At 40.0% G+C, this 107,338-nt stretch overlaps 1 protein-coding gene and 1 non-coding gene across 9 annotated transcripts; one reads left to right on the forward strand and one right to left on the reverse strand.

Annotated features, from left to right (window-relative positions):
• Positions 1 to 419: 419 nt before the first annotated feature.
• ppp6r3 (protein phosphatase 6 regulatory subunit 3) lies at positions 420 to 93,142 on the reverse strand. Of its 8 annotated transcripts, none has more exons than XM_062967565.1 (26): positions 92,986 to 93,142; positions 74,837 to 74,987; positions 61,946 to 62,072; positions 59,673 to 59,905; positions 58,848 to 59,034; positions 57,456 to 57,593; positions 46,537 to 46,602; positions 46,198 to 46,310; positions 43,480 to 43,593; positions 40,364 to 40,493; positions 39,286 to 39,438; positions 36,212 to 36,361; positions 34,605 to 34,669; positions 32,417 to 32,532; positions 22,187 to 22,272; positions 21,357 to 21,443; positions 19,163 to 19,209; positions 16,897 to 16,951; positions 15,624 to 15,754; positions 14,434 to 14,552; positions 13,348 to 13,498; positions 11,216 to 11,322; positions 10,607 to 10,757; positions 3,169 to 3,186; positions 2,740 to 2,859; positions 420 to 1,895 (listed from the first exon to the last, which is right to left on the reverse strand). In XM_062967565.1, exons 3-26 carry the CDS (start codon positions 61,955 to 61,957, stop codon positions 1,844 to 1,846), a joined length of 2,601 nt encoding a protein of 866 aa, XP_062823635.1. In that variant the 5' UTR covers positions 61,958 to 62,072; positions 74,837 to 74,987; positions 92,986 to 93,142; the 3' UTR covers positions 420 to 1,843. The 8 variants fall into 8 exon arrangements, with proteins under 8 accessions (XP_062823635.1, XP_062823632.1, XP_062823630.1 ...); XM_062967562.1 differs by having other exon boundaries at positions 19,163 to 19,242; XM_062967560.1 differs by having other exon boundaries at positions 19,163 to 19,260.
• Positions 93,143 to 93,666: 524 nt separating this feature from the next.
• Positions 93,667 to 93,739, forward strand: trnaa-agc (transfer RNA alanine (anticodon AGC)). The gene has a single exon. It is a non-coding gene; the product is annotated as a tRNA-Ala (tRNA).
• Positions 93,740 to 107,338: the final 13,599 nt, after the last annotated feature.

Genomic DNA, 107,338 nt, shown 5'->3' on the forward strand with positions numbered 1-107,338 from the left:
GGCTCCTGATTCAGGGGAGTACTGCAAAAAGCCTGATGTACTTTTCCCTAATGCACTACTATCCAGATATTTTAGACTGCAACTACCATCACCCCAGCTAGCAATTTCTTTGTAACATTATGAAGTGTCTACTGAAAAACAGAGCTGTTATGAAAGTGAAATCACAGATCTGCTGCTCTATTTCTAATGTAACAAGAAATATGACTACTTTATTTCCCCAGAAGTTGGAATCATGATGTATATTTAGCTGCCGGAACTTGACATTTACTTCCTATTTTGTAGTGGATGAAGGGAAAGCAGCAGCACAATCTCTTTCTGCCATATATCTATAAACTATTAATAGCCTTTAATACTGCTAAACATCTATTTGGGATGCAAATAAGTTAACTCCCATGAAGTTGGAAATAAAAGAATAAGCATACCAGTATACATTTGTTTTTATTTCTGTATGCAATGTAGTATTAGGCACATAGCTTGGGACACTTTCTAAAGTAAGTCATTGGCCATTGTTTAGAGTATCCTTTTGGCTTTTAAATACTGGTCAGGAAAACAAATGATGTAAAAATAAATGAATAACTTTCTATTAAAGAAATAAAAATGGATTTGCATCTAAAAGTGCAAAAGGTGAAGTACTTTAACCCTTCCACCAGACAATGTGGCAATATACAATATATTGCTCCTTTTTGAGAAGGCGGTTGGAATTTCATGACATAGAAAATTATAAATTACAATTAGTTTCCATAATCACTATATATATATACACAAGCCAGTTATGAAAAAAAAACTGGTTGAAAACTTACAAATGAAAAACTTCACACAGATCAAAACAGTGAAAGTATAACAACATGCTCAAGTGCCCAATTTTGATATTTAAAGATATTATACCTTTAAAACGCATGAACTGTAATTACATGAGCAGCACTGGCATTTCATTATATTTAGTTGATTTGTCAAAAGGATTACAGTATGTTTTAAATATGAAGATTGTTCCAAAATGTTTGATTTCATACTGCTTTGAATTAAAAGTACATGTTGGTGAATGGGTTAAAAAGTAGGTGAATCACTTAAATACACAACAAGCCATGTGCACTTCAAAATAGTCTAGTGCTTCACCTGTAAGGTATTGTTTTCAAGCAAACAAGACTTAACAGAACATATGGCTTTACAGTAACGTCAATTTGTCAACTAAGTTGTAACAATAAATACTTAAAATCTCTACCAATAGACTTACATTTTATCTGGTTTAAACCATACAGAAAACAATTATCAATTGAAAGCCTGCTGTAAAATGTTGAACACCATTTTTTTAAATCATTGTTTTAAATCTAAAACAACCAAAATATTTAAAGGGGCTTTTGCAGTTGAACAATTTTTTGCCAAAATGGAAAAAATATGGACTTCAAAATTTGAAAAAGGGGCTACTGAAAATTATGAGAACTGCTAAATACTTTGGTCACTAATTGTCAAATAGTTATGCCTCAAATACATTAGATTTGTGTATTCACTTTTTTATAAAACTATTCTTACAGCCATTTTAACTATAGTATCACTACTATTGTTACTTGGGTGGCAAGATCTTATTTCACAGACCACCCATCATTTAGAACAATACAATATAAACATACGCAAAAATTTCTTGGTATTTCTCAATGTGCAATTTTTACACTTATGAATTTCTGTACAATGTCTTAAAATCTAGAATATAAATGTTGCTGGTCCTGATCCCTTGTGAAATTAGTGCAGCAGTGACTGGCTCCAATGGGCTCTAGATGAAATCCTCAAGAGAAACAAATCCTTGGGTATCAGTTCATATTCTTCAGCCAACAGCAGTCAATATCACATATCATACAGGGCCATTAACAGATGCCTCTGCTAGAAGAGCTGGTTGATCAGTCCTATAGAGGAAAAGAAAGATCTCAGTTTTAGTAGAATATACCTTAACACTTTTTAGTGTTCTATCCTTTTATGTTCCCTCCTCACCCAGTACCTCAAGGCTCCCACATAGGTCCAGAACCACAGTTAGAAAAAGTAGTAATCCAGAATTTTACTTTGCAGTATCACTTGGGCTTCTGTAAATGGTCGTAAAAAAGGGACAAAAAACGCCAGTGTGAGTTGTATTTGGGGGGTGGGGGGGGTATGCTGAGACTTGCAGAGAAACCAGGGTAAATGGGTGCAGAAAATGGGCCGGGGGGGGGGGTCATCTGTGGTGACATGGGGCTTGAATGTGTGAGTAACATGTTAGGAGAACTTCTGTAAAATGGTATGACATCAGACCAAAGGATTCAAAGAAATGTGAGTGTTGGGGCTCAGACCATAGTTCTACCTCATACTCAGATTCTGCTAGAAGCAATTTCCCTTAAACATCACCAGTTGTTTGATTGTTTATGGGATGTATACCCTGCCTTTCCCCACTCAAGGGCCCAGGGTGGCTTATGGCCAGTAAAAACATACAATATAAAAATTCAAAACAAGTTAAAACCATAAATATTAATAAAATCTGTAAATCACTAGTTAAAATCCACCTAAATTAGATTTAAAAACCACCCTAATAATTGTGTTTGTTGCCACAACACACACAATTGCTGCTGGGAGATGTGTTAAACTAAGAACTAATCCTGGTTTTCTGGTTTTATTTTCCTCTCCCCTTTTAGTGTCACACTACTTTAGATTAGCATATGGCAGATACTAGTGTTAAATACATAAATAAATCCACTAGCAGAAAAGTTGATGAAGCGCTACCTCTGTTCTAGATTGCTGCAAGCAGGTTGTGGAGTTACAGGAGTTTCTTCTCCAGCTTCCGTGTTCTCCACTACGTATTTACAAGAAGCATCTTGCGAGGTAGACAGTTTTCCTTCCTCACTAATGAAGAAATGGGTTACAGTTTCATTTGTGTATTAAACATTAGTGTTATCATGCATTTGTGAGAGGTTTGGGGAGAAAGGGTTCAGAGGTAACATGCAAACAAATTTTAGAAATGACTGAAACATGGAATACAAGCACAAGGTTGTGGGTTCTGTTACATTCATCACTGGCATCAGTTTATGTTTACTTTAAAGGAACTGGACTGGAAAAAATGCAGGATGTAAGATTACAGAGTAGTAAAAAGAGGAAAAAGAATGTACATGGTGCCCAAAGTGAAACACATTCAGTATCCTTTTCTGTACATACCGATAGGATTTCAACACTCTGAAGCCAAAAGTGAGGGGGGAGGGGAAAAACAGAAAAGGAATATAAAAAAATACCATCAAGACTTTTGGCAAAAATAGCCCATGGAACTAGCCTATTTATAATGCAACCAAGCAGCAGTTGCTTATTACACACCATTATTCAAAATATCTAAATAAACTACTCCCTTTGGATGAGGGCAAACAGTATCAAAATTTCAGCAAATCTCAGACCCATTTCTCACAGCAGATGAAGTAGTAAAACGAGTTAATCACTTCAGACTGAGACAAGGACTTGTACATGTATCAGCTTCCTTATAGGTTAGATTTTTATGAGGAAAATTAAAATTGTTCCTTTTGTAAGGGAAAACATTCCATCATATGAGGCTGCCACCTAGTGGCCGCAATGAAAACATTCAGACACAACCAAGTATCTTAGATATCTTCAAGACTACTAGCAGGTTTCTGCACAAGTATGGAAGTCTATGCTAAATAAAAAGGACTAGTCTGTTTCCGTAGAAACAACAAAGTCTTCTGACATTGCAGACTAACAGGAGGTCCAGTCCTCTAGAAAAGCCCAGACAATTTTACTGCCCTACCTGCTTTGGTGAGAATTGGGCCTCAGTGTAGAATGCAGACTTCTGGTGGGGAATTTCATAATTTCATGGAAAAACTGCTCTGACGTTCCCAACTTTGAAAATTTTGGTAAGATATGTCTCATCTTTCCTCAGTCACAACTGCCATGTATTTAAAAAGCAGTCCAATTCACACATGCACCTTTAGAACTGATATATACATAATATACATTTGTATTAAAATATCCATATAAATGCTTATCAGATGTGGCCCTTTGATAAATAATGTAAGAAAAATACCAAGCAGTAAAAATACAGGACTGTTGAAATAATATATACTAAAGGTTTGGTGCAGCAAGTTCACAACTCGTATTTCCACAGCTTAACGTTTGTGCATTCAGGTAAACTTGCAGCAAGACAAAAGGACATCTAGGGTTAATTTAAACATACAGATCAAGATGTTGGCCTGGCCATCCAAACTGTTACCACTGATCAATGAAAAATATCTAGAGTTGAAGTACCTTCTAGTTGCCCTTTGAGGGGTGAACCATGCAAATTAATTTTTGACCATTTTATGTGGCAGAAGTCCCTCTGATTCTGGGAAACAGTGAGGACTTTTCCAGCCTGACATCATGATGTTTGGAACTCAGGCTTAGATGCTTTGAAGGCAGGCTATCGGATTTATGGAAGTCTGTTCGCCTCAAAGTGCTGATTGTACGCATCCAATTTATGTCATTATTTCTCCCTGGGATAAAAAGGATTTAAACTATCCTGGCTTCTATGGGAGAGGGAGTTCAGCTTTTTTTTTTTTAATAGTTTTTATTGCGATTATTTTGATAATTACAGCCAAAGTGGGGGGAAATATTGGTTGTGGAGGCATAGGAAAGTAGGGGGGGGAAAGGTGAAAGAAAGAAAGAAAGAAAGAAAGAAAAGAAAGAGGGGGGAAAAAAGGAACCCACATACATCCCGTGAGTTAAAACTATGACTTCCCATTGTCCTCTTTGGGGTAATTGTCTTTTTTTGCATTTTCAACTGTTGTTTGTTCCAGTTTTTATTCCATTATTACCATTTATACATCATAGAATCAGAGAATAGTAGACTTGGAAGAGCCCTCATGGGCCATCTAGTCCAACCCCCCGCCAAGAAGCAGGAAATCTCATTCAAAGCACCCCCGACAGATGGCCATCCAGCCTTTGCTTAAAAGCCTCCAAGGAAGGAGCCTCCACCACAGCCTGGAGGAGAGAGTTCCACTGTCGAACAGCCCTCACAGTGAGGAATTTCTTCCTGATGTTCAGGTGGAATCTCCTTTCCTGTAGTTTGAAGCCATTGTTCAACAGCAGAAAACAAACTTTCTCCTTCCTCCCTATGACTTCCCCTCACATATTTGTACATGGCTATCATGTCTCCTCTCAGCCTTCTCTTCTGCAGGCTAAACATGCCCAGCTCTTTAAACCGCTCCTCATAGGGCTTGTTCTCCAGATCTTTGATCATTTTAGTTGCCCTCCTCTGGACATATTCCAGCTTGTCAACATCTCCCTTCAACTGCAGTGCCTAGAATTGGACACAGTATTCCAGGTGTGGCCTGACCAATCAGATAGATTTATAATGAGTGATGTTCCTCTACTCTGAATAAATTCTTTAAAGCCCGACCAGTCTGGTTTTTGTTTTTGTTTTTTGTTTTTTTGCATTTCTTAGTTTCTGTGTCAAACAGTCCATCTGTATTATGCCAAACATTTTCAAGGTCCAATCATCTGGGGATGGTATTTTCTCCTGTTTCCACACTTTAGCTAAGACGAGTCTTGCCGCCGTGCACATAAGGAAAAACATTTTGTTTTAATTTACATTTAGTTTTACATTTGTTAAGCCGAGCAGGTACATGTCTGTTGTTAAGGCAAAATTGATTTTTAATATTTTTGTGACATCTTGTGTACGTCTTTCCAGAACTTTTTAACTTTTTTACATGTCCACCATTGATGGAAGAAAGTACCAATTTCCTTTTTTCATTTCCAACATTTATTGGACATTATTTGTTAAATTTTGCAATCTTGACAGGTGTATGGTACCACAGAAATTGCATTTTGTACCAGTTTTCACGTATGTCAATTGCTGTGGAGAATTTTAGTTTTTTGTTCCAGATTTCTTCGCACTGATTTATTCTAATATTGTGTCCAAAATCCTGTGCCCATTTTATTTGACAGTCTTTGATCTGTTCATCCTCTGTGGTCCATTGGAGTAGCTGTTGGTATATTGTTCTTATAATTTTTTTCTCCTTCTTCATTACTAGTTCCCATAGACCTTGTTCTTGTTTAAAGCCTGTTTTTGCATCTTCTTTATAACATTGTTTTATTTGGAAGTATTGGAACTATGTTAATTTTTTAAATTCCTGCATCATTTCTTCTTGTGAGTTGATTAAAAAAAAAAACAATAATCAAGAATTAGTAAAGTAATTGTTGGTAAGTTAGCCAATTTTCCGTGGCCAATTCTCTTTTGTGTCTCGCCTCTATAGGAGAAATCCATAACCGGGTTTTGTCATATAGCCTTTGTTTGTATTTTTCCCATATTCTAATTAGGGAGGCTCTAATAAAATGACTTCTGAATTTTTTTTTCAGTTTTCCTTTTGTTATACTATAGATAGTCATGCCACCCAGATCTTAAATCATGGCCTTCTAGTATTAATAATTTAGTTTGATTAAAAGTAGTCCAATCCTTCAACCATACCAGACTACAGGCTTCATAGTACAGCTTGAGATCAGGTAAACCGAGTCCTCCTTTCTTTTTGTCATCCATTAGTATCTTTAGTTTTATCCTTGGCTTTTTGTTTTTCCATATAAATTTCGTTATGTCCGAATTCCATTTTTGAAGAGATGCTCATTTCTAATTGTTGGCAACGTTTGGAATAGTAACTGAAGTAAGATGGCCATTTTAATTATCGCAATGCGTCCTAGAAGGGAGACATTTTGATATTTCCATTTTTCTAAATCTCTTTGTATCTTTGTTCACAATTGTTCATAGTTATTTTTCAGCAACTTAGCATTACTAGAGATCAATATTACTCCCAGATATTTTATTTTATTCTCTGTTTTAATCTCTGTTTTGATCTCTAGTTGCTCCTCAGGGAGTTCAGCCTTGAAACAAAGGACAGGTTGGTATGGAGACGGACATTATCAGGTTGAAAATGCAGAGTTCACCTACTCTCCTGATTGAGCTCACTGTCAACAAGATTTTCCAACTTGGAATCTTGACTAGAATTGAATTGAAGGGCAGACAACAATTTTCCTTCCTCAGATAGGCTGAAAGGGGAGGCATAAGGGCACCTGCAGAATTCCCCGGGGGGGGGGGGGGGGGGGGGGAAGGTTCCCTCAAAGATGACACACCAAAGACTGCCTAGAACTGTGGCTTTTCATTTAAGGGCCACTTAAACTTCCTATTTCTCTTCTGCATCTAAATGTCTTCGGCTTTCACTGCTTGGCAGTTCAATATGAACAAGTTCTCCCCCAGTCTGAGACTAAGAAAACAAGGTGAACTTCCTAGAAGCTTTCAACTAAATCTGTCATAGATGGAAGTGTGGTCAAGGAACTGATTCCTTCCAAACAGATACACTAGTGTAACCAGTGACACTTGTGTCTCTTTCAGAGTGAGCCTCTGACCTCAGAATGAGCCATCTTAACACCTGGTGTTTTTTGCCCTTATGTCTTCTCCAACTGGTAAATGAGGGAGAAGATATATGGTGAGGAAGGATGTATCTGTCTCCACTGTTTTCCACTGTCCTTAAAGAGTGAGGTGTGTACTGAATAAGCCAAGAAACTGATCCTGAACAGATGCTTTGGGGTGCCAGTCACACCAGATTTCAGTGTGAACAGCCACAAAATCCCATCTGGCAGGATGGCTGGCCGAATGGGAGTGATCCCCAGGGACCACAGATTCCTGGATAGTCCAGACATAACATTTTGAAACTCACAACAGTGCACCTATTGTTCCCTTGCTACTAGAAAGATAAAAGGGAAACACATTTTGACCCCCCCCCCCTTAAAAAAGCACAATTAATTACTAGAGAGGACATTTCTTCAAATATTTTGTATCTATTTTCAGTAAACGTCAACAACAATTAGACTCTACTAGTTGGCAGCACTGCCTTGCAATTTTGTTATTTAGGATGCAGCAATAGCCACATCCCAGTAGATGGCAGTGTCACTTTTCACTATGTATGTAGATGCAATAACTGCTGACGCTATTAGAAGGGGCAGCACTGCAGAAATGGACAGAGAATGACTGGGAAGCTGTTAGAAAGTAAAGTTATTGTAAAGCAACTATAGTGAAAGGAAGCAGGATGCTGGGAATTTGAAACCAGCCCTTCACTTAGGAATAATCTCAACATGCTCTGTGCAGACCTGCTAAAACTACCAGGGCCTGTCAGTGAGAGGGAGACTGCTGCAGGAGCTGCCAGGTACTGGAGGCAGCTGATTCCTAACACCATGGCAGAAGCAAAAGCATGCAGAGGGCCTGAGCATGAAGAGTTGGTGTCTTCTCCACCCCCTCCTTTAGTAAAGCAAGCCACTAATTAAGAAATGAAGAGAAATTGAGTGGTGAGTGGAGGAATAGGAAGCAGAAGAAGGGGAAAGAAGGCACTGTTTCAGAAGGCGGGATGCTGCAGAACAATATACCTCCAGGCCAGAGGGGCCATGGAGACAAAATTCTGTATTGCATTATGTGCACAACTCAGAAAGGATATTGAAAAGTTGGAATGTGTCCAGAGAAGACTGACCAAAATGATCAAAGATTTGGAAATCAAGCCCTATTAAAACTGGCTTAAAGAGCTGGTTTGGTTTAGCTTGGAGAAAAAATGGCAAAGAGGGGACATGATAGCCATGTTTAAATATTTGAAAGCGGGGCAAGTTTATTTTCTACTGCTCTTGAGAGTAGGCCACAATGGAGCAATGGGTTCAAATTGCAGGAAAAGAGATTCCACCTAAACATTGGGAAGAACTTCCTGATGCTAAGACCTGTTAGACAGTGGAATATGTTGCCTCAAAGGGTGGCAGAATGTCCTCTAGAGGTATTTAAGCAGCAGCTGGATGATTTCTGCAGGGTAGAATGAGGGTGGACTGGATGGCCCTTGCGGTCTCTTCTGACTCTATGATTCTCTGATATGATTCTATGAAAAGCAATCTGTAGGCACTGGGTACAGAAGAACTTCAGAAGTAAATCCCCTTTACTACACTGTCACATCAGTAACATTTACAAGATCTCAGTGGGGTATGATAGAGATAGCTTTCCCATTTGATACCGCATCAACTGAACCAAGTGAATGCCACTCCTCAACATACTATCAGATTATGCCATGACAGGGAAATTAAAATTAAAATTACCAGAGGGACTAGGTTATATCTATGATATGCTGGAGGCCAAATTACTCGTATATCAGCCTTAAGTGGCAATATTGTTTGTTTTTAATGAAGAATATGGCAAAATCTTCTCCAAACCTCATTATCTATTGGGAAATGAGAAATGAAAAAGAAATATGAATGTATTACTGCTTAAATGAGAAACAGCATATACATACACCATTCTGAAAAGCTTCAGCTTAATCCAACAATGTTTTTTGTTTTCCCATAGTATCTGATAAATCTAAATACCACTTTAGAAAGGACACTAGCATAAGTAACAATTATTGGAAATCACATAAAATATATGGAAATTTTGCCAATCTAGGTATTTAATGGATTCTGGGTTATCTATGCCAACTAAAATCTGAATACAGGGTATCAACAAACCTCAATAAGATTCTCATTTAATATATTAATCATTAAGGAATAGAGGCCAGAACTTAAAAAAGCATAAAGTACTTTGTTACTTTTGGAGCCTCGTTTCTTTTGCACATTAATTGGAGGGGAATGTGTTCCTAAGCTGCAGTGTTAAATGGAGTTGTAAATCCCAACTGCATCATCCACACATTTACTCAATGGAACCTGCATAAGCATTGACTTAACAAACAAATTTAGCAAGTTGCTTTAAAAAAAATAAAAAATATGCACACAGGATAAATAAATAAATACAAAACAAACTTCAATTTCTCCCAAATAATACCTGAATGCTTCAAAAGCAATATGATTTATTATGCACAGACACAAAGATAACACTACTACAGGACAGTGCTTTTTTTAAAGCAACATTTTAATATTAGTATCTGTACCATAAAATATTAGTGTAACAGACACTCTCACTTGGTGTGTATCCTCAAGTTGTTTACTAACAAATTGTAACGATAAGACTCTATCAAACCATTTTCTTGGCTTGATTTGTTCAGAGGGTGGTTGCCATTGACTTATTCTGAGGCTGAGAGAGTGTGACTTGCCCCATGTCATCTGCTGGGTTCCGTGGTGGCAGGGATTTGAATCCTAGCGTCCCAAAATTGTATTCCAACACTCAGATCACTACAGATTACTGTCTCATTAACTATACTGTATTACTTTCTAAGTTGTAGTAAAGTAACTTATCTCTCTTTTTATTAAAACATTTAAAGGGGATTACAATAGCACTAGAATTTTAAAAAAATTAAATTAGAGAAATAAAAGCTATACTAAAAGAGGCAATAAATTTCTGATTCACAAGTTGGTATGTCAGGGTGGTTTTTAAAAACACTATCAAAGAGGCATAACATTTAGAAATGGGTTTAGTGAAGTTCACAGAAAAGGAACATGAACCCAGACTTTTAACTCTTTCACTCTTTTAAATAAAGTTCTTGTTTTATCAGGATGTTATATTTTTAAATGCTACTAAGATGAAGAATGGAAGACCAGACCAACAGTTTAAAGATTACATTAATCAAAGCCTCCTTAAGGTGAATCACAAGAGGACTGGTTTTCTCACCTTTTGAAGACAGCTGTTTCAGTCTTAGCATCTACAGTAAGGCTAAGGGTTTCCTTCATGCTGCCGTTCATGACCGTCTCAGTCACCTTGTCTGCATTTTCCACATCATCTTCACCGTCAGAACCAGCTTCCATTGCAACACTTCCTGCAGCTGCAGAAAACAATTTTAACCATGAACATGTTTACATATGAAACTGTTTAAAGCATTTACTCAGCTGAAAAAGCTTCCAGAACAATACACACAAAATCAATAAACGGAATAATCAGATATCCTTTGGAATAAGATGGAAATTGGTGGATGTCCAGTTGTTCAAAAAAGCCCAAAGATTCTGATGTTTGTGTAGTTCCTAAACAATATTCTATATTCTTTGCCATATTTATAACTGTTCATAGCTGCCGAAGTATATGATTGTTCACAATAGCTATGTTTCCTATTCATTTCACAATCGCAAAGATTCAATACCTATGAGTCACATTTGAATGTCCACCACCCATACAGTCTGGAAGCTGAATGACATTAAGACAATTGTAAACACCTCTTATTTTAAGTGCATAGCAAGTTCCCTCTTTTTTGTATAATGTGTTTTTGCGTTATTCCAGTACTCGTACCTTCCGTCTGATTTGCAAGTGCAGTGACATTTGCACTAAGAGGATCCACTGGCTCTGTGCTGGTTTCCATCTCCACAGGTGAATTACTTCTTAATGAATCTTTTGAACTTTAAAAACAAAACAGAAGCATTTTGTTATCTTTTTAACAAGTTCCACACTGGTATTGCAGTTGGCCCTCCACATTTGTAGTTTTCACTTTTGCAGATTTGATTAAAAAGTTCTCTCTAGGAATCGTTAGGTCCTCCAATACAATTCTATGGACAGCTTTGAATGGAAGTTGATCATAAAAGTGTGCTGAGATACCTAGAAATTCCTAGAGATGTTGTAAAAATAATTAAAAAAAACATTTTATGCACAGATGGGAAACATAATTTTAAAATACAATTATTTTTATTTGTAGTTTTCCGTTTTCACAGGGGTTCTGTGCCCCTAACCTCAGTGAATGTGGAGGGCTGACTGTATATGCTAACACATGTGTGAAATGAAGACTGTCAAGAGAGCAGAGGCCTCAAGATGTACACTAACAACTTGGGAGTATGTTTTAATATATACCCCTTATCTGAAATGCTGGGCGCAAGGGGATTTTTTTGGGGGGGGGGGGTGATTTTTGGAATATCTGTAATTGCCAATATACAAGTGAATGAGGGATTCACTGTGCAAATTCAACAGTGGAAAGAGACGGTGGAGACAGGTGGCATTAGTTCCTGTAGCTCCACTCTCATAGAATCCTTGGAAAAAGTAGATTTCTTCTGCTGTCAGCACACTTTCTGCCTTTTTACAAGTAAAGTAAGGTAGCTCTTAGAGCAGGGAGGAGAGGGAGGGACAAATCTGAGCAGATCTGGATGCACCATCAACTGGTGCTTTGTTCAGCTAGCTGGATAGAAATAGTAGCCAATAGAATTGCTTTGCACTCCTTCCAGGGTGCCTATCTTGCCACTGGCCAGAGCATTGCTACATTCAAACTGGAAACACTGGCCGCAGAAAGAGAAGGGAGGCAGGAGGGCCAAAGGGAAGCTCCAGAAGGAGCAGCATCCGTCTAGCCAATGCCAACAAGACCCCCGAGCGAGAAGGTCTGCTGAGCCGGCAGATTGTCTATTTGTACAATCCCCTCCTTCCCTTCCCCCCTTCTAAAGCTCTAAGGATTCTTTTGCTAAAAGAGTATTTGTGCTCACAGCCAGGAGAATGTCTGGGGCTTTTTACAGGGGTCTTGTGTGAGTGAAGCCGCAGGAAACATCATCCTCCCCCACCCTTTCTCTTTTCTCCATCAAATTCCTGGCAGCAAAGAAGCAAAGGATCCTTGAGGAATAGCTCAAGAGTAGCTGACCATGTAACTAGCACCCTTTCCCTCAAGGCAGAAGTGTGGCAAAATTGGTGGCAAAATGTTCTGGGATATGGATGTTTTCAGATTTTTAATGTCTGGATAAGGGAGGATTATCCTAAAAAGAAATGTATAGAAGGCAAATGAATAAGAATCGGCTACAGTTAGCATCTATTAGAAAGTTAAAAATTGTTATTACAGCTCTTCCCTTTGGGAAAAGGGCTATAAGGAAAAACTTTTGTTTTAGAATACAGAAATCCAATATGAGAAAGCCTTTTCATCACTTTCAATACTAGAGGAACTGAAAAAATTTGGACATTATAAAGCTGTACTCAAACACAAACATTGGCCAGAACTGAAAAAGCACCATATATCTACTGGGGGGGGGGGGCTGTGAGTGGAGGGTTATGATAATCAAATCTATCATTTTCCTGTCCAGATGAAGGGTAATTTGAAAAGTTTCATTCAGACAGGGAAATAAAAGATTGCAAGACTATTGGTGCCGGTCTTCTGTTTTGCCACCTCAAACTGCTGTGGAAGCTTGATCCCAAGAAGTTCCAAAAAAATGAATGGGGAAGGAATAGCATTAGTTTGGTCTTTGTTCACTAGGACACGTTTTCATCTTTTAAAAATCATTTATAATATTGTTTCATTTTATGCTATAAATATTCTACTACAAATGGACTCTTACCTAGTGCCAAATAAAACTCCAATGTTACTAGGCTAAAGTCAAACTTAGATAAACAACATTTGCATAGTTAACATCACAATTTCTTTCATTCATAAGTTTTGGAGGAATGCAGTTCTTTTTTACCTTAGAGATGTGAAATCTGAAAAGGAAGCCCAGCCAGTTTCTTTTGCTGGCATTGGTTCTTCTGTGCTCCATACATCAGACCCAACAGAATCCAGATTGGTGCCATGTGTAGTTTCCATAGGAACATCAAAGTTAGCTGACCAATTAGGTGCTAGAAAGATAAAACATATCTATCTATATTCATTATAACAAAATAAAATTACAGCATGACTATTTTTTTCAACAAATCCTAATAGAGGACTTGGGATAATTAAAATGCTTGAAGAATGTCCTGCTGTCATAATACTATTTTGCCACAATTGCTAGCTGAGGAGTTATTTCTCAAAACCAGAAATGTATAGTATATGTATAATTGTAAATCCATCTATAAAAAATAGACACAACATATTTGATTTCCAAAAAAATAAAACCAGAGATTAAAATAAAGAACCATGCACACAGTATGCCAATTTATATTCATGTTCATATTATGTTAATATAAAATCACTACAGACATTGAGGAACACATATTTTCAATACAGTTCGGGACATAGTACTCACCATCAGCTACGTTAATCTAAGACAGTGGTTCTCAACCTGGGGTCCCCAGAAATTTTTGGCTTCAATTTCTAGAAATCATAACAGCTTGTAAACTGGCTGGGATTTCTGGGACTTGTAGGCCAAAAACATCTGTGGACCCCAGGCTGAGAACCACTGATCTAAGACTTCCATGGGAACTAATTCTGAATCCCTCCTTCGCAAATGCTCCCTCTCCCGCACTCCATTTGTCCAAAAGCTGAATGATCTATAAAGACTTGACTATATGATCAAATATCTGATAATGACCAAGTTTTTACTTATAAGCAAGTTTATATTTCAAGATGATCTGGACTAGATTCCGTAAAATCCTAGTATAATGACCAAGGATCGGGGATAACTTATGTCTTAGTACCTAATCTCTCAAACGCAGCAAGTTGTCTATACCTGGTCTGTACTGTCAAATCAGTCTGCTTTTACTTTTAAGTAATGAATGCCTTTTTCCAAACTAATCAGGTGAACAAGTCTTTATTGTTGTATCACTTTCATTGTGACATGAGCATTGCTTACTTTCATTCAAATCTACTTCCATCTTGTCTTCTGCATTGCTGCTTGACTCAAACAAATCTTGTTTCGCTCCATCTTCTTCTTCAGAATCTGTACTCTCTTCACTGTCTGTACTGCCTGAGCTTTTTATTTTTTAATGAAAGAGAGACAATTATGTTCTTTACATGAGATTTTCTCTGACACAGTGTTTTCTAATGATCAACACATAGCAAAGGTGTCCAGGAAGGACGAGTACAGAAAGAGTTTGACTCCTCTCTCCTGTTTTAACACAATCAGATGAAAAGATGGATTCAGACCTCTCACAACACCTTACCTACTAAGACGTGAGAAACTTTTATGGCTTCCGGACTGCTCAGAGTTTGATTTTTTAAAAACATTTCCACTTTAATTGTTTTTGCAGACAACAGAGTACTGTTTTTTTTAAGATGAGACAGATTTCTATACTTGTGACTCAGAAAACTTCACAAAGGAAGGACAAGTGTAACATTCTTTTAAAAGTCATTCCATTCCTGGTCCTGGCTGGATCTAGGTGAGTCACCTTTAGGCATATTTAATCAAGACTGAAATGATGATAGCAAGCCATGCGACTTGGAAAAGATAAGAACAACTAGCTCATCACCCCTTACCCGCCCCCTCTCTCCTGGATGTTCGGGCTACAGTGAAAGCCAAAAGCTTTAACATTAGAAGTCTGAACTATTTTAATTACACATGAATTAGCTAATTAACATGTGAGCTGTTATACCTACTACGGCTGTGCATTGATAAAAAAAATTAAAAACCCATTACAAAATTAGGGGGCACCAGCGTTTCATTTCTAAAGTGTTTCTAAAGTATTGTTAGTGAAAACTTGCTACAATGGTAAAACAATTGAGCACTGTTAGCCCATCAGTGCTAACGTTTCACTTATCCAGGGATTTTTGTGGAATTTTCAAAGCTTTTATAAACAACATTTTTTAAAAAATATTTTGAATTCTTTAGTTTTTGGCACGGTCCACACCCACGTGTCGGATATTGTGATATAAATACAAATTTAAGGAATTTGATCCGACTTTATAAGGACTAACAATAATTTTGCACAGCCCTAATACCTACCAACTTTTAGGACTAAACAGACTTAGTAACTTTTCAGGCCATAGCATTTTTTCCTAACTTTAAATTACAAGAAAACATATGCTCTAGTATCTCAAATTTACCTGGATCTTCTTTGAGATTCTGGTGTAAAAGCAATATGTTTCTCTTCCCAGATATCTTCTTCATCTGAACCACCATCGTCAAACTGCTGTATCCTCTCCTTGCAGCATGCCTCAAACAAGGCAATATTGCCCTAAACATGTTTAAAAGGAAATGTATGAAGAGGAATAATATCATCATTGACATTCAAAATTTGAATTTTCTCAGAACATATAATTCAGCAGGCCCATTGCAGCTAATACCTGACAAAAAAGTTACAGCAGCAACTGCTGAAAATAATTTTTTCCCCTGTTCTCTTTCTATTTTACAAAGTGCATTAATAAACAGCAATAGGACTGTTTCTCAACATGCTGATTCCCCTTTAGAAAATGTTCAACAATGAAAAATTTGATTGGACAAAAAGAAATTCAACAAGGCCAAGAACCAAATATAGAGAGTGAGCTGTATGCAATCTTTAGATTGCTGGTTAATAACCCAGTCATACTCTTTAATAGCCTTTATTACTCTGGATATTAACAACAGCTGTCAATATGAGCATTTATTAGTTGGGAATAATGGAACAAATGAGAAGCAGGGGAATTAAAAAACACATATTCCCAATATGTAGTCAGAGGATCAATGCAAGGATCTGTGAATTAAGCTTGCCCTAGAGAACATAACAAACACATATATGCAGTGTCATCACGAAGAGCAGTGAGAAAATGGGCTTCCAGGTTCAAATCATGTATTATCATGGTTAATAGCAAGTATGCTTTGGATATTATCTCTCTAATGTTTCCCACAAGACATCTTCCTCTAATACTAGTTTCCCTACTATCATAGAGAGAGGGACAGGGTATATCTTTTCCGGGGCTCCTTAAGGATCTCCAAAATGTAGCACAAGAGTAGGGCTGATCCCACCTGCTATTCAGCTACATACAATACTGGGAAAATGTTGAGAGCTATCATGTTCCCCAGGGGAGAGCAGATTGTGAACTCTCAAGAATTAAAACTGAAATTCCCCTCCCCATTACAGCCTGCTGGTCCTCCTACAAAATATTGTCTAGAAACTTGGGAAACTCTTTAGATTAGATAGAAGAAAGTCTTGCTGCGGGAAGAAAAGAGAGGTTCCATTTGTGTGAATAGAAGTCAGAGTTACAGAGAAAGAAGGTCCCTAAAACTTATTTGGTAAAAATGTTCTTTAATAAGTAATGGACCAAGAAGAACAGATGTTCTTCCTCTCATTGGCTCCCACACTCTCCCACACCCATGAATATGACCACAGAATATACTTACACTTTCATTTGTATTGAGGGTAAAATTGATGTCTGATACACGATCAAAAGAAACACTGTGAACAAAGTACAAATTTATACACTAAAAACAAAGGAGAACTGGCATTCTAGGTCACAGGTATCTTAAATATTTCACTTTGTACCATTTTATATCAGAAAAACAATAAAGTAACATTTCCTTTTTCTAATATGAATACTGGGAAGCATTCTAGTTATGCTCTTACAGCTTGGCCCACAGTTTATAATACTGTTACATATTGTTTTTCTTTCTGCAAAGAATAATGTCTTGTGGCCACTTCAAAAATTACAAAAACAGGGAGGGGGCACACCTGAGAACTTCATACATTAAAAGTGCAAGAGCAACCATGTTTAAAGCATGGTTGCGTGCAAGGGGGCGCGTTTGGTCCCAAATCACATTTGAATGTCCATGCTCTCAATACTGACAAGTACATTTCAAAATAGTGTGCTTCATAGCTCTTGCAGTGTGTGAAGAAGTCTATGTTAAAAGCTTCAAAACCCAATAAGCAATTTCTGCTGGAGAAGTAGCAAATTACATCTCTTCAGCACATACTCAGGTAAGGAAAGGAAGAAATCCTCTGGTGTCAATGAGAGGCCTCAATGTTGAAGTATACTCTCAAAAACAACAAAAGATGGCCAGTCCTTGATGTTTGTCTCTCTATAAAATGTCTTCATGCTCTGATTGCAAGAAAGGAGGAGAAATAACGTAGAGTGCAAAAGACCTATTTTAAAATGAAAGAGGAAAATTGTATCTGAAGACTGCTAAACAGTGGACATGTTTACACAGAACTGCAGGCAGAACAGGATTTTCATTTTACTGGGAAAACTACTGATATATCTTCAGATCCTTGCAGGAATGTCTATTAACATTAGACCCATGCTGTATTTATATATGGGGTAAAATTTTCTGATATAACCTGGTAAATTCATATGACCATGTACAATAAAATTCAGATATTTTCCCTCTACCAAATTAAAATTAAGACCATAAAATACTGCACAGCACAAGAAATGCAATTTAAATGCACAGACAGAGATGAAAGCTATCTATCCTATGCTTACCAAACAAGAATCAACCTTCTGACAACTTGCATATCTGGATTACACAATATATTAAATTCTGATTTTAGTTTGCCCCTCTAAACATGTCTAAACCTTACTTCATGTACAATTAATTTGAATCTCTCTATTTCTCTTTGTGATAATTATAACCTTTGCTTAGATCTCATTTGAGCAACTGTATGCATATTTGTTGCTGCTATCTTAAGGCGGATATCTGATATATCATTTAAGAAAAAAAAGAAAGCTGTCAAATTCAAGTAAGCTGCAAAATTAAAAGTAACATCTCTTACAGTGAGTGAGTTAAAACAAATTAAAGAATCATATGTGATGAAGTTTAGAAAACCACAGAACAGAAAATCACCGCAAAGAAAGCTACATGGATTGGAATAGAGCATGAGCCCTTGCTACAGAATTGGAGTACTTTGATCTATCTTTACTCTTTGAATGAAACTATATCAAAACAAAGCAAGAGGTGCATATGATTGCAACACTGAACACTCACCCACAGGGAAGAGATCCCAAAAGACTACTCTTGTTATAATCCATTGATTAAACTACTTATCACCTAAATCCTTAACCACCTAAAGGATTTGAACTTATTAAACATAAGGAAATTGTTGTGCCAATTAAATCCATTACTGTTTTTAGACCAAAGTGATTCATTCCTCACCTAATACACCAACCTTGTTGACTACAGATATTGTACTGTCCCATTAAAATAAATTTCAATAAAAAAAAATCCTGTGTATTCCAATTCTTGGTCATTCGCATCAGAATCACAAGGCTTTAGAGCAGTGGTTCTCAATCTATGGGTTCCCAGATTTTTTGGCCTTCAACCCCTAGAAATCCTAACAGATGGTAAACTGGCTGGGTTTTTGGGGAGTTGTAGGCCAAAACACCTGGGCACACATAGGTTGAGAACTACTGCTTTAGAGAAAGGAATCTTAAATAGTGGCATTTATACTGTATTATTTCCGTGAGGGTCACTGGAAAAGTTTGCTTCACAAACACTAAGGATGGAGGTGTTAGACAAAAAGCTGATTTATTTCCAGTGTGCGCAATGCATAAGTGGGAAATGAACAAGATTGACCACACACAGATTATTATCACTAAGGAGACAGCCACTGAACACTGCCAACACAAACAAATGGAAAACAAAAGGCAGACATTAAGGAAGGTGTACTCACTTGCCGATATCATCTTGATCAGCAAACTTCTCATCGTTGAAGCCAAACTGGTCAATAAAATTGGACGTCATTTGTTGCATCTGATAATCAGAAAAGGCCTGGCAATCCCAGGACCAATGACAGTGATATAATGATTCTAATAATAGTCTAAGTACTATTTGCCCATTTTGGTCCAGAAATACGTTTGCTAAATTACATGTATATACTGAATGGGTACTATCAGTACTGGCTGCAATGTATTAGATGTTTGCCACAGAAAGGTGGAGGAACAACCGTCTGAACAAATATTAAGTTTAGCTTCTATACAGTATTTTTTAAATGACATGCAATAGGGCATTTGAATGGCTATTGTGACAAGTAATGTGAAGAGGAAGAACCTTGGCACCCTCAACACTTACAGGAATATAGGGGAGCTTTTATGACACAGAATAAACCATACAGTAATTGTGATACTGGTTTTGGAAGAAATATTTTCAAAGCAATGTATTAAAAAGGCTAAAACTATTAGTATATGTTTGGAAAAACCATGACAGGACTCATGATCTTCATAAACTTATGATGTTTGCTAAAACATTTAAGGCACCATCTCGTTATTTGCTTAGTCCACCAAAGAAGCAGGAGCAATGGCCCCCTTCAGAGTCTCCAGGTCAAGAGTAGAAAACAGCTGGAGAAATGGAGACAGTCACATGAGCTACCCTCATGAGATCTTAGAGGCCCCCAGACACACCTTCAGTTCCAACTGGAGACAAAAAAATACCCCACCAAAAACCTTTCCCCAAGTACCCTGTAAGGACAAACAAGTTATTATCAACATGTTTTGCGGGCTTTCTGGGTCATTTTGAAAACAGAAGTCCCTATTCACTTTTGATTCAATGACAAGATCTTTTGTGCCTGACTGGGTCCAGAGTGAGGTCAAAACATGGTGAAAATAGCCACGTCATTCCAGCAAAAAAAGGTTTTTTAAAATGTTGTTTGGCTGCTAGAGGGGATGTCTCAAAATGTGGTGGGGATTCCTTCCATGCCCCCTAAAGCACTTGGACAATATTTTGCAGGTTAAACATTATTTTACAAACAATATTTTTTTCGACCTAATATCTTTGGGCCACAAAATGGCCTTGGGGGCCACATGTGGCCCAGAGGCCACACTATACCCACTGCTGCTCTAAAAAAAGTGGTTTAGTTTAACTTTCTGACTGTCTTCATCATTAATCTTCTGGAGCAAAAACTAGAGTCATATATGGCAAACCAAGATTGCATAGTTGATGGAACTGAACACAACTATTTTGTTTCTTGAGGCACCTTAAAGATCAATCGATGTTTTCTAAGTTTCCAAGGACAGTTTCCCACTTTATCAAATGCATCACACCAGAATGTGATAATCAGAGCCTGCATTCACAGGACAAATCATGAGGAATTAATGGTGATGAAACATACCCAAATCAAGGGTAGGTGGAGGCTGTACAGAATCTCACACACAGCTACCCTGTTTCCCCTAAAATAAGACATCCCCAGAAAATAAGACCTAGTAGAGGTTTTGCTGAATTGCTAAATATAAGGCCTCCCCTGAAAGTAAGACCTAGCAAAGTTTTTGTTTGGAAGCATGCCCGCCAAAGAGAACACCAGAGCAGGCAGGATCGGTAAATGTGCGTACCATAGAGTGTTGTACATGGAAATATTGGTAGTAACAAGAAATTCTTGATAGGATTCACAGTTTGACTGGCTATGCTGGTTTGTGATGACAGCTACCGTACTGTACAGTATATAATAAGTGTTCATTTTTTTGTTCAACAATAAATGTGAATTTTTCTTCATGGAAAAATAAGACATCCCCTGAAAATAAGACCTAGCGCATCTTTGGGAGCAAAAATTAATATAAGACACTGTCTTATTTTAGGGGAAACACGGTATCACCAACATCCTAATAGCTCAAAATCACGTCAATTCACAAAGTTTTATTTTATCTGCTACATTATATCATTTTTAATATGCTAACATGCTTTTGGTTTTCTTATTGAGCCACCCTTATATCCAGAAGGATTATGACGATCAGTTGTGATAAAACCCATTACTCAGGTTGATAAACATGCTAACCCTTTGAAAAGTTGCAAAATCCTGCAGCAACTATCTCACCATGATCATTTTTCAAGATAAATATCAATGCATAAGATTGTGAACAGCCTAGAATTTAACTCACTTGCTGCAAAGATGAATCTTGGGAGAAACCAGTTTCTTTAAAATCAATTTCATCATCACTGGAAGAATGAATATGACATGTAGTAACCTAGAGAGAAAACAGGCAAGTTATCAATGTAAGAAACCCTGTTATTTCTATAAAATAAAGCTATAGCATGAAGTCCAGTAACTTTTAAATTGCCTTCAGGACAGCACCTAATACAATTATAGTGCACGTGAAAGCAGGTTTTAATAAGACATGCATAAAATCCAGAATAATTGTGATAAAAATTAAAGGATGTTATTTTGTTATGTAGGTTGAATATCCTTTATCTGAACTGCTTGGGGCCAAAAGCGGGATTGTTTTATTTTGGAAAATCTGTATTTTCATATTCAAGACATACATACTTGAGATATGTTTGAGATGGGACTGAAGTCTAAACATGAAATTGTTGTTTCATATACATTTCCTAAAGGTAATTTTAGAAATATTTTTAGTAATTTCACACACGAAACAAAGTCTGTGTACACTGAACCATCTCAAAACAAAGGTGTCACTATGTCAGCCAGCCATGTGAGCAATTTCAGATTTCGGGGTACTGGGCTTTCAGAAATCCAGATAAGGGATGCTCAACCTGCTCAATGCTGAAGACGGCATTAATTCTTTGGGGCCTAAAAGGCCAGTATGGAGGTGATTTATGCAATGTTGTAAAATACTAATGTAAAATTAGTAAAACAAACAAACTGTACGTTATTCTTTTTGTCATTTCAGGTGCCTTAACTTTGATTGTTAACTAAGGATTTTACATTAAAAAAACAGTATCTTCCCAATTTTCATCTTATAAAACCTACTAGATCCACTGTGTTCCTTTTGTTTGTTTCGCCTAAGGAGTTTGTGCAGAAAGTCTCCCATCGCTCTCTGACTTCATTTGGAAGCTCTAGAAGGTCAAAGAGAAAGAGATTTAAGTATTATAACTATTGAATACTGTCATTTAATGCACAGTATTCTGGATGTTTTGCACTTTATGCTACCAAACATGTTTACAATCTCTAAGGTAAATCAAATGGAAGCTATGCATCTCAAAAATGCTATCTTGTTCCTCCTTCTGCTCAGAAGGAAGACAAGTGTGACTTCAGATAGATTTGGGCAGCAGCACATAGCTGGGATTCTTCCTGTGAATAAATTCCCAGAATATTGGCAAAGACTGGTATTGAGATGGTACAAGGAAGTCCTCTACGAAGATTAGGGATTAATGCTCTTCAACGAGGGATTAACTCAGATATTCAGACTGACATGGCAATCCCTGGCCAGTCAGAGGCTGTCAAATATTAGAAGAATATGGCTGTGCAGATGGCAGCTGACCTTTCCCCCCATCTAATGTCATCTGTAACCATCAGCAGGAATGAGGGCAGCTTACCTCCTCACAGGGCAGCTGTCAAGGACAAATACAATAAAATAGCAAGGTTTTGTACACTGCCAAATAGAGTAGTCATTCTCAACTTGTGGGTCCCCAGATATTTTGGCCTACAAATCCCAGAAATCCAAGCCAGTGTACCAGCTGTTAGGATTTCTGGGAGTTGAAGGCCAAAACATCTAGAGACCTACAGGTTAAGAACCACTGAGATAGAGCATAAAACTAGGGCCACAACAAGCCAAGTGCAAGTTCTCACTCAGCCATAAAGTTCATTAAAGTGACAAAGGATCAGTATTTATTTTCATATTACTTGAAATAACTCTCTAAATTAGTTTATGTGTTATAATCATAAAGATATAATGTTAATGATTCATAAGGACTTCACTAACTGTTTTTGACAGGTCCAACATCCAATCCTGTTTTTGACTACTAGCGTGGACAGCTCCAGCCCTTACGAACACACACTGTCCCTGCCACTCAAAACACGACAGAGACAGAAGCACTCCTTCCCAGCTTAAGTAATAAGAAAATTAATGGGCTTCAAACCACCATTCCAAACTTCAGTATTATCCCTGATCTGCTGGGAATCAGGAGAAATAACTAAGTGTTCGCTGTATGGAGAATGGGGGGTGGGGGGAATGAGAGCTTAAGACAGCTGTGCTTTTGTGTTATGCCCATGCATTCTAAAATGGCATCTTATCACAGGGGCTACGTTCCAGGACCACCCGCAATAAGTGAAAATCCAAGAAGTAGGGACAGTATATTTATTCTGTGTGTGGAGGAGAGCAAACCACAAACTACTTACTACAATGCAGTCTGTACTTTATTTTAGCAGTTACAATATACAGTACACCGGCAGAGAAGAAGACTGGAAGGTAAATAACCCTTTTTTATTTCCAACCTTACCCTACCCTCCTCTCCCTTTATTTCTCCCTTTCCCCCCTTCCAAAACAAAACAAAAACCTGCAAAATAGCAAAAATACCCCAATAAATGTGTACATCAATATTAATTGAAAACCCACGAGACAGCGAGGGAGCGAAAAGTGAACCGCAAAATAGCTAGGGAACGCTGTATATCAAGAATAACAACTGAATAACAATGCCAGAATTCTCTGTAACAACCTTTTTATTTTATCCTGGTGGCTGATGAAAAGGCGCATCATTTTTGAAAAGTTTGGCCTAAACCAACTGCCAATTGCAACTAGAATAGACCCACTGTAACATTATTGAACAATTAACTGGCATTCGCATAAATCCCACCGATTCAACTGTTCTAACTCTATTTAGGACTAGCAAACAGATTTAGGTCACTGCTGCCTGTAGGCTCAGCTTCATCTAGAAATGTCTGCAGGTCAAAGAGATTTCTAGACACACACTGACGGATGTGAGTTCTAAAAGTATCCTTGGCACTTCCATTATTGAGCACAATGGGCTCAAGTCACCAGGGCTGCATAAACAAAGTATTAGATTATGATTGTCTGTACAAAGGGTCTCGCTACAGACCAATATATTGTCTAGACCAGGGGTCCCCAAACTTTTTGAGCAGAGGGCCGGTCAGATGGTCGAGGGGCCAAATGATCATTTGAAAAAAAAAAAAAATCCCAGGCACACTGCACATGTCTTATTTGTCATGCAAAAACAACAAAAGAACAATACAATATTTAAAAATAAAAACAATTTTAACCAACATAAATTTATCAGGATTTCAATGGGAAGTGTGGGCCTGCTTCTGGCCAATGAGATAGTCAAGTTAATTAGAATTGTTGTTATGTGCCTTCAAGTCATTTCAGACTTTGGGCGAGCCTAAGTCTAAAATTATTTATTTATTCATTTACTACAATTATTTATTACATTTCTATCCCGCCCTTCTCACCCCGAAGAGCTGTGTATGTACATACAATATATTATATTATTAGCATAGCACAATATTAGCATTATATATTACTATATTGAACGATACCACTATACTGTAATATTATATGTCATATATAACATATAATTAATATTATTATATGGTATTATTATTATATTGTATAACATTATAATATTATTATCAATATTATATGTACATACATTATATTATTAGCATAGCACAATATTAGCATTATATATTACTATATTGAACTATACCACTTTACTGTAATATTATATGTCATATATAACATATAATTAATATTATTATATGGTATTATTATTATATTGTATAACATTATAATATTATTATCAATATTATATGTACATACAATATATTATATTATTAGCATAGCACAATATTAGCATTATATATTACTATATTGAACTATACCACTATACTGTATGTTATGATTGAGCCTCGTGGCTCTGTTTCTGACAGGCGTGGACGTAAGACTCCTCGAGAGTCGGATACTCTCGAGGAGCGAGAGAGAAAAAGACTGCGAGACATATTTGCAGCACCATCTGACGAAGAGTCTTTCGAAGGGTTTACGGAGAGAATGGAGGAAGGGCTGGTTAGCTCAGAGGAGGATGAGATGGATTGGACTCGGGTAAGGGAGGAATTGGGGGCCACTGGCCATGATGGGGCAGAAGATGAATGGGGACCTTCAGGATTAGACCCATGGCTTAGCTGGAGGGATGGGACGGGATCCACAGCTGGAGATGCTGTTGGGCGTAGTCAGAGGTGTTCCAGCTCTGACGAGGAAAGTGATGAGGAAACGCCCGGGTTAAGGAGGACAGCTGACAGTGATGAAGATTTGTAACTGGCATAAAATGGGGCTTGGGAGCAATTGCAAATTGCGTCGGGCAAGGTAATCTGGGCAAACGCTTGGGATTCGTGTGTGTGTGTGGGACGCTTCCCTGAAGACTTGTGTACTTTCCTGTGCTGAGACGTAAGTTGATTGGAATCCAGGGTCAGACGGCGGGAGGGATTGTGTGGGCATTTGTTTGTGCAAACCTGTGCTTACTCTTATTAGCTTGACCTTCCGTCGTCTTCTTGACGGACGCCATCTCCTGCTTTGAGAACTCGGACTGAACTGACCACGGCTTGTCTTCCCCCCTTCTTGGACTTGGAAAAACTACAAACGTCTGCTTCTGGCTTTGATCTACGGAACGGAACTGGTCTACTCTACTGCTAAAATCCCTGGCTGAATTGTTCGTGTTGGAATCCTGTCTGCTGTGTGTGTGTGTGGGAGCGACGCAAGTTACTCTAAACACAGTGTTGGCAGCAGAGAGGAATCTGCTGCCAATTAGTGGCATTCTTTATCTTTTGTTCCTTGGCTTTCGTTTTGTTTATACCCAGGCTGAAGAAAGCAGTTTGTTTTTACCCGGATTAAACTCCGGTTTAATCCGGTTTATCTTTTGAACATTTACTTTTGCCCCTTTTTGCTCCTAAAGGCAAAAATTGCCTGGCCCTTGTGTTTTACGGGCATTTTTGAGTTCTGTAAACTAATAAACTCTGTTACTTTGAATCTTGTGGCGTTCTGTCCTTGACAGATTGCCCGACGCCCATAAAAGGTTTATTGCAGCAATAAACCCGTCAGGAAGACGATGGATGAGTTAAGAGCCAAATTAGACCAATTGCAAACGGCTTTTACCGTTAGCCAAACCGCTCATGCCGTGAAAGGACATGTTTTGACTCCTGAACGCTTTGACGGAACCAGGTGCAAGTTGCCAACCTTTTTGGCACAAGTGGAGCTTTATTTTTCTCAGCTCAGTGCTCATGCTTTTCCCACAGACACTAGCAAGGTGGCCTTTATTTTGAGTTTGTTGACCGGTCCCGCAGGACAATGGGCCACTAATTTAATTTTGGGAAATGACCCAGTCAAGGACAATTTGAATAATTTCAAAAAGTTGTTAACTGATACTTTTGGGGATCCTCTCCGCACGGAGAACGCTGGGTGGGCTCTGTATCGGTTGAAACAGGGAAAGGGGACTGTTTTGGATTACTTGAATAAGTTTAACCTGTATCGCCACCAGCTGGATTGGGGGGAAAATGCATTCATGCTTTTATTTACTGCCGGGTTAAATGATATGCTCCAGGATGAATTAGCACGCTTGGAGCCGGCTGAAAGCTGGGACGCCTTAGTAGCTAAGGTGCTGCGTTTAGACGCAAGGTTCGAGGCTCGTAAATATTCAAAAGCAATGTGTGCGCCACCCATGCATGTAACCAGGGCACCTGTGGTGATGGGGGAAGAGCCCATGGAGCTTGGGGTCTTTAAAAAGCTGTCTACAGAGGAAAAGAGCCGTAGGAGGCAGCTGGGCTTGTGTTTGTACTGTGGGAATGCTGGGCATTTTGCCAAAAGTTGTAATGTGAAACCTTCCCAGCTTTCGGGAAAAGGCCAGCCCTAGTGCGACGTGAGTCCAACGCACTAGGGCTCCTCAAGCAGTCAACTGAGGGGAGGAAGCATGTTTTCGTACCCATTACATTATCTGTTGGGGGAAGGGAACTTGTTTCTACTCTGGCACTGCTGGACTCAGGGGCCACGGTCTCCTATGTAGATATTGAGTTTGCTAAGAAGCATGGCATTCCTAAGGTGCGCAAAGCATGCGACGTGTGGGTGGAAGGAGCAGATGGGAGACTGCTGGAGACTGGGGTGGTTAACCAGGAAACCTCAGCAGTAACGTGGGAGGTGCAGGGAGTAACGGGAACGTTTGTGTGGGATATTACGAGCTTGCCTAGATATGATGTGATCCTGGGGATGGATTGGCTAGCTGTAGTAAACCCACAAGTAGATTGGGCAACACGTAAAGTGATTTTAAAGAGGCAGGATTGTTGCACTCTAAATGTTACTCATTCTGATATGGAGGGAGTGCCTGCTGAGTATGGGGAGTTCTCTGATGTATTTTGTAAAAAAGAAGCGGACAAATTACCACCGCACAGGCCATATGATTGCGCCATCAAGTTGGCAGAAGGTGCGAAACTGCCAGCAGGGAGGCTGTATGCCTTGACTGTACCGGAAAGGCAAGCTTTGCGGGAGTTTCTAGATGAAAATTTAGCCAAGGGGTTTATTCGCCCATCTAGTTCTCCAACTGCGGCACCAGTATTCTTTGTAGCCAAAAAGACTGGGGAACTTAGGCTGGTCTGCGACTATCGGATTCTAAACAAATACACCATTCGGGATAGGTACCCGCTCCCTTTAATCTCGGAACTGTTATCAAGGGTGCAAGGGGCTAAGGTCTTTACCAAGCTTGACCTGCGGGGGGCCTATAACTTAATCCGTATACGGGAAGGGGATGAATGGAAGACGGCATTTAACACGTGTTTCGGATGCCACGAGTTCCGAGTCATGCCTTTTGGGCTTTGTAATGCTCCTGCGGTCTTCCAGAGGTTCATGAACGATGTGTTCAGGGACCTAATTGACCAATTTTTAGTGATTTATTTGGATGATATCTTGATTTTTTCTAAGGACGAGAAAGAACATCGTCAACATGTCAAGCAGGTTCTGCACCGACTGCGGGCTAATGGGCTTTTCGCCAAGGCTTCCAAGTGCGTCTTTCATGTGCCTGAAGTGGAGTTCCTAGGTCATGTAGTGTCAGGTAGGGAACTTAAAATGGACCCACATAAGGTTGACGCCGTTAACTCATGGCAGGAGCTGAAGACTAAGAAGGATGTACAAAGGTTCTTAGGTTTCGCTAATTACTACCGGGAGTTTATTCCGAATTTTGCAAAGCTCACGATACCTTTGACGCAGCTTCTGCGCAAGAAACAGCCATTTGTGTGGGGGCGGGAAGCTCACGAGGCGTTTTTACAACTTAAGTCTAGTTTTCAATCGGACAACATACTAACCCATCCTGATGTTGACAAACCGTTCGTGGTAGAAGCGGACGCTTCTAGCTACGCGTTGGGGGCTGTATTGTCTCAGAAGGATTCCTCAGGGACCTTGCGTCCCTGTGGATTTTACTCGCGGCAACTAACACCCTTCGAGCAGAACTATACCATATGGGAGAAGGAGTTGTTGGCGATTAAGGTGGCGTTTGAGGTGTGGCGGCACTGGCTTGAAGGGGCACGGCATCAGATCGTGGTCAGGTCTGATCATAAGAACTTAGAGCACTTGCAAACAGCAAAGAAGTTAAACCAGCGTCAAATCCGCTGGGCTTTGTTTTTCTCCAGGTTTAACTTCAAGGTGCAGTTCGTGGAGGGGAAGGCAAACTTGCGGGCCGATGCTTTATCCCGCAAGCCAGAATTTAAGACCAATGAGCAGGTAGTATGTCAGACCATCTTGCCTACTGCCTCGCTGTGTGTTGTAGATAATGAGCTCGGGTTACATGATCAGATCCTTGAGGCTCAGAAAGATGACGTGTGGACACAGGAGCAACTGATGCTGCTCTCAGCAGGTAACCGTACCATACTGCCGCATCTCCAAGATCAAGACGGGGTATTGGTGCGTAGGGGGCAGGTTTACGTACCAGTGGGGGCCCTCAGGTTGGAGGTGATTAGAGCCCACCATGACGAACCCATGGCTGGGCACTTTGGCAGGTTCAAGACCGTACAGCTTATCACCAGGAGCTACTGGTGGCCAAAGATGCGGCAAGACATTCTGCGCTTTTGTGACAGCTGCGCCGTTTGCCAGCAGAGTAAGACGCCTGTTGGGCGCCCTAGAGGGTTGTTGTCGTCTTTACCTGTTCCGGAGAGGCCATGGCAAATCATTTCCATGGATTTCATTTCAGATTTGCCTAAATCTGGGGGTTATACTTGTATTTGGGTGGTGGTGGATTTATTTAGTAAACTGGCTCATTTTATTCCTTGTTCAACCATTCCGGCGGCCCCTACGTTGGCCTTACTATTTACAAAGCACATCTATCGCTTGCACGGAGCACCCGAGGTGATTATTTCCGATAGGGCTCCGCAATTTGTGTCACGCTTTTGGAAACACTTCCATGAGTGCTTGGGGACTAAGTTAAACGTGTCGTCCGCCTTCCATCCGCAAACGGATGGACAGTCGGAACGGGTTAATGGGCTCTTAGAGCAGTATCTGCGTTGTTTTTGTTTAGATCAACCCACGGCTTGGGTGAAGTGGTTACCGGTGGCGGAATTTGCTTACAACAATGCGGTGCACACGTCTAGTCAGCATACGCCGTTTGAGCTTACTTATGGCTTTCACCCACGGGGAGGTGTGGCGCCGTCGACCAATGTGGTCTCTTCGGACCCTGTGTACCGCTCTACGGAAATGGCTGCATTGCATGATGTTGCCCGTCGCTTACTGTTGGAAGCTAAGGCAACGCAGAAGACTCAGGCTGACCGCCACAGGCAGGCAGGGGAGGAGTTGGAAGAAGGGGATTTAGTGTGGTTATCTTCCAAACATATTAAACAGGCTGGGGGAAAGTTTGCGCCTCGGTATTTGGGTCCCTTTCCTATTGTTAAAAAGATTTCTTCTGTTGCGTTTCGTTTGCGTTTACCGTCTAGTTTAAAGGTCCATCCAGTCTTTCATCGTTCGCTGTTGAAACTTGATACCTCTAGTCGTCGTGGTGCTATAGCGGAGGGTATCACTGCCACTTCTCCGCCATCGGGGGAGGAGGCCTTTGTGAGAGGGGATAGTGTTATGATTGAGCCTCGTGGCTCTGTTTCTGACAGGCGTGGACGTAAGACTCCTCGAGAGTCGGATACTCTCGAGGAGCGAGAGAGAAAAAGACTGCGAGACATATTTGCAGCACCATCTGACGAAGAGTCTTTCGAAGGGTTTACGGAGAGAATGGAGGAAGGGCTGGTTAGCTCAGAGGAGGATGAGATGGATTGGACTCGGGTAAGGGAGGAATTGGGGGCCACTGGCCATGATGGGGCAGAAGATGAATGGGGACCTTCAGGATTAGACCCATGGCTTAGCTGGAGGGATGGGACGGGATCCACAGCTGGAGATGCTGTTGGGCGTAGTCAGAGGTGTTCCAGCTCTGACGAGGAAAGTGATGAGGAAACGCCCGGGTTAAGGAGGACAGCTGACAGTGATGAAGATTTGTAACTGGCATAAAATGGGGCTTGGGAGCAATTGCAAATTGCGTCGGGCAAGGTAATCTGGGCAAACGCTTGGGATTCGTGTGTGTGTGTGGGACGCTTCCCTGAAGACTTGTGTACTTTCCTGTGCTGAGACGTAAGTTGATTGGAATCCAGGGTCAGACGGCGGGAGGGATTGTGTGGGCATTTGTTTGTGCAAACCTGTGCTTACTCTTATTAGCTTGACCTTCCGTCGTCTTCTTGACGGACGCCATCTCCTGCTTTGAGAACTCGGACTGAACTGACCACGGCTTGTCTTCCCCCCTTCTTGGACTTGGAAAAACTACAAACGTCTGCTTCTGGCTTTGATCTACGGAACGGAACTGGTCTACTCTACTGCTAAAATCCCTGGCTGAATTGTTCGTGTTGGAATCCTGTCTGCTGTGTGTGTGTGTGGGAGCGACGCAAGTTACTCTAAACACAGTGTTGGCAGCAGAGAGGAATCTGCTGCCAATTAGTGGCATTCTTTATCTTTTGTTCCTTGGCTTTCGTTTTGTTTATACCCAGGCTGAAGAAAGCAGTTTGTTTTTACCCGGATTAAACTCCGGTTTAATCCGGTTTATCTTTTGAACATTTACTTTTGCCCCTTTTTGCTCCTAAAGGCAAAAATTGCCTGGCCCTTGTGTTTTACGGGCATTTTTGAGTTCTGTAAACTAATAAACTCTGTTACTTTGAATCTTGTGGCGTTCTGTCCTTGACACTGTAATATTATATGTAATATATAACATGTAATTAATATTATTATATGGTATTATTATTACATTGTATAACATTATAATATTATCAATATTATATGTGCATACAATATATTATATTATTAGCATAGCACAATATTAGCACTATATATTACTATATTGAACTATACCACTATACTGTAATATTATATGTAATATATAACATATAATTAATATTATTATATAGTATTATTATTATATTGTATAACATTATAATATTATTATCAATATTATATGTACATACAATATATTATATTATTAAAAATGATATAAAATATATTATAAAACTGAAGGCGGGGGCCAGGTAAATGACCTCGGAGGGCCGCATCCGGCCCCCGAGCCTTAGTTTGGGGACCCCTGGTCTAGACAGTACTCAAACTTAAGGATACACATACTGAGTATGTGTACATGTATACCTTAGTAACAGTATGTATATCTTAGCAATTTAGATCATTACTCATTGTCTCGAGAGAAAACAAAGCCTGCAAGAACAAAATTAAAAAATGACATTCATAGTGCTGAGGCCAAAGCAGAATACTAGTTGAAGAGGCCTGATCTTGCTTAGATATCAGGGCTCGATGCTTCAAGAAATATACAAGAATGAAAACCAATTTCATAGGAAGACTGGAACCAAGGACCAGCCCAGAAAGCTCAGGGGAAAATTCAAACCAAAGGCTTGGTATGGGAATGCAGCAGATATGATATTTAAACATTTGATGTATTTTCAAATACGAACATGACTAATTGCAACAGACAGAAATGCAGTTATAAACAAAATGCACGCAAAATGTACACATTCTAATAGAGACTCTATTAAAAAGAAAAGGCAAAGCGATGCTAAAACAGGTCAAAATGAGCTCAAAAGGTCAGACACTCAGCTAAGCTGAAACTGAGCCATTTGTCCACTCCTATTCCTTACAGTTTCTGAGAATCATGAAATAGATCAAATATTTGCTTCTTTTTAAAACAGTACCTTTAATTAGTTGCTGTACGAGTGTACAGTTTGGCCCTTTATCAGTACTGTGCACAATACAGTTAGCTATTCTTGTTAAGTGGCCCATGTAGCCGTATCTCCTTCCTCCTTCAGCCCTGAAAGAGTCCAATATAATTGATTATTTATCAGGAAGCTGACACCCCTCCCCAGTTATGAACTGTATTTTTTGTTGAGTTGATACAGCATGGAATGAAAAGAGCAAGTGTGATTTAGTTAACCATCCATTAAAAAACAAACAACGCTAAATTCACTCTTAGGGAGGAGTTCAGTATTTTATATTTCATTCCATAAATGTTATTTAAATATTATTTTTTTTAAACCTGAAGGGACAAATACTTTTTTTAAAAAACCTGAGAGGGAAAGACATTTGATTCAAACCTTTCTCAGCATATAATCATACAGAACATAGTACAAGCTTATGACTTACTAGCTATCATTTAAAATTAAAATCTGTCTGGTCTTCACAGAATAGCACTTTCCATCAAATATATCGTCTTCCAAAATTAGCTCCAATATAATTCTACATTTTCATTAAAATCTACTGAGGTTATGAAAACAACTCAAAATGTTGCTTATGAAAACCTGCATGATCACAAAAGACAGCAGTGAACATTTGTTGTCAAGACAGCTCTGACTTATGACAACTCTATAGATGAGAAACCTTCAAGAAACTCAATCTCCAACAATCCTGTCTAGCTCTTGCAAATCCAGAGCTGAGACTTATTTATTTATTTATTATTTATTTATTTGCAGGATTTATATTCCGCCCTTCTTACCCCAAAGGGGACTCAGGGCGGATCATATTACACATATAGGCAAACATTCAATGCCTTAACATAGAACAAAGACAGAGACAAACGCAGGCTCCGAGCTGGCCTCGAACTCATGACCTCTTGGTCAGAGTGATTTGTTGCAGCTGGCTGCTCACCAGCCTGTGCCACAGCCTTGACTGAATCAATCCATCAATAATATGGTCTTCCTAATTTTCCAATTGCCTTCACTTTACTGAGAATTATATTTTTCTAATATATTATATCATTATACCCAAAGAACTATGGCTTCAATTTAGTCATTTCAGCTTTTAATATGAGATTAGGCTTATCATGCTTTCAGGCTTACTTAATCGTTATATTGACTTTGCACAGTATCCATAGAACTCTCCCCCAATAACACTTTCCAGGGAACTGAATTTTCTTCCTACCAACTTTCTTCACTATTCAGCTTTCACCTAAGGATCTAGTTCCTTCATAGGTTCCCTTCTGAGCCTTAGTCAGTTAACATTGCAGGAGCAGAAATAAGTAAAGCTAACTTAAAGAATCATAGAATTGCAGAGTTAAAAGAGACTATATGGACCACCCAGTCCTGTCTCCACAATCAAAGCACCCCTTTTTTTTTTCATGTCAGGAGCAACCGGAGTTGCTTCTGGAGTGAGAGAATTGGCCGTCTGCAAGGACGTTGCCCAGGGGACGCCCGGATGTTTTGATGTTTTTACCATCCTTGTGGGAGGCTTCTCTCATGTCCCCGCATGGAGCTGGAGCTGAGAGAGGGAGCTCATCCACACTCTCCCCAGGTGAAAGCACCCCTGACAGATAGCCATTTAGCCTCCGCTTTAGGAGCCTCCAGTGGCGCAATGGGTTAAATCCTTGTGCCGACAGGACTGCTGAACGAAAGGTTGGCAGTTCAAATCCGGGGAGCGGGGAGAGCTCCCGTCTGTCAGCTCCAGCTCCTCATGTGGGGACATGAGAGAAGCCTCCCACAGGATGGTCAAATATCAAACATTCAGGCGTCCCCTGGGCAACGTTCTGGCAGACAGCCAATTCTCTCACACTAGAAATGACTTGCAGTTTCTCAAGTTGCTCCGGACACGAAGAGGTTTTCTTGAGACCTCTGCTTAAAGGTCTCAAGAAAATAAGACTTCACCATCCTCCAAGGCAGCATGTCCCACTGTCAAACAGCTCTAACTTGCCTCAGCAATTCCCATTAAAAACTCAGATCTTCTCTGCACTCAAGTGTGCAAACTTGGGCCTTATCAAAATCTGTCCTTTGTAATTAGCATTTTAGTTTAGATTCCACATAAATTAAATTAAATTGCATGTCACTCATCAAATTCTTAAATGTTACATAGCATCCTGATAGTTCACTGGGGGAAAAAGTATTGACTACTCACTGTTTCTTCTCATTCATCTCCCATGCTTCAAGTATTCGTTCAATTAAATGGCACTTAAGGAAAAGCTACCAAAACAAACAAAAGAAACCTTTAATTTTTTTATAATAAACCTACCACATTAAATAGCTTTTTACACATAATAATCAGTTCAAGCACTGTGCAGAATAAAATATTAGACTGGTGACTGGCCAACTAAACACCAATAGAGTAGATTCCAATACTTGTCAGTACTAGTTTACATGTACAGTGGTGTTGTCCATTATCTAGGACTGCTTTACAGTCATAAATCTTTATGTTCTGTCCAGAGAAAATAATCTTACAAACAGTGTGTTGTATGGTTTCTGGGCTTTATGGCTGTGTTCTAGCAGTATTTTCTCCTGATGTTTTGCCTGCATCTGTGGCTGGCGTTTTCAGAGGATCCTTTGAAGACGCCAGCCACAGATGCAGGCTAAATGTTAAGTGTTAAGTGCAGGAATCATATGGCCTCCAGATGTTGCTGGACTGCAAGTCCTTGAATTTTTATCATTGAGCTTGCTGGCTAGACCTACTGGGACCTACAGTCGAGTTTTCTCCACAGGACTGTATGACTCACTCCCCCGTTTACTACTCAGAGTCTAGTAAGAAATGTCAGCAAAGGTAAAAACCTTAGGTTGCAGAGTATCAAAAGAAAAATATAATAAGGCTGCAGCAGAAACAAAGCCCCGAAGTAATGTGGTCAAATAAGAAGCTACATTGTAGCATAAAGTCATCTTACTTTATTGCTGTAACAGAAGCATACTACAGGAACAAAAAACTCAGAGAGAGAATACAGGCAGAATGCAGAGAATATATAAATGAAAAACATAGCTCCACCTGTATCTGACTGATAAAGCTCAAAGTACAAGCATACTACCAGTTAAAGGTACAGACCTACTGGCTAAACATGAACTATATAATTTTGCAAACATTATAATACTTTCAACAAGAAACATCCCAGGTGTCGTCATTTAGCTGCCAGGGAAGATGGACAGCCAGACCTCCAGTGGAAGAGTTTAGCACTCCAAATAGGATCTCAGCCTTAAAAGGTAATCTAACCCAGTGTTACACGCAGTGTATTCTAAAACATACCATGTTTATTTTTCCCATATTTTCAGTTTCCAGATTTTAATAAGAATAGAATACTGAAATTATCTATATAATTTGTTTCAAAGTATTCTGCTCCACAGTTACTTAATCTCTTCACTGCCAATAGCCTTTTTCAAAAATGTTAAGTATTTTTTATATAAGCAGTACCTATTTAACCTCGTAAGTAAATGGCACAGAAGCATTAATTTTATATTTAAAATATATACCAAGGTCTTCCTTGTACTGAACTTGCTTTTGCTTTGGGCTACAAAGCACCTGTTTTTTAATATATTATTTTTTGCTTAATCAGGTCTGGGAATGAAGCAAGGTACTAAGTATTAAAATACCTTTTGAACAATACAGATATTTCATCTGTTTAAACTCTCAGTAGCCTTGACTTTATTCTACTAACCCACCTGACTATGTATCATTTCAGTCATACAGAGCCTACAATAGCTATACTCCAAGTACTGCAAATCATAAAAAGAAAGATGTGAACTTACATGTTTCAGCATAAGGTTGTCTCCACTGGAATCCTGATCTGAGATTGTACCATTTTCTGCGGTTTCAAAAGGACTTGCAAGGATCAATGCAATACAAATTTCTACTTGAGTATGCAAAAAGTTATTCCATGTGTACTTAAAAAACATGTCCTGCAGAAAAAAAGAAACTAAAATGAGAAACAGCCCTGCCAGCTAGTAAACATGTAGGCCTGGATCCAACATTTTTGAAAATGGAAGTCTGCTCTTACAATTCTGCACACATAAAATATAAAGGGGAGATCAATCATCTTACATACATTCAAGTGATGGAGGCAAATGGGGAACTGGCCAAAAACCATTCCCCTGGCACACCACCATTGAGAAACTTTAAAAAAAAATAATGTCAGAAGCGACTTGAGAACATACTGCAAGTCGCTTCTGGTGTGAGAGAATTAATAATAATAATAATAGTAATTTTATTTTTGTACCCCACCACCATCTCCCCAGAGGGACTCGGGGCGGCTTACAGATATAAAACCAGCATACAGTATACGGTTTTACAAAAACACACAAGTAAATTTAAAAGGCATTAAAAATCACAATCATTATAAAACACATGAAAAACACAGCAATAAAAACATAAAATGAGCTGGGCAAAGTGCACTGAATGGAACTTGTAAACAAGAAGGAAGATTAAGGTGCTACAACGTCATGGGAAGAGCCTTAAACTGGGGTGAACACTGAGGCTATGTCAAGGAGTTAACCAACAACTGGTCAGAAGAACCTGCTAGTACCAGGGTTTAGCGAACAGTGGGCGGTGTACAGAGACATTTCCCAGGGGACGCCCAGATGTGTTAGCTGGAAGGCTTTCTCTCATGCCCCTGCAAACTAGAGCTGACAGATGTGAGATCACTCCATCTCGCAGATTTGAACCGGCAACATTCAGGTCAGCAGTTCAATCGGCACAAGGGTTTAACCCTTGTGCCGGCTAAACCCTTTAACCGAGAAGCTTAATGGGAACAAAAAGAGCCCTTCTGTCTTGGATTGAAGCCACAATATCCAAATAAAAAGAAGTAAAAACCCAAGAACCAACAATCTCAAGCTGTGTTTTTTATTTATTTTTGTAAAGAACTGTAGAAATTTTAAAACAGTCCTAGATATATTTCAAATTTGGTTGCCAATTGTGTAAGCCGCCCTGAGTCCCTCTGGGTGAGAAGGGTGGGATATAAATGCTGGAAATAAATAAATAAATATATGCCACTGTCAGTAACTGTCTATAATAAAATATTTAAATCTGGTTCCTGAGATCTGTAGAAGTAACCTTCAGCATTAACCCTGGTATATAGTTATCAACGGCTTATTTGTGCAAATAATGCTTCAGAAAAGTTTAGGCATAAGAAGCTTCTCTGATTTCTGCATTTCCAATTGAACAGAGGTGACTATGGGCATACAGAGTACATATGCCACTATCATAAAGATGTGCTCCTCTAAGCCACTGGAAGCACAGCTTTTATGCACTAGTTTAACTGCCAGTCCTATTCATCCCCTGCAACATGAAATAAGGAAAAGTGCATGCATTCCAGGTTCATTTATAAGACTGTTGTGGCTAATGAAGCAACCCGCCCACAGCACACCTTCCCCAGAAGTCTGCCTTTGCAGAGTGATTCTTTTGAGGACCTTTGTTTTGGGCTCATGCCATTCTGCTGACTTCACATATTCACTGCTAACGACAACTGATCCAAACTGAAGATTAAAACACAGGCAGTCCCCAAGTTCCTAACATTCGATTTACAAACGATAGTTTAGAACGGGGGTGGGGGGTGGGGGGTGAGACAACAGTTCCTAACATTCGACTTACAAACGATAGTTTAGAGCGGGGGGGGGGGGGGGTGAGACAACAGGAAGTGAGAGAAATCTACCCCTTGGAAGGGAAATTCACTCCTGGAAGATTTATCATGGGAAAAAGGTGTCTCCACTGAAGCTTTCTGACCAATCCTTGTTTCCACAACAAGCCAAATTTTTTCAAAATCCAATTCTCACATGGACAGAAAATGGGGTGAAATAATACATCATCAGTTAAAAAGGCATACATCAATTTAAAAGTATACATGTGAAAACAATTATAATTAAAGAACCATAGCCTACCAGAAGAGATTGGTCTTTAATACTGTTTTAAAGCACAGTGGATCCTGCTGTCAGATCTCTTCTGACAGATCATTCTACAATTTGGTGGCAGCTAATGAAAAAGTCCTCTGGTTAACCATTTCCAGACTGATCCTGGCTGACTGAAGCAAACATCTCTTAGAAGACCTGAGTGTACGGGCAAGTTATACAGCAAAAACCAACTTGGACCCAAACCACATAAGGCTTTAAAGGTAATCATCATAACAGTGTACCTTGTCTTGAAACCGGTTGGTAGCCAGTGAAATGGAATAAAGCAATCTGAGCCAAATACACCTACATTAAGTGAAGACTTAGTGAATTAAGATCCGAATTTCAAACATTAGCACCAAAGAAATTGGGCCATACAAGTTTAAATTTGCTCCAACTGTTGCAGTTTTGATGTTGTTAAATTAAGATGTAAATTACTAAATGACATGCGTAAAAGTACGACGTGTGGTATGAATTTTTACTTATGTTTTATTTAGAATTCAGCACCCCAAAATGCATTCAAACACAGCTAAAATATTCCGGGGGGGGGGGGGGAGGGTTTCATCACAGGCCCAAGACTGAAACTGTTAGGTGTTTGCCAGCTCAAGAGAAAGAAGCACCAATATAATGTTAACACCTCTCCTTACTGCCAAGAGCAACTTTTGTTTTCGTATTGCTACATTTCAAGATCCCACACCCCAATTTTTTTTTTACAGGATGTACTTATGGCTGCCCCACATAACAAAGTTTGATTTTCAAACTATGAAATCAGGTAAGAGGAAAACAACAGCTTGTTCCAACATATCTCTAAAAGCAGCAAGACATTTTTCACCTATGTCAGGCCCTAATTAGCATGACAGGAAAACTGTCATGAACAGAATTTAACCAGGTCATCTTATTATTGAAAGAAGAAAAATCAAGTTTGCCAATATTTATGTTCTTACCAGTATAACTCCTATGCTATTGATCTCTATAAGTTCCAGGTTCACACTATTTGTATTTGTTTGTAGAAGGCTGGATATTAATCTAATCACATTTAATCTGGTATTCCCTACAGGTGGATCTAACACGCCCCACGTTGTCTTCATAACACTTTTCTAGATAAAAAGAAGATACAAATATTAAAACAGAACCGACTCCTGCCCCCAAATATTAGTTATCCATGAATGAAAACCAAAAATAATTATCATGATCATTTCTACAATCTGTATAAGAAAAAGATAATTTTAGTTGTAAAGATTAATTTAAATGTTTGTGCCATCAACCCAAAAACAGGAATATGAAGGCAGACTGAATAGTTTGTTTGCCAAAGCACTTCCCACAATTTGGAAAGATGGAATACATAGCCATCCACTCTAATAATAATAATAATAATAATAATAATAATAATAATAATAATAATAATAATAATAATAATAATTTTATTTTTGTACTCCGCCACCATCTCCCCAGAGGGACTCGGGGCGGCTTACAGATATAAAACCAACATACAATAATATCAAATACAAAAACACACAAATAAATTTAAAAGGCATTAAAAATCACAGTCATTATAAAACACTTGAGAAACACAGCAATAAAAACATAAAATGAGCTGGGCAAAGTGCACTGAGTGGAACTTGTAAACAAGAAGGAAGTTAAGGTGCTACAAGGTCATGGGAAGAGCCTTAGACTGGGGTGAACACTGAGGTTATGTCAAGGAGTTAACCAAGAGGTACAACTGGTCAGAAGAATCCGCTAGTACCAGGGTTTAGTATACAGTGGGCGGTACTTCTTCAAAGGCCTGTCTGCAGATTTCCCATCCCACAGAGGATTTTCCTTTAATCTCACTGAACAATTATTATACCATAAACTTCTGTTACTATGGAGTGACAAAATCAAGATTAAACAAAATAACACAATATTTCTAAAAAGAGGTGCCACTTTATTAAAGGTTTCCAGTATCACAATGATACATTTTCTGTATGCTGGAATTAGAAAATACACTGATCCTCTTTTCACTTAAATAATACTTTCACTTACTTTGGGGGGTTCCAAAAGCAGTTCATGGAAAGATGCAAGGCGTGCTCTTATGGCTTCTAATACACACTTGTTAACTGAATATGTTGAGTGGTTCATACCAGGGGGGCAAATCTCTATATGACCTTCAAATCTAAAACACAAAAAAATGTTGTTCATAACACAGCAAAAAAGACTACTTAAAATAAAACTAAGTTTGTTTCTGTTTGCCTCCCATTTTTTAAAATTTGAAGACTCAGAGCTGGCCATCTAATCCCACTCAATACAGGATCTCCAGCTAAAGCATCCCCAGCAGGTCCCTCTCCAGCATTGGTTTTGAAGACTCCTAGCGAAGGAGATCTCATCAATTCACCTTTCACTAAAGGTAAACATGCTTGTTCACCAGCCTATAAGAAACCATTACTTTCTTACCCCACTCTTCAGATCAAAACAAATACACTGTATTCCAATCAAACAAATTGGAATTTTTTATTCAGTTACATAAGAAGTTCACTGAAGACTCCCACAGGACGTCATGAAGTATTCAGAAGTACTCCCTTGGAAGGAATGTACAAGGGTATTATGCCAATATTCATTTGTTCGTTCGTTCATTCATTCATTCATTCATTCATTCCATCATGCCTTGGCTCCAGCAGCTAAAGAAATACCCTCCATCCATCCCATCTGTCACTGCTGTGGCCTCTGAGGGAGAGGAATCATAGAATCATAGAATAGTAGAGTTGGAAGAGACCTCATGGGCCATCTAGTCCAAACCCCCGCTAAGAAGCAGGAAATCGCATTCAAGAACCCCCGACATATGGCCATCCAGCCTCTGCTTAAAAGCCTCCAAAGAAGGAGCGTCCACCACAGCCCGGGGGAGAGAGTTCCACTGTCGAACAGCCCTCACAGTGAGGAAGTACTTCCTAATGTTCAGGTGGAATCTCCTTTCCTGTAGTTTGAAGCCATTGTTCCGTGTCCTAGTCTGCAGGGCAGCAGAAAACAAGCTTGCTCCCTCCTCCTTATGACTTCCCCTCACATATTTGTACATGGCTATCATGTCTCCTCTCAGCCTTCTCTTCTGCAGGCTAAACCTGCCCAGCTCTTTAAGCCGCTCCTCATAGGGCTTGTTCTCCAGACCCTTAATCATTTTAGTCACCCTCCTCTGGACGCTTTCCAGCTTGTCAACATCTCCCTTCAACTGCGGTGCCCAAAATTGGACGCAGTATTCCAGGTGTGGTCTGACCAAGGCAGAATAGAGGAGTAGCATGACTTCCCAGGATCTAGATGCTATACCCCTATTTATGCAGGCCAGAATCCCGTTGGCTTTTTTAGCTGCCGCATCACACTGTTGGCTCATGTTTAACTTGTTGTCCACGAGGACTCCAAGCTCTTTTTCGCACACACTGCTGTCAAGCCAGGCGTCCCCCATTCTGTATCTTTGCATTCCATTTTTTCTGCCGAAGTGAAGTATCTTGCATTTGTCCCTGTTAAACTTCATTTTGTTAGTTTCGGCCCATCTCTCTAGTCTGTCAAGATCGTTTTGAATTCTGCTCCTGTCTTCTGGAGTGTTAGCTATCCCTCCCAGTTTGGTGTCTGCAAACTTGATGATCGTGCCTTCTAACCCTTCGTCTAAGTCGTTAATAAAGATGTTGAACAGAACCGGGCCCAGGACGGAGCCCTGCGGCACTCCACTTGTCACTTCTTTCCATGATGAAGACGACACATTGGTGAGCACCCTTTGGGTTTGTTTGCTTAGCCAATTACAGATCCATCTAACCGTAGTTTTGTCTAGCCCACATTTTACTAGTTTGTTTGCCAGAAGGTCGTGGGGGACTTTGTCGAAGGCCTTACTGAAATCCAGGTACGCTACATCCACAGCATTCCCTGTATCGACCCAACTCATAACTCTATCAAAAAAAGAGATCAGATTAGTCTGGCATGACTTGTTTTTGGTAAATCCGTGTTGACTATTAGCAATGACCGCATTTGTTTCTAAGTGTTCGCAGACCACTTCCTTAATGATCTTTTCCAGAATCTTGCCTGGTATCGACGTGAGGCTGACCGGACGGTAATTGTTTGGTCGTTCTTTTTTCCCTTATTGAAGGAGAGGCGGTGGTACCTCGTGGCATAATCCCTTCCCCTACTCAAATCCCCTTTTCCTTGTGCACCTGCATGAAGGTGGGGATCTTTAAAATGAACTATTTGAAAGCCATGATGTATCTAAATAAATGCTCTAATTAAATAAATGAATATGAATGGAAAGTAACTGCATGCATACATGACGAGACTGATGCACCGGGTACTCATTATAAAATATCATTTTAGACCATAGAGACAAACACTAATGGGTTAAATCTAGGATATGAAGGATTCTCGTGATTCTAACAGCCAAATATAAATTACAAAATCATTTTTACTGTAGAAGTGGCTCCCACTCAGTCAACCTTGTGTCTGTTGTAAGTAGCAGTAACCAGATCTTCCAGAAGGGGGCCCAATTGAAATTATCACATTTATCCACAAAATGAAGGAGTGTCTGAGGACAAATGTGGCAAAAGATGACTGCAAGTTATTGTGATGTTCCAGAAAGTGATAACAGATCACTGGAAAAGGAGCAGAGGATACTCTATGGATGCAAGTGGGATCATGATGCAGGAGATCATGACCCCTTCCCTCCACACACACATAAACACAAAGAGTTATTTCTCGCTTCTCCTAAAGCCTTGCTTAGTTTCTATGCCTGTTCCAGGAAAAAGAGACCTTATACTTTATTTATCCATATCCAGAAGTGTACCAGCTTCATGTTTCTGAAGGCACTGTAAGGTGAACTGTCTGTTCTGGTAGATCCTTTGAAGAATGGAAAATCTGAAGTTATTTACAAATACATATGAGGATCCAAGGGAAGAATGCCATAGTATTGCCTGGAGACCTAACAAATTCCTAGAGTCCATCTTTCCCCAGGTGCAGGTAACTAAAAGCACGGAGATGGGTTCCATGGTTATAGGAGCCTTACAGTATTTGGCAATCTGTAGATGCAACTATACCATATCCAAGGAAATGGGAGTATAAGTAGCATATGATGGCTGTAAGGGCAAAACACAGTACTATTATTGTTGAGACAGAAAGATGTAAAATGATCTTACGTTGGCCGTCTTGTTTCCAGTAAGGTCAACAATATTTGAATTGCACTGACTATCGCAGATTCATTTTTCTCTTTATGAAAAATATTTGATAGCAGCTGTTCTATTATTTCTTTTCTAAAAAGAAGAAGGCATTGTCTGAAACACAACATTGTCTTTGCAGATAAATTTCATAGAAACAGTAATCAAATAGCCTGAAACTAGTTCTGCTTAGCCTGAAGTTGCTTGTTTAATTTGAAATATATACTCCACAAAAGTGACAAAAATCTTAACCCTTCCAAATGCAGGAGAAAACTCTGCAGTATCAACAGTTAAACAGCCATAGAATCTATGGCAACCTATTTGAAGCATTCCAGAAATGGAGAACTGATAAGTACCACGTAAAAGCTACAGCCAGAAGATTAACCAACCTGTCTTCTTATAGCACTGTCTGACCCTGAGCACAAGACTGATCCATAACTTATGTCGGGGTAAGAAATCTAGTGTCTTCCAAATATTTTGGACTACAACTCCCAGAAGGCATCATTAGCCTGGTTAATGAGTGTCACTCCTAAACATCTGGAGGGAGAAACCAATTCATCCCTGTCACATATACTTCTTCAAATGGTCAAACTATCAGCGTTTTGTATATTAACTTCATTTGGGCCTACATAAAAGTGCACATCCCATAGTTAGCAAAGCCAAGCCTAAGTAACCTGAACAGCTGTTGAAAAGAACCTGTCCTTTGTTCAACAATTTCTTTTAAAGTGCTGTTCAAATAGATGGCCAACTGATGTATAATTCATTACAATAATGAAAGACACCAGTGAAGGACAGGGGTTGGAAGCCAAGATTTAACATTACAATACGATAATGTCCCCTTCCATCATTCTAACTAGTGTCATATGATAATTTAACATTTGTGCTTATAAAGACAAAAGAATACTAATTTTGGTCAACTAGAAAACACTATGGTTTTTGTTTTTAAAAAGCACTTTGTTCACAAACTGGAATACAGGCAGTCCCCAAATTATGAACAATATAAGTTCTGTTGGTATGTGTAACGAAGTGTGATTTTTTATTTACAGATGCCATTTTTAACTGTGTTTTAAAAGGGTTAATATTTCAGTTACTCTGCACTCATGATTGGTTGCCATGGAGAAGTAGGCGGAGCCAACTGCGTTTAGCTGAAGAGAGAGCAGAATTTGGAGGGAAACTCAGTCTGTGGTCAGAGAACCACAGGGAAGGTTGGTTTTTAGAGTCGGTGCTCTTATGAGGTACCGGGAATACCGATTCTGGTTGAAGGCATCAGGGTGGCTCAAATGTTTGATTTTGAGCCAATTTTAAAATAAGTTTAGTGGCTTATTTTAAGGTAGTCTGTTTCCAGATAAGGAATAGATATTCTGTGATTGAAATTCACAGGGTGACTGCAGGTTAAAAGCAGCACAGAAAGAAGTGACCTTTTAGGAAGTTTGAATCACCTCATTCTGTTATTGTAATTGTTAGTCAAAGTGCCTCGAAGAAGAAAAGTTATTGTAACCATTAAGCTTGTGCCTCAATAAATGTATTATTGTTCTTCAAGCATCTCAGTCTCTGTCATACACACATATTCATCAAGAATAAACAAGAAGAAAGAAAAACCAAGATTTAAAAGTCTCTTCTCTAAGTAGCCAGTGGCTAAATCTTCCTATAGTGGTGGCAAGAGTTGATGATCCCCTTGACATTTGGTGGCAGCATTATAAAACCTCTATAATTTGGTGGCAGCGTTTTAAAATAAACATCTTTATATTGGTGGCAGTGGATATTTAATGTAATTAATTAATAGGAACTCCTCCACATCTCCGCAATTGGTGTCAGAGGTGGGATTTTAAAAAAGATTTCTCCCCCTTTCTGACATCTCCACAAACTGGTGGCAGCGGTGGGATAAAAAGATTCCCCCTGCCTAGGAAAAGAACCTTAGACGTTCTTAGCTCTTTACAGTATGTTCTTCAGTTGAATTTGTTTGCAAGTCGGAACAAGTAAATTTTAAAGTGTAACTCCAGGCAAATATGTATATATAACTTTGGATAGCATAGGGAGGAGTTAACAACCCTGTGGTATGTGTTTTGCTGTCTGTACTCCTGTGCAAAAGATTTCAGCTCACTTTCTGTCCCTGTGATTGGATTTTGAAAAACATGGCCTGTTGTAGAAACAAGGATTGGTGAGAAAGCATCAATTGAGACACCTTTTCCTCATGATAACTCTTGCAGGAATGAATTTCCCTTACAAAGGGTAGGTTTCTCTCACTTCCTGTTGTCTCATCCCTGTTCCTAACCATGAGTCATTTGTAATTCGGATGTTTGTAACTTGGGGACTGCCTGTACCTCGGAGGAAAGCAACCAGCAAGGATCCTCTGAATAAACCTTGGCAAGAAACCATTACAATAGGGTCATCGTATGTTAATATTCAATTTGAAGGCACATAAGAACAAAACACTGATGTTTAAAACATCTGAAAAGGGCAAAGATATTTGATATTAAGTGTCTCCTTTAAAAAAAAATCTTTCAATCTAGTTAGGTTTTCCCACTTTTCTTTCTCTGCTCTCATCTTTTATTTTTCAAATGACTTTATTTCCTGGAAAGAAGCATCTACTATACTTCTTCTACTCAGTCTCTATTTTCCTCCTTTATTAAAATCCCAAAAGCTACTCCATATAAACACATACATCCATAACGATCAGACTACAACATTATGCCAACCTACTTTTCTAGTGTTGCAAGCAGCGGATCCGGTTCTGAACTGTTCTGTACTTGTAGCATTTGATCTCTACTCAAACGTATAATTTCACAGAGTGACTGGGATGCGTTTGAATGCCTCTGAAGAACAAGAACATAGTTTACAGATTTTTTAAAAGAACAGTTAATTCACTCTATTCCTAGAACACGACTCAAATGACAGATTTTAAATTGTATTTAAAATGAAGTGATACAGAAGTTGTCCACTGCAAGCAGTGATTAAAGGACCCAGTACATTCCTATAATGTTACAATTCTGAAAGAGATTTCATTTGTCATACAAAATTGGAATTACGTATATTCCTTACATCTTCATCTTGAGAAGGATGTACAATTTCCACAAGTCGCTGAATAATTCTCTCTTCATTTAACCACTGTGAAGACATGTAGCAAAAAAGTTATTTTAAAACTCTTCCTGAAAATACAACTAATGCTTGCATCACCAACATGACATTTAACAATAAAAAGTACATATCCAGACTTCAAAATCTTGCAGAAAGGAAGCCACTGACAATGACTACTACCTAAACTGGAATTATGTTAATTCAATTTTTATATAAATTGAGAACATTCAAACATCACAAATTAAATATAGAACTCTCCCACTGCAAAACCCTGAAGGGATTCCATATAGACTTCTCTGGATGCAGTAACACTGAAGAATTAATACAGTCTGACAGCACTTTAACTATCATAGCCCAGTGTTGTGGAATCATTTAGCCTTCTCTGTCAGAGGACTGGCATCCAGCACTGATTGGGAATAAGACTAAGGCTGCCTCTATGCTGTAGAATTTTCATAGTTTGACACTGCTCAATGCTATAAAATTCTGGAAGCTGTAATTTAGTGAAAATAGTAGCAGTCTTTGGCAGAGAAGGCTAAGGACCTTGTAAAAGTATAGGTTGCTTACCTGTAACCGTATTTCTTCGAGTGTTGATCTGTGAAATTCATACATATGGCTTTCCCCAGTGCGCCTGCGCAGAGTTCGGAACCTTCTGGAAGTTTAAAAGTGAAACAAATTGGCGGGAGCCCCGCCCACTCTCCCCATGTAGTATATGTAGCCATGGGCGGGGCTATGCCCCAGTTCTCCACCGCAGACAGCAGCTGAGAGACCGAGGCATGACCACAGCGGGGAGAATGGGTGGGCTGTGTGAATTTCACAGATCAACACTCGAAGAAATACGGTTACAGGTAAGCAACCTAAACTTCTTCTGCATGTTGTCTGTGAAATGCACACATATGGGTGAATAGCAAGCTACTAACCTTGGAGGTGGGTCATGCCATGCAGGAGAATAACACTGCCCTGCCGAACATGGCATCCTTCTTCGCCTAGATGTCCAGCTTGTAGTGGGACACAAACGTCGATGGAGATGACCAGGTAGCTGCCTTGCAGATGTCTTGCAGGGATACACCCCGGAGGAAGGCTTGGGAGGCTGACAGTGACCTGGTGGAGTGTGCAGCTACATGAGACGGTGGTTCTTTGCCCGCTAGTTGGTAAGCCTGGCGGATCGTGGAAGTGATCCAGGAGGCCAGATGTTGAGAAGTGACTGGAAGGCCCAAGGCATCTTTCCTATATTTGAGGAAGAGCCTTGGAGATTTTCTGTGGGGGGCAGTTTTATGAATGTAGAACAGTAGTGCTCTTTTGACGTCCAGAGAGTGAAAAGTCGTCTCCAGGGGAGATGATGGGTTAGGGAAGAAGGCGGGTAGAACAATCTCCTGGCACATATGAAAGTGTGAAACGATCTTCGGTAGGAATGCTACGTCCGTTCGAAGGGTCACATTGTCGTCAGAAAAACGGATGTACTGGCGTCAGCCCATAGGGCTGCAATCTCACTTGCTGGTCTAGTGGATGTGATCGCGACGAGAAACGTCGTTTTCCAAGACAGGTGGGAGAGATCGTTAGAGGCCATTGGTTCAAATGGGGGCTTTGACATCTGAGAAAGGACCAGTTCCAGGCTCCCTGATAGAGGAGGTAAGGAGCTAGGCGGGTAAATATTTTTGTAGCCTTTAAGGAATAGGCGTAGGAGTGGATCTTGAAACAGGGAGGGCTGTCCTGCTTTCCTTCTGAACCAAGACAGAGAGGCTGTATAGCACTTGATTGATGATAGAGATATATGTTTAGAAGATAGGTGGACTAGAAAGTCGAGTACTACTGAAGTAGGGGCTATAAAGGGGTCGACTTCACAGGTAAAGGCAAATTCTTTAAATCGAGACCACTTGTATGTATAAGATCGCTTTGTTGATGTCTTTTGGGCTGCAAAGATTATTCTACGGACAGCGTTGGAGAGGTGGCCCGTGGTCTGATCCTCCACGCTGTCAACTGTAGAGATGTTATGTCCGGGTGTCTCACAAGACCATCCTGGACTGTGAAAAGGTCGGGGCTGTTCCTCAGGCGGACGTAGTCGCCTCTCGATGCCTTCAGGAGGGATGTGCACCAGGCCTGTCGGGGCCACCAAGGAGCTATGAGAATACAATTTGCATCGTCTGATATGATTTTGGCCACCACTTTGGTCAGGAGTGGGAGTGGTGGAAATGCGTATAGCAGTTCTGGTACCCACGTGAAGAGGAAGGCATCTCCTAAGCAGCCTGGGGATGCGTGTGGGCGTATCCGAGCGCAAAACTGAGGACACTGTTTGTTCACTGGGGAGGCGAAGAGATCCACCTAAGGAACTCCCCAACGTCTGGAGATGAAGCGAAACTCCCTGCGGTGCAGTTTTCATTTGCGGTTGCTGAGGGGAGTTCTGCTCAGGGAGTCCGCTAGGACATTGTCCTCTCCCGGCAGGTGAATCACTATGAGAAAAATATTCCTGCGAATGCATCATTCCCAGATTTGTGATGCGATGGAGAGGAGAGTGAGTGAGCAGGTCCCTCCCTGTTTGTTTATGTAGGCTTTCACTGTTGTGTTGTCCGTGACAAGTTGGATGACCTGGTTTTTGGTAAGGCAGGCAAAGGATTTCAGGGCCTTTTCCATGGCTAGGAGCACCAAGGCGTTGATGTGGAGCTTTTGCTCTTGTGTTGACCAACGGCCGTGGGCTGTTAGGTTCTGTAAGTGTGCGCCCCAACCTAGTGTTGATGCATCTGTTGTCAGTGAGAATGAGGGGCGAGGATAAACGAACGGAAGTCCAGAGCACACATTGGACCTCCTTGTCCGCCATGACAGGGAGTTGAGGACGTCCTGAGGACAATGTTTTGGTGATATCGGATAGGGTCGAATTTCCAGACGAACCAGTTTTGTAAGATTCGGAAGCGGAGGTGAGCGTATGGTGTAACCACTGTAGTTGAGGCCATGTGGCCTAAGGTAGATTGTCCAGGCAGACGCTCGTCCATGGTGCCACAATTCGGAGACTATAGTTCTTAAGTTTCTGAATTTCTCTTCCGGTAGAAAGGCCTTTTGGGATTGCGTGTCTATAAGGGTGCCAATGAAGGTGATACATTGGGTAGGGGAGAGGTGGGATTTTTCTCTGTTGACAACGAGACCTAAAGTCTGCAAAAAAGATAAAGTGAAGTGAATATCAGATTGAAATTGATCGCGGGATTCCGCCGATAAAAGCCAATCATCCAGATACGGGAAAATAGTTATGTGGTGTCGGCGTAAATGGGCTGCTACTACTGACATGCATTTGGCATTTGGGGCTGTGGAAAGGCCAAAGGGTAGAACATTGAATGAGTAACATAAGTCTCCTATTGCAAAGCTGAGAAATCTACGGTGATCTTCCTTAATGGAAATATGGAAATAAGCATCCCTCAAATCAATAGACGCAAGCCAGGATCCTTTCCCCATAAGGGGAAGGATGGTGGGGAGTGTCACCATGCGGAATTTACATGGTTTGATGTACAGATTAATACCACGTAAATCTAGGATAGGGCGAAGACCGCCACTGCATTTGGTTACTAAGAAGTAACGGGAAAAATAACAGGAAGAAAAGTGGTGAGGAGGGACGGAGGAAATTGCCCCTTTGTCAAGTAAGGAAGTTATTTCTTTTAGGAGGGGTCTGAGGGAGAAGTGGCACAGATGTGTCCCACGGGTGGCAGGGAAAGGAATTCTATAGCATAGCCACTTTCTATAATGTTTAGCACCCAGGAATCTGATGTAATCTGTTGCCACCGTCCAAGGTATGGAGAGACTCTATCAAGGTAAGTGTGGGTGGTAAGGGGGGGGACATAGTTTGAACTGGGGAGGAATGAGTGGTAGTGGGGGGAGGGGCTAAAAGCGCCATCTCCTATTGTCTGCCGGTTTTGTTCCGTGGTACTGACACTTCGTGGGGAGGCGTGGTCTGTGGTTGCCTGTTGGGGCAAGCTGCTGGCGTTGTCTTCCTCGGAAGGGCAGGGACTGTAGTGGCCCCGGTAGTATTGTGGTTGATAAGGCCATCGCCGATGCTGGGAGGGGTAGGGTTGGTATTGATGTTGTCCATACTTGATGATGGTTTGTTTCATTTTATGAGAATGTTCGAGTTGGGAGTCCGTTTCTGGGTTGAAAAGTCCTGCTTCGTCCATTGGTAAGTCTTCAATAAGGGAGCAAGCGGAGGGAGACAAGATGGCGGCTCGGAGCCATGCATGTCTTCGTAGGGCCACTGCACCTGCAAGGAATTTTCCCGATGCCGTCGGCAGTATTCTTTGCTAGGTCCTTTTGCAAGGCCATGAGATAATGCTTCTTGTTGAAAACCTTTGGCAAGGGTTTGTTGATGAGGGGAAAGAGAATCGAGGAAGGATTCCATTTTATTCCAGAGAAATTTTTGGTATACACTCATATATACTCCATAGTGAGCCATACGGGCGAAGAGGCAGACTGAAGCATAGAACTTTTTGGCCACTGCATCAAGTTTCTTACCCTCTCTGTCCGAGGGTGTAAGCTGTGCCCTTTGAGTTGGTTTAGGTTGGGCGTCTGTAACAACTGAGTTGACCTTAGGCATTTTTGCAAGACAAGAGGCTGTAGAAAGGTCAACCTTATAAAGGTTTTTGGCTCATTTTGGAGTGGCTGGTACTAACGATGGGGCCATCCCCACAGTTTTGATAACTTGTAGTAAGTATGGAAGGGTTGGGAGGGCTGTGGATGTTGGGGTTTGTTGTTCTGAGGAGGAAAAACAGGGATCTTCCACAACATTGGCTGGGTTGGGGGTGGGTAGGTTAAGGGCTTTTGAGAGTCTAATGAGGCAAGCTGAAAAGTTTCTAAAATCCTCTGCCTGTTGAGGGTCTTGATCTATTTCAGTTTGAGGGGGTGCCAATGAAGGGGTGTCTCCTTCAGATGCATTTAGATCCCTGTCTTGGAGTGTGTCAGGGATGGGAATTGATTGGATGTGAGCTAGCTCCCTTCCTTGCACAGGCAGATTCGATTCAGCTGCCTGGGAGGAGCTGGAAGGTCGTTGAGTGGGAGGCAGTGCCTGTATTGTGGCCTCTGGTTGGGAGGCTGGGGCAGAAGGAGGCTACCTGGGCACTGGAGGAGGAAGTTGGTCTCGGTTTGGGTAAAAATCATAGTAACAAGGAGTCCCAAAGGGGAAGGGGGGTGGAGGGGGATAGGGATAAAAGAAATCAGCATAATAAGGGCGGTTGCGGCCAGAGGAAAAAGACCTGGAGTAGGAGGACACTCTGGATGGGCTCCTAGAGCCTGAGGCCCTGGATTCGAGGAAGGGAGAGCGCCCATGGTACCAAGCAGCCCTCATGGTGAGGCGTCGCCCCTCCTCCTGGAGACTTTGCCTGTCTGGGGTCGAGCGAGGAGGAGGATAAGGCCGCCCCTGCGTGGAGAAGGGCTCTGCAATTTGGCCATCAGGGGCAGCTTCGCCACTTGCTTCAGTGAGAAGCTGCATAAGGTTAACTGGAGACAAGTGGGGAGGAGTCTCCTGTGGAGAGGGCGGGTTCGGAGAGCCTCGGTCCCGAGGCATGTTTTCTCCAGCCCGGTTTTGCAGCTAGGGACTCAAGGGCTTTTCACCAGTGAGTTGCCTCCCTTTTTTGAGTTTTTTTGAGCCCTCTTTGTGTTTGGCCTCCCTGGCCCTGGAGGATTTGGCTTTTTTGTGTGGCGCTTCAGGCACCAGATAATCCTCGGCAGCACTCTCTTCCCTGGCTGGGAGGGAGTTTAAGGCCTCAGTTAGGAGAGGAGGAGGGGAGGGCTCTGGGCAGGGCCGTTTTTGGGCGCATGTTTCATCTGGCACCAGGGCTTGCTCGTAAAGGACGGCCTTAAGGCGGGCCTCTCTGTTTCGGCGTGCTTGGGGGGTGAAAGATTGGCAAATTGGGCAGGTTTGGGGAACATGCCCTTCCCCCAAGCAGAAAAGGCACATGTTGTGCCTGTCTGAATCAGGCAGCTTAACTCCGCATGAGCTGCCTTTTTTAAAAAATAGACATTGCCTGATTCGTGGTCAAAGTCATCATCATCATCATCATTTAATTACTTATTAATCGCCCTCCATCCACGATGCTCTAGGCGATTTACAAGATAAAAAAGGATAAAAATACATACATACAAATATTGATTAAAAATATTAAAATAGATTAAAAGCTCTAGTAAAGAGCCATGTCTTGAGTGCTAGGGTGAAAGGCCCCAACTCACGCATGGCTCTCATATAGGGCGGCAAGGCATTCCATAAGGCAGGGGCAGAAACAGAAAAAGCTCTGCGCCTGGTCCTCTCCAAGTGCACTTCTCTAGGACCCGGTACATAGAGTAAGTCTCGTTGGGATGGTCGTTGCGACCTCCGATGATGGGAGAAGGAGAGACGGTCCCTAAGATACGATGGGCCCTGGCCGTAAAGAGTTTTAAAAGTCAGGACTAGCATCTTATATAGACCACGGTAATCAGTTGGAAGCCAATGCAGATGCTGCAGCACTGGTGTTATGTGGCATTTCATGGGCGTTCTTGTGAGTAGCCTGGCTGCCGCATTCTGAACAATACGGAGCTTTTGGGTCGTGGACATTGGAAGCCCAACATACAGGGCGTTGCAATAGTCCAGCCTAGATGTGACCGTGGCATGAATGACTGTTGCCAGTGCCTCATCAGATAGATAGGGTGCCAGTTGCCTCACTTGTCGTAGGTGGAAAAAGGCCTGTTTGCTGGCAGCAGCAACCTGAGCTTCCATTGTCAGCTGCGAATCTAAAACGACACCCAGGCTCTTAACGGCAAAGGAGATAGGACAGCACCATCGAAGGTGGGTAGCAAGTGGGTCAGACCAGTTGAACGGCCATGCCAGAGAATCTCAGTCTTTGCCGGGTTCACCTTCAATCTACTAGCACGTAGCCAGTTCGACAGAGCCTCCAGACATAAGGTGAAATTTTCTGGTATTGACGTTGCTCCAGGCTCCAAGCGCAGAAGGAGTTGGGTGTCGTCCGCATATTGATAACAGTTTAGGCCGAAACTCTGAACCAAGCTAGCAAGGGGTCTAACATAGATGTTGAAGAGAAGAGGGGAGAGAATGGCACCTTGGGGTACCCCACATAGGAGGGGAGATCTGTCAGAGACTTGATCCATATACTCCACGCATTGGCTCCGGTTTCGCAGAAATGAGTTGAACCAATTGAGGGCCTGACCGCGAACTCCGGACATGGCGAGACGGTGAATCATTAGATCATAGTCAACGGTGTCAAACGCTGCGGTAAGGTCGAGAAGTACCAGTAGCGCTGATCCGCCGCTATCAGACTGGCGACGAAGTTCATCTGTGATGGCAACCAGGACTGTCTCCGTCCCATGGCCAGGGCGGAAGCCTGACTGGAAAGGGTCCAGGCCGGCTGTATCATCCAGAAATTGTTGTAATTGTCCCAGCACAGCCCGCTCTATCATCTTACCCAAGAATGGGAGGTTGGAGACAGGACGATAGTTGGCAAGGGTCATGGGATCCAAGCTAGGCTTCTTTAGCAGGGGACGAACCCTTGCCTCTTTTAGGTTGTCCGGGAAAACCCCCTGTTCAAGAGAGCCATTGATGATATTACTCAACGGATCGAGTAGACCTTCCAGGCAGCTCTTCACCAGCCAGGAGGGGCACAGATCAAGGGAACAGGTGGTTGGTTTTGCAACAGCCAGGATTCTAGCGACATCTTCCTTGTCAAGCAGAGTAAATCGGTCAAAGATAGGCCCACTAAGCGGCCACAAAGTCTCAAGCTCACTTAAGGTATCAGCTGTAGGGGGCAGTTCCTGTCGAAGCACGGTGATTTTATCAGTGAAAAACTTCTGGAATACCTCTGCTGTAAGAGCCGTGGTTGCTGGGTTTTGGACTAAGGGAGCCGGACTGGTCAAAGCACGAACGATTTTGAATACTTGAGCTGGGCGCGATCTAGCAGAGGTTATTAAGGAGCAATTGTAAGATTTTTTAGCATCCTTGACGGCTGATTCGTAGGACCTGCGAAAAGCCTTGAACGCGGACAGTGACACCTCGTCGGGCTTCTGTCGCCACCGATGTTCCAGCCGCTTTCGTGCTTGCTTCATCGTCCGTAGCTCATTAGTGTACTGGGGGAGCGATTCCGGTGAGGGCGAAGGAGGCGTCTGGGGGCAATCTCATCCAAGGCAGCCAACAAACTGACATTCCAGGTGTTGACTAGCTCATTGAGAGTGACGCACGCAGTTCCCAGGCCCTTAAGGGCATTCAAGAACCTAGCAGGTTCGATGAGTCTCCTAGGCCGAGCAAAGATTGGTGTGGCAAGATGGGGAGGAGGAGATGGAATCTCAATCCGGGCCTTCAGGACAGCGTGATCAGACCAGGGAACATCAATTACCGCAGATAGAGATGTTTGTACTCCGATATTAAAAATCAGGTCCAAGGTGTGGCCGGCTCGATGAGTAGGGCGAGTCTTGAGTAGTGAGAGGCCCAGAGCTTCAAAGGTTGGTACTAGGTCCTTAGTCACAGATGACGATGGCAGTGCCTCGACATGTACATTAAAGTCACCCAGAACAATAAGTCTGGGGAACTTCAGGACCCAGTCTGCCACAAGATCTAATAGATTTAGCAGACTCTCTCCCGGAGACCCAGGTGTGCGGTAAACTACAAGAATGGCTAGGGATTCCCTGCTAGCCAGGACCACATCAACACACTCAATACCGGCTATCTTTGGAGTTGGAATAGCTTTGATGGTAAAATAATCACGGGAGAGTATTGCTACCCCTCCACCCCGACCCCCACTCCGTGGCTGTTGAAATATCTGGAAGCCTGGAGGTGTCAGTTCATGTGAGGGAATGTTATCACCCTCATGGATCCAGGTCTCTGTAATACAAACCAGGTCCGCTGCTTGATCGAGAATAAAGTCAGAGAGGGTAGCAATTTTGTTGACAATAGACCTAGCATTGACTAATAGCAGGGACAGGAGGGGTGTTGGTAGCAGTCCAGAAAGTGGGGCAGGAGAGGGCAGCAAGTCAAGGGCAGTCTAGAGTCAAAACCGTTAGAAATCCAATAGAGAGGAGTACAAAAGAAGGTTCCTACTGTCTGCTGTCGTATGAAAAGAAGAACTGAGGCGTAGCCCTGCCCACGGCTACATATACTACATGGGAAGAGTGGGCGGAGCTCCCGCCAATTTGTTTCACTTTTAAACTTCCAGAAGGTTCCAAACTCTGCGCAGGCGCACTGGGGAAACCCATATGTGTGCATTTCACAGACAACACGCAGAAGAACTACAACTCCCACGATTCCACAGCAATGAGCCATTGCAGTTAAAGTGGCATCAAGCTACATTAATTCTACAGTGTAAAAGCAACCTCTGAGAGCCACTGAAAGCCTCAAACATCAGAGGATAAGAAAACTCAATCAGAACACTCACAATACTGTTTCTTCTTTCCATGGATTCAGATATATATGACAAGAGACATGCCCCACAATCCTGCAGAAACCCAGTCTGCATGTGACTGTCTGACAACTTGAAAATCTCATGTGCTATTCCCACTGAATTTCACAAGATGAGGGACAGGGAGAGATCAAACAGCACAGGCATACACAACCAGAAGGGAGAGAGGGAGAGAGGAGGAGGGAGAAAGAGAGAGAGAAGGTGAGAGAAGGTGAGAGAAGGGGGAGAGAGGGAAAGAAGGAAAGGAAGGAAGGAAAGGAAGGAAGGAAGGAAGGAAGGAAGGAAGGAAGGAAGGAAGGAAGGAGAGAAGAGAAAGAGAAAGAGAAAGAGAAAGAGAAAGAGAAAGAGAAAGAGAAAGAGAAAGAGAAAGAGAAAGAGAAAGAGAAAGAGAGAGAAGAGAAAGAGAAAGAGAAAGAGAGAAAGAAAGAAAAGGCAATAAAGGTCAAAATGGAAGGTGATGAAGTTAATAAGTGGAGCTGTAAGAGGTTACAGCAGAAGAGAATACTAACAAACAGGAGACAGCCATGCAGGAGACATCATGCATATGAGACGGAGAATAGTCAAAAGGGGGTAACAAGTAAAGCAACCAGCCAAAGGCAATAATAGGGATGCATTGAGAAGAAGCAGTAATGTATGCCACTGGGCTAAAAAACAGCTACAACCAGTTGAAGTGTTTTGTATTCACACCACATTTTAAGTGTGTTGGAAAGGCATGAAGTGTGGAAAATTATTGCAAAACATCCTGAAACAGATGAAATTTGATATTTGGTGTGATATTCAGGTCTACCTGATTAGCTACACAATAGAAGAGTTTGGAGTCATAACACATTTTCAAAAATAAATGAATTCTAGCCAGCAAACTACTTTGTAGTTCGATCTTTAAATCCTCATATCATGTAAGTTTTTCCAGTTGCTTCTTGTCAATTCTACTGTCACCTGGGATTGCAATATCAACGATCCATACTTTGTTTTTTTTCCAGGATCATGAGGTCAGAAATATTGTGCTCCAAAACTCTTGTCAGTATGAATTCTAAGTCCCAGAGTAGTTTCACGTGTTCATTTTCTTTAAGTTTTTCAGGTTTGTGATTCCACCAGTTCTTTGTCACAAGGCAGATGGTATTTGCGGCACAAATTCCAACGGATCATCTGAGCAAATGGTATTATGCCTCTGCTTGTAGTCCTTCTGTGCAATCTTCTTGCAGCAGCTCAATATGTGATCCATTATTTCATCTGCTTCATTGCAGACATCCTGCTGCTGCTGCTGCTGCTGCTTCTTATCATCATCACAATGTGGGAAGCTAAACCAGAACTTGAAACTAAACTGATCCACAGCTGAAATGCATAACTTGAGTGGCTGATGAAGGCAGTTTGTGCTATGTACAGATCTATATAGGATAATATTTTACAAATGGAAGTCCAAGATCGCTTCACTAACTGATTACAATTTAAAAGGTAGTGCCCCAGACTCCAAAAGTTACTTACATTTAATACTTCTTGCCTGGGCTGTGGAGGTTCTATGCAAGTCAGTAGTCTGAGTAATAAATCCATAATAGCAGAGGTCCCTATATGCTTTATAATGAGGTCTACAAAATCATGTTTTTTCTTTAAGAAATCCACAATCTGTGAAAAAAATCAAATATGAAATATGTTACAATTAATTGTAAAAAAGAAAAGAAATAACTCTAGAAAATACGATATTTCTTGAAACTACTAATCAGACTTTCACCAGCATTTTAAGGATTGAATAATGAAAAACATTCTATAATTGAGCTTTGTTTGACAGAAAAGCTTTTCAGAAAAGCTTTGCAGGCTGTATGTTTGTCAAATTAGGGCTCAAATCAAGATGTAAATGTAACTAACTGATTCTGAGGAAAGTACACTTCAGCATGCAGGAACAAGAAGACCAATCAAGTCAGGATATCCTGAAGACAAAAGCCTCTGGTCCTGGCAACTTCTTGTTTGAAACAGCCTTCCTCCAAGAGTTCAGGGTTACAATTCTCATAAACCGCAACCACATGCCATGCTAGGTGGAGTTCATGGGAGCTTGTAGTTCAAAATATGTGTTAGGTACCAGTTTATCTGCCCCTGCATTAAAATAATGTTGTTGTCTATGAATGGGAAACTACCAGTTTCAAGCCATTACATTTTCTAAAAGAACTCCTACAGGAGCCAATGAGCTCTTCTTTAGCTTGATTGCCGTAACAAGATGGAAATGAGGATGGAGATGCTCACTAAGTTTACAGTTGGGAAGCATTAAACCTTCAATTCCCATAAGTTGACATCTTGACCAATGTCCAAATCCTGCAACTTTGAAAAATATGCCTTTTGTTATACCCAATAGGTTCTTTTACAGCATGGTTGCCACATTAAATTGCATGTATATGTGTGTTTAAGTGGCTATGCACATATGCATAAATCTGTTAATATGCACCAATGTATGTGTGAGGAACCCCTAATCATGGCTGGCATGTGGTGTTCACAAGGTCAGCCAAGAAGAAACGGGGCCAGAGGATAAAAGGCTGGTTTCAGCCATGGTTTAGCTATTAAATCTGCTTGAGAATCTCAAGTTCTAATTCAGCATTGCACAAATGCTGTACAAACTGTAAAATTTTATGCCAAGTTTCAGAGGAAAATACCTTTCTGCAGTGCAACTCATGTTTATGACTGACACCGATAGCCACTATTCCTAAGCATGTTACATTGTTTTTAAAATATGTTTTATCTTGTACATATTTAAAACAAATGCATCTTTATTCAAATCTCTCTAAGAAGTGGGAAGTCTCCTACCTTTTCGAAGACATTAAATGAACTAGAAATATCTATGATCAACAAATGTTCAAACAGAGACCTTTATAGTGAACACTAAGTAGTTACCTGTTCTGGTTTTCTGCTAATAAGAATACTTAGCACCTTGCTGAAGAAACTAGCTAATAATGGATTCAAAGGGGGCTCATTTAGAAGAAAACTGTACAATTTCGTTAGTAATGATTCCTCTTCTCCCAGTCTATCATTAATCTGTGAAACATCTGAAGTAAGCAGCTCACAAGATATGTTTGGATACCTAGAACAGAACAGTTGACACTTTATTTTATTAAAACAATAAATGCATCTTTGCACATTTCTATCAGCAAAAGTGCTTTATCTGATAATGCTCAACATGTTCTCATATGTGATCGTAATGGTCATAATTGCAAGCATATATTTTATTTGGAAAACTAATGCCCTATGCATAAAAACCTAAATGTATGCATAGGGCAATTCTGCCATTTGTAGCCAACATGTAAATAGAGAACAACAACCCAAAAAAAAGAAATTTTATCACGTGTTCAGACTGCACAGTTTTTTATTTCAAAGAAGAGGCAGGTGATTACTGTAAGCATTCTTAGTTCATTTAAAGTCTAAATTATACTATGAAAAATAACTAATTGCCATCCTAAACCACTAATGTCACCGGTTCAACCAGAACAATACAAAGACTAGTGGCATATACAGCAGATACAGGCAAACGTCAACCACCTAAATGTGGTACTGCAGCTACTAACATTCATTAGCACTTATCATGTTGACAGGAGTTGCAATTCTACAAGATCTGCAGTGCCACATTTTGCCTACTCAATATAGAGCTACATTACAAGCATGCTACCTTATTTTTTTGGTCTACTCTCAATTTCATAAGCTTGAATCAAACACATTTCCTACTTGTATCTGATTTTTTCATCCATGTCTTGAGGTGGCTCTTCTATAATGAATGAAACTAAATCTTCCAGACATTCTGATTTCAAAAGAAATTCTATAAGTTTTCGATTCTGAGCTTTACACTCTTGCAAAACATCTTCTTCATCCATCAGTTCCTTCAGAGTTACATCTTCTCTCTCTAGAAGTGTGTCTATGTGGGATGATGAGTGAAGATCAAATTTCCAAAACATGCTGGTCTAAAGAAAAAGGAAAGTACACACAGGCTTAAAAAGGGGGTAGTCAGTAGCATGTGCCTCCAACAATCCTTTGAAAAACCATTTCCCTTTCTCCCTTCTTCTCAATTTGCCTACAAAAGCAGAAGCAAGGGGAAATAATGCATATGAAAATGGACTTCTTTGAACATAAACCACTACACGATTAAAGTGCCTTGAATGATAAGCCAATGTCTTAACTTTTCAATAACATAGTTAGCTAACTCAGAAATTTTAATATTTGACATGTAAGACTTGACATGTTAATGCAACAAAACTAAGGAAAATGTTAGTTCAACTTAAATTTAAAAGTAACTTCTTGCTCCTTTTACTCTAAGCCTGTTTTCAAATAGGGTCAGAGAGTCAAGAAAACTAGGAAGGTGACAGAGAAAAATGAGATGATTTAAACACACACTGTTGATCCACCCTTCTCACACAAGATGTCTATGTGCTGTATTACCCTTTACCTCCAGAGATGCTATTACCAGAAATAGAATTAAGCTGTTTATTAGCTTGTACCACAAAAGCTGGCTTTGCTTTCTCTGGTCCAGAGTATGACAAGAGTTTGTGAAATTCACCATGAAGCCTGCAATTGGAATGAACCAAATCAGCACTATGCATATGCCATACACTGACTCACAGCCTTAAATTATTTTTCTTCCCAGATTGCAAATAAATGTTCAAGCATGCAGATTGCTTTCTTTAAAAGTCAATGCTATATGGTACTTTTTTTAAAAAGTAGAAAATGCAAAAAGAAATTAGGGCCACAGACAGATTTGGTTCCCCACTTCCCGAAAGTAAAAAGCCAAGACTTATTTACAAGTGAATGAAAATGGTGTTCCCTTCAAAACTACACAAGGAGTTGCAGGGAAAACTTCTGAAACAACCCACGGTGGAGAAGACTACACTGAACAGAGCCTGGAACATGCATGTTGGAAGACTATACATAATTGTCACTGTGATAACAAACAGACATCAGTTTAATCAGAAAACAGGAAAAACAGTAATTGAATTAGAAGCCCTATGATTAAATTAGAATTTCAGAGAATAGTAGCTCTCAACAGCATTTGAAAGGCAGCAATAAACTTGTCATTTGTCATCTGCCAGAGCTGAACAACAATTGTCTATTGGCAAACTTTCTATGGGGAGTTGTATGCTCGAACTGACCCTTTATGGCACCTTTGGCTGCCAATGTTTAAGGCTACTTTGGGGTTGGGGGGGAGGGGCGCTACAGCTACACATCTATTTAATTTTGTATTATCATGCAATGAATGTAAGCCGGCACTCATATAAGGGTTGAGTCTAATGTTTTCTTAAAACACAGTAGTTCAGGGTAGAAAAAGATTCATATTTTTCTGTAGAAAAAGGGAAATAACAAACCCTAGCCAAATTTAGTACATATCTACTTTTAATGCAAAAGTTGCCATGTTCTAAGGATGCTCAAGTGGAATAAATTCCTTATGTAAGGTTAATTGGTGTATTGTATTTTCTTGGTGAAAAACCAATATAGTAAGTGCTCTCCTGGGCCCTCAACATTTAGTAACATCTGTTTGATAGACAGCAGTATATAAATTCAAAACACCATGTGTAAAAATTTTAAAAACACACAGCTGCCCAAAAGTCAACCACCAGTAATCAACTGATTAAAGTATTAGTGCTCAGACATCACATACCATTTACATAAATACACTCACACCTCTGAAGTCAAACATTGGCTTATTTGTCAGGCCACTGTAACCATTTCCTTTGTTTATAAATACTAAAAACTTAGCTCTGAAAAGGGAAAACTATTCTACCCCCCATTAAAATAATAATTTTCCAGAACTGGGAAAAGAAACTCAGATAAAGAGTTCCAGAACCATTTCTGTTCACTAAACTTATACTTCTCTGCATATTTACTGGGAAAGACTACAGAACCTAGTTAAACTTATTTCCAATTCTGAGACTTTAATATTTAACCATTGGCTTTCAATGAGTTAATTAAGAAAAGATTGGTGGAAAATAGCAACAAAAATGAAAGCATACTACTGCAAACATGTTACTGCGTTATTTCACAAACTTTCTCCCAGGCAAGCCGTATTAGGGACTGGTTTCTCAATATGGCAGATGCTGACCAGATTACTCCATCATTTTTCAACAGGAGGCCAGGACCCTTGGAATAAGGAAAAATACCACAAAAATGGATCAAGGGGCAAATTACATGAACCCTTTAAAGAAGAGAACTTGTTTTTAATCCGACTTACAGCATTAAGACTTTATTAGATGTGCAAACTGAGATGCTATGTTTCAGTTTAAAAATGGAATTTTATCGTTTATTTTGTATACAGTGGACCCACAATCTATGGATTTAGCCCACTATAGATTCAAAGGTACTTAAACAATACTGACCTGCATATACTGTATTTTTGAGAGATTGGAAAGGCTTGCAGATAATGTGAATGCAAGGCCTGCAGAGAGAGAATGCAAGGCTTGCAACCTCCCTTATAAATCCCTATTAAAAATGACACAGAACAACAACAGAGATAGCAGCAAGCATTGACTGACAGGGATTCCATCAGGCATGCATTCTTCAGACTCCCCTACCAGACTCCAGACTCCTCAGTCAACCTTCAACCAGCTTCCACAGAGACATGGCAATTGGCAAGGCGGTGCTCTTGCTCATGTAAATAACCATGAAGTGCTGCCAATTGCACAACAGTGAGCAGCTTTGACAGGGACATGGTGATTGACAGCAGCAGCGATTCTACTCAAAACCAATAGGTGCACTACCACTACTGCTAACTACCATGTCCCTGCAGAAGCTGCTTGAAGGCATATGTGGGTGGTTGGCGGACTCCCTGAATGTGGAGCCTGCTGATATACTTGGCAACTGAGGCCTACTGCCGCCTTGACTGTTGCTCCATGGCATTTAAAATAGGTTCTTCAACATCCATGTTTTTTGGTATCCGCAGGGGTGGTTTTGATCCTGAAACAAATCACTCACAGATTAGCAAGGGTCCACCACAGAATGTTTATCCTTTGCCTTTAGTTTAAGATGAAAATAAGCTGTCTGACTGTTCATATTATTAGAAAAGTCATATGAATTCTGTAGTAGTTACTTCCAAGGAAAGCCAGTCCAGAATTTCAGTCTGGACTATAATCAAATGAATGAGAGAGACTAGAACTATAAATGGAAAATAGGATCTGGGACAGGGTAAAGGTCTCATATGCCTGTTTCATCTTTTTCAGAAAGACTGCCAAGTAGCACTCATGGGCATGACCATAAATATCACATCAAGAAAATAGCTTTAAGTAAGGCTGCTACTTAAATTCCAGTTCATTGTATTTAATGATCTTGGCAACCATTCCCAGCATTCTCTTATATTTTTGCATACTTTTTTGATTAAAATATTGGTCTGGCTTCTTACTTACATGCAACCCCCTGCCCATTTTTAAGAGATTTAAACCTCTGAACTGTTAAAAACCATATTAAATCAATTACCAACCTTTCTCCACAAAGAGAGGTATAATAATGGCATACTGCAGTAAAACTGTGTACACCAGATTATATCTGTGCAGTATAGTGATTACAGAGGTGGACTGAGACTTGGAGGATACACATTGAACCATAAAACTCAGTGGCTATTGATGGAACAGTTACTGTCACTCAGCGTGACCTACAGCCTAGGGCTGTTATCAGAATAAAGCAGGAAGGAAAGGAATCCTGCATACTGCCTTAAGCTCACTGAAAAAAAAGATGGGATATAATTTAAAAAGATAAAGTAGACACTTGGCGTGCTTCTGCAGTGGACACATCAAGCACTTTTTAAAATATAAATCGCAATAAGCAATGCCCAATAGAGAGAACATAAAATATGTGCATTCACTCTGACCATAGACTTTAAGGGGGGAAATCAACTCCACTGCTATATATATACAGTAGAGTCTCACTTATCCAAGCTAAACGGGCCGGCAGAAGCTTGGATAAGCGAATATCTTGGATAATAAGGAGGGATTAAGGAAAAGCCTATTAAATATCAAATTAGGTTATAATTTTACAAATTAAGTGCCAAAACAACATGTTATACAACAAATTTGACAGAAAAAGTATTTCAATATGCAGTAATGTTATATTGTAATTACTGTATTTACTAATTTAGCACCAAAATATCATGATATATTGAAAACATTGACTACAAAAATGGCTTGGATAATCCAGAAGCTTGGATAAACGAGGCTTGGATAAGTGAGACTCTACTGTATATATATATATATGTTAGCTATGTGATCCACCACAGGGATCAGTGATATGAGAGTGCTGTCATGGGAAGCTCCCGGGAAAAACTTAAACAGTGCAGGCTAATGTGTAGCTACAACTGAATGTTATGGTTCACAAAGTCTGCAGAGCTTTTGTTATCTTCACACTGTGAAATATCATCTTATCTCCTGCCAACTCTCAGCATCCACTGTCTTCTTCAGCACACCTTCCTGAACTGAGAAAGATTTCAAGGCACGTATGAGAATTCGGGGGTGGGGGGTTGGGATTCGTTTCCCCAACTACTTTGAAGCACCTACTCTATCCATCAAACTTGCAAGTAGTTAGTACATCTGAGGTATCTGCATTCAGTTAATTATTACAAATGTAACTCTTTCATAAGTTTTACTAATCAGAAGTGCTAATGTAGAGATTTTTAAAAAACAGGTCAAGAATTCATTTCATTGTATCACCTGTCTGAACTATTTCGGCATACACATTTCCAATTCCTTTACTAAGCTTCAAAACTTAATAATAATGTTACAATAGAACAAATTTAAAAAGACATAAATAAAGCAAATCATCTATTTTATAATAAACCAAACACAACTTTGTTGAATAGTGGAACATTTCTGATAATCACAATGACAATTTTTTAAAATCATGTTTTGCAAATTCAAAATTGAAATTGCTACCTTTAAGACTGTAGAAGAATAGATTCTAGTCAGTGGCAAAGCAACTGGCGTCTGCTTCACTAGCATGGCTAAGTGGAAAAAACAATTCTGATCAAGATGCACACGTTACTAGGGTCAGCCATGCTCTCTTCATCTTGGAGCAAAATACGGGCTCTTTTTTACCCTGAATCAGAGAAGACACTTCCTACTTCACAATTCAGTTTATAAAACTTAAGAATTGAGCAATTACCATTTCAGTACTGGTAAACTCAACTGGGAAATCAAATCAGACAAAGGCAACTGCCTGCTGCCAGATTACATGATAAACAAAAGAGCAAAGTTCCATGACCTCTTTAACCAGGGCTCATTCACAACAAGCAAGAGTTACTTTAAAACTCTGTCTTATCATGCTGGATGGAAGTACCTCGTGTATGATTACCAGTGTAAGCATACGAAAGCATACAGAAACCTATGCTAATGCTATAAGGACAATTGTACTGCTCTTTACCCTTGGAGAGAAAATAATTTTAAGATGTAGGGGAATAACATTAGTATGTACTTCATGAAATGAACACATTTTGTAAACCGAAATTTCCAATTGTATATTCAATGTAAAAATTAGAAGTTCACTGTTTATGTGCCACACTGCAATAATAATATGTACACTTATCAAAGAGGTTTGCAATTTTCTTTTGTGTTACAAATGTTTTATCATCTACCTCATATGGGTCCATACAATCACCATTCAGAGTTTTCTCTTAAATTCCATTAATAAATAAAAGAAGAATGCTAAACTCATTTGTTTCAAATCAGTTGATCGGATGGTGGATCCTTATCAGGAAATCCTGAGGTGTTACAACTGCTCGCTCTTACCCATGTTGTGGACTTTTAGTTCAAAGTACTCCATTAGGTTACATTTTGACATCTAATTGTAACACTACAATTATAATACAGGAATTGACAAAGTGCAACTCTAACACTGTATCTGGCCACAAGGTTCTTTTTGCAGCCTTTGGTTCCTCCAGAATCCCTAGACCATCTTTTTTTCTGGCCACATTTTAAAACCACTGTAGGACTTCTTGCACACTTTAACATTTTATCTTACTCAGAGACTCTGATTTATTCCTTGGTTTTTGTTTAGGATTATTTTTCAGGAACAGGTATATCTGGTGGTCCAGAAAACTAGCCCCTAGACCAGCTGCATTTGGTCATTCCTGCTTTTAACATTTGACAATGATCTACCAGATGAAGTAGATCTTTTGCTTGTAGCTATTTTTCAAACTATGCAAAAGGTGTCTGCACTGTTGCAGAGAAGTTAAGTTGTGCATGTGTACTTTGTATTATATGTCGGTTTTGGGACGAGCATAGCACTTTAAAAAACATTTCTTTTATTTGTGAGGGGGGGAGGGGGGGGAGAAACAACAGCAAGGACAGCAGTATTATATCAGTTGGGAAAAACCAGAATCCTGACATTAGTTGACAAGAACATCTCCCTTTATTGTAAGCTAAAGTACACTTTGATTAAGTAAACTTAATTAAAGGAGTAGCCCTTCTGTGCTATGCAAAGAATGGGAACTCCAATTAAATGCAAAAACTTCCTGGTTATGAACTCAATAGCCTAGTAACTGGCCAATCTACAGTTTGGGCAATAAAAAGTGATCTAATACAGAAATGTTTTCATCCAAAGATAGATCAGTTGGCTAACGCACAACCAAGAGTTTACTTTTAGTAGCATTTTTTTCTAGGTATCATTACAGAAGGTACACTAGAAGCATGGTTTTGTAATGCTCCTCTCACTTTAATTTCACAAAGTAGCCAAAAACCTTCTTACCACTTTCGTCATTGTTATTTTGTATGATTTATGACACACATTTTTCCCAAAATTGAGACTTGGGATAGCCTACCACAATGATTTTCAACCTGTGTATCTCCAGATGTTTTGGCCTTCAACTCCCAGAAATCCTAACAGCTAGTAAACTGGCTAGGATCCTGGGAGTAGTAGGACAAAACACCTGGGGACCCACAGGTTGAGAACCACTGGCCTACAGCAATTAAAACATAAGATTAAAACACAAAGTGATTATTAAAGTATGTAATTAAATACAATTGAAAAACGTTAACAATAACATATCTGTTAAAAAAGAAGTGCAGCACAGTTACTCAAAGTGGCAGGCCCTTGAATGGTGCTGGACCCCAAGCTATTGGCTGCTAGCCCTGATGGGTCTGCAAAGGTCAAGGTGGGAGAGAGGGGGCCGTTTTAGGAAGCAGGGAATCTCTTCCCAAATGTCTTCCCTTGGCAATTGGAATTAGGAGTTCTGCTACTCACCATGGTCCTGGCCACCGACGTGAAGAACATTGGTCTATCAGCCAATGCGGGGCCCAAGGCAAGCACACAAGCAGCAACTGCAAAGGGGCAAGGGCAGCCAGCCACCATCTTGCTTAAGAGCACACACGGGCCTTTTCCCCCGGAGAGGAGAAGAAGGTAAGCAGCTGGGTGGCCACAATCTTTGCTAAGGGCAAACTGAGCTAAATGTGGGGCCTAAAAGTGAGACCTAACTGCATCCATTCTGCAGTGTGTGTCCGAGCCGCAGCCTACTCCATGGCTGGGCCTCACTTGGCACCAGTGGTTTCTTTGTTAACTCAGTCCTGCAAACTGACAGCACATTATATATATGTGTGTGTGTGTGTGTGTGTATAATATAGATTCCCAAAAGCCTGCTTGTACCCATAAAAGGCAGGGGGAGAGTTTTCACTTGCCAATGAAAGGACAACTATAAGAAGGGAACCAGATACCCGAGGAAAGCGGCAACCATACAGGAGGCCTTCTCTCATGTTTTCATAAGATACAATACAATAAAGAAGGTGGCAGGACCTTTTCAATCCCCAGAATAAAACTACTGATCCCTTTCTTCTATTTCTTGAATCAGCCCAAAATAGCCATCACTTGGTGCTTTCAAACTGAAATGCATGCGTTTGAGCTTGGGCACCCAACATGTTCACTCTATCCATCACTCAGCATCTATCACACAGCTGCAACATTTGCTCAGGCTACACTTGTCTCTATGCCATTTATCATGATCTCTACAAGTTTTCTTTCTTACCCACTCCAACTCCTTTTTTAACACACCAAACTCTTTATTTTTTATTTTAAAACAAAAATAGAGAAACTATACAATTTCTTTTAAAGTACTTTGGTTAGTATATGAAAGTATAAGAGCATGCAGATAAAATATAAAAACAAATTACCGTATATACTCAAGTATAAATTATCAGCAAAAGTGAAACAACTGAACAGCTGAATAAAAATTAAGCAGGCAGTCAATTCATTACTAAATGTATTTTTGAAGAAGAGCTCACACTTATAGATAAGAGAAAGTAGTATTACAACTTTGGTAAAAACATGAAGTTTTTAAATATAATTTTTCTTTTATTATTGTTGCTTCTTAATAAATTTTTATCACATTGAGTATGCTTATTTCAGTTAGATGCAGATATTCATAAATTTTTGGATAAACATTTGTAAAACCTACTATTAGCAGTTACACTTATTTTCATTTGGTGCAATTACATCTAGGATATTGTGTATCCAGCATTCCTATGTGTTATTCATTTATTTTGTTTATATCTTAAACTTTTACATATCCTTTATCTTATTAACATTTACTGCTAAATTTCTAAGCAGAACCTACTCTGACTCCTAATCCACATTTCCAGGGTCAGTGTTCCTGATTCTCTTGCTTGAACTATCTCAGTGACTCATATGCTGCTGTACTGAAATGCTAGTCAGAAATTTACATGTCTTACTTTTAATCAGCAAACTGTGATGCTCAGGATCCATTTTTATCTTTCTATATGCATTAAAAAGAATAGTGTGCCAGCCCAAGTAGTAGTTAGCATTTCAACCAATTATTCTCCAGTTTTGTAAAATTATACAGTAAGCACACCATGCCTATGCAAGCAGTTCCTGTATTTCTACATGTACAACCAACTCATGCAGCAGAAGTTCCTATGCATAATATTTCCAATACCTATACGATTATTCATTCCAGCTAGCACTCTTCTCTTTATTCTCTGGAAGAGAAGGCTGGCCATCACTCATTACTAAAAGCAGTGAATGTCTAGTACTATGTGTTAACAAGCCCTGAAATAAAACGACTATATTTCTGTTCTGAGGATCATCTTATCTTTACGTCATCTCTTTATGATTAGCTTCTGGGATCAAATTCTCTAATCTGGATCCTTCTCTTAAAGTGCCTTCATCAATTCGATACTTTCTCATTTAGTTCATGGCTACTTGTGACATCTATTGTACTGTTTGAAAAACAGCCATTATGTCAGTACATTGCTGGATTTGTGGATTTCTTATCCACCTTTCTTAAGAATGCATAAGACATAATCCATAGACCAGACAATGTCATCCTTTCTACAAAGGCATCCTCTTTTTCCAAGAACACTGAACAACAATGAAGATACCCTGGATTTTTACTTTTTTTTTACAAAGCACCAACCCATACATACATCTTCACAATCAATAATGATAAGCACAGCCCCCCTGCCCACTGAGGAATATCTGTGCAGTGGGCCTTTGCTATCTATTAGGATTTGGTTTCAGGACCCATCAACTCTCCTCCAGTAAATAACAAAATCCATGGATGTTCACGCCCCATTATATACAGTGGTGTAGCAAAATGATGTTTCTTATGTAAGACGGCAAGATCAGAGACCCCTGCCCATCCTGGCTGGTAAAGGAGGCCAGAGGGGGTTTGGCAGAGTGAGTGAAGGTGGTGGTTAATGCCTCCCTTTGGGAAGGCAAGATTCCAGCCAGCTTAAAAGAAGCTGTTATAAGACCACTGTTGAAGAAACCATCACTTGATCCCGTTCAGTTAGACAACTTTCGGCCAGTTTCCAATCTACCCTATTTGGGCAAAGTCATGGAATGTGTGGTCGTCTCGTAACTCCAGAGGTTCTTGGTTGACACTGATTTTCTATATACAGCGCAGTCTGGCTTTAGGCCAGGACATGGAACCGAAAAAGCCTTGGTAACCTTAGTAGATGATTTATGCCAGGAACTGGACAGGGGGGTATGTCCCTGTTAGTTCTGCTGGACCTCTCAGCAGCCTTCAATACCGTAGGCCATGGTATCTTTCTGGGATGCCTCACGAGAATGTGTCTCTGAGGTACTGTTTGCAGTGACTCCGGTCCTTCCTGGAGGATCAATCCCAGAAGGTGTTGTTGGGGGACACCTGCTCGGCCCCAAAGCAATTGTCCTGTGGGATGCCGCAGGGTTCCATACTGTCCCCCATGTTGTTTAACATCTACATGAAGCTGTTGGGAGAGATCATCCAGAGTTTTGGAGTTCGATATCATCTGTACGCAGATGATGTTCAACTCTATCACTCCTTTTCACCTGGTACTAAAGAGGCTGTTCAGATCTTGAACCGATGCTTGGTAGTTGTGACAGTCTGGATGAGGGTAAACAAACTGAAATTGAATCCAGACTAGACAGAGGTCCTCTTATTCAGTCGCAAGACCGAACAGACCTGTGAGGTCCTGCAAGGTTCTATTCTATTTCCCATACTTTTCAACATCTACATGATACCGCTAGGCGAGGTCATCCGGAGGATTGGAGTTCGGTGCCATCTATATGCAGATGACACTCAACCCTACTACTCTTTCCACCAAATGTTCCACTGTACCTTTGATTAAACAGTTCACAAGGAAATTTTGCCCCCACCCCCAAGCCATAACTTGCTACTGCACTTCTCCATTATTCCCTGCCCTATAGTTGTCGTGTTCTAATTGGTATTGCCCTTCTAATTTATCATATGGCTCCTGGACTTTATCCATCGACCGTGACCTTGCAACTGTATTGTACCAGCCTCTGCCCTCCCACGTTTAGTATTGATTATTATGCCAGGCTATTGGCTGTTTATTGAATGGTTGTTTTATGATGTTTACTTTTATAAATTTTACCATGTTATGTTTTTAACTATGTTTGACCATGCTTGTCCCCATGTAAGCCGCCCTGAGTCCCTTCAGGGAGGTGGTGGTGGGATACAAAAATAAAGATTATTATTATTATTATTATTATTATTATTATTATTATTATTATTATTAATTCATAGTATAAATGGATATAAGATTTTTTCCTAATTACTCTTTGCAACATTTGGAAATAGAATTCTCTATCATGAAGTAGAATTTTTTTTACCGCCTATAGTACAAATGATGTTGAACTTCACGTTTTTGAAGTTGTAGGCCATCATTATTCACTGGTTAGCTATCCATTCACAAGTAAAATACAACATTAAGTTTCCAAATGTATTCTGGCTCATCTAGTCTTACAAAACTACTCAACTGTTTATTGTGTGCCTTCAAGTTGTCTATCGACCTATGATGAATACATGAATATCACGTGGGCTTTTTAGGCAAAATGGTTTTACCAGTTCCTGCCACTCAAATATAGCCTATAGTACCCGGTATATGTTGACAGTTTCCAATGTAAGAATTAATCAGGGTTTGACACTGCTTAACTGTGTGAGCATTTTTTAAAAATTCTCTTTCTATTTTCATTAAAAGGACAGGTAATGCTCTTATTATACTATTCAACAGGCATTCTTACAATTTTTGAAATTCTTGTATCCATGCTCACCTATTCCAAATGGAAGAGAAGAGCTGGTTTACAAAGTGTGAACTGCAATATATGAAACTGGGAACAAGCCACAAGGAGCAGGATGATGTTGGTCACAGCTGCACACACAAGTCTACCTTATGTGCACATATGTCTTATTCTGGATGGACCAGGGAATTATTCTCTAACCTGTTGGACCCAAATGTTCCACTGGGAGCTATCAAGTCTGGGGAGGTTGCTGCTGCTTCTTAGCAAAGAAGTAGGGAAGAGGAGACAATTTTGTTCTTGTATCTGATTAGAATGAAAAGACAGGTATTCTCTCTACCTGTGTTGCCACTTCCCCTCTCCAAGCTGAAACCAGATACTTCTTCCTCATGTGAACTGCCTTTCCCATCAGGATATAGCAGCAATGACCCCCTCATAAAGGTTGATAATTACCACAGCAAAAGATGACCTCAATGATTACTGGATGTAGGACCCTTTTCACATCTCTATCAGGTTTAATAATGGTAAAAGATCAACTAGAGTTCTCAATCGTGATTTGAAATCAATGGCAATGTAGTTATTGCTTGTTCGTAATTCCCTCCTATGGTTAACAAACAAATTAACCTTCTATTATTTATTTATTTATTAACAGTATTTATATTCCGCCCTTCTCACCCCGAAGGGGACTCAGGGCGGATTACAATGAACACATATATGGCAAACATTCAATGCCAACAGACAAACAACATTCAGTTTTAGACAGACACAGAGGCATTTTTTTAAACATCTTTCCAGCTTCACGATTCCGGCCACAGGGGGAGCTATTGCTTCACCGTCCATTGGTGGCTGTTCTTCCTCTTCTTTTCCTCGTGAGCAGTTTTATGGTGTTGTAGATTAGTTAAATTAGCCTCCTGCATAAAGCGTCCCTAAATTTTCCCTACTTGACAGATGCAACTGTCTTTCGGGGCTGCTAGGTCAACAGCAAGCCGGGGCTATTTTTTTTTTTAATGGTCGGAGGCTTAACCCGACCGGGGCTTTGAACTCATGACCTCTCGGTCAGTAGTGATTTATAGCAGCTGGTTACTAGCCAGCTGTGCCACAGCCTGGCCCCCAAACAACTTACAAACAACTTAGTATTAGATCTATAACAGCCAATAAGATTTACCTATCAATAGAATAGTATTATTCTATTGCCCTCAATATTAAAATGTAGAGGACAATCCAAAGGTTTTCTTATACTTGATTAATGCTATATGCCTTGCATTAATTCCATTTTTGTATAGACTGAGTATTATGAAGCACTTCTGAAAACAGTATTCCTGCTAATGAATACATTCCACCTATCAATTTATAGTACACATATTATTCCCAAAGCTATTAGAACTTCTGAAAGTCTTCTATTGTTTGATTAAAGTGCCAACTTCATAAAAAAATCAAAATTTGAATGTTTTTAAACTACATTTCCAGTTTTGCTGGACTTCCTATTTCCCACAGGTTTTACCCATATCATTTCATTCAGAAAAAAATGAATACCTTTTAAACTGAAAAATTAGGACTTTGTCCATTATTTTCAGTCAATCAATCAATCTTTGATACGGTCCAAAGACTCAATTCGATAAGCAAGAAAAGTGCACAGCAGATTCATAAACTGATAAGATCATTTAAAAACAGGACAAATGAAATGCTAAATACATATGAAAAAGGGTAGACTTTGTCTATTGTTTTGATTGTAATTGTTCTGCATTAATCAAATATTGCCTGTCAGAAATATTTCCATCAAATCAGTGATGAAAAAGACTTCATGCATCAACTAATCCAACCTCCTGCTCAATGCATGAGCTCCAACTGAAGCATCCCCAGCAGATAGCAGTGCAGCCTCATTTTGAGGCTCCTTTGCAGAACTGCTCTTACTATCAAGAGGTTCGTTCTAATGTTCAATCAAAATTCCTCTGCTGTATCTTAAAACCATTGGTTCACTAAGTCCTACCACCTGGGACAATGGAGTACAGGAAATATAATCCAATGCAATGTGGCAAACTGACAGAAACTCTTATCATTGAATAAATCACACCAGTGATGAACTCTGGTGGCTTCCAATCCATTACCAAGTTTTACTCAGCATGTTGGTGTTGAATATAAATTAAGGCCAAAATGACACCTGGAGCCAATGTTCTAAAATAACACGGTCTTTTGTACATACATGCTTGTTTTCCAAGATAAGAATATCAATTCCAGGTATTATTAAAGTGAGGCACGAAGATATTGTAAATAGCACCATTAATACAGAACAATTATATTGTTCTGCATTAATGAAATATTGTTTTTGAGAAGCATTTTCATCAAATCAGCGTTGAAAGGAGCTTCATTGGCCATCTAGTCTATGCCTTGTGTTGTGCTGTTAGTTTTCTGAAGGTTATTTATCTCACTATTTTAAACTATATGAGTCTTGACGGAAGTTATTTCTTTGTGCAGATAGAATCTAAACTTCATAACTTATATAGGTAATAACATAAGCTCAGAAGTGCATTGGTTCTCCCCATCCCTGTTCAAAACAGCAGATGAGAGTATCTTGTTTACATAGCCCAAATTCACATATCACCAACAAGACAAAAATACCAAATAAAATGATTTTGACAGGGTTTATATCACAAATAATTCAAATAATAGTAGTAATGTCAAATGTGAATATAAGCCTTTCATTTCACTATATTAACATACAAATATGTTATAATTTGACATTATAACTACATGATAATAATGTCATGATGTTCTATCAAGCTTTAACAGCAATACTGAAGTCCTCTAATAGGAGCAGGAGTGAGGTCAGTTGCAAAGGACATCTACATGCAACAGTTTAAATCATGCATTGCTTTTGCCCATAAAAAATTACAGGACCTGAAAAACTATCTCTAAATGAAGGAAAATGCAGTAACAGAAGTAAACTTCAACTGAAGGCACACATTTTTCACACAAAGGAGTTAAACCCATGCAATCCTATTCAATCAGATTTAGTATAGTGAACATGCACATGACTTAATCATGGATTATTTCCAAGCAACTCAGTGTTTCAGTTCCTGTTCCAAAACAGGTTTTAAATGCCAAAGCAGGTTATGTGCCATTGATGTAAGTATAAACTGCATTCATAACTTACAGTCAATGATATATTGATCCCAAAGTAATCAAGTATTGCAGATAAATCGTACCGTTTAGCTAATGGTCTAACAAGAAGACACATACACATAAAAGCAAATGTAGAAGAAAGAATAAATAAATAAGAATATATAGGGCAAGAACTACACTACAAGCAGTATCTAAAACATAGTATATTCAGCCTGATTTGAAAAGCAAACATAAAACTGTTGTGTATAAAGGTAAACTTTGTCACTTCTTACCTGTTAACAGAAAAGTTCAAAAAGAAAAGAAAAGTCTATTCTTTGTGGCTCCTTGCCCATTACAGGGTATCCTGGCAACCGCAAAATCTTTCAATCTACAGTATTAGCAGATTAGCAGACTGAATTAGGTTAGAATGAAGCAGATTTCTTCCTAAAAGAAAACACAAGACAATTATTAATGTCAAAACAAGATTTCATTAACTAGTTCATCTAGAAACAGAAACATAAAGTGGATGTTATTGGAAGCTATTTAGGGTAAAGTTGAAGACCCAGAGCATGAGAACGGAACAGATTAGGACAGCTTCTTCCACTGTAACACAGAGAAAGTGATATTTTGGTGGAAACAATTGTGCATTCTTTCATAAAAGCACAAAATCTGTATTATTTATGAGCATATGTTACCAATTAAAAACAATTTTTTCATATATATGCTGTATTTCTTCAATTCAAGATGCACTTTTCCCCATATAAGCATCTCTAAAATGGGGTGTATCTTAGAATCATGAGTTCTTTTTAAAATATGTAAATGTAAATAAAGCTTTCTTGTGTTGATGGTACTGAAATTAGTATGTATCTTACAACTGATGGGGTCTTAGAATTGAAAAAATATGGCAATTTTGCAACCAGGTGCATATACAGAGTCAACTGAAATGTTTCTATTTCAGCACTGTATAGCACAGTGACTCATATGACAAGATATGAAAACATTTCATAAAACAAGGTAAAAATAGAGATATTGGTTATAATATTACATCCAAAGTTTTCAAAATATCCACAACCCTTCATCAGGAAAGATGATTAAAAAACAGGGGAGAAGATCATAGAAAAAGAGGCAAGATTCTAAATCAGACTTGATCTTAAAAGTTTATACCCTCATAGTACACAAATTTGCGATAGAGAAGAATCAGCAGATATTCAAATGTGTCTCAATCAAGCCAAGTATCAGTATTAGATTCCATCTAGTGTGGCCACTATGACTGCTGGAGAAAGTTTGATCCTTCATTATAGTAAACATTGAGTAACACCAAAATAGCTTTAAACACCTACATAACTGTAATTTTTTAGAGCAGGCATCAAGTACATGCACCAACATGTCATATAGTAAAGGTAAAGGTTTCCCCCTGATGTTAAGTCCAGTCATGTCTGACTCTGGGGGTTGGGGCTCATCTCCATTTCTAAGCTGAAGAGCCGGCGTTGTCCGTAGACACCTCCAAGGTCATGTGGCCGGCATGACTGCATGGAGCGCTGTTACCTTCCCGCCAGAGCGGTACCTATTGATCTACTCACACTGACATGTTTTCGAACTGCTAGGTTGGCAGAAGCTGGAGCTAACACTCAACTCCGGGATTTGAACCTGCGACCTTTCGGTCTGCAAGTTCAGCAGCTCAGTACTTTAACACACTTCGCCACCGGGTCTCCAACATGTCATATAATGCATCTATATTAGCAACATCATTACACATCAGTTCACAGGCATCAAATAGAATTTTGGACATTACTTTGCAGTACCACTTGCCTGCACGTCTGGTAATAACTACCATACCTTTGATCACAAACAGGATTAAAAAGATGCATTTCTGAAAGAACACACAACTGGTCAATTGTACTGCATCACAGAATTGTGGCAGCCATCCACAGCAAACATAGAAGTTTTTACATAATTCAGTAAAAACCCATGCATTTCCAGGTTTGAATGGTCAACTGTTTCCAAATGTTTTCCTTTCAACCTCCCTTTTTCTGCAGCTAATCAAAAGCCTTCTCTCAAAAGAAATGTCTATCGATAGTTTCCAACTGGCTTAGTTTTTGTTTTTATTGATCATGTTTAGAATTAGAATGGAAAACTTTCAGAAGAACAGACTTTAGGTTTTTAGATAGGGTGTGATAAAAAAGATGTACAAATGCAAGACTGCTCTTCAAAGAAAAAGAGCACAGGTTTAACAAATCAACTATGAATAATGCATACATATTCTGAAAGGAATGTCCCATTTCTACATTTAACATATATTATTTGATATTGTACTTCTCTGCTGAATATCATCAATTTCAGTTAAGAAAACAATCCCCAAAATCAGGGTCAACATATCAATATAAGTATGATACTTTTTTTTAAAGGAACCATTCCCTTCTCTGAGTAGAATGGCAAGAGCTTAGTTCATCCCAGGAAAAACCCTCTATTCTGTCTGACACAGCGCCTTTTTTAAAGGTCTAGTTGGGAAAATTTATTTATTTACCATACTTGACCCCGTCTTTCTCAACCCCGAAGGAGACTCAAGGCAGCCTGGCAAAAGGCAACAATTCAATGCTGCATGTATACATACATCAATGAAAAACCAAAACATTAAAACCAACCAATTAAAACATAACATGAAAACAAGAATTAAAATCACATAATCCAAGTCATATTCCAAGGCCAGCCTGGGACATCATTAAATAAGTTTATGGTCTATATATTGCATTGCTCCCACTATTGACCAAAAGCCTGGTCCAAAAGTCATGTTTTTAGTTGTTTCTGAAGGCCAGGAGGGAGGGAGGGGGCCGATCTAATTTTACTGGGGTGGGAGTTCCATAGATGAGGGGCCACCACTGAGAAGGCCCTATCTCACATACCCACCAGGGGTGGAACCGACAGCAGGGCCTTCCCTGACGATCTTAGCCTCCGAGGTGGATCATGGAGGGAGATACGTTCAGGCACGTTAGCTGGGCCGGAAACGTTTAGGGCTTCATAGACTAAAGCCAGCACTCTGAATTGTGCTCATTAGCAGACTGGCAGCCAGTGAAGCTGACCCAACGGAGGGGTTGTGTGCTCCCTTTACGCACTCCAGTGAACCATATGACTGCTGCCCTTTGGACCACTTGAAGTTTCCAAATAGTCTCCACAGCCAACCCTATGTAGAGCATGTTGCAGTAGTCTATTTGGGATGCAACCAGACCGTGGACTACCATGACTTCCCAAGGTACGGGCGCAACTGGCACACAAATTTTAATTGTGCAAAAGCTCCCCTGGCCACCGTCGAAACCTGGGCTTCCAGGCTCAGTGATGAGTCCAGGATCACTCCCAAGCTGTGAACCTGTGTCTTCAGAAGGAGTATAACCCCATTCAACACAGGCTGTAACCCTATACCCTGTTCAGCCTTACGACTGACCAGGAGTACCTCCATCTTGTCTGGATTCAATTTCAATTGATGATAGCGACAGCTCTTTGGCACTTCCTCTCAAATGAACACTCTCCTGGGATGGACTATACTCTTGTGTTTTGCCACTTTCTTTGATAATAGTCAATACTGTACCATAATTTTTCATCCAAAAAGGGGGGGGGGGGCATTCCTTTCTCTGTGTAGAATTGTGAAATGACATTTTCAATGTCTGGATGGGGAAATGGTAGTAACTTCTCCTCAGAATGACCTTCAATGTATCCAAGGGTCATATCAAAACCCATAATTTTGGTCCACAAAACTTTCCATCAACTTATCCATGAGGTCAACTTATGCATATATGGTAGCTATCCAATACTGACCACAATAATTTTTGTCAGAACTGTCATAAGAGTTCATGATTGTTTTGTGAGTTCTGTATTCTTTTTTTCAATACTGAATTGCTTTTGTTCTGTAATTAATATGTTGTGTGTTCATTTTAAGATGTTTTAAATAATTGTTTTGTTATGCATTTTAATCCTGTAATTTGTACTGTGTTGTAATTGTATGTCAAACTGTTATTCTCAGGACTTTGCCCCCATGTAAGCTGTCCCGAATTCCTTCGAGGAGATGGAGGCGGGTTATAATAAATATATTATTATTATTAGTAGTAGTAGTAGTAGTATTAGAATGGAATGTTAAACACATCTTATTTTCTTTTCAATGAATGTTGCATTGTGGTCTGTAGTACTGGTCTCTGGGCCACCAGCTGATCCCTGGGGAATTTCCAGGAAAAATAGAAACAATTGTAGCCAAATGGACACAGGGATGTTATAAAGTTGTGACATAATTGCCAGTCCTCCATATCAGATTATCTGAGGTGCACTACAGGCAGTGCTTTCTATAGTTACTTGCCCAGGCCTGGAGACTGTAGGTTTGTAAAGATGCTGACAGTCAGTTGCAGTTCCTAAAGTGTTTTGAATTATGCCAGTTTACATTTGTAACATAAATGCTGCTTTTAGTGTTAAAAAAATTGTATTTATTAGGCAATTTTGATACTGAAATAGTTACATCTGTTTAACATGGTTCTAATATAAAAAGCTGGGGAAACCTACTAGAAAAAGGTGAAATGTTTTTGATTTTTTCTTCTTCATGATTTAAATGAAGTTTCTGAATAATCAGATTTATTTAATTCCAATCCTAATGAGTTGGTACAGCTATTAAATCCTCTGTTTGTAATGATGTTCCTAGGCAGCAAGAAGGCTCTATATGTTGTTTGAATTAGTCACAGCCTTCTTATTGCCTAAGAAAATAGTTCAAACACCTCTGTTCAGACATCACCATCACATGAATCACAAGCAATACCTGGTTAAAATAGAGAAGATTTTTGAAATGAGAGATCAACTCATATGCATTTGTGGAATCTAAGTGTCACAACCAAGTGAGCTTATTTGGAAAATGAGCCAAATTAGATTAGAACAACTTTTTCAAAAATTAAATATAGTGAGGGCTGCAAATTTAATCTGACTAGATGTGGGAGTGGGGGTGTTTAAACATTTACAGTCTGAAGTAAAGGGCTTAAAGCTTAACTCAATAAATATGCTTTAATTAGATTTGCAACCCCACAGCTGCATTTTTTTAAAAAACAACTCATACACACATCGATAATGGTCTGTTTCCTAATATTTCAGTTTGGATCATCAATAACCATGGAATTTCAGCAGCAAATGTCAATAGCTACTGGCCAGAAGAGGATTCCTCCACATTATCAAACATATACACCTACAACTTTTGCCTGAAAGTCTAAACACTAATAGTTGAACAATAAATATATATTTTCATAATCTGTCATATTTTACAGTATGATCCTTGACATCAAAAACCACATTCTTCCCCTCAATTCTTTTACACAGAAATGCAGCCTCAAATACAGAAACTGGCATTTCTGCCCCATAGTCCAAATCCAGCCCATGGACATTCCCAATCAAACTCTGCCCCATCTTCCAGCACCAGCCAGCACTGTAAGAGGAAACTTGGGGCCTTTCCACACAGCCATATAACTCAAAATATCAAGGCAGATTAACCCACAATATCTGCTTTGAACTGGGTTATATGAGTCCTCACTGCCATATATCCCAGTTCAAAGCAGATAATGTGGGATTTTATTCAACTGTGTGGAAGGGGCCTCCGTCTTCTCTTCAATCAGTGATGAGAGGTAAAATGCAGGATTCAAAACATTAGAACTGTAGCACTGGCTATGACAGGAAACCCAGCAGATTCCCTGACACATGACACAGTCAAGACATGGCAAAGCAATTCTTTTGGGGCACCATTGCTATCAGGATATTACTCTTTCTGGTGATTGAAGAATAACTCCTACTTTGCTGCTGTCCAGATCTCTTTCAACATACAGGATAACATGTCAAACATCTTGCCATATGAAAAGGAAGATAAAGTAGGTACTGAGGAAAGGATTAATTATGCCAAGGGAGAGGCCTCAGGAGGAAGGGAGGCTTCATGTCAACCTGCCAGCCAGACCTGTGCGATGAGCAATTGAGCTTCTGCACCAATGAGGCAACAAACATGTAATTTAATGTATTCAATAGCATGACAGATTGTTTTTAAGAAATTAGTGTGCAAATCTATTAGAGATCCCCACTTATTTTTTAAAAAAAAGTTTGCTTTTTTAATCACTGAATTTATCTGCTCTCACAAACACATGGGTTTTAATAAAAATGATCAATACTATACTTTCTATAACAGAAAATATTGTTATCTTACTTGGGGGGGGGGCTGCTTTGAATGATTCTGTGGTACCAAAAGAGAACAACTAAAATTGTCAAAATCATTGCTTAAGGTTCTCTGTAAGTAGCCACGTGTACTGGTCATATGTATATTGTCCGAGAAATTGCAAGTAAAATATTCCCAGGCAATTAGGAACTGGTAAGACATCTTTAGAAGGGAAAAGGTTGACTCATCACCCTCTAAATGAAAAAGGTCTCTTTCTTGTAAACATGTTTGTGCTATGTGCTCTCAGCTACATTCAGGTTATGTATTTGTAAATAAATCAAAATGTTGCAGAAGTGTCATTGTGTTTCTCCAGTGATTTCGCCCTCCAAATCAAATTAAACTTGATTATAGGTTGCACCTAAGGTACTTCACCATTCAAGGGGGTGTGAGACATGTAGGCTTATCAATAATCAAATTCCACAAAGAAAACTCCCTGAAACTATAGTATCTTCATTAGCCAAATTGCTTTTTAGGGCTACCATCACTCCTGAGGCATGTTGGGAAGATAGAAAGGTATTGTTGTCCTTATATTGGATTTCTCTAGATAACAAAAATTGTATTGACATATCTGCCTCCTGCAAAGTTAAAGGGAAAGAAGAGAAACACTCCTCTATTCTTCCAAGCCCATGAGCTGAAGTGAGATTAGTAGAAGAAGAGGATCATTTTTTCAGCCTTCACACTGATTTTCCCCAAATCATCTTAGGCAAGGAATATTCAGAGGGGTTTTGCCAGTTCCTTCTATTGTCTACCACACCTGGTATTTATTGGTGGTCTCCTACCCAAGCATTAACCTCAAAACATAGAATGAACAAGATAGCTTCACATTCAGAATACATTGGAGAATACATCTCTAGGTCCTCCAAGGCAACTCTATGGTTCGTTGTACTGAAAGGAGAACGCAGAAGTGCTTGAGGACTTATAAATTTTAAGAGTTCTCTCAAGGTCCTCTTGCTTGACCATGGTCAGGATCCAGCAGAACCTGGTCATATATTTGCGGTGGAAAACCTAGAAATGCCTAGAGAGCAAATCCATGGATAATCAAATCCACAAACTTAAACATGTAAATATTGAGAGCCAACTATACTCCCATCTCTCTTTGTCCATGTATAAAAGTAAGAAACATTTGCTAAGGAAAGCCTTCACACTTTACCCATGGAGGAATTCCATTGAATGCAAAGTCATCATTGTGGTTACTCATTGTAGCCCCATTTTCACTGGTATTTTCAAGGAAATATTTAAATCACCTTTAAACAGAATTTTATGACCATATTAAAACTTGGTTTTTAATCTATACACCTACTGAAAAGTAGCAAGTATCCCTATTTGGCATTCCTGCCAAACACAAAGAAATGTTTCCGTGTGATTAACAATAGCAATATTATTTTCCTATTTAAATTAGGCTACTGAAAAAAAACTGAGAAAAATAAGGAGTATACTTTTATGCGAAATTACAGTTTGTGCAGTTCAATTCTGGTACTCAAGAAAAATAAATCCGAAGTTCAAAATGTTCACAGAGGCACCTTGATGTTTAATTTGGAGTATATGCTATTGCACCTAACTTTGCTGGTGAAAATTGAGGTTTTTGTGATACAAAACAGATCTGACAAGCCTGAAGTCTGCCAACACTATCCCTCTCCAAGATTTCAGAAACTGAGATCATTATTTACAGAATACCCATTTTGTTACAACAAACCTAACACAATTATCTTTCTGTTTTTTTAAAAAAAATTCTGACAGTTTGTGCTGTTCCTTGTGCAAGTAATTTTAAGAAGTGTTGGAAAGGCTACTTTTCCAAGAGCTCAAGCAAATCTGGAGTAAATAAAAACAAACATATTGGAGTTGAGAGTAATTAATTAGTTTGACATAAAGTATGAAATAATTAACAGACATTCTTCTATAATTTATTTTATTTATATTCCATGTGATCCTGTGGAATACAAGAAGCCAAACATAGGATTCTCAGACAATCTCCCAGTCAGGCTTAATGAGCAGAAGAGCTTCAAGAATTATTTTATTAGCCCATGTCCTTGTATTCAATATTCGTGGTTTCTCAAAGATTTTCAGAGGATTCCAAAGGACTCTTTAAAAACCTGCAACAGAATTTTGAAATATTCTGAAAATTCAACAAGATCTGCTTGCTTGAAGAGTCTGTTTTTGAACTGACATCAGAACAAGCTGGCTGAGATGTCTGGGAGATGAAGTCCAAAACACCTGGAGGGCCAAAGTTTGTCCATGCCTGCACTAGAACTATAAGGATCTAAAGCAGGGGTCCCCAAACTAAGGCCCGGGGGCCGGATGCGGCCCATTGAAGCCATTTATCCGGCCCCCATGGCACAAGGGCAGAAGGGGGTTAGACTAAATGACCCAAGGGGTCTCTTCTCTTACAACCATTATTATTATTATTATTATTATTATTATTATTATTATTATTATATTTTATGACACAGCAAACAAGATAGATATGCTGGATTTCGTATCACAAAATCATATTATTATTATTATTAACATTGAGGCTGGGTAGCCATCTGTCAGGGGTGCTTTGCTAGTGCTTTTGATGCACAAAGGCAGAAGGGAATTGGACTCAATGGCCCAAAGGGTCTCTTCCAACCCTCTTTATTATTGTTGTTATTATTATTATTATTATTATTATTATTATTATTATTATTATTAACATTGAGGCTGGGTGGCCATCTGTCAGGGGTGCTTTGCTTGTGCTTTTGGTGCACAAAGGCAAAAGGGGGTTGGACTCAATGGCCCAAGGGGTCTCTTTCAACCCTCTTTATTATTATTATTATTAATAATAATAAAAAAAATTGAGGCTGGGGTGGCCATCTGTCAGGGGTGCTTTGCTTGTGCTTTCGGTGCACAAAGGCAGAAGGGGATTGGACTCAATGGCCCAAAGGGTCTCTTCCAACCCTGTTGTTGTTGTTGTTGTTGTTGTTATTATTTTATTGTATGACACAGCAAACAAGATAGATATGCTGGAATAATAATTATTATTATTGCTTGGTGGCCAACTATAGTCCGGCCCTCCAACAGTCCGAAGGATCGTGAACCGGCCCCCTGTTTAAAAAGTTTGGGGACCCTTGATCTAAAGATTACTAAATAATTATGGCCTTGCTTTTGGGCATATGCTATCCCAAGTTTTTGTGTTAAGAGTTATGATTTCAACCTAAGCTACTGTAACAATATCAAGTGTTTCTGAAAGAGTTGTATCTTTCTCTTACACTAAGCTACTGTAGCAATATCAAGTGTTTCTGGAAGAATTGTATCTTTCTCTTACACCTTTTCCTCACACACTAGAAACTCTAGATATTAAGTAACAACAAAAGCAATTACAAAAAGGGCATTTCCTTATATTGTTATTAACCATATCACCTTGAGAAAGAACAAAGTATCACAAAACGTACAATTTTGGATAAGACAATCAATGACAAACTTCTGCCTCATCCTTCATTCACAGAAGCCTGCTAACAGCTACATATGCACCACATATTTTGAGTTCTAACTAGCATGTGCAAATACAAATATATTTGAGTTTCACAAACACAGAGATTACAGATTTATAAAAAAAGAAGGAATAATCCAGGACAGCCTGCTATGGTGAGTTCAACAAACAAGCTAGTTGTTCTGGTTCACAATGGGCTGGATCCAGCTTTAGGCAGAGCTTTCCCATCGGCTATATAGGGAAAAGACAACTTGCAAGTATTTCTTCTTCCCTCTACAACCCCATCCAATTCCATTCTGGGAGCCTATGGAACTTTTCAGAACCATGTGGCAAGTAGGGGCTGCAAAAGGAAGCAAAATGGAAAGAAGTGCTTCCCTTCCTTGCCCCATTTCTCTGATGGACACATTTCAAACAGAATGTTATTCAGGCAATGCTTCCACCAGCATAAAGTGCAACCCTGTATATTTGTGAAGAGTTGATGCTATTCATTTCTCTAAAATGCATTTTGATTTTGGTTATGTCAGCCCGACTTTTTCCCCTGCCTCAAGATTTTGTCATTGTCTGTGGTGAAAGTAATCCTAGATCACATTACTATTACTCCAAATAATTCCACATATCTTTTAAACTAAATTTATCATATAAAATTCATAGTTGGTGAATTCAATCTGTAACATCAGCCCAAGTCTTAGACTTTATGTTCTCGAATTGCATAAGTAAAAGGTTAGAAATTTGTAATGACTAGTAAATGAAGGGCATTTTTCAGGTGTTCCTATACATTATTTTTGCCTGATATATATACATATATACATACTACCTGTGCCCGGCCACGCGTTGCTGTGACGAAGTATGGTGATATGGGAAATAAAGTATTGAGGAACTGGTGGTAGATAAGGTAAAGGGTAAAAGTTTTACCTTACATTAAATCCATTATAAATGGGTTATATAGCTGTGTGGAAGGGCCTTGAGTCTACACTGCCATATAATCCAGTTAAAATCAAATAATCTGTATTTTATAAGCAGTGTGGAAGAGGCCTAAGTGAGGCCTAACTCTGCCTGTCCCCTGGGCTGAATGGGTTGCTAAGAGACCAAGTGGGCGGAGCTTAGCCTTCTAACTGGCAGCGATTGGATAAAAACAATTATTCCTCTCCCTCTAATTAGGACTTCATTTTTCTTTTCTTTTTGTTGTATGAACGTAGAGGCATGGATGAGGGGTTGTGCTGCCAAGTTTAGTGTTTCTGGGATGTGTAGTTTTGTTGTTTTATCCTAGGCCGAAATTTCATTACCCTTTTATATATATACTAGCTGTGCCCGGCCACGCGTTGCTGTGGCTTTTTTTTAGTGATGTTGGTCAATCTACATTGGGTTTTATTTTTGTTGTGACCGTCAACAAAAATTATACAGTATTATTTATTCATTTATTACATTAAAGACATATGATAGGATATTACGCTATAACATATACGACTATTTCACAATATTAGTAGTAATATATATATATATATATATATATATTGTTTTGTTTTGTTATTAGTATTATATTGTAGTGTATTATAATATTATTAGCAGTATTATATGTATATACAATGTATTGTATTATATATGTATTGTATTATTATATATATTAATATATTGCAAATTGGCCCCAGAGTACGGAATGGCCTTGTAGTTTCAAAGCTTGGGTGGTTCCGTGTGTTAGAGGGGGGGGATGCTTTGTTGGGAGGTGCTAGGTGGTCCTGATTGTTTCCTGGATGGAATTTGTGTGTTTTCAGACTGTTGTTGTTTATTTACTGTGCTGAGATGAGAGAGTGATGAGTACGGAATGGCCTTGTAGGTTCAAAGTGTGGGTGGTTTCCTGTGTGAAGGGGGGAATCCTTTGGTGGGAGGTGTTAGATGGCCCTGATTGTTTCCTGGATGGAATAGCTGTGTTTTTAGAGTGTTGATCTTTATTTACTGTCCTGAGATGATATTGTTGTGTATTATTGTACCACAGTAATTATTTCATATTACAGTAGAATCTCACCCAACATTCGTTTATGCAATGTTCTGGATTATGCAATGGAGTCTGCCTTTTAATAGTCAATGTTTTTGGAGTGAGTGTTTTTAATGTATTGTGATATTTTGGTGGTAAATTTGCAAATACAGTAATTACTACATAGCATTACTGCGCATGGAACTACTTTTTGTGTCAAATTTGTTGTATAACATGATGTTTTGGTGTTTAATTTGTATAATGATGACCTAATTCGATGTGTAATTGGTTTTCCTGAATCCCTTCTTATTATCCAACATATTTATTTATGCAACGTTCTGCCGGCTTGTTTATGTTGGATAAGTGAGATTCTAGTGTATATTTATAATGTGATATTATTTGTTTAGAAGTGGATTATATGAGGCGCCTTCTGTTATAACAATAATAATTATTATAGTCTTGAATGATTATCATTGTGATAAAAATAATAACTACTTATTATTAGTTGTTATTATATTGTTGAATGATTATCAATGTTATAATAATATTTATTAATTTGTGAATGATTATTACTATAATAATAATAATAATTTTCTATTATTACGATTTGTTAATACATTGTTGAATGATTGTCAGTGTTATAATAATAAGAACTGACTATTATTATGAATTATTATGTTCTCGAATGATTATCAGTATTATACTAATAATAAATTAGTATTATTATTGGTGATTATTACATTCTTAACTGATGATCAGTTATTATATTAATAATTATTACAGGGAAGGGAAAGGTGAGGGCGATAGGGTTTGAGAGGGGAAAAAGGGGGGCTTCTGAGGCATTGGAGGGGTTGTAATTTGTGGGTGAGAACAACAACAACAATAACAACGACAGAAAAGGGGGAAGCTCAGCCTGGGCCAACTTGGGCCTTCCCTTGACTTGTTTTGGGCGCCAACTTCCACCCTTCCTGGCCTGAGGCTCTTTCCTTTTCCCCATCAGCCGTTTAACCGGGTGAGGGGGAAAAGGAAGGGCCCTGAGGCCGGGAAGGGCGGGGGGGGGGGGGTTGGCGACCCAAACAACTCGAGGGGAGGTCCAGGCCTGCTCGAGGGCCGTGCCCTCCTCTTCCCCCCTCACCTTGAAGAGCTTGAAGACCTCCGAGAAGAACCGAGAAGGGAGGAGGAGAGAGGGTGAGGCGGGGGGGGGGGGGCTCCGCGGGGCCTTCCTCGCATTGGGGGGAGGGGAGAGGGGCGGGAGGAGGGGGCCTGAACGGCAACCGGGGCCCTCCATGGGCCCTGAGGGGGGGGGAGATTGAGGGGGAGAGGGCAGAGAGCGACGTGAGGCCCGCACGCCTCCCAGCGCGGCCTCCTCCATCCCGCGCCCACCAAGGAATCGGCCTTCCTGCCTTCCTGCCTTCAGCTCTGAGGCGAGGTGTGTGTGTGCGCGCGCGGGAAGGGATGGGGGGGTGCGCGCAGGCGCACATCGCCTGTTGCAGTTTTTGGCCGTTTGTGGCCCTGTGATTGTGTTTGTCATATAAATCTTACTGGAGCCGCGCGAGCGCCATAAAGGGTTGAAGCATGGTGTTTTTGCGCATGCGTACTTAGTTTTGGCATTTTTTGGTGTTGTGATAGTGTTTTATGTGTAAATTTGTTGTATCTTACTGGAGGCGGGGATGATGGATTGCGTTGCCAATTTTCGAGTTTGGGGGGGCTGTAGATTTGTTGTTTTGTCCATCGCCGTGATGCCATCACTCTTTTATATATATAGATAAGAAGAAGATACATACACACACACACACACACACATACTGTACTTGGGAATGTCCGTTTCACTTTCTGTTTTGTATAAAAAAAATCATGTGAAAAAATTTGGTGTGACATAAAAAGGATAAAGTGTAATTTTGTTTTGAATGCACTGAATGTTTTAGCTAAAATGTTTTTGTTTTATAGAATTGAGATCAGTGAAAGTATTGTGTGTTGTTGAAGGCTTTCATGGCCAGAATCACGGAGGGGTTGTGAGTTTTTCGGGCTGTATAGCCATGTTCCAGTAGCATTCTCTTCCTGATGTTTCACCTGCATCTGTGGCAAGCATCCTCAAAGGTTTGTTCAGAGGTCATTTGAACAAACCTCTGAGGATGCTTGCTATAGAATCAGGTGAAACATCAGGAGACAATGCTACTGGTACATGGCCATATAGCCTGAAAAACTTACAACAACCCAGTGAAAGTACTATCGGTGAAATCAGAATTTAAATATTGAGATCTGTAAGACTGGTAAGAGTAAAAATCAAGATAGCTACACCATGCTTGAAATGCCTTTTGGGGAAAAATCAATAATAGAAAAATCCAAACAGTTCAAAGTTAGCAAAATAGACTACATTTACAGTACATAGGGAAAAAATGAAAAGCAATCAGTCACCAGCAATATTTTAAAAAATCCTTCCTGACCCTAATCTTGCCAGGAATACCCATCGAATTAGATAATATTAAAGCCTGGTGATCCAAGCAATCCAATCTAATATATTCACCACAGATTAAGAGATTTTCATAGTTTTCAGTAGCAGCCTGTTTTATCCCATCGGGGTTATTTCCCAAGTTTAATTCTACCTAATTTTCAACTTCCTTTTATCCTATCCCTTTTGACTTTCTTTGTAAAAGTGGTTTTCACGGGAAACCCATAGAATTTACACAGACCAGCTATCAAGCTGATAGCATTCCTCATTCCAATTAATACAGAGTATCCTGAAATACCCTAAAAGCACCAGATCCCATCTGATTTTGGAAGATAGGCAGGGTCAGTTAGTACTTGAATGGGGGATTGCCAATAAATACCAGATATTGTAGACTATATTTCAAAGTAAACAACTGGCAAAAGTGCCTCTAAATATTCCTTGCTTAAGAACCCCCTATGAAATTCATGGGGCCACTGTAAGTTGACAGGGGGATTGAAGACAGGCACACACACCTCTGTCATATTTCTTAGATCTTTGATACGGTAATTCAATCAATATACATTCTAGCATGTATTACCAAAACATGTTACTAATGCAAACTGTATCAAAATGAAAATGCAGTTCCTAGAAGATTTTACAACATCTATTACAGATCTCCTCACCCTTGTGTCCCCCCACCAAGCCATTCTAAGAAGAAAGTATAAGACCAAACTGAGATACTGAGATGGCATCAGGTGGTGAAGGTTGTTACAAGAGAAAATGTTGAAGGTCTTAATCTTCTCAATCTGAACATACTTTAATATATGTTCTTTCAAATTTGTTTAGTTAGCAACTTACTTTTTTTAAAGAACTAGTTTTCATTTCAATATCAACAAAAAAAATTCCCTACACTTTATCTGGGAAACAAGGAGAGTCTACTGGTTAGAACAGAAGAAGGAAGTACAGAAGAGTCTCACTTATCCAAGCCTTGCTTATCCAAGCCTCTGGATTATCCAAGCCATTTTTGTAGTCAATGTTTTCAATATATCGTGATATTTTGGTGCTAAGTTCGTAAATACAGTAATTACAACATAACATTACTGCGTATTGAACTACTTTTTCTGTCAAATTTGTTGTATAACATGATGTTTTGGTGCTTAATTTGTAAAATCATAACCTAATTTGATGTTTAATAGGCTTTTCCTTAATCCCTCCTTATTATCCAAGATATTTGCTTATCCAAGCTTCTGCCGGCCCGTTTAGCTTGGATAAGTGAGACTCTACTGTAGTCTTCTTTATGTGGGATAAGAAGTCCTAGCAAAATTCTTTTAGAGCAAGATGCTTATAGCTTGGTCTTTTGGGTTATCGCAATGATAAAACAGTTCAACACACCAGATTTCACTATCTACCCAATTCAAAACCTTGCTTGAGACATTAATTTCTATCAAAAACCAAGTGCAGGCTTATACTTCACTCAAGTAAAGGGTAACTTTACAACTATTCTACATTAGTCAGACCTCACCTGTGTCCAGTTCTGGGCACCAGACTTAAAGAAGGATATTGGTATGCTGGAAGGTGTCCAGAGAAGGGCAACCAAAATGACTAAAGGTGTGGAAGCCAAGCCCTATGAGGAATGGCTGAAGGAGCTGGGTATGTTTAGCTTAGAGCAGTGGTTCCCAACCTGTAGTCCATGGACCATCAGTGGTCCCCAAGAACTAAAATGTAGTCTGCAGCCTCACCGTTACTACACCATTGCAAGGAGAGCAACTGGTCTCGTGAAACTCTCTTATAGTGCCGAGGCAACGAGGATGTCGGGAGAGGAGAGGTTGTATACCCACGAAGGGTGGGACAACAAGCGTCCTGACTGCTGCTTCTCCTCCTTCTCCCTTTCCCTGAGCAGAGCTGTTTCATGTGGCCCTGGAAGCAGGAGCGCCTTGATGTCTTTGCTTTTAGGCCTGTTCCTGGAGTTATTTGGGATGCTGATTCAGAAAATTGCATTGGATAGACCACATCAGCTCTAGATGATTAAATATGGTTTTCTGTGGGCGAGCAGATGGTGACTACTGGATGGCATATGTTCGGAGCTGATGCGGTCTATCCAATACAATTTTCTGAATCAGCACCCCAAATAATCAAACCAAGTCTAAAGTTGACAAAATGTTAGTACTAATGTTGGAGAGTGATCCCTGGTCAAAAAAAGGTTGGGAACTACTAGCTTTGAGAAAATAACACTGAGAGGGGACATGAGAGTCATATGAAAGAATGTCACATTTAAGGAGAGAACAGGCTTGTTTTCTGCTGCTCTGGGAACTAGGACATGGAGCAATAGGTTTAAACTGCGGAGGGGGGGATTAGGAAAAACTTCCTGGTGGTAAGAGCTGTTTGGAAGTGGAATATGCTGCCTTGGGGTCTTCTTTTGAGGTGTTTAAGCAGGGCATGATGGACATCTGTTGGAAATGCTTTGTGTATTTCTCTATGGTGGAATGGGGTCGGACTGCATAGCCTTGGTGGTCTCTTCCAACTATGATTCTATCTCCACGCAGGTAAAGAAGTGACTTCATATTCTAAGGTGTTTTTTTTAAAAAAAAATCTGAAAAGGGATATAACTTTATTTAATGTACTGCAGTTTTTTTTAAGTGGTTCCAGCAGGAAACATGGATAGAGGATAATATAAATCGCCTTCTGCGTGCAACAAAGCCCTACTTTCGGTCCTGCCTGCGTTGCAAGTGCAGTTGGTGGGGATGAGAGACAGGGCCTTCTAAGTATTGGCTCCTTGGCTCTGGAACTCCCTCCCCAGTGAGATTAGATCAGCGCCCTTCCTCCTGGCCTTTAGGGGAAAAAAACAAAAATATGGTTCTGGGACCGATTGGTGAGAGCTGTTCGACAGTGGAACTCTCTCCCCCGGGCTGTGGTGGAGGCTCCTTCTTTGGAGGCTTTTAAGCAGAGGCTGGATGGCCATCTGTCAGGGGTGCTTTGAATGTGATTTCCTGCTTCTTAGCAGGGGGTTGGGCTGGATGAGGTCTCTTCCAACTCTACTATTCTATGATTCTATGACCAGGCTTTTGGCCAATAATTCAGTGTAAAGAATAATTAAGAAAAATATGCTGTGACAATCGGAATGGCCACAGTGTAAGATTTCTGGATCATGTGATTTTAATATTTATATTAGGATGTTTTGACCGCTTTGTCTTAGTGTTTAAATGTTATATATGCCCATGTTTAATGGTTTCACTGATTTTAATTTATAGTTATGTCAGTGTATAGTTATTATTATTTTTATTATAGAAAAATTTGACTAGCCCCCACCCTGGCCACATTCCCTAAAGATCTGAAAACTTGGCTATTTCAATGTGCGTTTGACTGAATGGACATAAATTGATGACTGTCCCTTACCTCAACCTATACCAAGCTACTGTACCTCTTCTGGTCCATTCAGTAGAGGGTACAAGATAATGTGCTTTTGCAACGTTTGCCTTGCCTCCAGTCTGAATAAGCTCACTGCATCGGGCTATTAGCTATCAGTTCTAAGTATGTTTCTAATGTATATTATATGCTCTATGATTTTATGTCTATGTTTTAAATGTATTTATCTGGTTGTATTTTATTCTTGTATCGTTGGGCTTGGTTCCTATGTGAGTTACCCTGAGTCCCTTCGGAGAGATGGGGCAGGATATAAGAATACAGTTGTCATTATTATTATTGTGTTGCCATTGAATTTTTGCCATTAATATGTTGTAAACCGCCCTGAGTCCTCCCAGGAGTGAAAAAGGCGATATATAAATATACTAAATAAATAAATAAAGGAGAAGAGTTCCCAAAAGACCGACAGGGTGGCAGAAAGGTGTGAATGGTTGAAGAGACGCGCGATCCCCCGCCGCTCCCAACCTCGGAGAAGGCCCAGTGGCTGGGTGGCCATCTCTCGGGGTTGCTTTGATTGTATCCTTGCATGGCCTAATGGGGTTGGACCGGATGTCTCTTCCAACTGTATGATCCCGTCTGGCACACTGACCGAAGTCCTCAGGGGTCGAGGCCAGGCCCAAGAGCCCCTTTCTCACTCTCTCATGGCAAGAGGGTGCATGCAGGAGGTTGAATAGGGGGCGGGAAGGTGGCACCGAGGGGCCTGCGAGAAGGAGGCGAAGCAAGTCACTAGGCCACTGAAAGGCGAGATGGAAGGAGCCCCAAAGCGGACGCTCGCCCTGGAGCCAAGGCAAGGCGCAAGGCCCGGCCTCGGCTCAAGCTCTCACTGCCCTCCCCGCCGCCCCTCAGAGAAGAGTGGCGCTGGGCCCCTCTCATTCTTTCCTTCCTTCCTCCCTCCCCGGGCGGCACAAGGATGAAAGGAGGAATCGTCCTGAAAGGAAGTGAACCCCCGCACGAAGCCCCTACCTCAGTAAGTGCGTCTCCCCCTGGCGGAACCCCCGCTCAGGCGGGAAAACGGCCGCTCGCCGCCATTACCGACTCTTCAAGATGGCGGACATGGCTCTCCAGAGCCTCCTCTCTCCCCGGTTCTGCCTCCCTCCCTCCCCCCATTCCTGCCAATCATTCCTCTACGGCGTACACCTTTCCTCGTCCATCGCCTCTCTGATTGGACCACGGAGAAAGCCTCTGTTTGCCATTGGCTTACCTATGCCGTCCATCACAAGGCAAGGCGTTCGCCATTGGACAATAAAAGGATAAGGGCCGGGGTCATGGCTTCATTTGACCCAATCGGCGCCTTCAAATGGGCCCCTCTCAGTTCTCATATTCACGCCTTAGCAACAATGTTACGTCATCTTGAAGGACATTCATACCACCCTACCAAAATCTTCGATGCAGTTTAAAAATAAATCCACAGGGACCAATCACTTACCGTAGGGCTCCGACCAATGAGAATTAAGGGAGGCGGAACTGAAGACGTTCTACGTACGTGCTTTCCTATTGGACACAATAAAGAAACCACTTCCCCAACGAGAAACTAAAATCTGAAACTGCCTGACAACAGCGCATCTTTAATAGCCGTGGGTGTGGTTAAAAAAAGTTGTTCTGGGGGACGTTTAGATATGTCCAATTGGAAGGGGGCCTCCGGGCGGGGAATTAGCTCAAATGGTAGAGCGCTCGCTTAGCATGCGAGAGGTAGCGGGATCGATGCCCGCATTCTCCAGTTTTGCATTGGGTTTTTAAGGAATCTAAATTCTATTTTCTAGTTACAGTATCTTAAAATAGTCCAAAGCTAAAAAGGCAGCATGCCGGATGAATAACAATGTTATTCTTGGGTTGCTGTGAGTTTTCTGGGCTGTATGGCCATGTTCCAGAAGCATTAGCTCCTGACGTTTCGCTCACATTTGTGGCAGGCATCCTCAGAGGTTCTGAGGTCTGTTGGAAACTAGGCAAGAGGGGTTTATATATCTGTGGAATGTTCAGGGCGGGAGAAAGAATTCTTGTCTTCCTGAGGCAAGTGTAAATGGTGCAATTGGCCACCTTGATTAGTATTGAAGAGTCTTGCAGCTTCAAAGCTTGGCTGTTTCCTGCCTGGGGAATCCTTTTTTTGGGAGGTGTTAGCTGGCCCTGATTGTTTCATGCCTGGAATTCCCTTGTCTTCTGAGCGTTATTCTTCATAATATTCTGGAGCCATTTTAAACTCTCAAAAATACCTCACAAAAAACAGAACTCACTCTATCAACTTTATAGCCAGGATCATCCAGGTCACAATATTCCCATTTTCGAAGGGAATCATCTTATTTAAAATGTGCTGGAAGAGCATGGATTGCCAAAATTATAAATGGGTCCCAGAGAAAATCAATCCTGAAAAATCAATCCCAGTTAACAATGTAGCTAACAATACCACACTTTGGTCCTAATTTTAAAAAGTGCAAAACAAAAGTTTAAAACATTTAAATAATAATACTAAATTTATTATCTGCTTCTCCCTGCAGCTCGAGACCGGATACAGCATCATTAAAACAAATGATAAAACACTATTAAAAGGCATATAACAAGACACACAGAGTTAAAATACAAGTTAAAATCAGATTAAATTTCGCAATTTATTTATGTATTTATTTAGGAATGTAAATTTTATTTTCTAGTTATAGTATCTCATAATAGACCAAAGCTAAAAAGGCAGCATGCCGAATGCTTAGGCCTGCCAGAAAGGATGGATCTTCAATTGTGTCTTAAATTCCAACAGCTTATCTAGCTGTCAAATAGTACTGTGTGGATCAAAGTAAGCAATGGCCCTTATATAAAATGACAGAATCAATATTTGCTTTTTGGAATGTTAAAAAAAAAGTTCAAGTCATGGATGGTGATGTGATCAAAACTGCTGGAATTCACCCCTGCAATGCCCAAGTCTCGAGTCTTCAGTGAGGCACAGTTTATTTAGGCTAAAGGTTTCCCTTTTCCCCATGTCTCCTGTTTGACTTGGGAATGTATCTATTTCCTTTCTCCTCTGTGTTTCTATTCTCATTCTGATTGGTTTTATGGAATAGATACATTTCTACTGCAAGCCTTTACCTTGACTTCTGTTTCTCACATCAATGTATGAAGAGTATGAACTGTGTCCTTTGAGATCTCTGTGTGAGTGTCAGAGAGATGTAGTACTTGGATTATTTTCCCCCCTCCTTGAAACCTTAGAAGACATGGGTGTTAGAGTAGCTCAGGCCCAGTTCTTGACTATTAAGAAATGCAGTTATTTCTTATTACTGTAAATAAACCTTTTGTGAATGTTTAAGATTGAATTCTGCATCTTTACAGCCACAACCAACAGCACCTTACCCTCTGTTCACTAATGAGCTGAATGCTCTCAACTTTAAGTATCCTGTATGTTTTTGGACGCTCTGTTATATTTTAGAGGGGAGTGTTCTGCAAGAAACTGCAAGTCACTTCTGGTGTGAGAGAATTGGTCATCTGCAAAGATGTTGCCCAGGAGACGTACGGATGTTTGATGTTTTTCCATCTTTGTGGGAGGCTTCTCTCATGTCCCCAATGGAGCTGGAGCTGACAGAGTGAGTAGATCAATAGGTACTGCTCCACCAGGAAGGTAATGGCACTCCATGCAGTCATGCCGACCACATGACCTTGGAGGTGTCTATGGACAACACCAGCTCCTCAGCTTAGAAATTGAGATGAGCACCAACCCCCAAAGTCGGACACGACTAGATTTAATGTCAGGGGAAACCTTTACCTACCTCTGTGTGTGTGTGTGTATACACACACACATTTATTGGGGCTTCATGAGAAACTTTTCCTTCAAAAAGGACTTCACAGCTGAAAAAGTTGCAGAAACTCTGACTTAGACTAATAAATTGGTTTCTATGTGAAAGGCTTTCCTTCAGATATAATTTTAGTTTTCATTGTGATCGAGCAATGCACTGTCACCTCAGATTCCTCACCACTCACTGATACTCAGATCACACTTCTGTCATGATGGCTGCCTCAGGAGGTTTCCTTCTGATATGCAGTCCTGCTCCAGCCACCATCTAGTGTGACTTGAATCTTTGCATGTATGCTTCCTGCAATCTTAAATCTTTGCTGCTGTGCAAATTCTTCCAGCATAATCCATCATCTCCTAATTTCTCTTCTTGCTGAGTTGTTTATATCCTGTTCACAGCCTCCTAGCCATATATACTATCCAGCCAGAAACCCTTAGCCAATAATTTAATAAGCATCTTCAATTAGTGGATGCAAACCCACCTTTCACCACTTTAGATTCAGACACAGGAGCAACAAACTACAGGCAGTCCCCAAATTAGGAAAAAGATAGGTTCTATAGGTTTGTTCTTAAGTTGAATTTTAAGCTAGAACAGGTACATTTTTAAGTGTAACACCCATCACATAAATGTCTTTGGATAATCTGTGGTGTTTGTTTTGCTGTCTGTGTCCCTGTTCAGAAGATTTCACCTCACTTTCTGTCCCTGTGATAATTGGATTTTGAGGGGGGGAAAATGGCTTGCTGTGGAAACAAGGATTTGTGATGAAGCTTCAGTGGAGACACCTTTTCCCCATTATAACTCTTTCAGGAGTGAATTTCCCTTCTGAGGAGTAGATTTCTCTCATTTCCTGGTCTCACCCCCGTTTGTAACTTTGAGTTATTTCTTAGTTGGATGCTTGTAACTTGGGGACTGCCTGTACTGTGAAATGTTTTCAGTCCATCAAATCAAAATTTTCTATCCACTTATTTAGTCTATTTGTACACAGTCAGACCTCCATCCATATACATAGATTTTGCATCAATAGATTCAACTACTCATGGTTTGAAAATATTGACACCCCCCCCCCCCCAAAAGCAAATCTTGATTTTGACATTTTATATAAGGGGTGCCAATTTACTGCAAAATTATATATAACTGGAGTGTAACATCCACAGATGTTGGTGTCCACAATATGGTAAACTCCACTGAGGACCAAGGACCCCCTGTGTAAGACAGAAACCCCTCTGTTGTATTGCCAGCTATTTGTTTACCATAAGCTACAAAGTGGTTATTTATTTCTCGTGTCACAAGCGAACAAAGGGTACAAGTTGTAATGGATTTGCAAACATAGAGATTTTTTTAAGAAAGAAAAAAAACTTGGCATTAATACTAAATGTCTTTTGCCCAGTAGCTGGCCACTTGGAGTGCCTCTGGTGTTGCTGTTAGAAGGTTCTCCATTGTCCATGTAGCTGGGCTTAGAATTCTTTTCAGTAGATGGTCTGTGGTTTGCTCTTCTCCACAGTCACATGTTGCAGACTCCACTTTGTAGCCCCATTTCTTAAGGTTGGCTCTGCATCTCGTGGTGCCAGGGTGCAGTCTGTTCAGCGCTGTTGTCGACCGCGTTTTAGGGGATCGGGCCCTTAAGGAGAGACCCGACCCGGTCCTGAGGGAACGGACCTTGGCGAAGCCAAAAGGAGAATATGAGCCGCAATACAACCTGGAGCCGAAATGAAGAAGGTCCGCCAAAGATGAAGGAAAATCCGCCAAGGAGTCTTTATTGAGCAATTCAGCTGAAAAGGACACTAGTAGTGATCATTCAGTCTACTAGCGTATCATATGTTTCAAATAAAGCCATATTTATACAATGTTTCGGTCTGACAGCCCTTTGAATTTCCCGCCCCGCTCCCCCGCCCATCTGATCGCGGATAGGCTGGGAGGTTGAACGAGGCGGGCTTTCGTTTCCCGCCTCGCTCTGCTGGCCCAATGGGGAGCCGCTTTTTGTCCCCACTCGGGCCAATCAGAGAGGAGGAGGCGGGAGCTATTGAAACAATGAAGTGACAGGACAGGAAATATCAGATTAATCCTTGCCCGGCCGATTTCTAAAGGAATTAATGGCACCCATCAAGGATGTCCAGGGTCCTGTCACATTCACAGATTTTAGATATGCCTTGGGGTGTCAGACGGGAAGTGGTGATGGGTGTTGATGAGCCAAAATTGACAGGCTCCACAGGGCGCTCAACGTGGGGCGTCCTGGAATTTCCTGAGATATGACAATGTTTGCCCTGGGGGCTGAATCACCTTTAGGACTATACTCCGAATTTGGTGACTCAGCCTTATATTGTCCATGCAATCTGAATTAGATTGGGTTAAGCTGTAGCAGATTATCCTTTTGTTTTTGGGAAGGGAGGCCTGGGTCATAGGGGCTAGGGTTCATGTTGGGGTCAAAATATTTCCCATTTGATTTCATGATTTGCCAATTATGTGAAATAAAATGAAAAATAAAATAAAGTTGGAACATAAACCCAGCTGGGAAAAATACATATTTTCCGGGGATCCTAAAGAGTACAAACACATATAGGCAGATAGATAGATTTCGAGGAAATAAGGGAGAATCCATAAAGGTGGGTTACATTGCATAAAGGGGAATCATGAATGATATAAACAATTGAAAACATTTGATAAGAACGAAGTTCACAACATCTGGGGAACCCAATATGGAAATTCATAAAAGTGGAGTTTTAGCAGCATGATCTTACAATTCATGAAGTTGTTATCTCTTGCCTCAGAGTGCAGGGATAATCCACAGTAAACTCCAGTAAAAAAGTCTCAATCACCTTCTACTATAAATATATGGAATATAGAACATAAAGTCTTGGTTTTTGAACTATCTTTTCCAAAGTCCTGGGGGGGGGAGGGTGGTCACCTCGATCACAGCGCCTTCTAAGTTGCCCAGTCTTCTGTGTGCCCAGGGGGAAGTCTCTGATCCGGCGTCAGTCACTGATTAAGGTTCCAGGTTTTAGCCTGCCACTTTTGGACTCTCGCTTGCTGAGGAGTTCCTGTGAGTATCTCTGTAGATCTTAGAAAGCTATTTCTTGATTTAAGGAGTAGGCGTCCAGAATGTTGCAGCCCCTCCTGAATTTTGCCGCCCCCCCCCCAAACAAATTGCGGAAAAATAGCACCAGCACCGGCGGCAGCCCCCTGAGAGCCACCCAGCCGCATGGTCCAGCCATCTGTCCGCGCGGTTGATTGGAAGGCCTGCACACACGTGCAGGCCCATCGCCCAAAAAGCATGGGCGATGGGCTTGTGCGTGTATGGCGGCGGCGGCAGCCCCCTGGAGAGCCACCCATCCACGTGGTCTGTGTTTTAGATGGATTAGGGATCAGCTGGTTTTCCCTGTAATAGGCAGTAAGAGCACCTAAAGCTTCAGAGAGCTTCTGTTCAACCATTTCAAAACTCCCTGCTTGGGCAGTGATGGCATGATTGTCAGCATAGATGAAACTCTCTGTCCCTTCTGGCAGTGGCTGATCATTTGTGTAAATGTCAAACATTGATGGAGCAAGCACGCTCCCCTGAGGGAGGCAGTTCTTCTCTTTTCGCCATCCGCATCTCTGACCCTGGAATTCAACAAAAAAGCTCTTGTTTTATAGCAGATTTCCTATGAAGCGGGTGAGGTGGTAGTCTCAGGGGAAGGCAATGGTTTACAGTGTCATAAACTGCTGACAGGTCTATGAAGACAGCTCCTGTAATCTGCTCCCTTTCAAATCCATCTTCTATGCACAGAGTCAGATTCAACACTTGCAATGTGTAGCTTTTACCTTTCCTGAAGACAGTTTGCTCCGGAATCAAACATGGGTCTATTTTTTTCCATAATTCTATTCAAAATAAGTCTCCCCAGAACAAAGTGGTGGGATGAACTTCTCTTCGGCAATCTGCCATTCTGCCATTTAACATTGACACCAAGCTTCTCTGTAATCCAGTAAAATAATTCTGCTATACTTCACAATTCACTTCACTGGTCTTCATCTCTCAGTTCTGGTTTCAGCATAAAACACACATATCTTTAACTTTTACCTCTAGTGACACTGTATTGGGGTGGTAAAGACTGTCTCAGTACGTAGCATAGTGAACCATTTCTGGGAACTATTAATTTCAAAAGGTAGAAAAGTTGAGAATAGGTATATCTTATTCATCTATATTCTGTTTGACGTTATCTATGCTGAACACTATAAAATATTGGATTTATTAAAAACAGTTGCCAGATAACCAATTGAGCTATTTGCTTTCAGAAATCAGAATGAGATTTCCCCTAAAGGGAGCAAATTGACTGCAGCTATTTTATTTGGTTTTCCTTATGCATGGATGCAGCACAGAAATTCAAATTCCACAAGGGTAAAATAGGTGACCTACATATTGGCTTTGGACATCTGGTGTCTAATGTGTCCCTCCTCCTATCTTTTAACTCTTTCCTGTCCTCTGCATTGAAACACATAGATGCTTTCCTGATTGCAGAAAAGCTTCCACCTATTTTTATGAGGGCCTGCTAATTCACTCAAGAAAAATATTGAACTTCGTGCTAACAGACTCTTATTTTTGTTGTCTTCCAGCTTATGCTTAAGGCATAGCTTGAAGGTAAATTTACTTGTAATCAAATCTTTTTTGAAAATGACTAATCCATAACTATACTCTTTTTCATACAATACAGTTTTAGCACTATGAGTCTACGTTGATTGCAATGGCTGCATCCTATGGAATCTGGTTTAGGAAGGGATACTTAAGAGTACTGAGCCACAAAGCTCTAGTGCCTTTCCCCAAGATTCTATAGGATTCGACCATGGTAGTTACATTGCTGACCAAAAGGTCACCGGTTCAAATCCAGGAGTGGGGTGAGCTCCTGCTGTTAGCCCCAGGTTCTGCATGTTTAAAAGATGCAAATGTGAGTAGATCAATAGGTACTGCTCCGGCAGGAAAGTAATGGCAATCCATGCAGTCATGCCGGCCACATGACCTTGGAAGTGTCTACGGACAACGCTGGCTCTTTGGTTTAGAAATGGAGATGAGCACCAACCCCAGAGTCGGACACAACTAGACTTAATGTCAGAGGAAAACCTTTGCCTTTAGTTACATTGGATTCATAGCACTATAATTTTGCAGTGTTGAAAGCCCGCAGTGTGACCAGTTACACGACACTATAACTTAATACAGTAGAGTCTCACTTATCCAATGTAAATGGGCCGGTAGAACATTGGATAAGTGAAAATGTTGGATAATAAGGAGGGATTAAGGAAAATCCTATTAAACCTCAGATTATGTTATGATTTTACAAATAAAACACCCAAACATCATGTTTTACAACAAATGGACAGAAAAAGCAGTTCAATACACGGTAATGTTATGTAGTAATTACTGTATTTACAAATTTAGCACCAAAACACTGCAATGTATTGAAAACATTGACTACAAAAACATTGGCTACTAACAAATTGAACACAAATAAAGATAGAATTGCATAAAATGAACTTACAGTAACAACATTATCGAAAATTAAATACGTTAAAAGTTCAGTCCTTGCTACCTAGAGAAACAGCTGTGGATCTGGGTGGGAGGCAGACTGTGTTGGATAATCCAGAATGCTGGATATGCGAATGTTGGATAAGTAAAGTAAAGTCTACTGTACTGTACTGTAAAGTCTAATTCTATATCTTTGTGGGGTAACTTAATTTTAAATTACTTTTATACCTACAAGAATGTGGCTTCACAGCATGCAAGAAGAGGAATGTCCATAGTCCATACATTGCTTCAAACTCTGCTTTGGGTTGAGGATGAAGTGGACAGGAAGAGAGTGTGTTTTTGTAACACAAAGCATCCGCTTCTAGCATTCCAGTGAGTTTTTAAAGTAATCAAGTAATATATATTTTGCTTTATTTGAATAACTGCACAATAAATATCTATTGTTCCAAAATGGCAGAACGATAATGGCTGCAGAGAAGACACACAATTGCAACTGTAACTAATTTTCCAAGCTCTGGGTCAAGAGGAAAAAGAGGCCAAGATGAAAACTGTAATTCAAGGGCAGGCCCATTTCTTCCACTTCACCACGCGAGGGCCCCAGAATCCCATTGACGGAGCCTTTCTGCACTATGGAAAACCAGCACAGAGTATTCATATATTCCTCATTGTTGCAGTCTGTGCTCTGTAGTCTGCTGCCATCTGCTGGATTCACATTTTATTTTCTTTTATTCTTGTTTTCCTTCAAGTCTTCTCTGACTTTGGGATTTTCTTGGTAAGATTTGTTCAAAAGGGATTTGCCTTGCCATCCTTTGAAGCTGAGAGAATGTGACTTGCCCAAGGTCAACCCGTGAGTTTCCATGGCTGGTCTCCGGAGGTGTAATCTAATGCAAAATCTTAATGTAACTTTTTATGTTTTATGTTGTAGGCACTACGTATGTAGTGTCATTTGTAAGCTGCCTTGAGTCCCCCCAGGGGTTGAGAAAGGCAGGATATAAATATGGTAAATAATTATAATAATATATTTTTTAAAAACACCTCCAACTATATTTTTATTTCTCCCAGGTGCTTTGAATGAGATTTTCCTGCTTCTTGCAGGGGGTTGGACTGGATGGCCCGCAAGGTCTCTTCCAACTCTACGATTCTATAATTCTATGATTCTAGGTAAATGTTCCCACTTGGGGTTGGAAAGAGAAACAAATATGTTTCTTGTCTTTGCCATCTGAGACAAATGGAGGCTACATTTTATCCTTCTGAAGGAGTATTGCAACATTATCTTTCAAGTGCAGTGGTCATAGGAGAATTATGCTGGGTTGCTGACACAAGCTGAAAATGGGCTAAAATGGAAATTAAAGTGGCTGCAGTTCCCAAGGGAGTACACTTATGAGGCTGGTAGCCACAAGAGATTTTTTAAAAATCGCAGTGTCCCATAAGCCTTGTTCTTCTGCTCCCAATGGCACAGACCCCACACAGATGGTCTGAAATGCTAAAAGTGGAGGTTATAAAAATGGGTTGGACACCCTTAAAATATTACTGGGATCTGCTTGGTTGAAAGAGGCTGACATGGGCAAAGGCAAAACTGAAGTAGGAAGGACGTCACTGCAAGAATGTATGTACATAGACATGTCCACTTCAAAGGGGAACTCCTTTGATATTTCAAGAAGAGAGTTATAAAACCGGAACAGCTGTAGGGACCCACTTTAAGAACAGGGATATACCCAGTGGTGGCGGATTTGTGACCACCCAAGGAGTCTGGAAGAAACTACTAAGCTGCTATGCATTCAGTTACTAGAATTTAGACATACTGTGCATGTCTACATTAGGTAGCATTCATTGGCTTTCTGCCTTCCCCAAACTAGGAAATGGACCAGAAGATTGATAATTGTTGACTTAATGGTCAAAATGTTATTGATGCTTCCTATAAGAATGTCAGACCAAGAAAGACCGCAACAACTGAATATTCAAAAACAGAATAACAAGTTGGTTCCTACGTTTGAAGAAGAAATCTCAGAGTGCAGAACAGCTCTTCTGGAGAGAAGATTATGGCCCTCCTTCAGAACATACCTGGCTCTGTGGATGCATCCATAAAACAAGCAAAAAACAGAAGTTAACAATAAGGTACTAGCACTATAAAGTAATATTGAGCATCTTTTTACTTCCCTCACCCTGGACTTTCCACAGATATATATAAACCTTCCTTGCTGAGTTTCTCCATACCTCACAACCTCTGAGGATGCCTGCCATAGATGTGGGCGAAACGTCAGGAGAGAATACTTCTAGAGCATGGCCATACAGCCCGGAAAACATACAACCCTGTGATCCCGGCCATGGAAGCCTTCGACAACACAATGATGTGTGACTCGGTGGTTTATAATTATCATAAGCTTTTTTCGGCTCTCTGAGTCTAAATTCTGCACCATTTTGGAATTTTATCGGTAGAAAGTCTGTGGATTTCAATATACTAAATAATAATACTGTAATAATAATAATAATAATCAATTTGAATGTTTGTTATTCAAATGAATAGTAGTTTGCTCAATGTTGGGGGGTTTTTTTAAAGCAGAGGACAAATAAGATACAATCAGGAAAGCCGCATTTGTTCGTCCTTTCTAAAAAGGCAGAGTGGGGTGAAAAGACACATCTTCAATGCAGCAAATATTCCTCATGACACTGTTGTAATCTCCTACTGAAACACAGTACTTCTGTTGGCACATCTTCCTACTTTGACTTCCAGAGCCCATTGGATGAGCTACAGAAGACATCCAGAAAGAAAATACATTAACACATAAGAAATCTGTCAGTGCTTAGATTACCATCTGATGTCAGACTGTGTTGTGATATGACAGTAGAACTTGCTTAATGTATCATACAATATTTCTAGCATTAGATTGTGAATGAACCATCTTCATTTGCTGAATAGTTTAGGTGAGGGTGATCTGACACCAAAGAAAGCCAACTGATGCTGAAAATACCATCTGTCACCTATATGATTAAGTCAGCATGACGATGGCTAATCAGATTTGGGTTCACAATAAGTAAGCCAAAATCAATGTCTCTAAAACAGGTTGCAATTTAACAATATTTGAAAAAGAATACTTGGAAAAATAACTTGATTTGAATTAATCTCCAGGAATGTTCCCAACAACATGGAACTTTTGGGGACTGTATTAAAAAATGCTGGGGGAGGGAGAGCTTTCCAAAGCTTGGATGAATATATTAGCCACCTCTCCTAGTTTTGTGTGACATACAAGCTTGATCAGGATTACTTTAACTTTGTCATCTGATATTGATTTTTAAAAAGTTGAATAGTTCTGGCCTTAGGACAGAACCCTGAAGCACTCAATTTCAGATCTCATTCCAATTTGAAGTGTAGCCATTCATGACAACTCTTTGAGCATGGTTTTTCAACCAATTATGGATCCATCCAGCAGTGTTCCCATCCATGCTGCATTGGGTCTATTTACTAATCAAAACGTTAGCAGATCAATAGTTAACAGTTCAGTGAGTAAATTTGATATGGAGAGCTCAATAGTGTTCACTGGTTATCCAGTATTTCTAAATGACCCAAAATGCTATCAAAGATAATAATGTTAATTGTAACTAGAAAAGTATCACATCCAATTTTTTTTGTGGGATGGGCTGGCATTCACTACAGAGGAGCATTAATTGGTTAAGTTCCACCCCGGTTATTCTTTTGTGTTCTACTTCAATGGAAGACATGTGTTTTAATCATTTTCTTGGCATCTTTCTGAGCTGGAAATTTCCTTTTGAACAAAATCCTAGATTTCAAATGCTGTAGAACAGGATGAGAATAATGCAGCTGTCAACTGTCAACAGTTGAGGAATTTCAGGAACTCCAGTCCAACAGCATGTGGAGGACCACATGATTTCCACCCCTCTTGCTCTGAAGGCTACTACATATTCCATAGGTCCTAACATTTCATAGGTGCCACAATTAGTAGAACTGTATTATGACTATGTTATCCAACACAACATATGTCTCAAATTATTAGCAAGTGGTTATTGGTTATTGATGGGTCTACTCTATTTGAAAGCAACACTAGAATTCAAGTCATGGACTTCATTATGTTTGAGCTAAAGATTATTGAAAAAGCCAGTACGGTATAGTGTTTTGGGCATTGGATTATTACTCTAGAAACAAATTCTTGCTCATTAAATAGGGTGACTTGGGGAAGCCACACTCTCTCAGCTTCTGAGGAAGGTAATGGCAAACCTCTTCTGAACTCTTACCAAGAAAACCCCACGTTAGATTCGCCATAGAGTCACTATAGTTAGAAACTACATGAAGGCACATGGCAAAAAAAAGATGATTAAAGAATAATCTCATATTAAAATGGAGAGATTTCTGGGTTTGTAAAAAACAAATGTCTAAGGTTTGAACAAATGTCTTTCTATTAATATAGTAGTATTCATGGAAAGTATTTCAATTTTGTGCCATGCAAAGCCTAATTCTATCTGTATGCATTGATAAATATGTAAGAAAAAAGCTCATGATTCATATATTTTTGGAATACTGAGTTTATTAATGGATTAACCACCTGATGAAAAATATATGCCTCTATCCCATTGTTAGTCCCTATTAGATTAAATTAATTGAATTAAAACAATTTAGGGTGCACCTAAGATGGTGAATTAATGCGGTTTGACACTACTTTAATTGCAATGGTACAGTGCCATAGGAGGATGGGAACTGGAGTTTACAAAGTCTTTGGCCTTCTCTGGCAAAGAATGCTGGTGCACCCTTAGACTACAACTACTATAATTCCATAGAAGCTAAAGTAGTGTAAAACTGTATCAGCTCTATAGTGTAGATGCACCCTTATTTCATTGATCAAATTTAAATTAATTCCAATAGATTTATTTTAACTTGGATTTAGTGCTAAAAAGCCAGTGAGATGTTACTGCTGCAGGTATCATCAAAACAAATATATAGAGGAAATGTCTGAAAGGACCCATATAATTTATAATTTTCATAAAAAGAAAAACAAGAGACAGCAATAAAAACATCTGACTGCAACAAAAGAGTTTCCTGAAGTTCTACATACAATACAGACGTATAGGTGTTAATTTTTTTCCCCTGCTACCAACTGTATGCATATTTTGATGTAATAATTCAGGAAAATGATTGCTCCTCCTTAAGAAATTGCTAGATTGTAGAAATTATAAAAAAGAAGGCATGTTTGAATTTACAATCAGAATAAATATTGTAATTGGCTGGTCTGGGGTGAAGGGATAGCACTAGGTGAAGAGTAACAAAAGGTAAATAATATGAGTATGTAATATAGTTAGAGAGTGAAAAAACCATAGGAGCGATGATATACATAACTCTGTATTGCAAATATGTTAAAGAATGTATAAATTTTAAGTACTGAATATGTAAAATTCAATAAAAAATTTAAAAAAATAACTTACAATCAGACACCTAGTTCAAACCAAAGTTTAACGTAATATACATTTGAAAGATCAATCCATAATTAGGATGAATCATGAATCAGTATAACATTTGAATTTAGTCAAATGGACCTGAGCTCTGTATCAGCCATGAAAGGTGGAGTAGCACCAAGATGAATTCCTGGAACAGGGCACAGGAGCAAATTTCAAATACTTGGCTGTCCATAAGCAATGGCCAGATCAAACACTGGCATGCTTCCTGATGGAGGAAGCAAAACAAATGTTCCACCAGGAACTAAATTACTTCCAGATGCAATGGAAAGCAAAAGAAGAGAATATACAACCTGCAAGTGAAACTTATCTAGCTCACAGAATTTATAAAAGGGAAGGTGAAAAGCATGACGGTCTTGAAGTTTTCACCAGAAAAGATACCTCTTAATAAGTACAGGGCAGGCCCGTAGCCAGGATTTTGGCTTTTTTTTGGGGGGGGGGGCTGGGTCTGAGAGAGGGAGGATCTACCCTAGCAAACCTTTTGTATGGTTATCCCAATACCCCCATGCATGTAGGATATATTGAGCATGGTGATCAGATCATGATATGAATAAATGTAACAGTTTAAGTAATAAATGTAATGCCTTCTCGCGGACCACCT

This window comes from Anolis carolinensis, chromosome 1 (assembly GCF_035594765.1).
Source record: "Anolis carolinensis isolate JA03-04 chromosome 1, rAnoCar3.1.pri, whole genome shotgun sequence".
Classification (NCBI taxonomy): domain Eukaryota; kingdom Metazoa; phylum Chordata; class Lepidosauria; order Squamata; family Dactyloidae; genus Anolis; species Anolis carolinensis.

Bases quoted from the DNA above. Each gene is read 5' to 3' on its own strand.
- ppp6r3 (XM_062967560.1), bottom strand. The intron at 40,494-43,479 runs GTAAGATCATTT...TTTGTGTTTTAG, and splicing joins CTGGAAACAAGACGGCCAAC to ATTTGAAGGTCATATAGAGA. The intron at 16,952-19,162 runs GTGAGTACACCT...CTTTGTTCACAG, and splicing joins GATCAAGATGATATCGGCAA to TGTTTCTTTTGATCGTGTAT.